This window comes from Somniosus microcephalus, chromosome 3 (genome assembly GCF_052327205.1).
Source record: "Somniosus microcephalus isolate GS21.2 chromosome 3, FLI_Smic_1.0, whole genome shotgun sequence".
NCBI classification, from domain to species: domain Eukaryota; kingdom Metazoa; phylum Chordata; class Chondrichthyes; order Squaliformes; family Somniosidae; genus Somniosus; species Somniosus microcephalus.
Genome location: NC_140989.1, coordinates 212,141,668 through 212,285,846, shown reverse-complemented (window position 1 = coordinate 212,285,846; position 144,179 = coordinate 212,141,668). Strand labels below are relative to the sequence as shown.

Genomic DNA, 144,179 nt, shown 5'->3' with positions numbered 1-144,179 from the left:
CCCAGGCCCCACTCCCAGACTCGGAGCCCCGTGCCCCATTCCCATACTCGGAGCCCCGGGCCCCACTCCCAGACTCGGAGCCCCGGGCCCCACTCGCAGACACGGAGCCCCGGACCCCACTCGCAGACTGGGAGCCCCGGGCCCCACTCCCAGACTGGGAGCCCCGGGAGCCACTCCCACAGTCGGAGCCCCGGGCCCCACTCCCAGACTCGGAGCCCCGGGCCCCACTCCCAAACTGAGAGCCCCGGGCCCCACTCCCAGACTGAGAGCCCCGGGCCCCACTCCCAGACTGATAGCCCCGGGCCCCACTCCCAGACTCGGAGCCCCGGGACACACTCCCAGGCTCGGAGCCCCAGGCCTCACTCCCAGACTGAGAACCCCGGTCCCCACTCCCAGACTCGGAGCCCTGGGCCTCACTCCCAGTCACAGAGCCACGGGCCCCACTCCCAGACTGGGAGCCCCGGGACCCACTCCCAGCCTCGGAGCCCCAGGTCTCACTCCCAGACTGAGAGCCCCGGGCCCCACTCCCAGATTCAGAGCCCCGGTCCCCACTCCCAGACTCGGAGCCCCGGGCCCCACTCCCAGATTCGAAGCCCCGGGCCCCACTCCCAGACTCGGAGCCCCAGGCCCAACTCCCAGACTCGGAGCCCCGTGCCCCACTCCCAGACTCGGCACCCCGGGCCCCACACCCAGACTCGGAGCCCCAGGCCCCACTCCCAGACTGTGAGCCCCGTGCCCCACTCCCAGACTCGGAGCCACGAGCCCCACTCCCATACTTGGAGCCCCGGGCCCCACTCCCAGACTCGGAGCCCCGGGCCCCACTCCCAGACTCGGAGCCCCGGGCCCCACTCCCAGACTGAGAACCCCGGGCCCCACTCCCAGACTCGGAGCCCCGGGCCTTACTCCCAGACTGAGAGACCCGGGCCCCACACCCAGACTCCGAGCCCCGGGCCCCACACCCAGACTCCGAGCCCCGGGCCCCACTCCCAGACTCGGAGCCCCGGGCCCCACTCCCAGACTCGGAGCCCTTGCCCCACTCCCAGACTCGGAGCCCCGGGCCCCAATCCCAGACTCGGAGCCCCGGGCCCCACTCCCAGATTCGGAGCCCCGGGCCCCACTCCCAGACTCAGAGCCCCGGGCCCCACTCCCAGACTCGGAGCCCCGGGCCCCCCTCCCGGACTCGGAGCCCCGGGCCCCACTCCCAGACTCGGAGCCCCGGGCCCCACTCCCAGATTCAGAGCCCCGGGCCCCACTCCCAGACTCGGAGCCACGGACCCCACTCCAAGACACGGAGCCCCGTGCCCCATTCCCAGACTCGGAGCGCCGGGCCCCACTCCCAGACTGGGAGCCCCGGGCCCCACTCCCAGACTCGGAGCCCCGGGCCCCACTCCCAGACTCGGAGCCCCGGGCCCCACTCCCAGACTCGGAGCCCCGGGCCCCACTCCCAGACTGAGAACCTCGGGCCCCACTCCCAGACTCGGAGCCCCGGGCCTTACTCCCAGACTGAGAGACCCGGGCCCCACACCCAGACTCCGAGCCCCGGGCCCCACACCCAGACTCCGAGCCCCAGGCCCCACTCCCAGACTCGGAGCCCCGGGCCCCACTCCCAGACTCGGAGCCCTTGCCCCACTCCCAGACTCGGAGCCCCGGGCCCCAATCCCAGACTCGGAGCCCCGGGCCCCACTCCCAGATTCGGAGCCCCGGGCCCCACTCCCAGACTCAGAGCCCCGGGCCCCACTCCCAGACTCGGAGCCCCGGGCCCCACTCCCGGACTCGGAGCCCCGGGTACCACTCCCAGACTCGGAGCCCCGGGCCCCACTCCCAGACTCAGAGCCCCGGGCCCCACTCCCAGACTCGGAGCCACGGGGCCCACTCCCAGACTCGGAGCCCCGGCCCCACTCCCAGACTCAGATCCCCGGGCCCCACTCCCAGACGCGGAGCCCCGTGCCCCACACCCAGACTCGGAGCCCTGGGCCCAACCCCCAGACTCGGAGCCTTGGGCTCCACTCCCAGAATCAGAGCTCCGGGCTCCACTCTCAGACTCGGAGCCCCGGGCCCCACTCCCAGACTCGATGCCTCCGGCCTCACTCCCAGATTCAGAGCCCCGGCCTCACTCCTAGTCTCCGAGTCCCGGGCCCCACTCCCAGACTCGAAGCACTGGGCCCCACTCACAGACTCTGAGCCCCGGGACCCACTCCCAGAGACTGAGCCCCGGGTCTCACTCCCAGACTCGGAGCCCCGGGCCCCACTCCCAGACTCGGAGCCCCGGGCCCCACTCCCAGACTGGGATCCCCGGGACCCACTCCCAGACTCGGAGCCCCAAGCCCCACTCCCAGACTGGCAGCCCTGGGCCCCACTCCCAGACTCGGAGCCCCGGGTCCCAATCCCAGAATCGGAGCTCCGGGCCCCACACCCAGACTAGGAGCCCGGGGCCCCACTCCCAGATTCAGGGCCCTGGATCCCACTCCCAGACACGGAGCCCTGGGCCCCACTCCCAGACTCGGCGCCCCGGGTCCCACTCCCAGGCTCGGAGCCCCTGGCCCACTCCCAGACTCGGAGACCCGGGCCCCACTCCCACACTCGGAGCCCCGGGCCTCACTCCCAGACTCGGTGCCCCGGGCCCCACACCCAGACTTGGAGCCCCTGGCCCCACTCCCAGACTCGGAGCCCCGGGCCCCACTCCCAGATCGAAGCCCCGGGCCCCACTCCCAGACTCGGAGCCCCAGGCCCAACTCCCAGACTCGGAGCCCCGTGCCCCACTCCCAGACTCGGAGCCCCGGGCACCACACCCAGACTCGGAGCCCCGGGTCCCACTCCCAGACTCAGAGCCCTTGGCCCCACTCCCAGACTCGAAGCCCCGGGCCCCACTCCCAGACTCGGAGCCCCGGGCCCCACTCCCAGATTCAAAGCCCTGGGCCCCACTCCCAGACTCGGAGCCCCAGGCCGAACTCCCAGACTCGGAGCCCCGTGCCCCACTCCCAGACTCGGAGCCCCGGGTCTCACTCCCAGACTCGGAGCCCGGGGCCCCACTCCCAGACTCAGAGACCCGGGCCTCACTTCCAGACTGAGAGCCCCGGGCCTCACTCCCAGACTGAGAGCCCCGGGCCCCACTCCCAGACTCAGAGCCCGGGCTCCAATCCCAGACTCGGAGCCCCGGGCCTCACTCCCGGACTCAGAGCCCCGGGCCCCACTCCCGGACTCGGAGCCCCGGGCCCCATTCACAGACTCGGATCCCCGGGCCCCACTCCCAGACTGAGAGCCCTTGGCCCCACTCCCAGACTCGGAGCCCCAGGCCCCACTCCCAGATTCAGAGCCCCGGGCCCTACTCCCAGACTCGGAGCCCCGGGCCCCACTCCCAGACACAGAACCCCGGGCCCCACTCCCAGACTCAGAGACCCGGGCCCCACTCCCAGACTCGGAGCCCCGGGCCCAACTCCCAGACTCGGAGGCCCGGGCCCCACTCCCAGACTCGGAGGCCCGGGCCCCACTCCCAGACTCGGAGCCCCGCCCCCCCTCCCACACTCGGAGCCCCGGACCCCCCTCCCACACTCGGAGCCCCGGGCCCCACTTGCAGACACGGAGGCCCAGGCCCCCCTCCCACACTCGGAGGCCCGGGCCCCCCTCCCAGACTCGGAGCCCTGGGACCACTCCCAGGCTCTGAGACCATGGGCCCCACTCCCAGACTCGGAGCCTCGGGCTTCACTCCCAGATTCAGAGCCCCGGACCCCACTCCCAGACTCGGAGCCCCGGGTCCCACTCCCTGACTCGGAGCCCCGGGCCCCACACCCAGACTAGGAGCTCCGGGCCCCACTCCCAGATTCAGAGCCCCGGATCCCACTCCCAGACTCGGAGCCCCGGGACTGTAATGATATCAGCAAATAGTGATGTTATTTGCCTTTTTGATTATCATGTCTTACCAGCATAGTTGCCTGATTGATTACTTATGCCTGACCAGCAGAGGTCATGTGACAGAGACAAGCAGTTTGGTTTAGTTTCAGTTTCATTCTAGATGCATCACTAGCTTGATGTCTCCTGTAAATGCTGTTATAAAGAGTTGAATAGACTTTAGATTAAAAGTCATTCTCTTTCATTAATTTTTCGTCATTGAACCCACAAAGAAATCAATACATGGTGTCAGAAGTGATTGAAAGAGATGAAGAGAAAAAATCTGAAGTTAAATCAGCTCTCCACAAATTAGCAAGCCAAAAGAGAACATCGTTGCTTACCATTGGAGAATAGCTAACGAAGTGAAAAAATGGAAGGTTTACACCCACCGGCGACGCTTCAGTTGACAGGTGATGTGGCTGAAAATTGGAGGAGCTTCAAACAACGTGTAGAGTTGTATTTAGCGGCAATCGGAGCTGACGAGAAAAGTGATAATAAGAAATCGTTAGTGTTCTTACATGTCGTGGGTGATGAAGCGCTGGAGGTGTATAATAACTTCACATTCGCTGCTAATGGAGACAAAATGAAGCTAGATAAAATAATGAAACAGTTTGAGGCCTACTGCATACCTAAACGTAACGTGACGTTTGAGAGGCACAGATTTTTCACATGTGTACAGAAAACGGGTGAGGCTATTGATCAGTATGTGACTGAACTGAGAAACAGAAGCAAATCGTGTGAATTTGGGGGACTGACAGACTCGCTGATAAAAGACAGACTGGTGTGTGGTATTCCGAATAATGGTCTAAGGGAAAGACTGCTAAGAGAGCAAGATCTAAACCTGGGAAAAGCCATAGCACTGTGTAGGGCTACAGAGACTGTGAAGTTGCAGGCAAAGAAGCTGTTCAGTGACAATAGCTGCAACGTGGATGCAGTGAGAAAGAACGGATACAAACCGTTTAACAAAAAGTGTGCCAATGTGAAAAAAGAGGCGTGGCCAGCGAACGAAAATGAAAGGGACAATCGAAAGACATGTAGTCGATGCGGTACACAGCATCAACCAAGAAAGTGTCCAGCATATGGTAAAACATGCAATAGTTGCAACAAAAACAACCATTATGCCCGTTGCTGCAAGAACCAAGTGCAACAAAGCAAGGTCCATGCAATAGATGAAAGCGACATAGAGGAGTTCTATGTAGATGTTGTGTCTGAAAACAAAAAAGAAGAAAGAGACTGGATGTTGACACTAAAAGTGAATGACATACACATTCCATTTAAATTGGATACTGGAGCATAAGTTAATGTGATATCAGAGACTGATTTTAAGAAAATTAGACCCAGACCAAAGATACATGGAATAAAAGTGAAAGTGACAGGATACTCAGGTACTGATATACCAGTGAAAGGAAGATGCATTGTCAAAGTAACACACAAGGACAGAGAGCACACGCTAGCATTAATCGTGGAGCCAAAGGATGTGCAAGCCATACTAGGTTTAAAAGCCTGTGAGAGACTGAACCTGGTAAAGAGAGTCCTCGTTGTGGAAAGCGAAGGAGAGACAGTCTATGATGAACTGAATGTTGCGTACACACCGGGTAAGCTGAGGTATACAGCAGACACGTTGTCCAGAGCTGTTGGCCCAGGAGAGCCCGCAAACACAGTGAAAAGACTGAAGTACAAGGCAAAAGACAGTGGAACTGACTTCTACCAAAGCATGCTTGTATACCGCACAACGCCGCTCGAGTGTGGTATGTCACCAGCCCAACTCCTTATGGGACGTCGGCTAAGGTCAAACCTACCCATCCCGGAGCACCTCCTGAAAACAAAAGAGGTGGAGAAAGTGAGGAAGTTCAAAGAACAACAGAAAGAAAAGCAAAAGTACTACTATGACAGAGGAACACAAAACCTACCTGAACTCCACACTGGTGACCAAGTAAGGTTGAAAGACAAAACAAACACATGGACTCAGAAGGGAACTGTCCTGAGTGAAGTTCAACCAAGATCATACACCATTCAGACAGGTGAGGGTGCTGTTCTGAGAAGAAATCATCGAGATCTTCTCATGGGACCGTCCACAGCAGGTCAAGAGACTGATACTGTTGAACAACCTGATCACACAGCTGAGAACCAATCATCTGAGGCAACAACTCAGATTCAAGGACAATCAATCAGAAAATCCTCAAGACACGTGTAGCCTCCTGAGAGACTCATTGAGCAAATTTAAGGACTATTGTTATAGAAGGAAGTAATGTTATCTTATTCTTTCTTCAAGTTCTAGTGTATTGACATATTTCATGTGAACACACAAAGCAAGGTTAAAAAACCTTGATCATGATAATGATAATGTAAGTTCATTCAGTGTTACAGTTAAAATGCAGATTAATATAAAGAAAACATGTTGTTAGTTAAATGTAAAATATTTTTGTTTTAAGAAAAGGAGATGTAATGATATCAGCAAATAGTAATGTTATTTGCCTGTTTGATTATCATGTCTTACCAGCATAGTTGCCTGATTGATTACTTATGCCTGACCAGCAGAGGTCATGTGACAGGGACAGGCAGTTTGGTTTAGTTTCAGTTTCGTTCTAGATGCTTCACAAGCATCGTGTCGCCTGTAAAAGCTGTATAAAAGAGTTGAACAAGCTTTAGATTAAAAGTCATTCTCTTTCATAAATGTCTCGTCATTGAACCCACAAAAAAATCAATACACGGCCCCACTCCCAGACTCGGTGCCCCGGGCCCCACTCCCAGGCTCGGAGCCCCTGGCCCAATCCCAGACACGGAGGCCCGGGCCCCACTCCCACACTCGGAGCCCCGGGCCTCACTCCCAGGCTCGGAGCCCCGGGCCCCACTCCCACACTCAGAGCCTATGGCCCCACTCCCAGACTCGGAGCCCCGGGCCCCACTCCCAGACTCAGAGCCCCGGACCCCACTCCCAGACTCGAAGTCACGGGCCCCCCTCCCACACTCGGAGCCCCGTGCCGCACTCCCAGACTCGGAGGCCCGGGCCCCCCTCCCACACTCAGTGGCCCGGGCCCCCCTCCCAGACTCGGAGCCTCGGGACCACCCCCAGGCTCTGAGACCACGGGCCCGTCTCCCGGACTCGGAGCCTGGGGCTTCACTCCCAGACTCGGAGCCTCTGGCTTCACTCGTAGACTCGGAGCTTTGGGCTCCACACCCAGACTCGGTGCCCCGAGCCCCACTCACAGACTGAGAGCCCCAGGCCCCACTCCCAGACGCGGAGCCCCGTGCCCCATTCCCATACTCGGAGCCCCGGGCCCCACTCCCAGACTGAGAGCCCCGGGCCCCACTCGCAGACTCGGAGCCCCGGACCCCACTCGCAGACTGGGAGCCCCGGGCCCCACTCCCAGACTGGGAGCCCCGGGAGCCACTCCCACAGTCGGAGCCCCGGGACCCACTCCCAGACTCGGAGCACCGGGCCCCACTCCCAAACTGAGAGCCCCGGGCCCCACTCCCAGACTGAGAGCCCCGGGCCCCACTCCCAGACTGATAGCCCCGGGCCCCACTCCCAGACTCGGAGCCCCGGGCCCAACTCCCAGACTCGGAGGCCCGGGCCCCACTCCCAGACTCGGAGGCCCGGGCCCCACTCCCAGACTCGGAGCCCCGGGCCCCCCTCCCACACTCGGAGCCCCGGGCCCCCCTCCCACACTCGGAGCCCCGGGCCCCACTTCCAGACACGGAGGCCCGGGCCCCCCTCCCACACTCGGAGGCCCGGGCCCCCCTCCCAGACTCGGAGCCCTGGGACCACTCCCAGGCTCTGAGACCATGGGCCCCACTCCCAGACTCGGAGCCTCGGGCTTCACTCCCAGATTCAGAGCTCCGGACCCCACTCCCAGACTCGGAGCCCCGGGTTCCACTCCCTGACTCGGAGCCCCGGGCCCCACACCCAGACTAGGAGCCCCGGGCCCCACTCCCAGATTCAGAGCCCCGGATCCCACTCCCAGACTCGGAGCCCCGGGCCTGTAAAATAGTGATGTTATTTGCCTTTTTGATTATCATGTCTTACCAGCATAGTTGCCTGATTGATTACTTATGCCTGACCAGCAGAGGTCATGTGACAGAGACAAGCAGTTTGGTTTAGTTTCAGTTTCGTTCTAGATGCATCACTAGCTTGATGTCTCCTGTAAATGCTGTTATAAAGAGTTGAATAGACTTTAGATTAAAAGTCATTCTCTTTCATTAATTTTTCGTCATTGAACCCACAAAGAAATCAATACATGGTGTCAGAAGTGATTGAAAGAGATGAAGAGAAAAAATCTGAAGTTAAATCAGCTCTCCACAAATTAGCAAGCCAAAAGAGAACATCGTTGCTTACCATTGGAGAATAGCTAACGAAGTGAAAAAATGGAAGGTTTACACCCACCGGCGATGCTTCAATTGACAGGTGATGTGGCTGAAAATTGGAGGAGCTTCAAACAACGTGTAGAGTTGTATTTAGCGGCAATTGGAGCTGACAAGAAAAGTGATAATAAGAAATCGTTAGTGTTCTTACATGTCGTGGGTGATGAAGCGCTGGAGGTGTATAATAACTTCACATTCGCTGCTAATGGAGACAAAATGAAGCTAGATAAAATAATGAAACAGTTTGAGGCCTACTGCATACCTAAACGTAACGTGACGTTTGAGAGGCACAGATTTTTCACATGTGTACAGAAAACGGGTGAGGCTATTGATCAGTATGTGACTGAACTGAGAAACAGAAGCAAATCGTGTGAATTTGGGGGACTGACAGACTCGCTGATAAAAGACAGACTGGTGTGTGGTATTCCGAATAATGGTCTAAGGGAAAGACTGCTAAGAGAGCAAGATCTAGACCTGGGAAAAGCCATAGCACTGTGTAGGGCTACAGAGACTGTGAAGTTGCAGGCAAAGAAGCTGTTCAGTGACAATAGCTGCAAAGTGGATGCAGTGAGAAAGAACGGATACAAACCGTTTAACAAAAAGTGTGCCAATGTGAAAAAAGAGGCGTGGCCAGCGAACGAAAATGAAAGGGACAATCGAAAGACATGTAGTCGATGCGGTACACAGCATCAACCAAGAAAGTGTCCAGCATATGGTAAAACATGCAATAGTTGCAACAAAAACAATCATTATGCCCGTTGCTGCAAGAACCAAGTGCAACAAAGCAAGGTCCATGCAATAGATGAAAGCGACATAGAGGAGTTCTATGTAGATGTTGTGTCTGAAAACAAAAAAGAAGAAAGAGACTGGATGTTGACACTAAAAGTGAATGACATACACATTCCATTTAAATTGGATACTGGAGCACAAGTTAACGTGATATCAGAGACTGATTTTAAGAAAATTAGACCCAGACCAAAGATACATGGAATAAAAGTGAAAGTGACAGGATACTCAGGTACTGATATACCAGTGAAAGGAAGATGCATTGTCAAAGTAACACACAAGGACAGAGAGCACACGCTAGCATTAATCGTGGAGCCAAAGGATGTGCAAGCCATACTAGGTTTAAAAGCCTGTGAGAGACTGAACCTGGTAAAGAGAGTCCTCGTTGTGGAAAGCGAAGGAGAGACAGTCTATGATGAACTGAATGTTGCGTACACACCGGGTAAGCTGAGGTATACAGCAGACACGTTGTCCAGAGCTGTTGGCCCAGGAGAGCCCGCAAACACAGTGAAAAGACTGAAGTACAAGGCAAAAGACAGTGGAACTGACTTCTACCAAAGCATGCTTGTATACCGCACAACGCCGCTCGAGTGTGGTATGTCACCAGCCCAGCTCCTTATGGGACGTCGGCTAAGGTCAAACCTACCCATCCCGGAGAACCTCCTGAAAACAAAAGAGGTGGAGAAAGTGAGGAAGTTCAAAGAACAACAGAAAGAAAAGCAAAAGTACTACTATGACAGAGGAACACAAAACCTACCTGAACTCCACACTGGTGACCAAGTAAGGTTGAAAGACAAAACAAACACATGGACTCAGAAGGGAACTGTCCTGAGTGAAGTTCAACCAAGATCATACACCATTCAGACAGGTGAGGGTGCTGTTCTGAGAAGAAATCATCGAGATCTTCTCATGGGACCGTCCACAGCAGGTCAAGAGACTGATACTGTTGAACAACCTGATCACACAGCTGAGAACCAATCATCTGAGGCAACAACTCAGATTCAAGGACAATCAATCAGAAAATCCTCAAGACACGTGTAGCCTCCTGAGAGACTCATTGAGCAAATTTAAGGACTATTGTTATAGAAGGAAGTAATGTTATCTTATTCTTTCTTCAAGTTCTAGTGTATTGACATATTTCATGTGAACACACAAAGCAAGGTTAAAAAACCTTGATCATGATAATGATAATGTAAGTTCATTCAGTGTTACAGTTAAAATGCAGATTAATATAAAGAAAACATGTTGTTAGTTAAATGTAAAATACTTTTGTTTTAAGAAAAGGAGATGTAATGATATCAGCAAATAGTAATGTTATTTGCCTGTTTGATTATCATGTCTTACCAGCATAGTTGCCTGATTGATTACTTATGCCTGACCAGCAGAGGTCATGTGACAGGGACAGGCAGTTTGGTTTAGTTTCAGTTTCGTTCTAGATGCTTCACAAGCATCGTGTCGCCTGTAAAAGCTGTATAAAAGAGTTGAACAAGCTTTAGATTAAAAGTCATTCTCTTTCATAAATGTCTCGTCATTGAACCCACAAAAAAATCAATACACGGCCCCACTCCCAGACTCGGTGCCCCGGGCCCCACTCCCAGGCTCGGAGCCCCTGGCCCAATCCCAGACACGTAGGCCCGGGCCCCACTCCCACACTCGGAGCCCCGGGCCTCACTCCCAGGCTCGGAGCCCCGGGCCCCACTCCCAGACTCAGAGCCTACGGCCCCACTCCCAGACTCGGAGCCACGGGCCCCACTCCCAGACTCGGAGCCCGGGCTCCACTCCCAGACTCGGTGCCCCGGGCCTCACTCCCAGACTCCGAGTCCCGGGCCCCACTCCCAGACTCAGAGCTCCAGGCCCACTCCCAGACTCGGAGCCCTGGGCCCCATTCCCAGACTCGGTGCCCCGGGCCTCACTCCCAGTTTCCGAGTCCCGGGCCCCGCTCCCAGACTCGGAGCTCCAGGCCCACTCCCAGACTCAAAGACCCAGCCCCACTCCCAAACTCGGAGCTCCGGGCTCCTCTCCCATACTCGGTGCCTCGGGCCTCACTCCCAGACTCCGAGTCCCGGGCCCCACTCCCAGACTCGGAGCCCCGGGCCCCACTCCCAGCCTCGGAGCCCCGGGCCCCACTCCCAGACTCGGAGCCCCGGGCCCCACTCCCAGACTCGGAGCCCCAGGCCCCACTCCCAGACTTAGAGCCCCGGGCCTCACTCCCAGACTGAGAGCCCCGGGCCGCACTCTCAGACTCGGAGCCCCAGGCCCCACTCCCAGATTAAGAGACCCGGGCCCCACTCCCAGACTTGGAGCCCTGGGCCCCACTCCCAGACACGGAGCCCCGGGCCCCACTCCCAGACTCGGAGCCCCGGGCCCCACTCCCAGACTCGGAGCACCGGGCCCCACTCCCAGACTCGGAGCCACGTGCCCCACTCCCAGACTCGGAGCCCCGGGCCCCACTCCCAGACTCGGAGCTCCGGGCCCTTCTCCCGGACTCGGAGCCCCGGGCCCCACTCCCGGGCTCAGAGCCCCGGGCCCCACTCCCAGACTCGGAGCCCCGGGCCTCACTCCCAGATTCAGAGCCCCGGACTCACTCCCAGACTCGGAGCCACGTGCCCCACTCCCAGACTCCGAGCCCCGGGCCCCACTCCCGGACTCGGAGCCCCGGGCCCCACTCCCGGACTCGGAGCCCCGGGCCCCACTCCCGGAGTCGGAGCCCCGGGCCCCACTCCCAGACTCGGAGCCCCGGGCCCCACTCCCGGACTCGGAGCCCCGGTCCCCACTCCCGGACTCGGAGCCCCGGGCCCCACTCCCAGAGTCGGAGCCCCGGGCCCCACTCCCGGGCTCAGAGCCCCGGGCCCCACTCCCGGACTCGGAGCCCCGGGCCCCACTCCCGGACTCGGATCCCCGGGCCCCACTCTCGGACTCGGAGCCCCGGGCCCCACTCCCAGACTCGGAGCCCCGGGCCCCACTCCCAGACTCAGAGCCCCGGGCCCCACTCCCAGACTCGGAGCCCCGGGTCCCACTCCCAGACTCAGAGCCCCGGGCCCCACTCCCAGACTCGGAGCCCCGGGCCCCACTCCCAGACTCGGAGCCCCAGGCCTCACTCCCAAACTCGGAGCCCCGGGCCCCACTCCCAGACTCGGAGCCCCGCGCCCCACTCCCAGACTCGGAGCCCCGGGCGCCACGCCAATACTCGGAGCCCCAGGCCCACTCCCAGACATGGAGCCCCGGGACCCACTCCCACACTCAGAGCCCCGGGCCCCACTCCCAGACTCGGAGCCCCAGGCCCCACTTCCAGAATCGGAGCCTCGGGTTTCACTCCCAGACTCAGAGCCCCGGGCCCCACTCCCAGACTCGGAGCCCCGGGCTCCACTCCCAGACTCGATGCCCCGGGCCTCACTCTGAGACTCAGAGCCCCGGGCCCCACTCCCAGACTCGGAGCCCCGGGCCCCACTCCTAGACTCAGAGCCCCGGGCCCCACTCCCAGACTGCGAGCCCCGGGCCTCACTCCCAGCCTCGGAGCCCCGGGCCCCACTCCCAGACTCGGAGCCCCGGGCCCCACTCCCAGACTCGGAGCCCCGGGCCCCACTCCCAGACTGGGAGCTGTTGAATCCGTGATTCTTAAAGTATTATGTTTTCCAATAACTACACGGAGGCTGTAACTTAACAATCAACAGGTGTTTACTGGAGGAGGGTAGTCTAAAGACTGACAGTACAGAGGCATGCTCAAGGCTTATATACAGGTGTGGTCACTGCCGGTACTACAGTATACAGGAGCTGTAAATGTTGTTCTCTCTTAAAGGTACATACACTACAATTCCTCCCCTTTTAGTTTAACAGTATCCATAACATTCATGTAACAGTTAACACTTTAACATGCACATTAAACTGAAATATTCCATTTATAGATTCAGTCTTTGGGGCGGCTTCCTGATCCATTCTGGATAGCGCCTTTCCTGAGGTTCTTGTTCTTGGTGCGGAGGCGATTCTGGCCCCTTTTCGTCGATTAGTTCATCAGTTTCCGCAGCTACTGTTTCTGAGGTAGATGCTACCGGTATGTCGGGTTCATTCCCAGGTACGCGAGACATGGGGTTGACTCGTTCCTGTGACGCTAGTATCTGATCGACATGGCATCTCACAATGTTCTCCCCGACATCCACTGTGTACATTAATGGCCCCTGCCTTGTGCATATCGTTCCGGGTTGCCATTTCTCTGTTCGGTTGTCACGGGCCAAGATTGGTTGTCCTACGTTGAAGCTCCTTGTCAGCTTCTCATTGATGTGCAGGAATTGTTTATCCTCAACATTTCTTCGCACATTTGGTCTGAGCAAATCCAGACGAGATCTCAACCTTCGGTTAAAGAACATCATGGCCGGGGTCTGATTGGTAACTGCATGTGTCGCATTTCTGTAGGCTAACAGGAAATTGTCCACCTTATGTGTAGTGTATGTACCTTTTAGGAGAGAACTACTTTTACAGCTCCTGTATACTGTAGTACCGGCAGTGACCACACCTGTATATAAGCCTTGAGCATGCCTCTGTACCCCCAGTCTTGACACTACCCTACTCCAGTAAATACCTGTTGATTGCTAAGTTACAGCATCCGTGTAGTTATTGAAAAACATCATACTCTCAGAATCACGGATCTAACAGTGGCGACGAGTGTCGATTCGAATCTACCTGCAACTCTGCATTTCCCTTCGAGGATTCGCTCCGGGAGGGCGGTGGAAGAAAGTCAAGGCCAGAAGCACGGGCGTCGACCACGAGCAACCGCCCAGTCATCCAGCAGAGAGTGAACATCGCAGGGGAGGCTGTGGAGAGCCGGGCTTGGTTCCCCAACCACGACGATCAGCAACAAACTGACAACAGGTACAGCGCAGACCCTTCCCGGACAGCGGCGGCTGGAGCCGACCGACAGCAGAGAAAAAGCCGAGCAGCGTCGACGGGGTAAGATAGAGGGTGAAGCGCACAGGGCGCAGCCGGGGGGTTGAAAACCGAGTGGCGTCGAGGAAAAACAAAAAGGAGAGAGAGAGGGTAAAGCAGCAGCCGGGTTCAGGACCGAGCGGCGGAAACGGGAAAGGTGCACAGAAAAAAAAAAAAAGTGCAGAGCACAGCCAGGGCTCAAGGGCTGAACAGTGTCCGCGGGGAGAAGAAGGGAGAGCACGGGAGATGCTATTGAGCCGCGGGGAAGAAAGAACAGCACAGGAGACGCCATTTTTAGAAGCCGCAGTGGAGAAGAAGGGCGAGCGCGGGAAGAAAGGAAAGCGCGGGAGATGCCATTTTTTCCCAGCGGAGAAGAAGGGAAAGCGCGGGAGACACCATTTTTGACAGTTAAATCACACCCAGGGATGCCGAAGAGTGGCAGTATCTCTACGTTTCACAATGAAGTCGAAGATTGGGCGACATATATGGAACGTATTGAGGTGTACTGCAGGGTGAATGAAGTGCCAGATGCTAGGAAAGCACTGGTTTTGTTAAATTCCATGGGTGCAAAAACTTATGGCTTACTGCAAAACCTAATAACCCCAGAGAAGCCCGTGAATAAGAATTTCGAAAGCATAGTAGAAATCCTACAGGACCACTTAAACCCCACACCGCTGCTGATAGCAGAACGATTTAAGTTCCATAAAAGGAACCAACACAAAGACGAAAGCAATGCTGAGTACTTAACGGAACTGTGCAAGCTATCGAAACACTGCCAGTTTGGAGTGGGACTAGCAGATACATTAAGGGACAAGTTTGTGTGTGGGCTTCAAAGTGAAGGAACCCAGAAACAGCTCCTATCAGAAAAGGACCTTACGCTGGACAAGGCTTTCAGTATAGCAGTATCACACGAAGCTGCCGCAAGGGGCGCTGCAGAGATACAACGGAGACCGCAAGAATATGGCACCAATGAAATGTCCTATGGAACAGGGAAGTGTTATCGCTGCGGCAGAACAACACACGACCAGAAGGATTGTTGGTTCAAGGACCAAGTGTGCAGACAGTGTGGAAAAGCAGGACACATAGCAAGTCTGGGAAGAAAACCAACAGCAAGAAATCTCCACAGGAGAAGTACAAAAAGGTACATAAGGTGATGGACAGTAGTTCAGATGAACAGAAAAGTGATACAGACTCCGGAATCAAGGAGCTGGGTTGTCTGAAACTACATAAGGTAACCAAAATGGAGGATCACCAGGCTATCTGGGTTACACTCAAGATAGACGGAGTCCAAGTGAAAATGGAATTGGACACAGGATCAGCCCTAACAGTCATAAACCAAAGGGACTACAAGCGGCTATTTTCACATATACCCTTGAAAGCTACAGAGATTGTCTTGAAGATGTACAAGGGGCAAAAAGTCTACCCCAAAGGAAAAATAATGGTGAAAGTGATATACAAAGGCCAGGAAATACCTAAAATGGACTTATATGTATTGCAAGATGGAGGACCACCACTGCTAGGACGTGAATGGATCTGGAAGATACAATTAAATTGGCATTCCATACAGGCACTGAAGATTGAGGCCAAAAAGGATGACGACGTCACACCTGGACGACTGTCAAAAATGCTAACTGACGCAAAAGAAGTGTTCCAGGAGGGACTTGGAACACTGAAAGGCATAACAGCAATGATTAAAATAGAGGAAAATGCAAGCCCAAAGTTTCATAAGGCCAGACCAGTGCCTTATGCGATCAGACCAGCCGTCGAAGCAGAGCTGGAAGGGTTGGAACGTTCAGGAGCACTGTCCAAAGTAGACTGGAGCGAGTGGGCTACACCCATCGATCCTGTAATGAAGAGGTCATTGAGTAATACGCCTGGGGAACCAAAGAAGGTTCGCATCTGTAGGGATTTCAGGGTGAGAGTGAACCCAGTCCTTCACACGGTACAATATCCGCTTCCACGAATTGAGGATATTTTCACCTCGCTATCTGGAGGTAAACGCTTCACCAAAATTGATCTAGCCCAGGCGTACTTGCAAATGGAGGTAGAAGAAGCCTCGAAACAATACCTCACGATCAACACTCATAAAGGTCTTTACCAATACAACCGGCTGGTGTTCGGGGTAGCATCGGCTCCGGCTATTTGACAAAGGGCGATGGATCAAGTCCTGCAAGGGATTCCAGGGACCCAGTGTTATTTGGACGACATCCTGGTCACAGGCGAAAATGACAGTGATCACCTCGCCAACCTGGAGAAGGTGCTCACTAGATTAAAGGAATATGGGCTATGAGCTATTCGCCACGAGCGCGAGTTTTTCCAGAAGCAGATCTCGTATTGTGGCCACGTTATTGATGAAGAGGGGTTACATAAGTCCCCTGAAAAGATTGAGGCAGTAGTCAAGGCTCCAGCACCGGAAAATGTGTCACAACTGAGGTCGTTCCTCGGGCTGGTAAACTACTACCATAAGTTCTTACCAAATTTGTCTATGGTATTACACCCACTGAACACCCTACTGCAAACAGGGGTACCATGGAAGTGGAATGACGAACGTAAACGAGCTTTCCAGAAGTGCAAAGAATTGATCACATCAAAAGAGGTGTTGGCCCATTTCAACCCAGCACTACCAATTCATTTGGCATGTGATGCATCAATATAAGAATTCGCAATAATTTACAGTTCTGAAGATCAATTTTTTTGATTAAAGAATCCCTGCTTTTAAATTTCCAGGAATAAAAATGGCTGTCACCACATGGCCAAAGACAAAGGACAATGCTTTGTTTACAAAGCAGTTGAATGCTATTAGCATTTGTTTGTATATCGAGTGGATACATCTGAACTGCAGAAGAGACTATTGTACCTTGAATGGGAAACGTTTAACATTTGAATGGGTTTTAAATCACCCAGCACTGGACAATAGAGCAGTTGTATCTCCTTTTTGTTTCAGCCCAGGGAGCTCCGGAAGACACATTAACCCAGTCTAACCACTTTGAGTTAGCCAATCACAGCTTTCTCTTGTGTATTGGACCCTTTGGGTGGGGAATTTTGCACACAGCCCTTGCAAGGCAGAACGGCAGGGGCCTCACCAGGTATAAAGATAGCGGCTGAGAAGCTATCTCTCTCTCTTACTTCGCTGGACCAAAGGTGAGCAGGGTGTTCTGACTCCTCAACAAGGCAACCTAGCAGGAGTTTGGGGTGGTGATTTAAGGGAATTGCTAAGATTGTTTAAATAACATTGTAGCCATTGTATCCCTCGTTTTCGCCATCTGCAACCCCCTGTTATATAGTTTTACTGTAATTACTGTGTTCGTGTGGTATATTGTGATATTTTGATTATAGTTTCTTTTAGTTAATAAAACTTGATTTTTTTTCTCTCATCCAAACTACGTGTCTGTTTTAATATCAATAATTATAAGCCCTACAGTCAGAACTGGAAGGTGGGGTAGCGATTCGAAACCGTTGTTTTAAAATTGGTTTTATTGGAATTGGTCTGATGTGCAGGCAAAGGCTGTAAGACCAGGAAAATTACTTTAAACCAGTTTAAAGAAGCCCCAAACCCTTACAATGGCGACCGCGGCAGGACTGCAGGCCGTGTTTGATATGATATGTGGTCTGGATCTAGAGAAAGCATCAGTTATTGTCTTTCTTGCTTTCAGTCTGTGGGCAGCCCTGTGGAAGGTAGTGGCAGTGTGTAAGCTGACCTATCGGGGTATAGGTGGCTGGGCTAGGAAGGGTGAGATGGGAGAGCAGGAGGAGTTTAAAGAGGCCAAGAATCGGGAGTCCCAGCTTGAAAAATGCCAGGCAGAGGTAGAACGCCTCAGAGAGGTGTATGAGGCCAGAGCTAGTGGTATGAGGGTACGGGAAGAGAATGCACGCCTCACACTAGAGGTCACAAAATGGCAGGCATTTATAGAGCGCCTTGTGCAGGAAGCCACAGAGGCGAGGGACAGAGAGATGAGGCTACAAGAGGAGAATGCACACCTCACCCAAGAAGCTAGCGAGAGAGAGAGCCATGCGAGAAACGAGGTAGAATTCCTAAAGTACCAAATCACTGAGGCCAGCGAAAATGAGATGAGACTGCGGGAAGAGAATGCCAGGTTTGGTGAAGCAGATCATGGCCCCTGTAGGGCAGAGATAGAAAGCCTTAACATGGCTTTAAAGGCATCAAAGGGAATGATTTGCATGATCAGCCCGAAGGCAGGTCAGCCGGATTTTACTGGCAGCCCAAGTAGAACCATCCCACAGGCAGCACCCAGAACAGTGCTGGATTGGGAATTAGAGACCCCAAGACTGCAGCCCACAGCTCCGAGTCTTGAGGAGCTCTGGCAGCGAGGAGGGGTGGACAATGGGGTGGTAGGAGATCACCAGCAGGTCCCGCTAGGCAGGCGGGGACCAGGACCAGTGTACCCCCTCCAACAACGGAGGTACGGTCCGCCCGTGAGGAGTGAGCCTGAGAATAGGAATCCTCAGCCCACAGCAAGTTCGAGTTCACAGGCAAGCACTGTGGCTTGTGTGGGGGGAGGAGCCATTCATATTCAGAGTAAGCTGTTTAAGCCAGGGAACAGGAAAGGAGAGTTCTGGGACCCCTGTAGAGCAGGTCCAGTAGCAGAAATCCGGGACAAGGGAGGCACACAGGGGATAGTTTTGGCCCCAGATGAAAGGCAGGTCCAAAATTCCCCATTTAAAGCCACCTGGGTGAGGGAACATGAGTTTGCTGTCCATGCAAGTTCAAGTTCACCGCCTGTAAAGACAGGCACTGTGGCCTTCTTAAAGGGACCAGCTTCCCAGCCCACTTCTAGAGTGGTCCCCCCCATGATGTGGGACCCTGCGGGGGCAGGGATAGCAATCCCTCTTGCAGGAGACATAGGGAGGGAGCTGACACCAGGTTTTAAACATGGGGAGGAAAATTTCCAGCCACCAGCAGCGGGTGGTGAGAGTATACCTGCCCCCAGCACAGGAGTGGGCAGGGAAGAGCAGACAAACCCAGAGAGAGATTTGCACCGGCAGGCTGCCAGGTACATTATACAGTGCAGGCTGTTGGCACCAGGGGGAGAAAGTTCCCAGCCAGCTGGGACTGGGACCCAAGCTCAGGGTCCGCCAGCCAAAGTTTCCCCGCATAGAGACACCACTCAGAAAGTCGCAGCGGGTGCCCCAGCCTAAGAAAGCATGGTCACCCACTTTACAGTGGAGTAGGGCGGTCTCCCGAGCCAGGGAGAAGCCAGAGAACAGGGGTCCCCACTCAACAGCCATAAGCTGTGAGGGACCAGAGACAGGAGGCAGTCCAGCTTCGCTGCAGCCAGCAGCAATCTGCAACGGGGCCAGAGATTAGACTGGCCGTCCGGAGACGGGCGGCATTTGAATTATAGCTATGTGTGTGTATATAGCTTGCTTTAAGGTGTATTTTAAGTTTTGTTGATTTAACTGGAAGTTTAAAGTGTTTAAGTTTACATGTGTGCCAAATGTTTGTATTTTTGGTCCGAGGTCAAGGGACCCGACCATGTCTCCACCTAAGGCAGCAGGTCAGTGAGACCTGGCTGCATGTCCTTTTAAGTTTTTGCAGGAGATTGGAAAATGAAGCAGCCATGTTCGCCCAGCCCGAGCTGGGCATCGAATGAAGATACGGATACGGAATGTTGGGGATCACCTCGCCACTGGACGAATCCAGGAGACCCCGCAGCGATTTTCGGGAAAAACCGGACAGGATCCGGAGGAACTTGCCTACTCCTCCTACGGGGAGGAGATGGCCCCAGCTGGGTGGGGCACGGCCCCCAACCCAGCACTATCCTGACCGAAGTTCACTTGCGGGAGACCTCGCTGTTGAGGAGTTATGATGGGGAAGCGCAGGCGCCTGGTCATAGGGACGCATTCCTCGGGGGTGGGTGGTGATGGCCCGGGAAAGATCGTATAGAGGAGGGGGAGACTCAAGAGTCACGTGGGTGCGGTCGGGGGAGGGAGCAACTCACCCGGGGGCCCACGAGCAAAGAGGATAAGTGTGGCTGGGAAGGATGAGTGGGTGGCCGGATCAGTGTGGGGCCAGGGAGAGCCGCCACACAGGCACCCATCATTTTCTGCAGCCAGTCGAGGGAAGACGGGAGGGACTGGGAGTCATGAGATCCCATACTCCCCAGTCTCGGTCTGTGCCAAGGTAAATTTTTAAACATGAGAGGTACCCCGCCTCCACAAAGGGACAAGGGAATGGTTCGGGGCTGGCGGAGCAGGCTGGTCGGTAAATCCATTCTGCCTGTTTTAACGTTTAAGATGATCAAAGGGGGGTGGAAGGTACTTTTACTGCCCGAGTGGGAGGAGCAATACCCACTCGAATTTCGTGACCCATCATCGGCACATGATGATCGGGGTTCATTTAAGCATGTTGTTTAATGATTTTTTGTATTTTGTGTTACAGCCCCAAGTTGAGCAGAGGCGTAGGACCCTCTCCGTGCTTGGGATCGTTTTGATTACATTGTGTAACTAAGATTGCAACATTTTGTAATAACTTATGATGTAAAAAAGTGATTGTAAATTTGGTTTACACTGTATAATTTTACAAGAGTGTAGGGGTATGAGACCCCTATTGAAAACTGAAGTATCTGTAAGATGCCAACCGTACCATGGTTTTTTTTCTTGAATTAAAGGGGAATAGACGGGATGGGGATCAGTGGCAGATAGCTATTAGGTAAATACAGGGGATGGTTGTTTGTGGGGGGTCAGAAATTATTGCTCATTTCTTCAAGAGGATACTACAAGCAAGCTGGAAGTATCCAAGGGCGGACTGTAAGAATTCGCAATAATTTACAGTTCTGAAGATCAATTTTTTTGATTAAAGAATCCCTGGGCGTAGTGCTTTTAAATTTCCAGGGATAAAAATGTCTGTCACCATATGGCCGAAGACAAAGGACAATGCTTTGTTTACAAAGCAATTGAATGCTATTAGCATTTGTTTGTATATCGAGTGGATACATCTAAACGGCAGAAGAGACTTTTGTACCTTGAATGGGAAACGTTTAACATTTGAATGGGTTTTAAATCACCCAGCACTGGACAATAGAGCAGTTGTATCTCCTTTTTGTTTCAGCCCAGGGAGCTCCGGAAGACACATTAACCCAGTCTAACCACTTTGAGTTAGCCAATCACAGCTTTCTCTTGTGTATTGGACCCTTTGGGTGGGGAATTTTGCACACAGCCCTTGCAAGGCAGAACGGCAGGGGCCTCACCAGGTATAAAGATAGCGGCTGAGAAGCTATCTCTCTCTCTTACTTCGCTGGACCAAAGGTGAGCAGGGTGTTCTGACTCCTCAACAAGGCAACCTAGCAGGAGTTTGGGGTGGTGATTTAAGGGAATTGCTAAGATTGTTTAAATAACATTGTAGCCATTGTATCCCTCGTTTTCGCCATCTGCAACCCCCTGTTATATACTTTTACTGTAATTACTGTGTTCGTGTGGTATAGTTTGATATTTTGATTATAGTTTCTTTTAGTTAATAAAACTTGATTTTTTTTCTCTCATCCAAACTACGTGTCTGTTTTAATATCAATAATTATAAGCCCTGCAGTCAGAACTGGAAGGTGGGGTAGCGATTCGAAACCGCTGTTTTAAAATTGGTTTTATTGGAATTGGTCTGATGTGCAGGCAAAGGCTGTAAGACCAGGAAAATTACTTTAAACCAGTTTAAAGAAGCCCCAAACCCTTACATCACCCTATGGTATTGGAACGGTGCTGTCGCACAAATTCCCAGACGGGTTGGAGAGGACAGTAGCCTTTGCGTCTCGGTCACTAACCTCAGCCAAGCGCAACTATGCCCAGATTGACAGGGAGGCCCTCAGCCAAGTATGGGGAGTAAAAAAATTCAACCACTATCTGCATAGGCAGAAGTTCACCTTGCTGACTGACCACCAACCACTTGTCTCCAGCTTTAATCCTAAGAAGGGCATTCCAGTGATGACTGCACAATGGTTACAAAGATGGTCCCTGTTTCTAGGGGCGAATCAATATGAAATCTATATATATAAAAGAGCTCTTCTGTCTGTCTGTCCCGATGTCTGTCCCGATGTCTGTCTGTCTGTCCGTCCGTTCTCTATACGTTTGAAAGTTACAGAGCGTACCGATGCGCGCGTTGCCTCAAAAGAAAGCTTGCGCGTTCGGCCGGACAAAAATCCCACCCGCGGTATCCCAAAAACGTTCAGCATTCCGCTCATTAGCATCTCATTAGCGACCGTGTGACGTCGAGGTCCACCAATCGGACGGCGGGTTCCTTCCTACAGTTGAGTGTCGAGTGACTCGACGATTGACCAATCCTACGCTTCGGTGACCTGACCGGTCGACCAATCGGTGCGTGTGTGGGCGGGCCTTATCCTTCTGAACCGAGGTGAGTGGCCGCCATCTTGATTTTTCACAATTTTTTCCCCCACACTTTCTGTGTGTTAGGGAACTAAGGTAAATATTTTAATGATGTGTTAGGGAATTAAATAACAATTTAATAGGGGGGGGGAGAGCCTCGGGAAATCGCGGGGGGGGGGAGAGCCTCGGGAAATCGCGGGGGGGGAGAGCCTCGGGAAATCACGGGGGGGAGAGCCTCGGGAAATCGCGGGGGGGGAGAGCCTCGGGAAATCGCGGGGGGGGGAGAGCCTCGGGAAATCGCGGGGGGGGGAGAGCCTCGGGAAATCGCGGGGGGGGGGGAAGAGCCTCGGGAAATCGCGGGGTGGGGGCGAGCCTCGGGAAATCGCGGGGCGCTCGCGCCGCCCGCACTGACCGCGCATGCGCCGCCCGCACTGACCGCGCATGCGCCGCCCGCACTGACCGCGCATGCGCCGCCCGCACTGACCGCGCATGCGCCGCCCGCCCGCCCACAGCGGCCGTCCATCAGCCGCGCGATACGCGGGGGACCTCAGCTCCGGACCTCAGGCGCTAGGCAGGGGGAGGGGCCGGAGAGAGGGACAGAGGGGAGTGGGGGAGTGGGGGAGGCGAGGGGAGGGAGGGAGAGGAGGGGAGGGGAGGGAGAGGAGGGGAGGGAGGGGAGGGAGAGGAGGGGAGGGAGAGGAGGGGAGGGAGAGGAGGGAGAGGAGGGGAGGGGAGGGAGGGAGGGGAGGGGAGGGAGGGGAGGGGAGGGAGGGAGGGGAGGGGAGGGAGGGAGGGAGGGAGGGGAGGGGAGGGAGGGATAGGACAGGGAGAGGACATGACAGGGAGAGGGGGGACACACAGGGGCAGGGAGACCAAGTGCCCCAAAATTGCCCACTGACCGCGCATGCGCCGCCCGCCCGCCCACAGCGGCCGTCCATCAGCCGCGCCATACGCGGGGGACCTCAGCTCTGGACCTCAGGCGCTAGGCAGGGGAGGAGGGGCCGGAGAGAGGGACAGAGGGGAGTGGGGGAGCGGGGGTGGGGGTGGGCGAGGGGAGGGAGGGAGGGAGACAGGGGAGGGGAGGGAGAGGAGGGGAGGGGAGGGAGGGAGGGATAGGACAGGGAGAGGACATGACAGGGAGAGGGGGGACACACAGGGGCAGGGAGACCAAGCGCCCCAAAATTGCCCTCGCGCCCCAAAATTGCCCTCGCAATGCGGGGCTCCCAGCTAGTAGAATATAAAGGCACGAAACAGCATGGAAACGCTGCTGGGCTATCACGCCTGCCACTGCCTACTGTGGAGGAAGCACCAGCAGTGGACCCTATCGAGATATTTTATTCGTCAATAATTGAACGATTGCCAGTAACGAATGCGGATATAGAGAAGGAGACCCGCAATGATCCAACGCTGTCTTGGGTATATGATTTGACGGTGAGGGGATGGCCAACACATGGCGACTCACTGTTGCTAGAATTCTCATCCAGAAGAGAACAGCTGTCAGTATGCCAGGGGACAGTGATTGTGTGGATCCAGAGTGGTGATTCCACCCAAGTTAAGGGAGAGAGTGCTAAATGAGCTTCATGAAGGTCATCTAGGGGGAGTGAAAATGAAAAGCCTTGCTAGGGCTTATGTGTGGTGGCCAGGAATCGATCAACAAATCGAGGACCTAACCAAGACCTGCTCAGGATGCCAGAAGGTCCAAAATGCACCACCACATGCCCCTCTACACCCCATGGGAGTGGCCCTCCTCCATGGCAACGGGTGCATATTGATTTTGCTGGTCCATTCATGGACTCAATGTTCTTAATAGCAGTGGATGCTCATTTGAAATGGCCTGAGGTGATAAAAATGTCCTCAACCACTACAGAGAAAACGATTGCAATCCTACGGACCATAGTTTGCCAGGAACGGCTTGCCAGAGCAGATTTGATATGATAATGGACCACAGTTTGTGTCCGAAGAGTTTCGGAAATTTATGAGAAGGAATGGGGTAAGGCATTACACATCTGACCCGTATCACCCAGCCACAAATGGATTGGCTGAGAGGTTCGTACAAACCTTTAAGAAGGCGATAAAGGCCATGTGCGACGATGAAATTCCACTACAGCATAAGGTGGACAATTTCTATTAAGCCTACCGAAATGCGACACATGCAGTTACCAACCAGACCCCAGCCATGATGTTCTTTAAACCGAAGGTTGAGAGCTCGTCTGGATTTGCTCAGACAAATGTGCGAAGAAATGTTGAGGATAAACAATATCCTGCACATCAATGAGAAGCTGACAAGGAGCTTCAACGTAGGACAACCAGTCTTGGCCGTGACTACCGAACAGAGAAATGGCAACCCGGAACGATATGCACAAGGCAGGGGCCATTAATGTACACAGTGGATGTCGGGGAGAACATTGTGAGACGCCACGTCGATCAGATCTTAGCGTCACAGGAACGAGTCAACCCCATGTCTCGCTTACCTGGGGATGAACCTGACATACCGGTAGCATCTACCTCCGAACCAGTCGCAGTGGAAACCGATGAACTAATTGACAAAAAGGGGCCAGAATCGCCTCCGCACCAAGAACAAGAACCTCAGGAAAGGCGCTATCCCGAAAGGATCAGGAAGCCGCCCCAAAGACTGAAACTATAAATGGACTATTGTTGTTTAATGTACCTGTTAAAGTGTTAATTGTTATTTGAATATTATGGGTACTGCTAATCTAAAAGGGGAGGAATTGTAGCGTATGTACCTTTGAGAGAACTACTTTTACAGCTCCTGTATACTGTTATACCGGCAGTGACCACACTTGTATATAAGCCTTGAGCATGCCTCTGTACCCCCAGTCTTGAGACTACCCTACTCCAGTAAATACCTGTTGATTGTTAAGTTACAGCATCCGCGTAGTTATTGAAAAACATCATACTCTCAGAATCACGGATCTCACATTATGCTGTAGTGGAATTTCATCATCGCACATGGCCTTTATCGCCTTTTTAAAGGTTTGTACGAACCTCTCAGCAAATCCATTTGTGGCTGGATGATACCGGGCGGATGTGTAATGCCTTACCCCATTCCTTCTCATAAATTTCCGAAACTCTTCAGACACAAACTGTGGTCCATTATCAGAGCAAATCTGCTCTGGCAAGCCGTTCCTGGCAAATATGGTCCGTAGGACTGCAATCGTTTTCTCTGTAGTGGTTGAGGACATTTTGATCACCTCAGGCCATTTTTGAGTGCGCATCCACTGCTATTAAGAACATTGAGTCCATGAATGGACCAGCAAAATCAATATTGCACCCGTTGCCATGGAGAGGAGGGCCACTCCCATGGGTGTAGAGGGGCATGTGGTGGTGCATTTTGGACCTTCTGGCATCCTGAGCAGCTCTTTGTTAGGTCCTCGATTTGTTGATCGATCCCCGGCCACCACACATAAGCCCTAGCAAGGCTTTTCATTTTTACCCCTCCCAGATGACCTTAGTGAAGCTCATTGAGCACTCTCTCCCTTAGCTTGTGTGGAATTACCACTCGGGATCCACACATCACTGTCCCCTGGCATATTGACAGCTGTTCTCTTCTGGATGAGAATGCTGGCAACAGTGAGTCGCCATGTGTTGGCCATCCCCTCACCGTCAAATCATATACCCGAGACAGTGTCAGATCATTGCGGGTCTCTTTCTCTATATCCGCGTTAGTTACTGGCAATCGTTCAATTATCGACAAATAAAATATTTCGATAGGGGTCCACTGCTGGTGCTTCCTCCACAGTAGGCAGTGGCAGGCGTGATAGCCCATCAGCGTTTCCATGCTGTTTCATGCCTTTATACTCTATTTCATATTGGTTCGCCCCTAGAAAAAGGGACCATCTTTGTAGCCGTTGTGCAGTCATCACCGGAACGCCCTTCTTTGGATTAAAGATGGAGACAAGTGGTTGGTGGTCAGTCAATAAGGTGAACTTCTGCCCACGCAGATAGTGGTTGAATTTTTTACACCCCATACTAGGCTGAGGGCCTCCCTGTCGATCTGGACGTAGTTGCGCTCGGCTGAGGTTAGTGACCGAGACGCAAAGACTACTGGCTTCTCGAACCCGTCTGGGGAATTTGTGCGACAGCACCGCTCCAATACCATAGGGTGATGCATCACATGCCAACCGAATTGGTAGTGCTGGGTTGAAATGGGCCAACACCTCTTTTGATGTGATCAATTCTTTGCACTTCAGGGAAGCTTGTTTACATTCGTCATTCCACTTCCATAGTACCCACCGTTTGCAGCAGGGTGTTCAGTGGGTGTAATACTGTAGACAAATTTGGTAGGAACTTATGGTAGTAGTTCACCAGCCCGAGGAACGACCTCAGTTGTGACACATTTTCCGGTGCTGGAGCCTTGACTACTGCCTCAATCTTTTCAGGGGACTTATGTAACCCCTCTTCATCAATAACGTGGCCACAATACGAGATCTGCTTCTGGAAAAACTCGCACTTGTGGCGATTAGCTCGTAGCCCATATTCCTTTAATCTAGTGAGCACCTTCTCCAGGTTGGCGAGGGTGATCACTGTCATTTTCGCCCGTGACCAGGATGTCGTCCAAATAACACTGGGTCCCTGGTATCCCTTGCAGGACTTGATGCATTGCCCTTTGCCAAATAGCCGGAGCCGATGCTACCCCGAACACCAGCCGGTTGTATTGGTAGAGACCTTTATGAGTGTTGATCGTGAGGTATTGTTTCGAGGCTTCTTCTACCTCCATTTGCAAGTACGCCTGTGCCAGATCAATGTTGGTAGAGCATTTACCTCCAGATAGCGAGGGGCGAAAATATCCTCAATCCGTGGAAGTGGATATTGTACCGTGTGAAGGACTGGGTTCACTGTCACCTTAAAATCCCCACAGATGAGGACCTTCTTTGATTCCCCAGGCGTATTACTCAACGACCTCTTCATTACAGGAATGATGGGTGTAGCCCACTCGCTCCAGTCTACTTTGAACAGTACTCCTGAACGTTCCAGCACTTCCAGCTCTGCTTCGACGGCTGGTCGATCGCATAAGGCACCGGTCTGGCCTTAAAAACTTTGGGCTTGCATTTTCCTCTATTTTAATCGTTGCTGTTATGCCTTTTAGTTTTCCGAGCCCCTCCTGGAACACTTCTTGTGTGTCAGTTAGCATTTTTGACAGTCGTCCAGGTGTGAGGTTGTCATCCTTTTTGGCCTCAACCTTCAGTGCCTGTATGGAATGCCAATCTAATTGTGTCTTCCGGATCCATTCACGTCCTAGTAGTGGTGGTCCTCCATCTGGCAATACATATAGGTCCATTTTAGGTATTTCCTGGCCTTTGTATATCACTTCACCCTTATTTTTCCTTTGGGATTGACTTTTTGCCCGTGTACGTCTTCAAGACAATCTCTGTAGCTTTCAAGGGTATATGTGAAAATAGCCGCTTGTAGTCCCTTTGATTTATGACTGTTAGGGCTGATCCTGTGTCCAATTCCATTTTCACTTGGACTCAGTCTATCTTGAGTATGACCCAGATAGTCTGGTGATCCTCCATTTTGGTTACCTTATGTAGTTTCAGACAACCCAGCTCCTTGATTCCGGAGTCTGTATCACTTTTCTGTTCGTCTGAACTACTGTCCATCACCTTATGTACCTTTTTTGTACTTCTCCTGTGGAGATTTCTTGCTGCTGGTTTTCTTCCCTGACCTGCAGACTCTTGCTATGTGTCCTGCTTTTTCACACTGTCTGCACACTTGGTCCTTGAACCAACAATCCTTCTGGTCGTGTGTTGTTCTGCCGCAGCGATAACACTTCCCTGCTCCATATGACATTTCATTGGTGCCATATTCTTGCGGTCTCCGTTGTATCTCTGCAGCGCCCCGTGCGGCTGCTTCGTGTAATACTGCCATGCTGAAAGCCTTGTCCAGCGTAAGATCCTTTTCTGATAGAAGCCGTTTCTGAGTTCCTTCACTTTGAAGCCCACACACAAACTTGTCCTCTTAACGTATCTGCTAGTCCCAATCTAAACTGGCAGTGTTTCGATAGCTTGCGCAGTTCCGTTAAGTACTCAGCATTACTTTCGTCTTTATGCTGGTTCCTTTTGTGGAACTTAAATCTTTCTGCTATCAGCAGCAGTGTGGGGTTTAAGTGGTCCTGTAGGATTTCCACTATGCTTTCGAAATTCTTATCCACTGGCTTCTCTGGGGTTATTAGGTTTTGCAGTAAGCCATAAGTTTTTGCACCCATGGAATTTAACAAAACCAGTGCTTTCCTAGCATCTGGCACTTCATTCGCCCTGCAGGACACCTCAATGCGTTCCACATATGTCGCCCAATCTTCGACTTCATTGTCGAACGCAGTGATACTGCCACTCTTCGGCATCCCTGGGCGTGATTAAACTGTCTAAAATGGCGTCTCCCGTGCGCTCCCTTCTCCGCTGGCACAAAATGGCGTCTCCCGCGCTTTCCATTCTTCCCGTGCTCGCCCTTCTTCTCCGCTGCGGCTTCTAAAATGGCGTCTCCCTTCTCCGCGGCTCAATGGCGTCTCCCGCGCTTCCTTTCTTTCCCCGTGGACGCTGTTCAGCCCTTGAGCCCTGGCTGTGCTCTGTGCGTTCTGCTGTGTGCCTCTCCCGTTGCCGCCGCTCGGTCCTGAACCCGGCTGCTGCTTTACCCTCTCTCTCTCTTTTTTCGTTTTTCCTCGACGCCGCTCGGTTTTCAACCACCGGCTGCGCCCTGTGCGCTTCACCCTCTCTCTTACCCCGTCGACGCTGCTCGGCTTTTTCTGCCGTCGGTCGGCTCCAGCCGCCGCTGTCCGGGAAGGGTCTGCACTGTACCTGTTGCCAGTCTGTTGCTGGATCTTCGTGGCTGGGGAACCAAGCCCGGCTCTCAACAGTCTCCACTGCGATGTTCACTCTCTGCCGGATGACTGGGCGGTTGCTCGTGGTCGACGCCCGTACTTCGGGCCTCGACTTTCTTCCACCGCCCTCCCGGAGCGAATCGTTGAAAGGAAATGCAGAGTTGCAGGTAGATTCGAATCGACCTCGTCGCCACTTTTGAATCCGTGATTCTTAAAGTATGATGTTTTCCAATAAATACACGGAGGCTGTAACTTAACAATCAACAGGTGTTTACTGGAGTAGGGTAGTCTCAAGACTGGCAGTACAGAGGCATGCTCAAGGCTTATATACAGGTGTGGTCACTGCCGGTACTACAGTATACAGGAGCTGTAAAAGTAGTTCTCTCTTAAAGGTACATACACTACAGGAGCCCCAGGACTCACTCCAAGACTGAGAGCCCCGGACCCCATTCCCGGACTCGGAGCCCCGGGCCCCACTCCCGGTCTCAGAGCCCCGGGCCCCACTCCCAAACTCCGAGTCCCAGGCCCCACTCCCAGGCTTGGAGCTCCAGGCCCACTCCCAGGCGCGGAGCCCTGGGCCCCACCCCCAGACTCGGAGCCTTGGGATTCACTCCCAGACTCGGAGCTCTGGGCTCCACTCCCAGACTCGGTGCCCCGGGCCCCACTCCCAGACTCAGAGACCCGAGCCCCACTCCTAGACTCAGAGCCCTGGGCCCCACACCCAGATTCAGAGCCCCGGGTCTCACTCGCAGACTCGGAGCACCGGGCCCCACTCCCAGACTCGGAGCCCCGGGGCCCACTCACAGACTCGGAGTCCCGGGCCCCACGCACAGACTCAGAGCCCCGGGCCCCACTCCCAGACGCGGAGCCCCGGGTCCCACTCCCAGACTCGGAGTCCCGGGCCCCATTCCCAGACTCGGAGCCCCGGGCCCCACTCCCAGACTCGGAGCCCCGGGCCCCACTCCCAGACTGGGAGCCTCGGGCCTCACTCCCAGACTCGGAGCCCCGGGCCCCACTCCCAGACTCGGAGCCTCGTGCCCCACTCCCAGACTCGGAGCCACGGGCCCCACTCCTGGACTGAGAGACCCGGGCCCCACTCCTAGACTCGGAGCCCCGGGCCCCACTCCCAGACTCGGAGCCCCGGGTCCCACTCCCAGACTCAGAGCCCCGGGCCCCACTCCCAGACTCGGAGCCCCAGGTCCCACTCCCAGACACAGTGCCCCGGGGCCCACTCCCAGACTCGGAGCCTCAGGCTTCACTCCCAGACTCGGAGCCCCGGGCCTCACTCCCAGACTCGGAGCCCCGAGCCCCACTCCCAGACTCGGAGCCCCGGGCCCCACTCCCACACTCGAAGCCCCGGGCCTCACTCCCAGACTCAGAGCCCCAGGCCCCACACCCAGACTCAGAGACCCAGGCCCCACTCCCAGACTCAGAGCCCCAGGCCCCACTCCCAGACTCAGAGCCCCGGGCCCCACTCCCAGACTCGGAGCCTCGGGCCCCACTCCAAGACTCGGAGCCCCGGGCCCCACTCCCAGACTGGGAGCCCCGGGCCCCGCTCCCAGACTCGGAGCCCCGGGCCCCACTCCCAGACTGGGAGCCCCGAGCCCCACTCCCAGGCTCGGAGACCTGGGCCCCACTCCCAGACTCGGAGCCCCAGGCCCCACTCCCAGACTCGGAGACCTGGGACCCACTCCCAGACTCGGAGCCCTGGGCCCCACTCCCAGACTCAGAGACCCGGGCCCCACTCCCCCACTCGGAGCCCCGGGCCTCACTCCCAGACTCGGAGCCCAGGGCTCCACTCCCAGACTCGGTGCCCCGGGCCTCACTCCCAGACTCAGAGCCCCGGGCCCCACTCCCAGACTAGGAGCCCCGGGCCCCACTCCCAGACTGAGAGCCCCGGGCCCCACTCCCAGACTCGGAGCCCCGCGCCCCACTCCCAGACTCGGAGCCCCGGCCCCACTCCCAGACTGAGAGCCCCGGGCCCCACTCCCAGAGTGGGAGCCCCAGGCCTCACTCCCAGACTCGGAGCCCCGGGCCCCACTCGCAGACTCGGAGCCCCGGGCCCCACTCCCAGACTCGGAGCCCCGGGCCCCACTCCCAGACACAGAGCCCCGGGCCCCACTCCCAGACTCGGAGCCCCGGGCCCCACTCCCAGACTCGGAGCCCCGGGCCCCACTCCCAGACTCGGAGCCCCGGGCCCCACTCCCAGACTGGGAGCCCCAGGATCCACTCCCAGACTCGGAGCCCCAGACCCCACTCCCAGTCTCGGAGCCCCGGGCCCCACTCCCAGACTCGGAGCCCCGGGCACCACTCCCAGACTCGGAGCCCCGGGCCCCACTCCCAGACTGGGAGCCCCGGGATCCACTCCCAGACTCGGAGCCCCAGACCCCACTCCCGGACCCAGAGCCCCGGGCCCCACTCCCAGACACAGAGCCCCGGGCCCCACTCCCAGACTCGGAGCCCCAGGCCCCACTCCCAGACTCGGAGCCCCGGGCCCCACATAAGAACATAAGAAATAGGAGCAGGAGTATGCCATACGGCCCCTCGGGCCTGCTCCGCCATTCAATAGGATCAGGCTGATCTGAATCTAGACTCACGTCCACTTCCCTGCCCTCTCCCCGTAACCTCTAATTCCCTTATCTGCTCGGAAACTGTCTATCTCCATTTTAAATTTATTTAATGTTGCAACTTCCACAGCTCTCTGGGGTAGCAAATTCCATAGATTTACTACCCTCTGAGTGAAGAAGTTTCTCCTCAACTCAGTTTTGAAAGGGCAGCCCCTTATTCTAAGATTATGCCCCCTAGTTCTAGTCTCACCCATCAATGGAAACATCCTCCCCGCATCCACCCGATCAAGCCCCCTCACAATCTTATGTGTTTCGATAAGATCGCCTCTCATTCTTCTGAACTCCAATGAGTAGAGTCCCAACCTATTCAACCTTTCCTCATACGTCAACCCCCTCATCTCTGGAATCAACTGAGTGAACCTTCTCTGAACCGCCTCGAGAGCAAGTATATCTTTTCTTAAATATGGAAACCAGAACTGCATGCAGTATTCCAGGTGTGGCCTCACCAATACCTTGTATAACTGCAGCAAGACTTCCCTGTTTTTGTACTGCATCCCCCTTGCAATAAAAGCCAAGATTCCATTGGCCTTCCTGATCACCTGCTGCACCTGCATACTAACTTTTTGTGTTTCATGCACCAGGACCCCCAGATCCCTTTGTGCTGTAGCACTTTGCAGTTTCTCTCCATTTAGATAATAACTTGCTCTTTGATCTTTTCTGCCAAAGTGCATAACCTCACAATTTCCAACATTATATTGCATCTGCCAAATCTCCCAGACTGAGAGCCCCTGGCCCCACTCCCAGACTCGGAGCCCCAGGCCCCACTCCCAGACTCGGAGCCCCGGGCCCCACTCCCAGACTCGAAGCCCCGGGCCCCACTCCCAGACTCAGAGCCCCAGGCTCCACTCCCAGACTCAGAGCCCCGGGCCCCACTCCCAGACTCGAAGCCCCAGGCCCCACTCCCAGACTCGGAGCCCCGGTTCCCACTCCCAGAGTCAGATCCCCGGGCCACACTCCCAGACTCGAAGCCCCGGGCCCCACTCCCAGACTCAGAGCCCCAGGCTCCACTCCCAGACTCAAAGCCCCGGGCCCCACTCCCAAACTGAGAGCCCCGGGCCCCACTCCCAGACTCGAAGCCCCAGGCCCCACTCCCAGACTCGGAGCCCCGGGCCCCAATCCCAGACTGGGAGCCCCGGGCCCCACTCCCAGACTCGGAGCCCCGGGCCCCACTCCCAGACTCGGAGCCCCGAGCCCCACTCCCAGACTCGGAGCCCCGGGCCCCACTCCCAGACTGGGAGCCCCGGGACCCACTCCCAGACTGGGAGCCCCGGGACCCACTCCCAGACTCGGAGCCCCGGGCCCCACTCCCAGACTCAGAGCCCCGGGCCCCACTCCCAGACTCAGAGCCCCGGGCCCCACTCCCAGTCTCGGAGCCCTGGGCCCCACTCCCACTCCCAGACACAGGCCCTACTCCCACTCCCAGTCACTGGCCCTGGGCCCCACTCCCACTCCCAGTCACAGTCCCTGGGTCTCACTCTCACTCCCAGTCACAGGCCCTGGGCCCCACTCCCACTCCCAGTCACAGGCCCTGGGCCCCACTCCCACTCCCAGTCACAGGCCCTGGGCCCCACTCCCACTCCCAGTCACAGGCCCTGGGCCCCACTCCCACTCCCAGTCACAGGCCCTGTGCCCCACTCCCACTCCCAGTCACAGGCCCTGGGCCCCACTCCCACTCCCAGTCACAGGCCCTGGGCCTCACTCCCACTCCCAGTCACAGGCCCTGGGCCTCACTCCCACTCCCAGTCACAGGCCCTGGGCCCCACTCCCACTCCCAGTCACAGGCCCTGGGCCCCACTCCCACTCCCAGTCACAGGCCCTGGGCCCCACTCCCACTCCCAGTCACAGGCCCTGGGCCCCACTCCCACTCCCAGTCACAGGCCCTGGGTCTCACTCTCACTCCCAGTCACAGGCCCTGGGCCCCACTCCCACTCCCAGTCACAGGCCCTGGGTCTCACTCTCACTCCCAGTCACAGGCCCTGGGCCCCACTCCCACTCCCAGTCACAGGCCCTGGGCCTCACTCCCACTCCCAGTCACAGGGCCTGGGCCTCACTCCCACTCCGAGTCACAGGCCCTGGGCCCCACTCCCACTCCCAGTCACAGGCCCTGGGCCTCACTCCCACTCCCAGTCACAGGGCCTGGGCCTCACTCCCACTCCCAGTCACAGGCCCTGGGCCCCACTCCCACTCCCAGTCACAGGGCCTGGGCCTCACTCCCACTCCCAGCCACAGAGCCACGAATTTGGCATGCTGCCTTTAGCGCATCGTAATCAATCCACCAGTCCCCACAGAGTCCATGATAGGGGGGAGTGGACATGGTGTGTGGAAGGAGATTAAATGGACTAATGGGTAAATGGCCTTTTCTTGTTGCAGTTTCTTGATATCTTGAAGTAACTAAAACAAGCGAGAGTTCAGCTCGCTTCTCCGTGTAGGGGGTGGTGTGGGTTGGCGCGTGCGCCCAGTCAGTTATGCCCCTGACTGTTTGTGAGTGGTTCGAATCGCTCCCACGCCCCTGGGTTCTAGACACCGGACTTAGGTACAGGCGGCGATACAGGAAAAACTCGAGTAGACAGGTGGTTCGGTGTAAGCAAACCAAGATTTTATTAAAACAGAAACGAGAACACAGTCTTATGAGAAAATTACTTAGTATAAAATGCAATTACAGGCATATAACACTACAACTATACTTATACAGGCAATGGGGAACACACGGCACATCGAGGGAAAAACAATTACTTTAACAATCCCCTTATCCTTATCCCACCCCTATACCTAACTAGATTAAGCTATGAGGGGCCAGAATTCATGCTCACCAATCCAAAGCAACGCCAACTGTTTAAAAGATGCAGGTTTTGAGGTTTGGTCTTTTGTCCTCTTAGGTACCCCGTCGCCACGTAGTCTCAGGGTGCGGTGCTGGAGCTGCTGCTGCGACACACCTTCTTCTCCTCCGCAACCATCGTCGTCTCGTCGCGATGGGTTCTCTTCTTCTTCTCCCTCGGGCAGTCGGCGGTAACGTTACGTCAATGAGACGATTAGCAGTTTTTACTGCTTAGATTTCACTACCAATCCTTAGAACGCCAGCATATTCGTCATGGCGTGGACACCTGCGTTTGCCGTGTTCAACAAGGGACTTGCCAGCTTAATTGCCCAACCAACTTAGTCTCACTGTCCTCAGATACTTTCTTCCCCGAGCGTCAGCTTATAACTCAGTGCTCGGGTTTTAATTAATACATCTTCTGCTGCCCTTCTCTGCTCTTTGTCGGGTCTACCTTACTCTTCATCTCGATTCGTCTTGTCTCATTCGGTTATTATACAAGCCCTGGGCTGCCTACTCATTTTTGTCTCGCCCCCTTTTTGCGTCCTGGGCGTCCTGGATGACTACGGACTCAGGTCTTGTTTCCCTCCCCTGCAATTGGTATGGTGTCCTTAGCTGTTGAAACTCTGCTATGGGGAGCGAGGAGAGAACCTGCCACGAGGCCAGGGTATGAGTACGGGCAGCCCAAGAGGCCGGAGCCACGAGAGCAGGAGCAAGGGCAAGAGCAAGAGAGCAAGAGAGAGATTGCTACCCAGGGCCTACAGTTATACTCCTTTCGATAGCCCCTTATCTGCGCGCAAAATCAGGTTAGTTCATTGTTCCAATTTTGGCGGGCTGTTTTAAATGATTATAGCAATCTAAAATAACTGTTTTTAGATGGCCGTTTATCACACCTAATGGCCTGATGTCCGGGCTGTATTGTCATTAATGCATTCTAATCAGCCTGTCCAGCCTTGGTGGCTCCCATAAGCTGTTTCCGATTATTTATGCGGACAAACTAATGGCCTCATACTTAGGTTTGATCTGTTCCAATTTAACAAAAATGCATATTCAATGTTTGTTGTCTGGCTTCCAAAACACAAAGTCCTTTTTCACAGAAACTGCATTTTAAGTTTCGATTTCCCCAAAAGCTGCTTGTGCTGCCACAGAGTCCAAGCTTTTAAAAATCTTGCAGGCTTTTGGTCACGAGGTGCGGACGCCATCTTTTGGGTACCCTTTTTAAAATGTCCATGCAGTGTCCCTTTTATTAATAACCTTGGGGGAATGTGGGAATTTTGCAAATCTTACACTCCCCCCTGTGATATTAAAACTTGCTTGAAGTATCAGCCTTACAAGGTGAGCAAAATTTTCTGACCCTCCATAGTCAACCTTCCCCTGTAATTACTTATCTAATATACCCAGGACATATGCACTTCCCATTCTGCGAAAATGTAGTGTACATAAGCATACATAGGATAAATTACAGACTTTTACACACACATCCAAGCATGGAGGGGGTCCAACACCCCTGCACCACTTGGTACACATACATCTTTATTAAACGCGTCACAAAACAAAAGAAAAACCTTTATTAAAAACAACAAACACAAAAAAACCTTTAATCAAAATACAAAGGAAAACTCAAACAGGCATATCTCCCTCCACCTTCACATAATGTTGCTTCCAGATCTTCTGGTTTCGGAACTCTAACAACTGACCTTTTCCCTTACACTGAATGCAAACTAGATACAACACTATCCCTAACTGGCAAACCACGAGAATGTGGGAAGCCAGTCTGATCCACGAAGGAACCTCTATGTTATTGATTCACAATATCCAATATCTTGGTCCCTATCTCTACTGTTTTCTGCTCTAGAGTGTAAAAATGTTTCTGCGAAACTATAACGGCTTTAAGTATTTTGGTAAGGTGTTCAGGGAGAGGGGGGATTTCATAGCCAAAATGCGCTGCGTACTTTTGCAAATTCGTAAAATACTCCTTCACAGTGAGGTGAACAGTGGAGGGTTCAGGAATGGGGACAATTTGTTCCTGGACCACTTGAACTTCTGCCTCGGATTTAAAACAGAAACTGCTGTCACTAACCGGACACCAGCTATGCTGTACATGCTGGTAGTGGGACGTGCCGGTGGTGACACAATATGTCCCACCTCCTATATATGCTACCTGTGGGGGAACATGGCCTTGTGCCATTGCCTCCATGGTACAATTTATAGGTTTTGCGCCAGCAGCTCTGAACCCACACTGTGGTTTTGAATAGGCATTCAAGTGCTGGGGACACAGGATTATGTGTGCTCCCCAGCTCCGGCACCCTGAGAGGTCAGTACCTGTCATAGCGTGCTGCCACTTTATGATGTAAGGTGGGACCACTGTGAAACGAATGTGTGCACCCCCCTGAATGACTCCAATGTTCTCAACCCTGTATACCGGCGCGGGTCGGGCTGTCCTACCCATGACCGGCATCCTAACTACTACTCCCATGATCGTGTGGTTGGGCCTTCCACAATCCACTGGGACTGGGTAGGCTTCGGAAGCTAGCCGGATTTGGCACGGGCTTAATGCATTCTCAAACAAGTGGAGGGCTGCGAGGTGCTTGTTGCTGATCCAGGAGGGGACTAAACCCTGTTTTAAATCCTCCAGATTACTGTGGCCCTCGCCCAGTAAACAGGCCCCGTATAGCACGCACACCTCATTCTGCGCAGCCTGGTCAGAAGCATTTCTGTCCTCCCTTATGAGGGCATTTACCGTCTTTGTGGTGTATGTAACCTGTTCCACCTTAAGAGAACTTAAGCCTGTTCCACCTTAAGAGATGTACTACTTTTTCTGGCTGCTGTATACGTAATACCGGAGGTGACAACCGGTATATAAGCACTGTGTAGTAATATTGTATTTTAGTATAGTCATGACCTCCAACCAGTAAAGACCTGTTGAACTTTAATCTTGTAGTCTGTGTTAGTAATTACAACACGAACACACAGACTTAACAGTGGCGACGAGTCCGATTCTTACCCTGCGGCAGTTTATATCCACGGCGGCTTCCTCCACAGAACGGACGTCGAAGAGAGGCTTCCACACTCATCACCCTGCTGGAAGACACGGCGCGCGGCAGACATCGAGAAACCAGAGTGCAGAAGGCATCCTGAACTCGAAGCCTCCATCAGAGGCTGTCAGCTATCTTCTTTCTTCCTCGGTGGTGGGTAAGCTGGGCAGCGACGCGACCAGAAAGTCGGCCGCATTGGCTGTACAGACGGGGAGGGAAGACGGAGGAATAAGGGCGGTGAGATCGATCGTGACCGGAGATAAGGGCCGGGCCGCATTCGGGCCGAAAGGCGCAGCACGGGGACATCGATCGCGGCTGGTGATAAGGGCCGGGCCGCATTCGGGCTAAAAAGGCGCAGCGTCTGGGGCAACTGAAGGCGCGAGAGCCGCGGTGAAGCGGAGACAGCGTCGGGGGATGGGTGAAGACCGCCAAGCGCAGGAAAACTGCCATTTTGTAGGCGGAGGACGAAGACAAGAACGGGAAGCTGCCATCTTCGATAAAAATAAAAATAAATTAAATTGCAACGATGCCTAAACATGGGAACATTAATACCTTTGATAGCGACATCGAAGATTGGGCCATGTATGTAGAACGCATACAAAATTATTGTAAAGCAAATAAAATTCCAGATGAAGAGAAAGCACTAACATTATTAAACTTAATGGGTGCGAAGACATACGGGCAATTGAAACACCTTTTATCACCAGATGAACCGGCGGATAAGACGTTCGAGGAGATTGTTACTGTCCTGAAAAATCATCTAAACCCCACGCCGCTGATGCTAGCGGAACAATTTAAATTTTACAGCAGAAGGCAGCTGAAGGATGAAAGTAATGCTGAATATTTAATGGAATTGCGTAAGCTGGCAAAGTACTGTCAGTTTGGAACGAGACTGACAGAGGCGCTACGAGATAAATTTGTGTGTGGTTTATTAAAAGAAGATACACAAAAGCGACTGCTCGAGGAGAATGAGCTGACACTTGAGAAAGCGGTCACTATGGCAGCAGCACACGAAGCCGCAGCGAGAGGCACGGCAGTAATGCAGCTACGGTCCCCGGAACTCAGTACAAATAAATTGGGTTTGAGTACTGTAAAATGTTATCATTGTGGAAAGACAACGCACGATCAGAACCAGTGTTGGTTTAAAAACCAAGAATGCAGAACGTGTGGCAGGCTTGGCCACATAGCTAAAGTATGCCGGTCAGGAAAGAAGACCAGCAACAAAAAGTCACCGCAAGGAAAATACATAAAGGTACACAAGGTGACAAAGAACAGTTCGACCGAACAGAAGTCAGATTCAGACGCTAGCAGTAATGAACTGGGTAGCTTAAGAGTACACAACGTTGGTAAGGATGCAGATCTCCAGACAATTTGGGTCACCCTTCAGATAGCAGGAGTCCAAGTAAAGATGGAATTGGACACTGGATCGGCATTGACGGTCATGAATAAGAAAGATTACAAAAGGTTATTCCAACATATTCCCCTACGGGATACGGAGATTATATTGAAAACATACACGGGGCAAAGAGTGTACCCCATTGGAAAGATAGAGGTAAAAGTGGTCCACAAGGGCGAAGAAAGCCAAGTAATGGACTTATATGTGCTACCTGAAGGAGGTCCACCACTACTGGGACGGGAGTGGATTAGGAAAATGAATATGGACTGGCACTCCTTGAAGGCACTAACGGTAGATTCCGGGGAAACAGATGTCAAACCTAAACGATTGTCCAAAATATTGGATGATGCTAAAGAGGTGTTCCAGCAGGGACTGGGAACACTGAGAGGAATTACGGCAAACATCAAGATTGATGAACATGCACACCCAAAAATTTTTTAAAGCCAGACCGGTACCCTATGCAATACGACCTACTGTAGAAGCGGAACTGGAAGCGCTAGAATGTTCAGGTGTACTGTCTAAGGTAGATTGGAGTGAGTGGGCTATGCCCATTGTTCCCGTTATGAAACGTCCTTCGAGCAACAAGCCAGGAGAACCAGGGAAGGTTCGCATCTGTGGAGATTTCAAAATCACCGTTAATCCGGTGCTTCACACGGTGCAGTATCCGCTTCCGCGGATTGAGGATATTTTTGCTTCGTTGTCTGGCGGGAAACACTTCACCAAGATAGACCTGGCGCAGGCGTACTTGCAGATGGAGGTTGAAGAAGAGTCACGCCAATACCTCACGATCAACACGCATCGAGGTTTGTACCGGTACAATAGGTCGGTTTTTGGAGTGGCATCGGCTCCAGCAATTTGGCAGAGGGCCATGGAGCAGGTATTACAGGGAATTCCAGGCACACAATGATACCTGGATGATATTCTGATTACAGGTGATGGTGATGAAGAACACCTCGCAAACTTGGAACTGGTGCTCAACAGACTGAAAGAGTATGGACTTAGAGTTAATCGGCAGAAATGTGAGTTCTTCCAGAAGCGGATCTCGTACTGTGGTCATGTCATTGACCGGGAGGGGCTTCATAAGTCTCCTGACAAGATAGAGGCAGTTGTAAAGGCTCCCGCTCCGGATAATGTCTCTCAGTTGAGGTCGTTTCTAGGATTGATTAACTATTACCATAAATTTCTACCAAATCTATCCACGGTACTGCACCCGCTAAACGCTCTTTTACAGAAGGGGGTACCATGGGAATGGAGCGAAAACTGTAAGAAGGCATTTCGCAAAAGCAAAGAATTGATCACCTCAGAGGAAGTGTTGGCTCACTTCAACCCGACACTGCCTATTCGGTTGGCTTGTGATGCTTCTCCATATGGTATTGGGGCAGTACTCTCACACAAGTTGCCAAATGGCACGGAAAGGCCAGTCGCGTTTGCATCCAGATCATTGACCTTGTTAAATCTGTGAGTTGTTCAAGTAATTAATACTCAGACTTAATCAGTAACAATAAAACAGGTCTTTACTGGTTGGAGGTAGGGACTATACGTAGGTCTTTACTTCATGCCCACAGGTGGGAACTGAGGGGAGATCAGTACCCACAGTACTATTTATACCCCTATGGCCAGGAGTGGTACTGCGTATCACTACGCCCTACAAGTAGTGCAGTCCTGTCCATAGGTTCAAAGTAGCACACATATTACATACACAACATTCCTCCCTTCCTAGCTTTACAGTCATCTCCCCATTTAACATAACGTAATAACATATATACATATATAACTTCAGGTTTACATAACAGAATAACATAGATACATAGATAACTTCATGTCAAAACAGATCACAGATTCAGTCTCTGCGGAAAACAGTTCACAGATTCAATCTCTGTGGTGTAGTCGGTTCATGTTGCTGGAGTGACTCATTCAATAGTCCTTCCATGGATTTAACAGTTTGAACTTCCAAACTGAATTGGCTCCGTTCGGAGGGACCACGTGTGTGATCTGGTAGAGGTAATAATGGTTCAGATGGGTCATCTTCTGTTTCGACTTTTCCTTTTCTGCTTCTTGGAGACTCTCTGGGCTCCACTGTCAGCTGCCAGCTGCATGCGCAGTTCCTCCTTCTCTTCCTCCTTTTTCCGTAGTAGAGCCACCTTCTCCCGATGTTCCGTAGACTTTCAGTGCTCCTCCATGATTTCTGTATGGTGGGAGTCGAAGTTACAAGTTGGGCAGGACAGGACATAGTAATATTCGGTGTCGTCCTGATCTAGGCCAGCGAGAGGGTCTTCTATTTCCTCCATACCCAGCTGGGCGTTAGCCAGCTTTTGTTCCAAGTCCAGACATCTTTCCTGAAGAGACTTCTTCATGCGTACCTCTTCATCCAGCTTTTTCTGGGCTTTCAGCAAGTCGTTTACTAATGACCTCATTTGAGATTTTACTACTTCAACTTCTTTTGGAGATTGATTGATCGGACTATTCAATCCCTCTACCGGAGCAGCTGTTTCAGCGGTCTGTTGTTCTACGTTGACGTGAGTCAGCGTACTTTTGGCATCCAAGGGCTGCTCTGTTGCAGTCATCTCAGTCTGTGTTGCCACCTCAGCTCTTCCAATAACCTTTGAGAGCTCCGAACCCCTTTCGTTTGAATATTGAAGTTCGTGTTCAAGTTTTTCCCATTTCAGAGTCCTGTCCTTCAGCATATGCAGGAGTTGGCTGACCGTTAACTCCTCTGACATCAGACGTTTTGTGTGCTCCTGCTCCATTTGCTCCAGCAGCTGCTTCTGTTGTCTTTCCAGATTCTCCAACTCTATATCAAAGAACTCTTTCGTTGCATTCAACTCTTGCTCAAAACGGTGAAGCATTTGTTCTAATTGCTGTTGTAGTTTGAAATGGAGTTGAGTTCGAGCCCGGTGTCCCTCAGAAATGGGCACATCAGTAGACTTGCCAGACTCAGAATCCACAGTTAAACTATGTTGTTGTTGCTCAGTGGAATTCTGTGCTGAAACTTTGTCTTTTGCACCTGAGTTGGGCTTACCATCATCCATTCCAGAGTCTGGGCCGACTATCTTCACCGAGTTCTCACTCGTTATTGTTTGTAGGAAATGCCAGTCCATATTCATTTTCCTAATCCACTCCCGTCCTAGTAGTGGAGGACCTCCTTCAGATATCACATATAAGCCCATTATTTGACTGTCTTCGCCCTTGTGGACCACTGCAACCTCTATTTTCCCGATGGGGTACACTCTTTGCCCCGTGTATGTTTTCAATATAATCCCCGTATCCTGTAGGGGAATATGTTGGAATAACTTTCCGTAATCTTTCTTATTTATGACCGTCAATGCCGATCCAGTGTCCAATTCCAGTTTTACTTGGACTCCTTCTATCTGAAGAGTGACCCAAATTGTCTGGAGGTCTGCACCCTTACCAGCGTTGAGTACTCTTAAGCTAGCCAGTTCATTACAGCTTAAGCTAGCCAGTTCATTACTGCTAGCGTCTGAATCAGACTCCTGTTCAGTCACCTTGTGTACCTTTGCGTATTTTCCTTGCGGTGACTTCTTGTTGCTGGTCTTCTTCGCTGACCTGCATACTCTAGCTATATGTCCAAGCCTACCACAAGTTCTACATTCTTGGTTTTTAAACCAACACTGGTTCTGATCATGCGTTGTCTTTCCACAACGATAACATTTGCCGGAACTCACACCCAATTTGTGTGCACTGAGCTCCGGTGACCGTAGCTGCATTACTGCCGTGCCTCTCGCTGCGGCTTCGTGTGCTGCTGCCATAGTGACCGCCTTCTCAAGCGTCAGCTCATTCTCCTCGAGCAGTCGCTTTTGTGTATCCTGTTTAAATAAACCACACACAAATTTGTCTCGAAGTGCCTCTGTCAGTCCCGTTCCAAACTGGCAATATTTCGCTAATTTACGCAATTCCAGCAAATATTCAGCATTGCTTTCATGCTGTAGCTGCCTTCTGTCGTAAAATTTAAATCGTTCCGCTAGCATCAGCGGCGTGGGGTTTAGATGATCTTTCAGGACAGTAACAATCTCATCGAACGTCTTATCCGCCGGTTCATCTGGTGATAACAGGTGTTTCAATTGCCCGTATGTCTTCGCACCCATTAAATTTAATAATGTTAGAGCTTTATCTTGGTCACGAATTTTATTGGCCTTACAATAATTTTTTACTCTTTCAACATATATGGCCCAATCTTCGAGGTCACTATCAAAGGTGCTAATATTCCCATGTTTAGGCATTGTCGATTTGCAATTTCTCAGATTTTCTTTTCTTTACTTGTTATCAAAGATGGCGGCTTCCCGCTCTTGCCGTCGTCCTCCGCCCACAAAATGGCGGTTTTCCCGCGCTTGGCGGTCTTCACCCGTCCCCCGACGCCGTCTCCCTTCAGCCCCCGAGTGCGGCCCTTATCTTCGCCGCGATCGCCCGAGTGCGGCCCTTATCAGCGGATGCGATCACTGGATCGCGAAGCGGCTCTCGGCTCTTATCAGGAGATGCGATCGCTCTGTTGAAACGCCTCCCGCTCGAAGCGGCTCTCGCGCCCTATTCCTCCAGCTCCCCCAGCCCCGTTCGTGTGGCCAACGCGGTCGACTGCCTGTCGCGTCGCTGCCCGGCTCAGACAACGGCTTACCCACCACCAAGCTGGAGAAGAAGCTGACGGTCGCCGATGGAGGCTCCGAGGTCAGGATGTTTTCCAATGGGGTGGAGAGGGTGGAAACCTCTCTGCAACGTCCTGGCTGTGGATGAAGCTGCCGTGGAGTGACTGCCGCAGGGTCCGAATCAGACTCGTCGCCAGTGTTAAATCTGTGATTTGTTCAAGTAATTAATACTCAGACTTAATCAGTAACAATAAAACAGGTCTTTACTGGTTGGAGGTAGGGACTATACGTAGGTCTCTACTTCATGCCCACAGGCGGGAACTGAGGGGAGATCAGTACCCACAGTACTATTTATACCCCTATGGCCAGGAGTGGTACTGCGTATCACTACGCCCTACAAGTAGTGCAGTCCTGTCCATAGGTTCAAAGTAGCACACATATTACATACACAACAGACCTCTGCTGAGCGCAACTATGCGCAGATCGATAGGGAGTCTCTCAGCCTTGTATGGGGAGTGAAGAAGTTTAATCATTACCTGCAGGGCCAAAAATTCACACTTCTGACAGACCATCAGCCGTTGGTATCCATTTTTAACCCTAAGAAGGGTGTTTCAGTGATGACAGCACAGCGTCTCCAGAGGTGGTCCCTTTTCCTAGGGGCACATCAATATCAAATAGAATTCAAAGGTACGAAGCAGCATGGCAATGCTGATGGGCTGTCGCGCCTGCCACTACCTGAAGAAGAAGAAACGACGAAAGTTGACCCTGTTGAGTTATTTCATTCGACCATCATCGAGTGTTTACCAGTCACCAATGCAAGTATTGAAAGAGAAACCAGGAACGACCCGACACTGTCCAGAGTCTACGAGGTGACAGTGAAAGGATGGCCAACACGTGGTGATCCTCTGTTACCGGCATTCTCGGCAAGGCGAGACCAGCTGTCCGTCTGCCATGGTACTTTGATGTACGGGACAAGAGTGATTATTCCTCCCAAGTTAAGGGAAAGAGTTCTAAAAGAACTGCATGAAGGTCATCTGGGGGGAGTTAAGATGAAAAGTCTTGCTAGGGCTTATGTATGGTGGCCGGGTATTGACCAACACATAGAGGAGTTGATGAAAAGCTGCGCTGGGTGCCAAAAAGTACAAAATGCACCTCCGATCGCACCACTACACCCATGGGAATGGCCTTCAGCCCCATGGCAACGCGTACATATTGACTTTGCTGGTCCATTCATGGACTCCATGTTCCTAATTGCGGTGGACGCACATTCCAAATGGCCAGAAGTGATCAAGATGAATACCACTACTTCAGAAAAGACAATTGCGGTGTTAAGAACAATATTCGCAAGGAACGGATTGCCAGAACAGATCTGTTCGGACAACGGACCACAGTTCGTGTCGGAAGAATTCCAAAAATTCTTAAAGAAGAATGGGGTGAAACATTATACCTCTGCCCCATATCATCCGGCGACAAACGGGTTGGCCGAGAGATTTGTCCAAACATTCAAAAAGGCAATAAAGGCCATGAACGATGATCAGATTCCGCTACAGCACAAGGTGGACAATTTCCTAATGGCATATCGAAACGCCGCTCATGCAGTGACTAACCAAAGTCCTGCCATGATGTTTTATAACAGGAGGTTGCGGTCCAGGTTGGACTTGTTAAAACCAAATGTGCGGAGGGAAGTGGAAAACAAACAGTTCCGGCATATTAATAACAAGACCACTCGAAGTTTCGACATAGGACAACCAGTGTTGGCAAGGGGCTATGGAAACGAATAATGGCAGTCCGGAACAATTCGGGCCAGACAAGGACCTCTAATGTACACAGTAGATATTGGTAACAATGTGATAAGGCGTCATGCGGATCAACTGGTAGAATCGAGAGCAAGGGTCGAACCCATGGTTGCGACAGAGACAACTGTGGAAGACGTTAATGAACCTGAAGCATCTACCTCGGCAGGGAATGTACCTGAGGATGATAACACCCAATGCATGGGAGACCAACTAGAGGAGTCACCTCAGCAACAGGAATCAGAGACCACTGAAAGGCGTTATCCAAACCGAATCAGAAGGCCTCCTGAGAGACTGAACCTTTGAACTGTTTATATCTGAAGTTATATATGTTATGTTAAATGGGGATATGACTGTTAAGCTAAATAGGGAGGATTGTGGTGTATGTAACCTGTTCCACCTTAAGAGAACTTAAGCCTGTTCCACCTTAAGAGATGTACTACTTTCTCTGGCTGCTGTATATGTTAAGTATGTGTATTGTATTGAACAATTAACACAAAGACTTAAACGTATAACTCAAACAGGTCTTTACTGGTTGGAGGTAGGGACTATACATAGGTCTTTACTTCATGCCCACAGGCGGGAACTGAGGGGGATCAGTACCCACAGTACTATTTATACCCCTATGGCCAGGAGTGGTACTGCGTATCACTACGCCCAACAAGGAGTGCAGTCCTGTCCATAGGTTCAAAGTAGCACACATATTACATACACAACATTCCTCCCTTCCTAGCTTTACAGTCATCTCCCCATTTAACATAACGTAATAACATATATACATATATAACTTCAGGTTTACATAACAGAATAACATAGATACATAGATAACTTCATGTCAAAACAGATCACAGATTCAGTCTCTGCGGAAAACAGTTCACAGATTCAATCTCTGTGGTGTAGTCGGTTCACGTTGTTGGAGTGACTCATTCAATAGTCCTTCCATGGATTTAACAGTTTGAACTTCCGAACTGAATTGGCTCCGTTCGGAGGGACCACGTGTGTGATCTGGTAGAGGTGATAATGGTTCAGATGGGTCATCTTCTGTTTTTACTTTTCCTTTTCTGCTTCTTGGAGACTCTCTGGGCTCCATTGTCAGCTGCCACAGCTGCCAGCTGCATGCGCAGTTCCTCCTTCTCTTCCTCCTGTTTCCGTCGTAGAGCCAGCTTCTCCCGATGTTCCGTAGACTTTTGGTGCTCCTCCATGATTTCTGCACTTTGGGAGTCGAAGTTACAAGCTGGGCAGGACAGGACATCGTAATATTCGGTGTCGTCCTGAGCTAGACCAGTGAGAGGGTCGTCTATTTCCTCCATACCCAGCTGGACGTTAGCCAGCTCTTGTTCCAAATCCAGACATCTTTCCTGAAGAGACTTCTTCATGTGTACCTCTGCATCCAGCTTTTTCTGGGCTTTCAGCAAGTCGTTTACTAGTGACCTCATTTGTGATTTTAATACTTCAACTTCCTTTGGAGATTGATTGATCGGACTATGCAATCCCTCTACCGGAGCAGCTGTTTCAGCGCTCTGTTGTTCTACGTTGACATGAGTCAGCGTACTTTTGGCATCCAAGGGCTGCTCTGTTGCAGTCATCTCAGTCTGTGTTGCCACCTCAGCTCTTCCAATAACCTTTGAGAGCTCCGAACCCCTTTCGTTTGAATATTGAAGTTCATGTTCAAGTTTTTCCCATTTCAGAGTCCTGTCCTTCAGCATATGCAGGAGTTGGCTGACCGTTAACTCCTCTGACATCAGATGTTTTGTGTGCTCCTGCTCCATTTTCTCCATCAGCTGCTTCTGTTGTCTTTCCAGATTCTCCAACTCTATATCAAAGAACTCTTTTGTTGCATTCAACTCTTGCTCAAAACGGCGAAGCATTTGTTCTAATTGCTGTTGTAGTTTGAAATGGAGTTGAGTTCGAGCCCGGTGTCCCTCAGAAATGGGCACATCAGTAGACTTGCCAGACTCAGAATCCACAGTTAAACTATGTTGTTGTTGCTCAGTGGAATTCTGTGCTGAAACTTTGCCTTTTGCACCTGAGTTCGGCTTACCATCATCCGTTCCAGAGTCTGGGCCGACTATCTTCACCGAGTTCTCACTCGTTATTGTTTGTAGGAAATGCCAGTCCATATTCATTTTCCTAATCCACTCCCATCCTAGTAGTGGAGGACCTCCTTCAGATATCACATATAAGCCCATTATTTGACTGTCTTCGCCCTTGTGGACCACTGCAACCTCTATTTTCCCGATGGGGTACACTCTTTGCCCCGTGTATGTTTTCAATATAATCCCCGTATCCTGTAGGGGAATATGTTGGAATAACTTTCCGTAATCTTTCTTATTTATGACCGTCAATGCCGATCCAGTGTCCAATTCCAGTTTTACTTGGACTCCTTCTATCTGAAGAGTGACCCAAATTGTCTGGAGGTCTGCACCCTTACCAGCGTTGAGTACTCTTAAGCTAGCCAGTTCATTACAGCTTAAGCTAGCCAGTTCATTACTGCTAGCGTCTGAATCAGACTCCTGTTCAGTCACCTTGTGTACCTTTGCGTATTTTCCTTGCGGTGACTTCTTGTTGCTGGTCTTCTTCCCTGACCTGCATACTCTAGCTATATGTCCAAGCCTACCACAAGTTCTACATTCTTGGTTTTTAAACCAACACTGGTTCTGATCATGCGTTGTCTTTCCACAACGATAACATTTGCCAGAACTCACACCCAATTTGTGTGCACTGAGCTCCGGTGACCGTAGCTGCATTACTGCCGTGCCTCTCGCTGCGGCTTCGTGTGCTGCTGCCATAGTGACCGCCTTCTCAAGCGTCAGCTCATTCTCCTCGAGCAGTCGCTTTTGTGTATCCTGTTTAAATAAACCACACACAAATTTGTCTCGAAGTGCCTCTGTCAGTCCCATTCCAAACTGGCAATATTTCGCTAATTTACGCAATTCCAGCAAATAATCAGCATTGCTTTCATGCTGTAGCTGCCTTCTGTCGTAAAATTTAAATCGTTCCGCTAGCATCAGCGGCGTGGGGTTTAGATGATCTTTCAGGACAGTAACAATCTCATCGAACGTCTTATCCGCCGGTTCATCTGGTGATAACAGGTGTTTCAATTGCCCGTATGTCTTCGCACCCATTAAATTTAATAATGTTAGAGCTTTATCTTGGTCACGAATTTTATTGGCCTTACAATAATTTTTTACTCTTTCAACATATATGGCCCAATCTTCGAGGTCACTATCAAAGGTGCTAATATTCCCATGTTTAGGCATTGTCGATTTGCAATTTCTCAGATTTTCTTTTCTTTACTTGTTATCAAAGATGGCGGCTTCCCGCTCTTGCCGTCGTCCTCCGCCCACAAAATGGCGGTTTTCCCGCGCTTGGCGGTCTTCACCCGTCCCCCGACGCCGTCTCCCTTCAGCCCCCGAGTGCGGCCCTTATCTTCGCCGCGATCGCCCGAGTGCGGCCCTTATCAGCGGATGCGATCACTGGATCGCGAAGCGGCTCTCGGCTCTTATCAGGAGATGCGATCGCTCTGTTGAAACGCCTCCCGCTCGAAGCGGCTCTCGCGCCCTATTCCTCCAGCTCCCCCAGCCCCGTTCGTGTGGCCAACGCGGTCGACTGCCTGTCGCGTCGCTGCCCGGCTCAGACAACGGCTTACCCACCACCAAGCTGGAGAAGAAGCTGACGGTCGCCGATGGAGGCTCCGAGGTCAGGATGTTTTCCAATGGGGTGGAGAGGGTGGAAACCTCTCTGCAACGTCCTGGCTGTGGATGAAGCTGCCGTGGAGTGACTGCCGCAGGGTCCGAATCAGACTCGTCGCCAGTGTTAAATCTGTGATTTGTTCAAGTAATTAATACTCAGACTTAATCAGTAACAATAAAACAGGTCTTTACTGGTTGGAGGTAGGGACTATACGTAGGTCTCTACTTCATGCCCACAGGCGGGAACTGAGGGGAGATCAGTACCCACAGTACTATTTATACCCCTATGGCCAGGAGTGGTACTGCGTATCACTACGCCCTACAAGTAGTGCAGTCCTGTCCATAGGTTCAAAGTAGCACACATATTACATACACAACAGACCTCTGCTGAGCGCAACTATGCGCAGATCGATAGGGAGTCTCTCAGCCTTGTATGGGGAGTGAAGAAGTTTAATCATTACCTGCAGGGCCAAAAATTCACACTTCTGACAGACCATCAGCCGTTGGTATCCATTTTTAACCCTAAGAAGGGTGTTTCAGTGATGACAGCACAGCGTCTCCAGAGGTGGTCCCTTTTCCTAGGGGCACATCAATATCAAATAGAATTCAAAGGTACGAAGCAGCATGGCAATGCTGATGGGCTGTCGCGCCTGCCACTACCTGAAGAAGAAGAAACGACGAAAGTTGACCCTGTTGAGTTATTTCATTCGACCATCATCGAGTGTTTACCAGTCACCAATGCAAGTATTGAAAGAGAAACCAGGAACGACCCGACACTGTCCAGAGTCTACGAGGTGACAGTGAAAGGATGGCCAACACGTGGTGATCCTCTGTTACCGGCATTCTCGGCAAGGCGAGACCAGCTGTCCGTCTGCCATGGTACTTTGATGTACGGGACAAGAGTGATTATTCCTCCCAAGTTAAGGGAAAGAGTTCTAAAAGAACTGCATGAAGGTCATCTGGGGGGAGTTAAGATGAAAAGTCTTGCTAGGGCTTATGTATGGTGGCCGGGTATTGACCAACACATAGAGGAGTTGATGAAAAGCTGCGCTGGGTGCCAAAAAGTACAAAATGCACCTCCGATCGCACCACTACACCCATGGGAATGGCCTTCAGCCCCATGGCAACGCGTACATATTGACTTTGCTGGTCCATTCATGGACTCCATGTTCCTAATTGCGGTGGACGCACATTCCAAATGGCCAGAAGTGATCAAGATGAATACCACTACTTCAGAAAAGACAATTGCGGTGTTAAGAACAATATTCGCAAGGAACGGATTGCCAGAACAGATCTGTTCGGACAACGGACCACAGTTCGTGTCGGAAGAATTCCAAAAATTCTTAAAGAAGAATGGGGTGAAACATTATACCTCTGCCCCATATCATCCGGCGACAAACGGGTTGGCCGAGAGATTTGTCCAAACATTCAAAAAGGCAATAAAGGCCATGAACGATGATCAGATTCCGCTACAGCACAAGGTGGACAATTTCCTAATGGCATATCGAAACGCCGCTCATGCAGTGACTAACCAAAGTCCTGCCATGATGTTTTATAACAGGAGGTTGCGGTCCAGGTTGGACTTGTTAAAACCAAATGTGCGGAGGGAAGTGGAAAACAAACAGTTCCGGCATATTAATAACAAGACCACTCGAAGTTTCGACATAGGACAACCAGTGTTGGCAAGGGGCTATGGAAACGAATAATGGCAGTCCGGAACAATTCGGGCCAGACAAGGACCTCTAATGTACACAGTAGATATTGGTAACAATGTGATAAGGCGTCATGCGGATCAACTGGTAGAATCGAGAGCAAGGGTCGAACCCATGGTTGCGACAGAGACAACTGTGGAAGACGTTAATGAACCTGAAGCATCTACCTCGGCAGGGAATGTACCTGAGGATGATAACACCCAATGCATGGGAGACCAACTAGAGGAGTCACCTCAGCAACAGGAATCAGAGACCACTGAAAGGCGTTATCCAAACCGAATCAGAAGGCCTCCTGAGAGACTGAACCTTTGAACTGTTTATATCTGAAGTTATATATGTTATGTTAAATGGGGATATGACTGTTAAGCTAAATAGGGAGGATTGTGGTGTATGTAACCTGTTCCACCTTAAGAGAACTTAAGCCTGTTCCACCTTAAGAGATGTACTACTTTCTCTGGCTGCTGTATATGTTAAGTATGTGTATTGTATTGAACAATTAACACAAAGACTTAAACGTATAACTCAAACAGGTCTTTACTGGTTGGAGGTAGGGACTATACATAGGTCTTTACTTCATGCCCACAGGCGGGAACTGAGGGGGATCAGTACCCACAGTACTATTTATACCCCTATGGCCAGGAGTGGTACTGCGTATCACTACGCCCAACAAGGAGTGCAGTCCTGTCCATAGGTTCAAAGTAGCACACATATTACATACACAACATTCCTCCCTTCCTAGCTTTACAGTCATCTCCCCATTTAACATAACGTAATAACATATATACATATATAACTTCAGGTTTACATAACAGAATAACATAGATACATAGATAACTTCATGTCAAAACAGATCACAGATTCAGTCTCTGCGGAAAACAGTTCACAGATTCAATCTCTGTGGTGTAGTCGGTTCACGTTGTTGGAGTGACTCATTCAATAGTCCTTCCATGGATTTAACAGTTTGAACTTCCGAACTGAATTGGCTCCGTTCGGAGGGACCACGTGTGTGATCTGGTAGAGGTGATAATGGTTCAGATGGGTCATCTTCTGTTTTTACTTTTCCTTTTCTGCTTCTTGGAGACTCTCTGGGCTCCATTGTCAGCTGCCACAGCTGCCAGCTGCATGCGCAGTTCCTCCTTCTCTTCCTCCTGTTTCCGTCGTAGAGCCAGCTTCTCCCGATGTTCCGTAGACTTTTGGTGCTCCTCCATGATTTCTGCACTTTGGGAGTCGAAGTTACAAGCTGGGCAGGACAGGACATCGTAATATTCGGTGTCGTCCTGAGCTAGACCAGTGAGAGGGTCGTCTATTTCCTCCATACCCAGCTGGACGTTAGCCAGCTCTTGTTCCAAATCCAGACATCTTTCCTGAAGAGACTTCTTCATGTGTACCTCTGCATCCAGCTTTTTCTGGGCTTTCAGCAAGTCGTTTACTAGTGACCTCATTTGTGATTTTAATACTTCAACTTCCTTTGGAGATTGATTGATCGGACTATGCAATCCCTCTACCGGAGCAGCTGTTTCAGCGCTCTGTTGTTCTACGTTGACATGAGTCAGCGTACTTTTGGCATCCAAGGGCTGCTCTGTTGCAGTCATCTCAGTCTGTGTTGCCACCTCAGCTCTTCCAATAACCTTTGAGAGCTCCGAACCCCTTTCGTTTGAATATTGAAGTTCATGTTCAAGTTTTTCCCATTTCAGAGTCCTGTCCTTCAGCATATGCAGGAGTTGGCTGACCGTTAACTCCTCTGACATCAGATGTTTTGTGTGCTCCTGCTCCATTTTCTCCATCAGCTGCTTCTGTTGTCTTTCCAGATTCTCCAACTCTATATCAAAGAACTCTTTTGTTGCATTCAACTCTTGCTCAAAACGGCGAAGCATTTGTTCTAATTGCTGTTGTAGTTTGAAATGGAGTTGAGTTCGAGCCCGGTGTCCCTCAGAAATGGGCACATCAGTAGACTTGCCAGACTCAGAATCCACAGTTAAACTATGTTGTTGTTGCTCAGTGGAATTCTGTGCTGAAACTTTGCCTTTTGCACCTGAGTTCGGCTTACCATCATCCGTTCCAGAGTCTGGGCCGACTATCTTCACCGAGTTCTCACTCGTTATTGTTTGTAGGAAATGCCAGTCCATATTCATTTTCCTAATCCACTCCCATCCTAGTAGTGGAGGACCTCCTTCAGATATCACATATAAGCCCATTATTTGACTGTCTTCGCCCTTGTGGACCACTGCAACCTCTATTTTCCCGATGGGGTACACTCTTTGCCCCGTGTATGTTTTCAATATAATCCCCGTATCCTGTAGGGGAATATGTTGGAATAACTTTCCGTAATCTTTCTTATTTATGACCGTCAATGCCGATCCAGTGTCCAATTCCAGTTTTACTTGGACTCCTTCTATCTGAAGAGTGACCCAAATTGTCTGGAGGTCTGCACCCTTACCAGCGTTGAGTACTCTTAAGCTAGCCAGTTCATTACAGCTTAAGCTAGCCAGTTCATTACTGCTAGCGTCTGAATCAGACTCCTGTTCAGTCACCTTGTGTACCTTTGCGTATTTTCCTTGCGGTGACTTCTTGTTGCTGGTCTTCTTCCCTGACCTGCATACTCTAGCTATATGTCCAAGCCTACCACAAGTTCTACATTCTTGGTTTTTAAACCAACACTGGTTCTGATCATGCGTTGTCTTTCCACAACGATAACATTTGCCAGAACTCACACCCAATTTGTGTGCACTGAGCTCCGGTGACCGTAGCTGCATTACTGCCGTGCCTCTCGCTGCGGCTTCGTGTGCTGCTGCCATAGTGACCGCCTTCTCAAGCGTCAGCTCATTCTCCTCGAGCAGTCGCTTTTGTGTATCCTGTTTAAATAAACCACACACAAATTTGTCTCGAAGTGCCTCTGTCAGTCCCATTCCAAACTGGCAATATTTCGCTAATTTACGCAATTCCAGCAAATAATCAGCATTGCTTTCATGCTGTAGCTGCCTTCTGTCGTAAAATTTAAATCGTTCCGCTAGCATCAGCGGCGTGGGGTTTAGATGATCTTTCAGGACAGTAACAATCTCATCGAACGTCTTATCCGCCGGTTCATCTGGTGATAACAGGTGTTTCAATTGCCCGTATGTCTTCTAAACATAAACATAGATTCTAAACATAGAGATAGAAACAGGAGTAGGCCATTTGGCCCTTCGAGCCTGCTCCGCCATTCAATGAGATCATGGCTGATCCTCGTCTGAGATCATAGCTGATCTTACCAGTTCAGTACCCCGTCCCTGCCTTTTCTCCGTAACCCTTAATCCCCTTAGCCTTCAGAAATATATCCAATTCTCTCTTGAAAATATTTATTGAATTAGCCTTCACAGCCCTCTGTGGCAGGGAATTCCACAGGCTCACCACTCTTTGAGTGAAGAAATTCTTCCTCATCTCTGTTTTAAATGATTTGCCCGCTATTTTTAGACTGTGGCCCCTGGTTCTGTGCTCCCTGGCCATTGGAAACATTCTCTCTGAATTCAGCCTGTCCAGGCCTTCGCACCCATTAAATTTAATAATGTTAGTGCTTTATCAGCCTCACGAATTTTATTGGCCTTACAATAATTTTTAACTCGTTCAACATATATGGCCCAATCTTCGAGGTCACTATCAAAGTTACTAATATTCCCGTGTTTAGGCATTGTAGTACTTTATCAGATTTGCAATTTCTCAGATTTTTTTTTTTTACTGTTATCCAAGATGGCGGCTTCCCGCTCTTGCCGTCGTCCTCCGCCCACAAAATGGCGGTTTTCCCGCTTCTGCCTTCTTCCCCAGCGGTTTTCCCGTGAAAAATGGCGGCTTTCCCGCGCTTCTCGCTCTCCCCGCCCACTTCAATGGCGGTTTTCCCGCGCTTCTCATCGCTGACTTTCAGCCCGACTGTGGCTCTTATCTCCTGTGCGATCGCTGGTGCGCCGCCCGCCCGAAACGGTTCTCAGCCCTTATCACCGGTGCGATCGCTGGCCCGCTAAGCGCCTCCCGCTTGAAGCGGCTCCCGGCCTCTGGCTCACCCGCTCGGCGGCTCTTGCTCGCTCCCTCCCGGGCTCTGGCTTACCCGCTCGCGCCCTCCCGGGCTCTGGCTTACCCACGAGGTTATGGAGGCTTCAGGGTCCTAATGCCTGTCGCTTCCAGTCGCTGGAAGCTGTCAGGATTTCTGCTGCCCTTCAGTTTTCAGTGGGGTGTTGAGGATTGGAACCTCTCTTCAACGTCCTGTCTTTGGACGAAGCCGCTGTGGAATAACTGCCGCAGGGTTCGAACCAACTCGTCGCCAGTGTTAAGTATGTGTATTGTATTGAACAATTAACACAAAGACTTAAACGTATAACTCAAACAGGTCTTTACTGGTTGGAGGTAGGGACTATACATAGGTCTTTACTTCATGCCCACAGGCGGGAACTGAGGGGGATCAGTACCCACAGTACTATTTATACCCCTATGGCCAGGAGTGGTACTGCGTATCACTACGCCCAACAAGTAGTGCAGTCCTGTCCATAGGTTCAAAGTAGCACACATATTACATACACAACAGTATACGTAATACCGGTGGTGACCACCGGTATATAAGCACTGTGTAGTAATATTGTATTTTAGTATAGTCATGACCTCCAACCAGTAAAGACCTGTTGAACTTTAATCTTGTAGTCTGTGTTAGTAATTACAACTAGAACACACAGACTTAACAGTCTTTGCGTGCTTCTCCAACTCCGCTATAATCTCCTTTAAATGGACCATCATGGCCTGGTCCTCATGCAACTCCGAGCCCACTACCTTGTTCTCGTCCATTAATATCTTCCTTAACTGTGTTTTTAAACCGTTTATCTGGGTCTGCAGCGCTATGTCATCCAAACTGTTGATGACAGAGGTCTCAGTGTTAAACGCAGTAAAAACATCATTCCATACTCCCCTTCTTTGTCTCCCTGCATTACCCAAAAATTCTCGGTGTGTGGTATACAGTTCGGTTTTGTCGACATTGGCAAAGTCAAACTCATAAAACTTCCTGAACATGTCCTTTAATAGGGCCTGGTATAGCTGCTCTGTTTCTTTGGGGCACCACTCCGGCAAATGTACCTCGGTGAGATTTAAAATCACGGAGGCTACAGCACCTGATCGGTAGGTACTAGTACCAGTGTAAGATTCGCAAAATTTTCATTAAATAATCACGTAGGAAAATAGGGTTAATAAAACAGCTTTATTGACCAAAAGAAGCTTATACAGAGAAACCTTTGATAAAAGGGCACACAAAATGGCCGCCAGACCTCGTGACCAGCTTCTGGGACCATTTGAATTTCTGTTACTGCAAGCCAGACAGGCTTATGGATTGAGGACATTAAAAGCCCACGAAAACCAGTTTCGGGAAGCCGAAACTTATGGAACTGAGCATACATGTTGATTAGATTATAAGTACAGGACAGATTTGGGTGGCAGGATGAGACCCATCAAGAAATGGGCGGACAATTGAACGAACGCTTTAACCCATTACACTGTACAAAGAGAAGCCGTTTAACAGCCATCCAGGGCAATCTCCAGACCGATCAATATACAAGCCGAGTTACGGTGACAAAGCAAAGGCATTATCGGCCCAGGAAGGCCAGTTAAGCTATCACCGACTCCCGTTATGAAGACAAAACACCCCTGCAGAGAGTTCTGCCCGCCAAAATTATTACAAAGACAGGACTATGATTTGGCGGGAGATAAGAATGTTCCAAAAAAAGTATAACTGTGGATTGAGTAAAGTCCATCGGTACTTCTTCGGTTCGGAACGTGTTCGGTTCGTGGTTCGGTAAACGGTGTCCAGCGGGGTGTTCAGCCGTGTGTTCCGCAACTTTGGGAGGTTCGGCCAGGCAAGGCCCAGCCACGACGGGAAGACGACGAGGGAGGCCCGGGTACTTTTGTCGGGAGATCATCGACGACCCAGGCCGGAGAAGAAGACACTCAGGTCCCGGAGTGTGCATCCAGTTCTTCAACATCACATCAGTAACGGATCCATCTGTGGCGAGCGCTCACCAAGGCTGTATCGGCTGCCTCCATCGCAGGAGAACCAAGAGGAAAACAAGCTGCGCCAGAAGCTTCCAAACCCACGTGACGACGGAAAGCTGTGTCGAAAGGCTGCAAAGTTTTTGTCGCAATTTTTGAAGTGGTGAGCATGATCCCGAGTCCCTCAAATCGAAACTTAGTTAGGTTTAGGGGAGGGGGTTCAGGGTAATTGTAACGTGTTACCCCTTTCACGATGTGCCGTGTGTTCCCCATTTCTATAGAGTTAAGTTTATAGATGTGTGCATGCTTGTAGTTGCTTTAATCTGTGCATATGACATGTATTTTATAATGCTGCAAACTGTTCAATAAAGGCATCCATTTCGTGCTATTCGACCTGGTCTATTGAGTTTTCTCTGCACTACAGCTCCCTGCACCTAAGTCCAAGGTCTAGAACCGTAGGGGCGAGTGGGTCGAACCACTCACGGGTAATTATTGCAAGAAGCCTGGCAGGAGACCAGAGCAAGCAAGAGAAACCCCCTACACCAGCCCATTCCCTGGTCCCTTGGTGGTGGTGGGGCACCCTTCTCCGGGTATCCTCACTGCCAGAGCCATGGGCGGGGGCTTGCGGGGACGGGTTACAAGCTCAGTGGCATTGACTGGGATCGGGGAGAATGGGACTGCACACGCCTTCAGGCTGGTATCCCACTTCATCCCCTCCCCGGTGTCGTGCCACTGCCGGTGGAAAACAATGGCTATGCCTACGGGGCAGACTCTCTCTGACCCCCACATACAGATATAAATCCCTTGATCCGGTTCCCACCACTTGTCCCAACACACACTTAATCCTCCATGAGTCCCTGTAATCGTCCGGTGGGTATTGTTCCCCAACCGTTCCCACTCGACTGCGGGGTTCCTCATATCTTTGCTCAGCTTCCTGAGCCGCCACCACCTATCCAGAGGAATGTGTCCCTTACACGTTAAACATACACGCTTCCCTACGGTGACGCTGACCCTTGTGGTAATGACCCGTACCCTGGGGCAGAGGAGGGAGGCCTCCCCATACGTGAATCCAGTTTGGCTGGAGTACTGAGACGAATTGGACCCCAGCCATCCTGGCCACCTTCCCTCGTGGACGTAGACGGCGGTCTCCTCCATCTCCCGTTCACCGCTTCCGTCGGTTGCTACAGGCGCTCTATCTCCCGAGCACCCGTAGATGTGGGAGTCTTCTACATCGCCCCGCCTTTCCAGGCTCAGTCCCATCAGGGCGAGTAGGATTACGATCCCCTTCATCCCGACAGTCTTTCTGTAACAGATAAAAAACATGCAGCCAGATCCCCAAGAGATTCTCTGGCTTGGGTGAAGCATGGTCGGGTCTCGCGACCTCGACCCAAATACATACACTCTTAGCAGATTTCTTACTCAATCTAAACTACCCATCACCTTACTTAACTTAAGCTAAAACACCCAAACTTGAGCTAAATACTTAAACTTAACAATATAAACTTACATTACCTAAACTATGTACATCCGCCGCCCGTCTCCGGGCGGCCAGGCTAATTCCTGGTTGGACTGCGGCACACCGCTTCCCCCGGCGTGGCCGCACCGTCCTTCACTGTTGGTCCCTCGCCGCCCGTGGCGACTAGCTGAGGACCTCTGTCCTTTGACTTCCCCCTAACTCGAGGGGCGGCCTTTGGTAACTGGAGAGCTGGTGACCATGGCTTTCTCGGCTGGGGCGTCCGTGGGGACCTTCTAGGGGCCTTGGTGGGTGCGGCTTTCTTGGCCGATGGGCCTTTAACCCGAACCGCTGCTCCCTCAGGCTTGACCTCTCCCGAACCTGGGCTAGGGGCAGGTAACTCTTCGCAGCCTGCTGCTGCGAGCTGAGAGTCTCCGCCCCCAGGTCCCATGGATGGGTCCGGGGCGGGGTTTTCACCCTCGGGTCCCTCCCCCTCTACACCTGGGTTAGGGGCGGGGTTTTCGCCCTCGGGTTCCTCCCCCTCTACACCTGGGTTAGGGGCGGGGTTTTTGCCCTCGGGTCCCTCCCCCTCGTCTGGATCCCAGAAGAGTGGGGGAGTGTCTCAATTGATGGGCGGGATGGCCCCTCCCTTTAAGCAAGCCACAGCGTCTGCCTGCGCTGCCTGTGAACTCGCTCCTGCTGCAGGCTGAGGATCTTTATCCTCAGACCTTACCCCAACTGGCTGTTTTCCCCTCTCAGGCTGAAACAGCTTGCACTGGTTGATATGAAACCATTTGGTACGCCGGGGCATCTTAACGGCGTATACCATGGGGCTGACTTTATCTACATGACTCCAAACTTCCCATTCGGGCATAGTTTCTCACCATGACCTGATCTCCTACCCCCCTCTCGTGGTGCTTTCGGGGTTCGAGCAGCAATTGGTTACTCCGATGCTGCTTTCCCATGTTCCCAGCCGCCTGCTCGTGGACCTGCTTCAGGTGCTCAAAGAGGTTTCGGGCGAACCTGTCCCGGTTTACCTCCCTGAGCTGACCTTCTGTGAGCACCGGGGCTAGCACTTGGGTGGGGGTCCGCATAACCCTGCCAGTCATCAGCTCATACGGGGAGTATCCCGTGCTTTTCGACTGGCTGGCCCGGATCCCCATCAAAACCAACGGAAGGACCTCGACCCATTTACGGGGCGAGTCCGCCGTTTCCTTCCTCAACCTTTCCTTTAGGGTCCTGTTCATACATTCCACAATCCCCGATGACTGCGGGTTGTGGGCCACGAGCCATTTCCCTTCAATGCCTAGCAGCATAAGGGTGTTCTGCATCACCTGTCGGGTGAAGTGGCTCCACATACTGTGGTAGTCCCCACCGCGAAAACACTTCCCGGACCAGGATCCTGGCTGTGCCCAGAGCTGTGGCTGTTCTGCAGGGGAAGGCCTCTACCCACTTGGTGAACACATCCACCAGGACTAGGCAGTACTTATAGCCTCCCTGGGCAGTGGGCAGGGGCCCGATGTAGTCGACCTGTATCGACTGCCATGGTCCCTCTACCCTCCTGATGTGTCCCATAGATACCTTCCTTTTCACCGATTCACATATTGGACCAACTGTCTGTGTTAAGTCTGTGTGTTCTAGTTGTAATTACTAACACAGACTACAAGATTAAAGTTCAACAGGTCTTTACTGGTTGGAGGTCAGGACTATACTAAATACAATATTACTACACAGTGCTTATATACCGGTGGTCACCACCGGTATTACGTATACAGCAGCCAGAGAAAGTAGTACATCTCTTAAGGTGGAACAGGCTTAAGTTCTCTTAAGGTGGAACAGGTTACATACACCACAATCCTCCCTTTTTAGCTTAACAGTCATATTCCCATTTAACATAACATAATAACATATATAACTTCAGGTATAAACAGTTCAAAGGTTCAGTCTCTCAGGAGGCCTTCTGATTCGGTTTGGATAATGCCTTTCAGTGGTCTCTGATTCCTGTTGCTGAGGTGACTCCTCTAGTTGGTCTCCCATGCATTGGGTGTTATCATCCTCAGGTACATTCCCTGCCGAGGTAGATGCTTCAGGTTCATTAACGTCTTCCACAGTTGTCTCTGTCGCAACCATGGGTTCGACCCTTGCTCTCGATTCTACCAGTTGATCCGCATGACGCCGTATCACATTGTTACCAATATCTACTGTGTACATCAGAGGTCCTTGTCTGGCCCGAATTGTTCCGGACTGCCATTATTCGTTTCCATAGCCCCTTGCCAACACTGGTTGTCCTACGTCGAAACTTTGAGTGGTCTTGTTATTAATATGCCGGAACTGTTTGTTTTCCACTTCCCTCCGCACATTTGGTTTTAACAAGTCCAACCTGGACCGCAACCTCCTGTTATAAAACATCATGGCAGGACGGCACGGTGGCATAGTGGTTAGCATTGTTGCCTCACAGCGCCAGGGACCCGGGTTCGAATCCGGCCTCGGGCGACTGTCTGTGTGGAGTTTGCACATTCTCCTCGTGTTTGCGTGGGTTTCCTCCGGGTGCTCCGGTTTCCTCCCACAGTCCAAAGATGTGCGAGTTAGGTTGATTGGCTATGATAAATTGACCCTTAGTGTTAGGGGGATTAAATACGTGGGGTTACGGGGATAGGGTGGGATATGTGTTGGTGTAGGGGTTACGGGGATCGGGTGGGATATGTGTCGGTGCAGGCTCGATGGGCCGAAATGGCCTCTATCTGCACTGTGGGGATTCTGTGATTCTGTGTGATTCTGTGACTTTGGTTAGTCACTGCATGAGCGGCGTTTCGATATGCCATTAGGAAATTGTCCACCTTGTGCTGTAGCGGAATCTGATCATCGTTCATGGCCTTTATTGCCTTTTTGAATGTTTGGACAAATCTCTCGGCCAACCCGTTTGTCGCCGGATGATATGGGGCAGAGGTATAATGTTTCACCCCATTCTTCTTTAAGAATTTTTGGAATTCTTCCGACACGAACTGTGGTCCGTTGTCCGAACAGATCTGTTCTGGCAATCCGTTCCTTGCGAATATTGTTCTTAACACCGCAATTGTCTTTTCTGAAGTAGTGGTATTCATCTTGATCACTTCTGGCCATTTGGAATGTGCGTCCACCGCAATTAGGAACATGGAGTCCATGAATGGACCAGCAAAGTCAATATGTACGCGTTGCCATGGGGCTGAAGGCCATTCCCATGGGTGTAGTGGTGCGATCGGAGGTGCATTTTGTACTTTTTGGCACCCAGCGCAGCTTTTCATCAACTCCTCTATGTGTTGGTCAATACCCGGCCACCATACATAAGCCCTAGCAAGACTTTTCATCTTAACTCCCCCCAGATGACCTTCATGCAGTTCTTTTAGAACTCTTTCCCTTAACTTGGGAGGAATAATCACTCTTGTCCCGTACATCAAAGTACCATGGCAGACGGACAGCTGGTCTCGCCTTGCCGAGAATGCCGGTAACAGAGGATCACCACGTGTTGGCCATCCTTTCACTGTCACCTCGTAGACTCTGGACAGTGTCGGGTCGTTCCTGGTTTCTCTTTCAATACTTGCATTGGTGACTGGTAAACACTCGATGATGGTCGAATGAAATAACTCAACAGGGTCAACTTTCGTCGTTTCTTCTTCTTCAGGTAGTGGCAGGCGCGACAGCCCATCAGCATTGCCATGCTGCTTCGTACCTTTGAATTCTATTTGATATTGATGTGCCCCTAGGAAAAGGGACCACCTCTGGAGACGCTGTGCTGTCATCACTGAAACACCCTTCTTAGGGTTAAAAATGGATACCAACGGCTGATGGTCTGTCAGAAGTGTGAATTTTTGGCCCTGCAGGTAATGATTAAACTTCTTCACTCCCCATACAAGGCTGAGAGCCTCCCTATCGATCTGCGCATAGTTGCGCTCAGCGGAGGTCAATGATCTGGATGCAAACGCGACTGGCCTTTCCGTGCCATTTGGCAACTTGTGTGAGAGTACTGCCCCAATACCATATGGAGAAGCATCACAAGCCAACCGAATAGGCAGTGTCGGGTTGAAGTGAGCCAACACTTCCTCTGAGGTGATCAATTCTTTGCTTTTGCGAAATGCCTTCTTACAGTTTTTGCTCCATTCCCATGGTACCCCCTTCTGTAAAAGAGCGTTTAGCGGGTGCAGTACCGTGGATAGATTTGGTAGAAATTTATGGTAATAGTTAATCAATCCTGGAAACGACCTCAACTGAGAGACATTATCCGGAGCGGGAGCCTTTACAACTGCCTCTATCTTGTCAGGAGACTTATGAAGCCCCTTCCGGTCAATGACATGACCACAGTACGAGATCCGCTTCTGGAAGAACTCACATTTCTGCCGATTAACTCTAAGTCCATACTCTTTCAGTCTGTTGAGCACCAGTTCCAAGTTTGCGAGGTGTTCTTCATCACCATCACCTGTAATCAGAATATCGTCCAGGTATCATTGTGTGCCTGGAATTCCCTGTAATACCTGCTCCATGGCCCTCTGCCAAATTGCTGGAGCCGATGCCACTCCAAAAACCGACCTATTGTACCGGTACAAACCTCGATGCGTGTTGATCGTGAGGTATTGGCGTGACTCTTCTTCAACCTCCATCTGCAAGTATGCCTGCGCCAGGTCTATCTTGGTGAAGTGTTTCCCGCCAGACAACGAAGCAAAAATATCCTCAATCCGCGGAAGCGGATACTGCACCGTGTGAAGCACCGGATTAATGGTGATTTTGAAATCTCCACAGATGCGAACCTTCCCTGGTTCTCCTGGCTTGTTGCTCGAAGGACGTTTCATAACGGGAACAATGGGCATAGCCCACTCACTCCAATCTACCTTAGACAGTACACCTGAACGTTCTAGCGCTTCCAGTTCCGCTTCTACAGTAGGTCGTATTGCATAGGGTACCGGTCTGGCTGTAAAAAATTTTTGGGTGTGCATGTTCATCAATCTTGATGTTTGCCGTAATTCCTCTCAGTGTTCCCAGTCCCTGCTGGAACACCTCTTTAGCATCATCCAATATTTTGGACAATCGTTTAGGTTTGACATCTGTTTCCCCGGAATCTACCGTTAGTGCCTTCAAGGAGTGCCAGTCCATATTCATTTTCCTAGTCCACTCCCGTCCCAGTAGTGGTGGACCTCCTTCAGGTAGCACATATAAGTCCATTACTTGGCTTTCTTCGCCCTTGTGGACCACTTTTACCTCTATCTTTCCAATGGGGTACACTCTTTGCCCCGTGTATGTTTTCAATATAATCTCCGTATCCCGTAGGGGAATATGTTGGAATAACCTTTTGTAATCTTTCTTATTCATGACCGTCAATGCCGATCCAGTGTCCAATTCCATCTTTACTTGGACTCCTGCTATCTGAAGGGTGACCCAAATTGTCTGGAGATCTGCATCCTTACCAACGTTGTGTACTCTTAAGCTACCCAGTTCATTACTGCTAGCGTCTGAATCTGACTTCTGTTCAGTCGAACTGTTCTTTGTCACCTTGTGTACCTTTATGTATTTTCCTTGCGGTGACTTTTTGTTGCTGGTCTTCTTTCCTGACCGGCATACTTTAGCTATGTGGCCAAGCCTGCCACACATTCTGCATTCTTGGTTTTTAAACCAACACTGGTTCTGATCATGCGTTGTCTTTCCACAACGATAACATTTTACAGTACTCAAACCCAATTTATTTGTACTGAGTTCCGGTGACCGTAGCTGCATTACTGCCGTGCCTCTCACTGCGGCTTCGTGTGCTGCTGCCATAGTGACCGCTTTCTCAAGCGTCAGCTCATTCTCCTCGAGCAGTTGCTTTTGTGTATCTTCTTTTAATAAACCACACACAAATTTATCTCGTAGCGCCTCTGTCAGTCTCGTTCCAAACTGACAGTACTTTGCTAGCTTACACAATTCCATTAAATATTCAGCATTGCTTTCACCCTTCAGCTGCTTTCTGCTGTAAAATTTAAATCGTTCCGCTAGCATCAGCGGCGATGATTTTTCAGGACAGTAACAATCTCCTCGAACGTCTGATCCGCCGGTTCATCTGGTGATAAAAGGTGTTTCAATTGCCCGTATGTCTTCGCACCCATTAAGTTTAATAATGTTAGTGCTTTCTCTTCATCTGGGATTTTATTAGCTTTACAATAATTTTGTATGCGTTCTACATACATGGCCCAATCTTCGATGTCGCTATCAAAGGTATTAATGTTCCCATGTTTAGGCATCGTTGCAATTTAATTTATTTTTATTTTTATCCAAGATGGCAGCTTCCCGCTCTTGTCTTCGTCCTCCGCCTACAAAATGGCGGTTTTCCCGCGCTTGGCAGTCTTCACCCGTCCCCCGACGCTGTCTCCGCTTCACCGCGGCTCTCGCGCCTTCAGTTGCCCCAGACGCTGCGCCTTTTTAGCCCGAATGTGGCCCGGCCCTTATCACCAGCCGCGATCGATGTCCCCGCGCTGCGCCTTTCGGCCCGAATGCGGCCTGGCCCTTATCTCCGGTCGCGATCGATCTCACCGCCCTTATTCCTCCATCTTCCCTCCCCGTCTGTACAGCCAACGTGGCCGACTTTCTGGTCACGTCGCTGCCCGGCTTACCCACCACCAAGGTAGAAAGAAGATAGCTGACAGCCGCTGATGGAGGCTTCGAGTTCAGGATGTCTTCTGCACTCTGGTTTCTCGATGTCTGCCGCGCGACGTGTCTTCCAGCAGGGTGATGAGAGTGGAAGCCTCTCTTCGACGTCCGTTCTGTGGACGAAGCCGCCGTGGATATAAACTGCCGCAGGGTAAGAATCGGACTCGTCGCCACTGTTAAGTCTGTGTGTTCTAGTTGTAATTACTAACACAGACTACAAGATTAAAGTTCAACAGGTCTTTACTGGTTGGAGGTCAGGACTATACTAAATACAATATTACTACACAGTGCTTATATACCGGTGGTCACCACGGGTATTACGTATACAGCAGCCAGAGAAAGTAGTACACCTCTTAAGGTGGAACAGGCTTAAGTTCTCTTAAGGTGGAACAGGTTACATACACCACAGTCTGGGCTGGCTAAAATCCTTTAAACTGTTTGCCATGCACTGATAGAAAATGCTGGGGCTGTTGTGGAAGCCCTGCAGCAAGCAGTTCCACGTGTACAGTTGCCCTTTAAACGCAAAGGCAAACTTGTAATGATCCTCCCTCCTTAACGGGATGGACCAAAACCCATTGGAAATATCCAGCACCGTGAAAGTGGTCGCAGATGCTGGGTCGGGGTTATTCGCAGCGCGCACAAGACAGTCTGCACAGAACTTACGGACATCCTCCCTGAGTCCCGGCCACCATCCCGCCTGTTCCACCCGCTGCCAGGTGGTCTCAGGCCCGGGGTGTCCCGCTCCTGGACCCTCATGGGCCAGTTGAAGGAACTCCCTCCGGTGCTGCTGCGGCACAACCCACTGTTCCCCCCGGAACAGCATGCCCTCTTTTACGGAGAGGGTTGGAGTGCCGTACGGACCCTCTACTCCTTTTCCCTCAGTCACTGCACTGAGGACTGCCTTGAGGACAGGGTCTTGGGCTTGGGCCGTCTTAAGATCCGAGGCTAACGCTACCTCTGCACTCCCTTGGGTCCCGTCCCTACCTCTGACTGCCGCCATGGGTCTGGACCCATACAGGTCCCAGAAAGTGCCTGTGCAGGCACCCTCCTTAGCGAGCATGTCAGCCTGCTGGTTGCCTTGACTGCGGGGCTCTGTGGAGGAATGGGCTTTCACCTTGTGGATGAAAACCTCCCCTTCCTTCCCCACTGCGGCTAGGATCTTTTCCAGCAAGGGTTTCACTGTGAGGGGTCTCCCATCGGCGGAGGTGTATCCGCGGCGGGACCAGATGGCCAGGTACTCCGTACACGAATTGCACGTGAACATGCTGTCCGAGCAAATCGTGTAGGGGGTGGGGAAGATTTCGGGGTGTGTGACCACGTACGCCACCGCGGACAGTTCAGCCTGCTGGGCGCTCATTGTGCTGGGGAGCTTAATCGCCAGGGCAATGTTCGCCGCTGGGTCATAAACTCCACACCCCGTGAGACACTTGCCAGCAGATACCGTGCTGGAACTGTCTACATAGATCTCGCGGCCCGTGGGATGTATCCCGGCCCGTAAACCTATGTTCACTTCCCAAACCCCTTCAATGGAACATTGGTGGGCTGTTCCAGGATATACCAGGTTGGCTTCGAGCTTTGGCACGCAGAGACTCTTCACTCTAAGATCCATCTGTGAGAGGAGCAAGGTCCAGCGGGCAATGCGGGCACTGCTCACTGTTCCACCCTTGATCCTCCCATCCACAAGCATCTGGGTGGGTGTGTGATGGGTGAGGAGGGTGATGGGAGAGGTGATCTCTTCACAGCCCAATGTGTGGACAAGAGGTGCCGCTCACAGTTGGAGTAGCTCCTCTCCACATCCGTAAGTACCCGGGAGGAGTAGACCACTGGCCTCAGCTGGCCGTGCCGCTCTTGGAGCAGCACAGCACTCAGGCTGTCCCCGCTGGCTGCTACCTCCAGGAAAAACTCTTTCCCCCCATCTATGGCCCCTAGAGCTGGTGCGGTCTGCAAGTCCCTTTTGAGCCTGACAAATGCTGCCTGGCAACCCTCATCCCAAAACCACTCCACTCCCTTGTGTAGGAGTCGGAGCAGAGGGGCTGCTGTGGCTGCATAGTCCTCAATAAAGTCTCTACAGTACCCGGTTAGCCTTGGAAATGACCTCACACCCATCACTGTGTTAGGGACTGGTAGTTCTTGTACCGCTTCTCTCCTAGCCTTATCTATGGCCCTTTCTCCAGCACGCATGGTCAGGCCGAGGAATTTCACCTCCTGTTGGCCGATCTGCGCTTTCTTGGGGTTTACCTTGAAACCCTTCTGCCCTAGCAGCTCCAGCAGTTCAGCCAATAGTGGGCCATGCTCCAATTTCGAATCGGTGAACAGGAGCAGGTCATCCACATATTGGACCAACTGTCTGTGTCTTGTTTTGCACAATTTGTACAAAAATAACAAATTGCAGGACAACGGAGTATTACAGTTTAAACTCTTTTATGAAGCATCAGGTCTGTGATCTCAATCATACATCACAGTGGGGACAAGATGGAGTTAGGACACCTAGCCCTGGGTCTTCAAAACAGTAGCAGTCCTTACAGTTATATAAAAAGAAAAAGGGTGGCTAAAGTAAATGTTGGTCCCTTAGAGGATGAGACCGGGAAATTAATGGTGGGAAATATGGAGATGGCAAAAACACTGAATGAATATTTTATATCAGTCTTTACAGTAGAAGGCACTAAGAATATCCCAACACTGGACAAACAGGGGGCTAAAGGGGGGGAGGAACTAAACACGATCAAAATCACTAAGGAAGTGGTACTCGGTAAAATAATGGGACTCAAGGCGGATAAATCACCTGGACCTGATGGCTTACATCCTAGGGTCTTGAGGGAAGTGGCGGTAGGGATTGTGGATGCATTGGTAATAATTTTCCAAAACTCCCTGGACTCGGCAAAGGTCCCGGCAGACTGGAAAACTGCTAATGTAACACCCTTATTTAAAAAGGGCAGTAGACAGAAGGCTGGAAACGATAGACCGGTTAGCCTAACATCTGTGGTAGGTAAAATTTTGGAGTCCATTATTAAGGAGACAGTAACAGGGCATTTGGATAATCATAATTTAATAGGACAAAGTCAGCATGGTTTTATGAAGGGGAAGTCATGTTTGACAAATTTGCTGGAGTTCTTTGAGGAAGTAACATATAGGGTGGATAAAGGGGAACCAGTGGACGTAGTGTATTTAGACTTCCAAAAGGCATTTGACAAGGTGCCACACAAAAGATTATTGCTTAAGATAAAAAATCACGGGATTGGGGGTAATATTCTGGCATGGATAGAGGATTGGCTATCTAACAGAAGGCAGAGAGTTGGGATAAATGGTTCATTCTCAGACTGGCAATCAGTATCTAGTGGTGTTCCGCAGGGGTCAGTGCTGGGTCCCCAACTCTTTACAATCTATATTAACGATTTGGAGGAGGGGACCGAGTGTAACATATCAAAGTTTGCAGATGATACTAAGATGGGAGGGAAAGTAGTGAGTGAGGAGGACATAAAAAACCTGCAAGGGGACATAGACAGGCTAAGTAAGTGGGCAGAGATTTGGCAGATGGAATACAATACTGGAAAGTGTGAGGTTATGCACTTTGGCAGGAAAAATCGTAGAGCAAGTTATTATCTTAATGGCAAGAAACTGGAAAGTACTGAAGTACAAAGGGATCTGGGGGTCCTGGTGTACGAAACTCAAAAGGTTAGTATGCAGGTGCAGCAAGTGATTAAGAAGGCCAATGGAATGTTGGCTTTCATTGCTAGGGGGATAGAATATAAAAATAGGGCGGTATTGCTTCAGTTGTACAAGGTATTGGTGAGACCGCACCTGGAATACTGCGTACAGTTTTGGTGTCCATACTTAAGAAAAGACATACTTGCTCTCGAGTCAGTACAAAGAAGGTTCACTCGGTTAATCCCAGGGATGAGGGGATGGACATATGAGCAGAGGTTGAGTAGATTGGGACTCTACTCATTGGAGTTCAGAAGAATGAGAGGCGATCTTATTGAAACATATAAGATTGTGAAGGGGTTGGATCGGGTGGATGCGGGGAGGATGTTCCCGATGATGGGTGAAACTAGAACTAGGGGGCATAGTCTTAGAATAAGGGGCTGCTCTTTCAAAACTGAGATGAGGAGGAACTACTTCACTCAGAGGGTGGTAGGTCCATGGAATATGCTGCCCCAAAAAGCTGTAGAAGCTACATCATTACATAAATTTAAAACAGAAATAGACAGTTCCCTAGAAGTAAAGGGAATAAAGGGTTATGGGGAGCGGGCAGGAATTTGGACATGAGTCTAGGTTCGGATCGGTCATGGCCCTGTGGGTAGCAGAGTGGGCCCAGGGGCCATGTAGCCTGATCCTGCTCCTATTTCGTGTGTCTAATTCTGTTAGATTCAGGAGATGGTTCAGTGATAGTAGATTGGCGGTTAGGATCAGATCAGCCATGATCTTATTGAATGGTGGAGCAGGCTCGAGGGGCCGATTGGCCTACTCCTGCTCCTATTTCTTATGTTCTTATGTTCTTATGACCTGTCATAGTATCTCTTTTGGTGTTGCTGTCTCTGTACACGTTTTGCATGCACTTGCTTGCAGCTGACGACCTCTGGCTGCAGCTGCTGGTTGGTGCTTGGAAGGATTGAGTGAAGTCTGCGGCTCATCAACAGCTGTGCTGGTGACTTGAAGTTGTCAACCGGAGTGTTGCGGTACTCAAGGAGACAGATGTAGGGGTCTCTTTTGTCCGCTTTGGCTTTGTCCATGAGTGTTTTTGCAATCTTGACAGTTTTTTCAGCAAGGCCATTACTTTGGGGGTACTGTGGGCTTGATGTGACATGTGTGAAATCCCATGCCGTGGCAAACGACTCAAACTCTTTTGATTTGTATTGGGGGCCATTGTCTGAGACTAAAGTCTCTACAATGCTATGCCTGGCAAAGGCTGCCTTTAGCTTATGGATCACAGCTGCAGATGTGGTGCTGTGAAGCTTGTCCAGTTCAAGAAATCTGCTTTAGTAATCAACAGTCACTATGTAGTCCTCGTTGTTCCATGTGAACAGATCCGTTGCCACAACCTGCCAGGGCCTGTCTGGGATATGGTGAGGTATCATGGGCTCTTTGACATTTGACGGGCGGCGTTCTAGACAAGTGGAACATTTTCTGACAATGTCCTCAATGTGTTTGCACATTCCGGGCCAAAACATAATGTCACGTGCTCTTTGTTTGCATTTTTCCATGCCCATATGTCCAGCAAGAATTTTTGTCAACATCTCTTCTCTGAGACTGGTAGGAATGATGATTTTCTCCCCTTTGAAGACGATTCTGTTGATTTGTGACAGTTCGTCTCTGTGGTTCCAGAATTCAGATATGCTCTGAGGGCATTTCCTCCTTTCCTCAGGCCATCCTTCATGTATAACTTTGCTCAGCAGTGTGAGTTGTGCATCTTTCTCTGTTCCTGCTCGGATCTCCTTCAGTTTTGAGTCACTCACAGGTAAGCTGTTGTACACCATGTGCACCTGCACATCCATGCCTTCACTGAGGCTGCTGTCCTGGTAGCTAAGAGACTTTCTGGAGAGTGTGTCTGTGACAGGAATGTCTTTGCCTGGATGGTGAATGATTGGGAAGTTGTACTTCTGTAGCTGATGGATCATTCTCTGTAGCCTTGGTGGGGCTGCGGCTAGTGGTTTCCTCATGATTGACTCGAGGGGCTTGTGGTCGGATTCCACAATAACTTGTTGGCCATAGACGTACTGATGGAAACGCTTACATCCAAACAGAATTGCATATAGCTCTTCCTCGATTTGAGCATAGTTGATTTCACTGTCTGTGAGAGATCTGGAAGCGTAGCCAATGGGCTTTCCTTCTTGCAGTAATACTGCACCTAGCCCGTACTTTGACGCGTCCACTTGTAGTCTGAGCTCTTTGTTGGGGTTAAAGTAGGCAAGAACTGGTCCTGGTCCTCTGGTGATTAGGAATTTCATTTTCTGAAATGTTGTGTCATGTTGTTTGTCCCACAGGAACTCATTGGATTGTTTGAGCAACTGGCGTGTGATAAATCCAGAAAGTGGAACAAGGAACTCAAAGAGGCTAGATGTTAGAATTAACACGAGTATTTTATTAACAACTGGGAAATCCGTTTACAGACAGCCTGCATCAGCATCCTGGCATTCCACCTTGTGCTGACCTTAACAGGAAGCAAACCTCTGACCTTAGTAGCAGCATTGGCTACAGCACTGTTGTGTCTGTGTGTTGATAGAGACACTGAAGACAGGAGTTGGTTTGATAGGTGTTTACTAAACAAAGTCTGGAGGGGAACTAACGGATACAACACAATACTCAGGCTTATATAGCCGAGTGGCCATTACCGGCATTACAGTACACATGGGGCTCTTAAAGGCACATACACTACAATTACCACCTGGTGGATAACCTTAATCATAACATCCCAGATTACTTCATCCCTCCCCCCTTAAGATTTCAGTGTGAATTTCTTAACAACCAACCATTCCTGAGGGTCACATAAGGAGTCTCCATTCATCATGTTCCATACTTGACGAATCTAACAGTTCAGTATCAATCTCTCTGGTGGTTTGTGATACCTTTCTGAACGTCTAACAGTAAAGTCCCTGCTTGTTTGTGGTGAAGCCACCAGCTGCTCCTGAGCAGTGCTCAGAGTATCTGACTCTGCAACGATGGTTACCTCTTGACAGATAGGTTCCTGTGGAATTATCTCTGTCCCTGGTGGTGGCACCACAGATGCACTTGGATAACTGGGGGCAACCCTGTCTTCAGTCATTGCATCTGGAACCTTCATGTCTGCGTACTACCCTACCATCTCTCAACATGACCTTGTATGATACTGGACCTATCATTGAGTCTATGAAGCCAGGAATCCACTTTGGTCCATAACTGAAATTCCTGGTAAGGATCGCATCTCCTTCTCCAAAACTTCGGCTCTTTGTTCTTTTGTCATGGTTCTCTTTTTGTTTGTTTTGTCTGTTTTCCATTTTCCTTTTTAGGTCTGGGTGGACAAGGTCAAGAGTGGGGCGTAGTCTATGACCTAATAACATCTCAGCAGGAGAGAGTCCTGTGGTGGATTGAGGTGTTATTCTGTAGCTGAACAGAACCCGTGACACTTTGGCTGCTAAACTCCCTTCTGCACCTTTTTTTCATCATCTCCTTAAATGTTTGTACGGCTCTCTCTGCAAGTCCATTCGAGGATGGATGATATGGAGCCGAGGTCACCTGCACTATGCCATTTTTTCTCAAAAACACTTTTGTCTCTGTACTCACAAAACAAATGGCATTGTCACTCACCACGATCTCCGGTAGCCCTTGATTACTGAAGCTCAAACGCAGGCAGTCTATAGTAGTAGTGGCGGAAACAGAATTTACAGGATAAACATCCATCCATTTGGAATGTGCATCAATGATTATGAGGAACATCTTCCCCATGAATGGACCCGCATAATCTACATGTAATCTTCTCCATGGTTTATCCGGCCACTCCCAGGGGGGGAGAGGAGCCGCTGCTGGTGCCTTCTGGTGTTCCTGACAAGTGGTGCATGTCTTGACTAGATTTTCTATCTCCTCATCTAGCTTTGGCCACCACAAGTAACTCCTAGCCAAGGCTTTCATATGCGAGACCCCAGGATGACACTGATGTAGTTGCTCTAGGATAGACTGTCGTGCTGGCTGTGGAATAATCACTCGTGCTCCCCACAACACGCAACCATCCTGCACACTCAGCTCTGTTTTCCTGACACTGTAGGGTGTGAAGTCAGCCCCTTCCGGATGCTGTGGCCATCCCCTCACCACATATTCTCGAACTCTAGACAGTACTGGATCTTTACCTGTCCATGTTCTTACTTGCTCTGCAGTCACAAGTGCCGTGTCAGTGTCCTCCAACATCAAAACTCTGTCCTCTGGAGCTGCATGGATAGGTGTTCCTGGCAGTGGAAGACAGCTTAAGGCATGGTATTTGCCCGCCTTGTAAATGATGACATACTCATATGCCCTCAACGTCACTGCCCACCTCTGGATCCGGGGTGACACCATCTGTGGAACTACTTTCATTTCATTGAAAAGAGAGAGAAGAGGTTTATGATCGGTGCATATGGTGAACTTCCTGCCATATATGTACTTGTGGAACCTCTGTAACCCAAACATTACTGCTAACCCCTCTTTGTCTAACAGGAATAGTTTTTTTCCGCTGGTGTTAGAGTTCGGGACATAAACCCTATTGGTCTTTCAGTTCCATCTTCCATGCAGTGTGAAAGAACTGCCCCCACCCCGTAAGGTGAAGCATCACAGGAGAGAATGATGTCTTTCTCTGCATTGCAGTGAACCAGCACATCCGACGACAGCATCAGTTTCTTGGACAGTTCAAATGAAACCGCCTGCTCCTCTCCCCACTGCGACTATGTCTCCTTGCGCAGTAGTTTGTGAAGAGGTGCTAACACAGTTGACAAGTTTGGTAAAAACCTGTTATAATAGTTCAGCAGTCCTAGGTAAGCTTTTAACTCAGCCACATTTGTAGGAGCAGGGGCGTCCTGCAGTGCTTGTACCTTCTCCTTGAGCGGATGGAGCCCGGTGGCATCCACTCTGTGTCCCAGGAACACTGCCTCATTCCCCAGGAAAGTGCACTTACTCCTCTTGAGCCGGAACCCTGCCCTCTCCAATCTCTGTAGTACCTCTCTCAGAGTGCTCAGATGCTCCTGGTCGGTTCTTCCCGTCACCAGAATGTCATCCAGATAGATGGAAACATGTGGAATCCCTTGCAGTACACCTTCGATTGTCCTCTGGAAGATAGCTGGACTAGATGAGACACCAAACGGTAAGCAGTTATATGTAAACAAGCCCTTGTGTGTATTTATGGTGACATACTCCTTTGATTCATCATCCAGTGTAATCTGCAAGTAGGCATGACTCATATCCAACTTTGTGAATTTCTTTCCTCCAGCCAGGTTTGCAAAGAGATCCTCTGTTTTGGGAATAGGATACTGCTCTAGTTTGGACACCCGATTGACAGTCAATTTATAGTCTCCACAGAGTCTTACCGAATTGTCCGGTTTTAAAACAGGTACTATGGGAGCTGCCCATTCCGAACATTTCACTGGCTCCAGTATGTTCTCTCTCAATAGACGGTCAAGCTCAGCCTCTACCTTTGGCTTCATGGCATAAGGCACAGGTCGCTGTTTAAAAAACCTTGGTGGTGCCTCCTTGTCTACATAAATCTTAGCTGGGGGGCCATTAAATGTGCCAAGTTCCTCCTTGAACACACTCTCATGTTCACTCAACACTTCTTGCAAAGTCAACTGTTTGCCCGCATCTATTTGATGTACTGCTCCCCAGTCTAATTTAAGTTATTTTATCCAGCCCCGACCTAACAGGTTTGGCCCGGTACCCAATACTATAACTACAGGTAGCTGTTCCACTGTGTCCCTGTGTTGCACAGTTACCTTAGCTGTACCTAATGTCGCTACTCGTTCACCTGTATATGTTTTAAGATGCAGGGAGCAAGGCTTTAACTCTGGAACTTTTGCATGGTTCCACAATTTTGAGTACTCTGCCATGTTCATTATGGTCACGCCGCACCCTGTATCCACTTCAAAGTTCACCTTAGAGTCATTTACTGTCAGTTGCAATGTGATAGGAGCCACTTTTGGAATGTTCTCTAACATGCTATACATTATGAACATGTCCTCTTCTTCCTCAGCTTCCCCGCTGATGTGGTGTGCTCCATGTTTTTTCACTTCCCTCCCTTGGTTTTGCTGTCCTCCCCCTTTTGGTTTGGATTCCTCCACAGGTGATTTTGCCCTGCAAGCTCATTTTATGTGTCCTTGTTTCCCACACTTGTAGCACTTTTCCTCCAGAAACCAGCATTCACTCGCCAGGTGATCGCCCTTGCATCTATAACATGCCTTCACATGCTCACGTTGTGGTTTCTGATGCATGTTCAACTTGTGCACAACAACCTGACCTGCAACCTGCGTAGCATTAGCCCTGTCTGAACCCTGTATTTCTTTTACATCTCGGTTCACTGTCTCTATGGCTTGAGCAAGTTCCAATGCTTTTTCATAAGTAAGCCCAGTCTCGGATAATAATCTACGCTGCATTCAGTTGTCCATAATTCCGCAAACTAGCCTATCTTGCAGCATTTCCTTCAGGTTGTTCCCATAATTGCAATCTTGTGCTAATTTATGCAACACTGCTACATAGTCCATTACGCTCTCTTCCTCTTTCCTGTTCCTTGAATTAAACTTGAACCACTGTACAATCTCACTAGGCTTATGGTTGAAATGTTCTTTTAGCAAAGCCACTAATTCAACAAATGATTTGTCTCCAGGCTTTTCAGGACTGAGCAGATTTTTCATCAAACTGTAGGTTTGGCTTCCCACTGAACTAAGCAGAATGGCTTTCCTTTTTCCGGCATCATTTATTTCATTTGCTTCGAAAAAATAACCCAACACTTCACAGTATTCTTCCCAGGTTTGTGCTTGAATATCAAAAGCGGAAACCGTTCCTACCGTGGCAGCCATGCTCTCTTCCAACTTGTAGCTAACTTTAGCTCATGATTTTGTTGTTTAAACATCCCGGCAGACTTTTCTTCTTTATGCAGGGTCCTTTAGTTGCCTCGTCGCCAAATGTGATAAATCCAGAAAGTGGAACAAGGAACTCAAACAGGCTAGATGTTAGAATTAACACGAGTACTTTATTAACAACTGGGAAACCCGTTTACAGACAGCCTGCATCAGCATCCTGGCATTCCACCTTGTGCTGACCTTAACAGGAAGCAAACCTCTGACCTTAGTAGCAGCATTGGCTACAGCACCCCCTGGTGGATAACCTTAATCATAACATCCCAGATTACTATATGACGCATGGGTGCGTTGATTTCGGAGAGGCTCGGGGCAAACTTGGCTAAGTAGTTAACCATGCCTAGTACTGTCTCTAGCTCTGCACGGTTCTTCGGCGGCTCCATCTTCTTGATAGTGGAGATTTTCTCTGGATCCGGCTTAATGCCATCAGTTGAGAGGCGATGCCCGAAATAACTGATCTCGGTGGATCCGATTATGCTTTTCTCGGGGTTGAGCCGAATACCTTTCTCCTGTAATCTTTGTAGCATCGCACGGAGGTTCCTGTCATGTTCCTCTCTATTCCTGCCATAGATGAGGATGTCGTCTACGATTGCGACTACTCCGTCGAGGCCTTCATAGGTTTCGTCGATCTTCCGCTGGAATTCATCCTGAGCTGAGATAAGACCAAATGGTAAACGCAGAAATCGGTAGCGTCCAAATGGTGTGTTGAACATTGTTAGCTTAGATGACTCTTCCATGAGCTTGATAGTCCAGTATCCTGATTGTGCGTCCATTACACTGAAGTAACGTCCTCCCACTAGCTTGGGTGTGATGTCATCTAGCATTGGTAGCGGGTAGTGAGGGCGTTTGATAGCCTTGTTCAAATCTCTGGGGTCGAGACAGACTCTGAGCTTGCCTGTACATGGTTTCTCAACCACTGCTAACGCGTTGACCCACTCTGTCGGTTCTGTTTCCCAGACGATGATTTCTGCATTCTCCATGCTCTGCAGCTCCTCCTTCAGGCAACTACATAGAGCAAGGGGTATCCTTCTCGGTGGGCAAACCACAGGGGTTGCTGCTGGGTCAAGGTGAATAGTGCATTCACCTGGGAATAGTCCGATTCCTTTGAAAACGTCAGCAAACTCCTCCATGACTGTCTGCTTCTCAACTGGTGCTGTCAATGATAACACTAGCTTGACGAGGTCCATGTCTAAACATGCCTTTAGACCTAGCACTGGAGGTGCTCGAGTGTCAACAATGTAAAAGTCCAACATCATGTTGCTTTCTTTGTACTTGCATTTCATCACGCATGTGCATTTTACAATGAGCTGCTCACCCCCATAGCTGGTCAGTCTGCGTGAGGTGGGCTGTAGCTCACACTCATCCTTCAAGCTGTGATACTCACTCAGAGGAATTACATTAACCTGAGCTCCAGTGTCTAGTTTAAACCTAAGCTCTGTGCCCTGTTTTCCTATCTCAATATCGGCAAAGGCTTGCTCAGTCTCTGAAATCTGTTTTTTCCATGACACAGAATCAATAAACAGTTCCTCTGCATTTGGCTCTCTATCTGGCATTTGGCTCACTCACTGTGTATACTGTTTTTCCAAAAACAGTCCTGCAAACTTTAGCAAAGTGGTTCCGTTTACCACATTTAGTACATTGCCTTCTTTTGGCGGGGCAATGCTCCTTTTCTCCATGTATCTTGTTTCCACAATATCCACAGTTTTTGAAGCGTTTTATGTCTGTGTCGCTCATTTTTAAAACTCTCTCTGTTCTTTCTGTTCTGAAACACGCTCTCTGGGCAGTGTTCTTTGGTGTGTGTCTATTAACTGTGTGCACTGTCTCTTCACTCGAGCTGCTCGTGGCGCCGGTTATGGTTTTCAACTGTGCTTGGGCTATCTTGTGCAATCTAGCTATGTCCATAGCTTTGTCCAGCGTTAGCCCGGACCCAACATTCAAAAGTTTCTCTCTCACTTTAGCTGAATGTATTCCAAACACAATGCGGTCTCTGACCATCTCATCTTTATCTGCATATGCACAGTCATTTACCAGCAGTTTTAACTCAGTCATGAACTGTTCAAACGACTCACTAGCTCCTTGTACTTTCTCCTAAAACTTGTACCTAGCGAATATCGTATTTGTCTTGGGCATCACATATGATTCAAAACGGTCAAAATAACTTTTCAGTACCTTTGCTTTATCCGCGGTGAGAGACCATGTGTTAAAAATGTCTCTCCCTTTTTCTCCGATCCACAGGAGTAGGTAGCTGCATCTTTCTTCCTCCCCTTTGCTTTTCAGCGGACGCGAGAACATCAACTGCACGTGTTGCTTGAACTTGCACCATTCTCTATGTAAGTTCAAAGATTCCCAATTCATTCGAGGTAAGGGAGCTCCAACGATGTCCATTTCAAATCCCTGTTCTGACACCATGTCTTGTTTTGCACACTTCGTACAAAAATAATAAATTGCAGGACAACGGAGTATTACAGTTTAAACTCTTTTATGAAGCATCAGGTCTGTGATCTCAATCATACATCACAGTGGGGACATGATGGAGTTAGGACCCCTAGCCCTGGGTCTTCAAAACAATAGCAGTCCTTACAGAGGGGAGGCAGTGTTAATTCACTAGACTAGTAAGCCAGAGGCTCAGTCAAATGCTCTGAGGATATGGGTTCAAATCCCACCACGACAGCTGGTGGAATTTAAATTCAATTCAATTTAATTCTGGAATTAAATGTTAGTCTTAGTAATGGCGACCATGATACCATTGTCGATTGTTGCAAAAACCCATCTGGTTCACGAATGTCCTTTAGGGACGAAATCTGCTGTCCTTACCTGGTCTGGCCTACATGTGACTCCAGACCCACAGCAATGTGGTTGACTCTTAATGCCCTCTGAAATGGCCTAGCAAGCCACTCAGTTGTAAACAACCGCTACAAAAAACAATAAGAATAAAACCGGACGGACCACCCGGCACCGGAAACGACAATGACAACGGCAAACCCAGCCCTGTCGACCCTGCAAAGTCCTCCTTACCAACATCTGGGGCTTGTGCCAAAATTGGGAGAGCTGTCCCACAGACTAGTCAAGCAACAGCCTGACATAGTCATAATTACCGAATCATACCTTACAACCAATGTCCCAGACACCACCATCACCATCCCTGGGTATGTCCTGTCCCACCAGCAGGACAGACCCACCAGAGGTGGTGGCACCGTGGTATACAGTCGGGAGGGAGTAGCCCTGGGAGTCCTCAACATTGACTCAGGGTCTCATGGCATCAAGTCAAACATGGGCAAGGAAACCTCCTGCTGATTACCACCTACCGCCCTCCCTCAGCTGATGAATCAGTACTCCTTCATGTTGAATACCAATTGGAAGAAGCACTGAGAGTAGCAAGGGCACAAAATGCCCTCTGGGTGGGGGACTTCAATGTCCATCACCAAGAGTGGCTCGGTAGCACCACAACTGGCCGAGTCCTAAAGGACATAGCTGCCAGACTGGGTCTGCGACAGGTGGTGAGGGAACCAACAAGAGGGAAAAACCTACTTGATCTCGTCCTCATCAATCTACCTGTTGCAGATGCATCTGTCCATGACAGCATTGGTGGAAGTGACCACCGCACAGTCCTTGTGGAGACGAAGTCCTGTCTTCATGTTGAGGATACCCTCCACCGTGCTAAATGGGACAGATTTCGAACAGATCTGGCAACTCAAAACTGGGCATCCATGAGGCACTGTGGGCCATCAGCAGCAGCAGAATTGTATTCAACCACAATCTGTAACCTCATGGCCCGGCATATCCCTCACTCTACCATTACCATCAACCCTGGTTTAACGAAGAGTGCAGGAGAGCATGCCGGGAACAGCACCAGGCATACCAAAAAATGAGGTGTCAACCTGGTGAGGCTACAATACAGGACTACTTGCATGCCAAACAACGGAAGCAACATGCGATAGACAGAGCTAAGCGATCTCACAACCATCGGATCAAATCAAAGCTCTGCAATCCTGCCACATCCAGTTGTGAGTGGTGGTGGACAATTAAACAGTTAACAGGAGGAGGAGGCTCCAAAAATATCCCCATCCTCAATGATGGTGGAGCCCAGCACGTGAGTGCAAAAGACAAGGCTGAAGCATTTGCAACTATCTTCAGCCAGAAGTGCCGAGTGGATGATCCATCTCGGCCTCCTCCTGAGGTCCCCAGCATCACAGATGCCAGTCTTCAGCCCATTCAATTCACTCCACGTGATGTCAAGAAATGGCTGAAGACACTGGATACTGCAAAGGCTATGGGCCCTGACAACATTCCGGCAATAGTACTGAAGACTTGTGCTCCAGAACTAGCTGCGCCCCTAGCCAAGCTGTTCCAGTACAGCTACAACACTGGCATCTACCCGGCAATGTGGAAAATTGCCCAAGTATGTCCTGTCTACAAAAAGCAGGACAAATCCGACCCTGTGGCGACACGCCACCACTGGACATAATCCGCTCACGGCGGCACGGACAGTCTAAGCAGAAGCCCCCAGCCGGGGGCCCTTTCCTCCAGCAACTTGTTTCCCGCAGGGACAGGCTGCCGGGAGCACTTCCTGTCTGGGAAGTATTTAAGTGGATGCGCGGGCTTTTCTAGTAGCTGTTTGCCATGTGGTTAGAATAAAGCAGTTGTGTTTTCCATAGCTCTGGTCTCGACTCCCACGTTTGCCGCGGTATCTCAACACTGGTGACCCCGACGCTCAGGACGAATCCTAAGCTAGCATGGCGGATACAAACGCAGTCACGGTTAAATTACCAGACTGTTGGGAGAACCTCGCCGAAGCCTGGTTCGTTCAAGCTGAGTCCAGATTCCGGCTGAAAGGCATTACAGTCGACGCCACGAAGTATGACTACCTCGTCGCCTCGCTCACCTACGCTACAGTCCCCAAGGTTTGGGCAGCGCTGCAGGATCCACCAACGGATGGCAAGTACGAACATCTGAAGGCTGCGCTACTTAAAAAATTTCAAACGTCCTCTTACCAGCGCCACTGCCAACTCCTGGACCTCCCCAGCCTTGGTGACACTTCACCATCAGACCTGCTCTCCCACATGCTGTCCCTCTCAGACGACAAAAATCCCAGCGCCCTTTTTCGCACGCTTTTCATTCGGCAGCTCCCCGCCACCATCCGCCCGCTCATTGTGGAGTCTGGCTCCACGGATCTGAATGATATAGCCGAAAAGGCCGACCGGCTGCTCTCTGCACAGGCCGCTCGCGACGTCGCGCCCGACCTCACGGCAACGACCACGCGGTCTTCCCGGCATGTTAGGCCCGACCGCCCTACCACTCCGGGTCACTGCTACTACCACACCCGTTTTGGCGCTAGGGCTCAACGCTGCACGCCGCCGTGTACCTTCAAAACCCCCCCCGCACCGGCCCCCGCGATGGCCGCGGGGCAGAAGGAGCCCCTACTGTACGTCACCGATGACAGAACCAACCGCCGATTCCTGTGCGACACAGGGGCCCAGCACAGCATCACCCCCACCTCCGCCCTCGAGATCCAACGCGGCACACGGGGTATCACACTGGCTGCAGCCAATGGCTCTGCCATCCGCACATATGGCACCCGCATGGTCACGCTCGACCTCGCGGGCCGCCGCTACCGCTGGGAGTTCCTCACAGCCAAGGTCCTCTGCCCACTCATCGGCGCCGACTTCCTACGCGCCCACGGCCTCCTCGTCGACATTCCGAGGCACCGCCTCGTCGACATCAACACTATGGCCCCCATCCCCAGCGCCATTACCCCGGCCCGTTCGGCCGGCCTGACGACCTACTGCCTCGCCAACGCCACGGACGACTACTCGGCACTCCTAGCTGAGTTTCCCGCCCTCACTAACCCGACCTTTTCGGCCAAAGTCGCAAAGCACGGTGTGGAACACTATATCCCCACCACCGGCCCCCCAGTTTCTGCCCACGCCCGCAGACTCAACCCGGCCAAGCTGGAAATCGCGCGGGCCGAGTTCGCCACCATGGAACAACTCGGCATCATCCGCCGCTCCAGCAGCCCTTGGGCCTCGCCCCTCCACATCGCCCCCAAGCCCGGCGGAGGCTGGCGCCCTTGCGGGGACTACCGCCGCCTCAACGACGCCACCACCCCCGATCGATACCCGGTGCCACACATCCAGGACTTCTCGGCCCGACTGGCCGGACGAACCGTCTTTTCCAAAGTCGACCTGGTGCGCGGTTACCACCAAGTCCCCGTACACCCCGCGGACATCCCCAAAACGGCCGTCATCACCCCATTCGGCCTGTTCGAGTTCCTGAGGATGCCCTTCGGCCTCAAGAATGCAGCACAGGCTTTCCAGCGCCTTATGGACTCAGTCCTCCGGGACCTGAACTTCCTATTCGTCTATCTAGACGACATTCTCGTGGCCAGCTCCTCCAAACAGGAACACCTCGAACACCTTCGCATCCTGTTCGGGCGCCTAGCCCAACACGGGCTCATCCTCAACCCGGCGAAGTGCCAATTCGGCCTAACCGAGATCGATTTTCTCGGTCACCACATCACCCCTGCTGGGGCCGTCCCCCTGCCCAACAAGGTGCAGGCCGTCCAGCAATTTCCCCGCCCCACAACCATCAAGGGCCTCCAAGAGTTCCTCGGGATGGTGAACTTCTACAATAGGTTCATCCCCAGAGCTGCAGCCCTCATGAAGCCCTTATACGACTCCCTCCGAGGGAAATCCGGCAAGATGGACGTAGCCTGGACCACTGACACGGCAGCCGCCTTCGACGCCACCAAAAACGCGCTCGCCGACGCCACTCTGCTCGCGCACCCGAAGGCCGATGCCCGGGTCGCGCTCACCACGGACGCCTCCGACCACGCGGTTGGGGCCGTGTTCGAGCAGTGGGTCAATGGCGCGTGGCAGCCACTTGCCTTCTACAGCCGCCAACTGCGCCCCCCGGAGGTCAAATACTCCACTTTCGACCGCGAGCTTCTCGCGCTCCACCTGTCGGTCCGCCATTTCAGGTTCCTCCTGGAAGGCCGCCACTTCACCGCGTATGTGGACCACAAGCCACTCACGTACGCGATGACCAAGCGCACCGAACCCTGGTCCGCTAGGCAGCAACGCCAGCTCGCGGCCGTGTCCGAGTTTACTACAGACATCCAGCACGTCTCCGGTAGAGACAACGTGGTCGCCGACTGCCTTTCCCGTCCCGCCGTCTGTGCGAATCACCTCGCGGTCGACTACGTGCAACTAGCAGCGGCCCAGCTCACAGACCCAGACCTCCTCTCGGCGGCTACCAGCCTGCCAGGGCTACGCCTAGCCAAGGTCGCGCACGGGCCCGAAGCCACGGCAGTCACTTGCGACGTCTCACTCGGCCAACCCAGGCCGGTCGTCCCTGAGACCTGGCGCCGCCGCATTTTCGACGCGCTCCACGGGCTCTCTCACCCGGGTTCCCGCGCATCCGTCAAACTCCTCTCCAAACGCTTCGTCTGGCGCGGCCTCAGCTGAGATGTTCGGACTTGGGCCACCTCCTGCCTCGCCTGCCAACGGGCTAAGGTACAGCTGCACACCAAAGCACCCCTGGGAGACTTCGAGGTACCCAGCCGCCGCTTCGACCACGTACACGTCGACATCGTCGGTCCCCTGCCGCCATCGCAAGGCCAAACTTATCTCCTCACGATGGTCGACCGCTACACACGCTGGCCTGAGGCAGTGCCGCTGACCTCCACCACCACAGCCGACATCGCCAGGGCGTTCGTTAACACCTGGGTTGCGAGGTTCGGCGTACCGGCCGACATAACCTCCGACAGAGGCGCCCAGTTCACCTCCGAACTCTGGACGGCCACAGCACGCAACCTCGGGGTGACGCTCCACCGCACCACGGCGTACCACCCACAGGCCAACGGGCTTTGTGAATGCTTCCACAGGTCACTCAAGGCCTCACTCCGCGCCGGCCTGCAGGACAGTACCTGGACTGACCGCCTACCGTGGGTGCTACTCGGCCTACGCACCGCGGTCAAGGAAGACCTCCAGTCCTCGGCAGCGGAGTTAGTCTACGGACAACCGCTGCGCATCCCAGGCGAATTCCTCCCGGAGCCTAACAAGCCTTGGTCGGCCGAACAGCAGCGGCTCAACTCTTTCTCTTCCGCTCAGCAGTTCGCCCCACTTCCGGTCAACCGACACAGCGAACTCGCACCTCACGTCCCGCCAAATTTACAGCAGGCGCGCTTCATCTTCGTGCGACACGACGCACACCGCGGGCCCCTGCGACCCCCGTACGATGGACCGTACGAGGTACTACAAACCGGGGACAAGGTCTTCAAGCTGCGACTCGGCGACAGGGTCGACACAGTCTCCATCGACCGGCTGAAACCAGCACACACAGAACCAGGGGAACAGGTCCCCATGGCCCAGCCTCCAACTAGAGGCCGTCCCCCCGGCAAGCCAGCACAGCCGGCGGCGAACCGCCCGACCCAACCAACTAGACCGGCGACCACTCAGAGCCGCTGCGGCAGAACCATTAGACCACCGTCACGACTCGTCCACTCCTCCTAAGCGGATTCTGGGGGGAGCTCTGTGGCGACGCGCCACCACTGGACATAATCCGCTCACGGCAGCACGGACAGTCTAAGCAGAAGCCCCCAGCCGGGGGCCCTTTCCTCCAGCAACTTGTTTCCCGCAGGGACAGGCTGCCGGGAGCACTTCCTGTCTGGGAAGTATTTAAGTGGATGCGCGGGCTTTTCTAGTAGCTGTTTGCCATGTGGTTAGAATAAAGCAGTTGTGTTTTCAATAGCTCTGGTCTCGACTCCCACGTTTGCCGCGGTATCTCAACAACCCAGCCAATTACCGTCCCATCAGTCTACTATCAATCATCAGCAAAGTGATGGAAGGTGTCGTCGACAGTGCTATCAAGTGGCACTTCCTCAGCAATAACCTGCTAACTGACGCCCAGTTTGGGTTCCACCAGGGCCACTCAGCTCCTGACCTCATTACAGTCTTGGTCCAAACATGGATAAAAGAGCTGAACTCAAGAGGTGAGAGTGACTGCCCTTGACATCAAGGCAGCATTTGATCAAGTGTGGCATCAAGGCACCCTAGCAAAACTGAAGTCAATGGGAATCAAGGGGAAAACTCTCCATTGGTTGGAATCATACCTAGCACAAAGGTTGTTGGAGGTCATTCATCTCAATCACATGACATCACTGCAGGAGTTCCTCAGGGCAGTGTCCTAGACCCAACCATCTTCAGCTGTTTCATCAATGACCTTTCCTCCATCATAAGGTCAGAAGTGGGGATGTTCGCTGATGATTGCACACTGTTCAGCACCATTCGAGACTCGTCAGATACTGACGCAGTACGTGTCCATATGCAGCAAGACCTGGACAACATTCAGACTTGGGCTGACAAGTGGCAAGTAACATTCGCACCACACAAGTGCCAGGCAATGACCATCTCCAACAAGCGAGACTCTAACCATCTCCCCTTGACATTCAATGGCATTACCATCGCTGAATCCTCCACTATCAACATCCTGAGGGTTACCATTGATCAGAAACTGAATTGGACCAGCCATATAAATACTGTGGCTACAAGAGCAGGCCAGAGGCTGGGAATTCTGCGGCGAGTGTCTCACCTCCTGACTCCCCAAAGCCTTTCCACCATCTACAAGGCACAAGTCAGGAGTGTGATGGAATACTCTCCACTTGCCTGGATGAGGGATGAGTGCAGCTCCAACAACACTCAAGAAGCTCGACACCATTCAGGATAAAGCAGCCCCTTGATTGGCACTCCATCCACCACCTTCAACATTCACTCCCTCCACCACTGGTGCACTGTGGCTGCAGTGTGTACCATCTACAAGATGCACTGCAGCAACTCGCCAAAGCTCCTTCAACAGCACCTTCCAAACCCGCGACCTCTACCACTTAGAAGGACAAGGGCAGCAGACGCATGGGAACATCACCACCTACAAGTTCCCCTCCAAGCCACACACAGAATCACAGAATCACAGAAACCCCACAGTGCAGATAGAGGCCATTTCGGCCCATCGAGCCTGCACCGACACATATCCCACCCGATCCCCGTAACCCCGACACCAACACATATCCCACCCTATCCCCGTAACCCCACGTATTTAATCCCCCTAACACTAAGGGTCAATTTATCATAGCCAATCAACCTAACCCGCACATCTTTGGACTGTGGGAGGAAACCGGAGCACCCGGAGGAAACCCACGCAAACAGGGGGAGAATGTGCAAACTCCACACAGACAGTCACCCGAGGCCGGATTCGAACCCGGGTCCCTGGCGCTGTGAGGCAACAGTGCTAACCACTATGCCACCATGCTGACTTGGACCTGTATCGCCGTTCCTTCACTGTCACTGGGCCAAAATCCTGGAACTCCCTTCCTAACAGCATTGTGGGTGTACCTACACCATATGGACTGCAGCGGTTCAAGAAGGTGGCTCACCACCATCTTCTCAAGGGCAATTAGGGATGGGCACTAAATGCAGGCCTAGCCAGCCAGCGACACCCACATCCCATCAATGAATAATAATAAAAAGATGCCTGCAGGCCAATGACAACTCAGCATGTGATCACATGTGAATATAATAGGTATTCCTTACAGATGCCTGCGGGCCAATGATAATTCAATATGCAAATGTTACAGTCTGGGCTGGCTAAAATCCTTTAAACTGTTTGCCATGCACTGATGGAAAATGCTGGGGCTGTTGTGGAAGCCCTGCGGCAAGCAGCTCCACGTGTACTGTTGCCCTTTAAACGTAAAGGCAAACTTGTACTGATCCTCCCTCCTTAAAGGGATGGACCAAAACCTGTTGGTAATATCCAGCACCGTGAAAGTGGTCCCGGATGCTGAAATACTTCCTGTCAGGTCGGCAACTGCTGCTACTGTGGGTGCACAGGCTGGGATGTTACTATTGAGCACTCGATAGTCCACCGTGGGCCTCCAGGAATTGTCCGGCTTTTTAACCGGTCACAATGGAGAATTCACATGGGTAGCTATCGGTCTCAGAACTCCCTGCTGTACTAAAGAGGAGATGGCTGCTTCCATGTCTTGCTGTGGTTCCCTGGGGAAGTTATACTGTTTCTGTGGTCGGGCCATGGGGTCCCCGTCTACGCTGACCTCAAAGCCATTGACCCTCCCGCAGTCGTGCTTGTGTGTGGCAAATGTGGCCAGGTGGGCCTGCACAAATGCCTGGAACTCCCGTGGGGTATTGCTGACCATAAGCTCGAGGTTATAACCCTCTTTGGGCTTCATGGTGCAGAGGGTCCCCTTCCCTTCCTTTCCTGGGATCACTACTACCTCACCGTTCTTTACTTTACCTGCCCCCCATAAGCAATGATTTCTCAAATCCACTAGGATCCCGTGGCCTACAATAAAGTCAGCTCCCAGGAACCCTCTTCCACCCTCCACCTCCCATTTCATCAGGACACAGGTCCACTTAGAGCGGAGCGGTCCTAACCGAATGGTGAACGGGATGGAAAACGAGCCAGCCGGTTCTTTGCCTGTGAACCCCGACAGACTGTATGGGACCCCGTTAGATCGAGGCAAGGTGGTGGGGTTAGCTGAGTAGACCACGGTGCATGATGCCCCCGTGTCCAACAGATAGGTCCCCTTCACCTTTTCTACCTCCATCTCCAAGAGGGGTCTTTTCCATTCATCATACCGGAGAGAACACAGGTAAACAGGCTGCACTGGCTCTAGTCAGGGCTGTGGGTTGGGTGGGGCTGATGGGGTCAGAGCACCGGTAGCGGCTGCTACTCTCCCCTGGCCAGTCAATAAGGACTTCATGGTGTCCAAAAGTGACTCGACCTCTGCGGGAGGGATTCCTACCCCCGCCTTTTGGGCTGGGGCTGTGGAATTCTTTCCCTTGTTATCTTTCCAAGGGTTTTTGTGCTCCTTCCGCCAGTGACCATCCTTTCCGCACCTGTAACAATTCGTCTTTGTGTTGGGGGGGTTACTCCCTTCCTGGTGCCACTCTTTCCTACCCGGTCCGAGCTTCAGCTCATGCACCTTCCCCTTGGGTGGGTGTGCATCGGCTCCCTGTAGTGTCCGTGTGTTGATAAAGATACTGAAGACAGGAGTTGGTTCATAGGTATTTACTAAGCAAAGTCTGGGGGAGGGGATCTAAAGGATATGCACAATACACAGGCTTATATAGCCCAAGTGGCAATTACCGGCATTACGCACACCTGGGGCTCTTAAAGGCACATACACCACAATTCCTCCCCTTTTAGCTAACCAGTACATCATATTTTAAGTAATTATTAATTACATGTTATATGCAAAATAATATACATTGTTGTAATTAATTAATTATAAGTTAGTCTCTCAGGAGGCTTCCTGACTCGGTCCGGATAACGCCTCGGGGGTGTAGTAGGTTCTTCTGGCAAGGCTGATTCGACTTGAATGCCAGTGTCGGGTTCATCGGGTTCCAGTATCACCGGATCGGAGGTAGATATGGGTATCTCTACTTCATCATTAGATGTATAGAGTGGTGGTGTAGGTTGTCCCTTTTTGGATGACTTTATGATTTGGTCAGCATGGCGCCTTATTATGCTTTCTCCGATGTCCACGGTATACATCAGTGGTCCTAGTCGTGTGCAGATAGTTCCAGGCTGCCATTTCTCGGTACGGTAGTCCCGGGCCAAAACCTGTTGGCCTATCTGGAAGGCCCTAGTTGGCCTTTCATTCATGCCTTGAAACTGTCGGTTCTCCACGTCCCTTCTGATGTTGGGCTTGACCAAATCCAGCCGGCATCTTAGGTTTCTATTGAAGAACATCATGGCGGGAGTTTGGTTGGTAACCATATGTGTTGCATTCCTGTATGCAAATAAGAAGTTATCCACCTGGTGCTGAAATTTTATGTCTTCATTACCCATGGCCTTTATGGCCTTCTTGAAGGTCTGGACAAACCTTTCAGCCAATCCATTGGTGGCGGGATGGTACGGGGCAGACGTGTAGTGCTTAACCCCATTGTTTTTTAAGAACTTTCTGAATTCTTCGGACACAAATTGCGGTCCATTATCAGAACAGATCTGTTCTGGTAGCCCATTCCTGGCAAATATGGTCCTTAACACTGTGGTGGTTTTTTCCGTGGTGGTGGAGGACATCTTTATTACCTCCGGCCACTTGGAGTGTGCATCAACCGCGATTAAGAACATTGAGTCCATAAATGGACCAGCAAAGTCGATGTGTACCCTTTGCCAGGGAGATGAGGGCCATTCCCATGGATGTAGAGGGGCTTGTGGTGGAGCGTTTTGGACCTTCTGGCATCCTAGGCAGCTCTTGGTCATTTCTTCGATGTCTCCATCGATACCTGGCCACCATACAAATGCCCTGGCTAGGTTCTTCATTTTCACTCCACCGAGATGCCCTTCGTGAAGCTCCTTTAGCACTTTATCCTGGAGTTTGGGTGGAATCACCACTCTGGATCCACACATCAAGGTTCCTCGGCACACTGACAGCTGTTCTCTTCTTTGCGAGAATGCTGGCAACAGTGGTCCGCCATGTGCTGGCCATCCCTTCACTGTTAAATCGTAGACCCGTGAGAGAGTCGGGTCATTTCTTGTCTCCCTTTCAATGGCAGAATTTGTCACTGGTAGACATTCCACTATGGGACCATCGCTGTAGCCTTTGTGCTGTCATAATGGGAACACCATTTTTAGGGTTGAATATGGAGATGAGGGGTTGATGGTCAGTCAACAAGGTAAATTTTTGTCCGTGTAGGTAATCGTTGAATTTCTTTACTCCCCATACCAGGCTGAGTGCTTCCCTGTCGATTTGGGCATAGTTACGCTCAGCTGAGTTCAATGAGCGTGATGCAAAAGCTATCGGCCGTTCTGAGCCATCAGGGAATCTATGTGATAATATCGCTCCTACGCCGTAAGGGGATGCATCGCACGCCAGTCTGATTGGCAGTGATGGGTTGTAATGAGCCAAAACTTCCTTGGACGTGATCAAGCCTTTACATTTATGGAAGGCACGTTTACAGTCCTCGCTCCATTCCCAAATTACTCCCGTTTGTAGCAGTTCGTTAAGAGGGTGCAGAACAGTTAACAAGTTCGGTAAAAATTTATGGTAGTAATTTATCAATCCCAGGAACGACCTTAATTGTGAAACATTTTCAGGTGCTGGGGCTTTTATGACTGCCTCAATTTTTTCAGGTGACTTATGCAACCCTTCCTTATTTATTATGTGGCCACAATATGATATTTGATTTCGGAAAAATTCGCAGTTGGGGCGATTTGCTCGTAGGCCCCGTTCTCTCAGCCTAGTGAGCACCTGCTCTAAATTGGCAAGGTGCTCGTTGTCGTTTTCTCCTGTTACAAGGATGTCGTCTAGGTAGCATTGAGTCCCCGGAAACCCTTGGAGGACTTGCTCCATAGCTCTTTGCCAGATAGCTGGAGCGGATGCTACTCCAAAAACCAGTCGATTGTACTGGTACAGACCTTTGTGTGTATTTATCGTGAGATATTTTTTAGAGGCCTCTTCAACCTCCATCTGTAGGTATGCCTGTGCCAAGTCAATTTTGGTGAAACATTTCCCTCCGGATAGTGAGGCGAAAATATCTTCTATCCTCGGAAGAGGATACTGTACCGTGTGAAGGACCGGGTTTACAGTCACCTTGAAGTCTCCACAGATGCAAATTTTTCTCTGTTCTTCAGATCCATCACCCTTCAATGCTTTCTTCATGACTGGGATGATGGGTGTTGCCCACTCGCTCCAATCTATTTTAGATAATACGCCTGCCTTTTCCAAATTCTCCAGCTCTGCCTCGACTGCTGGACGAATTGCGTATGCCACCGGTCTTGCCTTAAAAAACTTGGGAATTGCTGCATCTTCCACTTTTATTGAGGCGGTGATGCCTTTCAAGGTTCCTAGTTTCTCTTGAAACACTTCCTTGGCGTTGGCCAAGATGTCTTTTAATCGTCCAGGTATGACGTCATCATCATTTTTTTTCTTACAGGTCACCATCAGTGCCTGAATGGAGTGTCAGTCTAAACGTATTTTCCTGATCCATTCACGTCCCAACAGCGGTGGACCACCATCTTGTAGAACGTATAAATACAACTTCTGTATTTCCTTGCCGTTGTATACAACAGGCACCCTTATTTTTCCTTTGGGGTATACTTTCTGCCCCGTATATGTTTTCAAGATAATGGATGTGTCTTTTAAAGGTATATGCGGAAATAGCCGCTCGTAATCCCGTCGATTTATGACGGTCAGAGCTGATCCTGTATCTAGCTCCATTTTAACTGGGGACCCTGCTATTGTGAGGGTAACCCAAATGGTCTGGTAATCTTCTTTGGCAATTACATTATGTAATTTGAGAGAGCTTAGTCTCTTGTTCCCGGAGTCACTATCACTCTTCTGGTCTTCGGAGCTACTGTCCGTCATCATTTGTACCTTTCTGTGCTTTTCCTTATTGATTCTTTTCCCGTTAGTGGATTTTTTATTTTCAGATCGGCACACACGTGGAATGTGTCCCATCTTTCCGCATCACCTGCATGCTTTTTCCTTGAACCAGCAGTCCCTCTGGTCATGGGTGGATCTGCCGCAGCGATAACATCTCTCGAAACCCTGTGTCATTTCATGGGTGCCGAAGTCCTGTGGCCTTTGCTGTATCTTTGCAGCTCCTATTGCACTGAAAGCCTTGTCCAGTGTTAAATCTTTCTCAGAAGATACCTTTTTTTGTGTTTCTACACTTAGGGGATCACAGATGAATTTGTCTCGCAGAGAATCTGCCAGTCCTGCCTCGAATTGGCAGTGTAGGGTATCAACAATCTCCTCAAAATTCTTGTCCATCGGTTCGGCTGGAGTGATTAAGTTTCGTAACAGCTTGTATGTCTTTGCGCCCATTAGATCCAGAAGCACTGAAGCTTTTTTTTCATCTTCTATTCCATTTGCGGTGCAATATACCTCCACTCTTTCCACATATGTGGTCCAATCCTCTATCTCGTTATCAAAAACATCAATATTGCCAAAATTAGGCTCTTTTTCGCTATCAAAAGCATCCATATTGCCAGACTTAGGCATTTCAGAAAAGATATGGCGCTTCCCGCGCTTTTTTTTTCTTTTCTGTAACAAGATATGGTGCTTCCCGTGCTTTCCCGCCACTGCTGCCGATAACAACGCTGTTTACTGCGGTTCCCGTTCTCTTTATGTTTTTTAATTTACTGTTGGAGACTCGTTCCCGCCGGAGGTCTGAACGCTGACCTGCTTGCCGCGCCGGCCGTCTCCTGAGTGCTCCCTCCCAGTCCATTATTGCTTGCCTCTGATTTCGCTGCCAATCTCAGCTGTAGAGCCCGCCGCTGGAGCCCCAGCCTGACGCCCAGGAAGGATTAGCGCAGTACCTGCCACCAGCTTGGCCTGCTGGTGAAACCACAGTTTTTCTCACTTCCTTGAGTCTTCTGGACGCCGGAGGAATCGATGTCCTTGAGGTGCTGCCGAATTGCAGGTAAGTCCGTTTCCACTTCGTCGCCACTGTAGTGTCCATGTGTTGATAAAGACACTGAAGACAGGAGTTGGTTCATAGGTATTTACTAAGCAAAGTCTGGGGGGGGGTTTCTAAAGGATATACACAATACACAGGCTTATATAGCCCAAGTGGCAATTACCGGCATTACGCACACCTGGGGCTCTTAAAGGCACATACACCACACTCCCCTACCATTTTTATAGGCTAGAGTTAACTGCCTGATCACCGTAAGTTCGGTGGTCTGGGAATTTTTGGGGTCGAACCAGACTTCTGCCTTGGCCCGGACTTGTGGCAAGCTGTTCGCCACCAGGCAACGGAGCCGATGGGCCAGGGAATCCCCGTTCAGGAACGCCTGGTTCGGCGCTCCCGAACAGGCCCTCCGGTACACCGGCCATAGCCGGTCCGCGAAAGCCTGCGGGGTTTCCCCTGCGTGCTGGACCGTCTTCTCCACACGGGAGAAAGGACTTCCCTCATTCATCCCCATGGCCTCCAGAACTGCATCCCTAAGCTCCTCGTACCCGCTCTGTCCCCTCTTACACTCGTCAGAGAGGGATTGGAGGAGACTACTCTCCAGGAAGAATAGCAGCATCTTGGCCTGCTCAGCGCCATCCAGTCGTTGACGCTGGCTGCCTGCTCTATGTCCCTGAAGTGGATCGAGGGGTCTCCCTTTTCGGACAGCTTCGGGATATGGTTGACCATAGCCCTGAGCTGTTGGGTGCTATAGGGTAATACGAACTGGTTTTGGAGGGGTCCCTCAACGTCGCCATTGACAGGTGGGCCGAACCTCCGATGCCGTGCTGGGCACATCGGTCCCGGCTCCGACCTCTCTGGCAGGGGTTGCTCCACCTCTGGCTCCACTCCCCCTTGCTGCCAAACCTCGCTGAAACTTGGCGCTACGGGTGGTGGTCATGAGATCTCCTCTCTCTCAACCGGGTCGTCCCTGGGCACTACCGGTGACATTGGAACTGTCCTCCCCTTGTTCCCCATAAAATCCGCCTGACCTGCCTTCAGGCTTATGAGGCATACCATGCCTTTTGCCTTCCGGAGGGCCCGGCTCAGATTTTCTATCCGCTCTTTACAGGAGCCGTGGTCTGCCTCCTCAAACCCCTGTTTGCTTGCTAGCTTGTAAGCGGCCTTTACCTCCTGTACTTTCTCTTCCTGTTCCCTAATCTGCCTTACCAAGCGGGCGTTCTTCTCCCGCAATCTTAACTCATTTCCCTTGGCCTCGGTGACTTGGCACCGTAGGTATTCCAACTGGGCCTTGTGTTCTCCCATTAAATGCACTCTCTCCTGATTCAAGGCCTGCAAAGCTACTAATAACTTTTCCCCTGCTAGAGCCTTATCCTGGATCTCCAGGGCTGACTCCCTTAACTTGGTTGCCTGTGCTGCAACGAGTCTGTCCAAAAGCTGGACCTGCTTTTTAAAACACATCAGCCAAACTGCCTTCTCTAAGGACTTCTTGTGTTCCTTTCCTGCTGTCCACTTAGCTGCTGCATCTACCAGATGCCCAGCCCTTAACAGAGTGGTGATCCACTTCTTAGTGATATTCACCTTGCTAAACACATAATCAGAAATCCTTTCCTCCATCATGGTTTGCTCATCCGAACCATTGTCTACTGTATCGCAACACTGTTACTGGTGTCCTGCCGCGGTCACCATTTTCTGTAGGGGGTGGCGGGTGTGGCGCGTGCGCCCAGTCAGTTATGCCCCTGACTGTTTGTGAGTGGTTCAAATCGCTCCCACACCCCTGGGTTCTAGACACCGGACTTAGGTACAGGCGGCGATACAGAAAAACTCGAGTAGACAGGTGGTTCGGTGTGAGCAAACCAAGATTTTATTAAAACAGAAACGAGAACACAGTCTTATGAGAAAATTACTTAGTATAAAATGCAATTACAGGCATATAACACTACAACTATACTTATACAGGCAATGGGGAACACACGGCACATCGAGGGAAAAACAATTACTTTAACAATCCCCTTATCCTTATCCCACCCCTATACCTAACTAGATTAAGCTATGAGGGGCCAGAATTCATGCTCACCAATCCAAAGCAACGCCAACTGTTTAACGGATGCAGGTTTTGAGGTTTGGTCTTTTGTCCTCTTAGGTACCCCGTCGCCACGTGGTCTCAGGGTGCGGTGCTGGAGCTGCTGCTGTGACACACCTTCTTCTCCTCCGCTACCGTCGTCGTCTCGTCGGGCAGTCGTCGGCGGTAACGTTACGCCAATGAGACGATTAGCAGTTTTTACTGCTTAGATTTCACTACCAATCCTTAGAACGCCAGCATATTCGTCATGGCGTGGACATCTGCGTTTGCAGTGTTCAACAAGAGGCTTGCCAGCTTAATTGCGGGGTTCGCCCAACCAACTTAGTCTCACTGTCCTCAGATACTTTCTTCCCCGAGCGTCAGCTTGTAACTCAGCGCTCGGGTTTTAATTATTACATCTTCTGCTGCCCTTCTCTGCTCTTTGTCGGGTCTACCTTACTCTTCGTCTCGATTCGTCTTGTCTCGTTCAGTTACTATACAAGCCCTGGGCTGCCTACTCAGTTTCGTCTCGCCCCCTTTTTGCATCCTGGGCGTCCTGGATGACTATAGACTCAGGTCTCGTTCCCCTCCCCTACAATTGGTATGGTGTCCTTAGCTGTTGAAACTCTGCTACGGGGAGTGAGGAGAGAACCCGCCACGAGGCCAGGGCACGAGTACGGGCAGCCCAAGAGGCCGGAGCCACAAGAGCAGGAGCAAGGGCAAGAGCAAGAGAGCAAGAGAGAAATTGCTACCCGGGGCCTACAGTTATACTCCTTTCGATAGCCCCTTATCTGCGCGCAAAATCAGGTTAGTTCATTGTTCCAATTTTGGTGGGCTGTTTTAAATGATTATAGCAATCTAAAATAACTGTTTTTAGATGGCCGTTTATCACACCTAATTGTCATTAATGCAGTCTAATCGGCCTGTCCAGCCTTGGTGGCTCCCATAAGCTGTTTCCGATTATTTATGCGGACAAACTAATGGCCTCAAGCATAGGCCTAACTGGTTTGATCTGTTCCAATTTAACAAAAATGCATATTCAATGTTTGCTGTCTGGCTTCCAAAACACAAAGTCCTTTTTCACAGAAACTGCATTTTAAGTTTCGATTTCCCCAAAAGCTGCTTGTGCTGCCACAGACTCCAAGCTTTTAAAAATCTTGCAGGCTTTTGGTCACGAGGTGCGGACGCCATCTTTTGGGTACCCTGTTTAAAATGTCCATACAGGGTCCCTTTATTAATAACCTTGGGGGAATGTGGAAATTTTGCGAATCTTACACCCGTGACCTTGGAAGTTACGGATGGGTGAAAGAGGAAACTGTGTCCCACTCTCCTGAACTGTTTCCGCCCACTTCTGGCGTGGCCCGTGGTGGCTAGAAAAATGGTAATGAGGCAGATCGTGCTGTCAATCAGTGTGCATCGCTGAATTGACGCACAACCTGCTATTTTGGACGTCGCCCCTCGAATATACATCTCTCCAAAGCACGCACAGGTGAAAGTTCATTCAGCTGCACAACGGACCCCCCACCAGCAATACTTAAAGGGACACACGCAACTTTCAGGTAAGTTTTGATTTTTGCTTTTGTACTGGGTCCTGTACAGCTTATTGGAGTAGTGACTTTGTGTAAGACATTTAAAAAGTTGTTACAGTGTGCAGGGAGTGCTGCTGGACATTTGCAAGGGTTTGGCTCCTAAAGGAAGGCCTCTGAGAACACCACTTGCTCCCAGTCCCGGGGGCTCTAGTTGCAGTCCCCCTTGGGCTGCAGCATGACATGGAGATGGACCAGAGGCAGCAAAGGGGACAAGCTGCTCGCAGAGGGAGGAGGAAGCAGAAGAGGAGGAAGCAGGCGAGGAGGAGGAGGAAACGGAAAGAAGGAGGCACCCGGGATATCTGGGATTGAATCATCCGCCTGTGTTACCAGTGACCACAATGCCAATTCCCATTTCAACATTTGTCCCACACCTTACCTTCCCTCTTTTACTGACCAGCACAGCGCCCTCTTTGCCACAATGCCAAAATAAAAGCCACCACAAAGCAAACTTTTGAATACAACTTTATCCATATATGCATCCAATATTACATCAAAAAATCAACTAATCGCTCTTGTATATTCCCTCAGTAACTGTCTGGCGTGTACCTTTCCCTATCCTAATGCTCCTACGCAGTGCTACCCCAGTGGCTGCAGCATGGTTGGTGGAAGGCTGCTGACTTTCAGTGGGGGAGATTTTAAAATGGCCTTGCTGGTCGACCTCAAGGAGCTGGTGGCTGGAGTGTGAAATCGAGTGACGGTGTTTCTTCTTCTTCACTCTTCTCTCCTTCTTCTTATTAAACCACTGGCTGGACGGTCTGGATTTGTTGGGTCTCTGAAATGAGGAAGGCACAAGGGTAGAGTTGTGGTGAGGGAAGGCGGGTAAATCAAGAGCTGCATGTTTACACCATGTGCAGCTTGTAAATCAGAAGAGATTGTGGGATGAGGGGGAAGTGGGATAGAAACATAGAAAGATAGAAGATAGGAGCAGGAGTAGGCCATTCGACCCGTCAAGCCTGTTCTGCCATTTAATGAGATCATGGCTGATCATCCAAATTCAGTACCCTGTGTAATGATATCAGCAAATAGTGATGTTATTTGCCGGTTTGATTATCATGCCTTACCAGCATAGTTGCAGGTATTGATTACTTATGCCTGACCAGCAGAGGTCATGTGACCGAGACAAGCAAGGCAGTTTAGGTTTAGTTTCAGTTTCGTTCTAGATGCATCACTAGCTTGATGTCTCCTGTAAATGCTGTATAAAGAGTTGAACAGACTTTAGATTAAAACTCATTCTCTTTCATAAATGTCTCGTCATTGAACCCACAAAGAAATCAATACATGGTGTCAGAAGTGATTGAAAGAGATGAAGAGAAAAAATCTGAAGTTAAATCAGCTCTCCACAAATTAGCAAGCCAAAAGAGAACATCGTTATTAGAGAATAGCTAACGAAGTGAAAAATGGAAGGTTTACTCCCACCGGCGATGCTTCAGATGACAGGTAATGTGGCTGAAAATTGGAGGAGGTTCAAACAACGTGTGGGGCTGTATTTAGCGGCAATCGGAGCTGACGAGAAAAGTAATAAAAAGAAATCGTCACTGTTCTTACATGTCATGGGTGATGAAGCGCTGGAGGTGTATAATAACTTCACATTCGCTGTTGATGGAGACAAAATGAAACTAGATAAAATAATGGAACGGTTTGAGGCCTGCTGCATACCTAAACGTAACGTGACGTTTGAGAGGCACAGATTTTTCACATGTGTACAGAAAACGGGTGAGACTATTGATCAGTATGTGACTGAACTGAGAAACCGAAGCAAAACATGTGAATTTGGGGGACTGACAGACTCGCTGATAAAAGACAGACTGGTGTGTGGTATTCCAGATAATGGTCTAAGGGAAAGACTGCTAAGAGAGCAAGATCTAGACCTGGGAAAAGCCATAGCACTGTGTAGGGCTACAGAGACTGTGAAGTCGCAAGCAAAAGAGCTGTTCAGTGACAGTAGCTGCAACGTGGATGCAGTGAGTAAGAACGGATACAAACCATTTAACAAAAAGAGCGCCAATGTGAAAGAGGCGTGGCCAGCGAACAAAAATGAAAGGGACAATCGAAAGTCATGTAGTCGATGTGGTACACAGCATCCACCAAGAAAGTGTCCAGCATATGGTAAAACATGCAATAGTTGCAACAAGAACAACCATTATGCCCGTTGCTGTAAGAACCAAGCGCAACAAAGCAAGGTCCATACAGTAGATGAAAGCAAGATAGAGGAGTTCTATGTAGATGTTGTGTCTGAAAACAAGAAAGAAGAAAGAGACTGGATGTTGACACTAAAAGTGAATGACATACACATTCCATTTAAATTGGATACTGGAGCACAAGTTAATGTGATATCAGAGACTGATTTTAAGAAAATTAGACCCAGACCAAAGATACATGGAATAAAAGTGAAAGTGACAGGATACTCAGGTACTGAAATACCAGTGAAAGGAAGATGCATTGTCAAAGTAACACACAAGGACAGAGAGCACACGCTAGCATTAATCGTGGTGCCAAAGGATGTGCAAGCCATACTAGGTTTAAAAGCCTGTGAGAGACTGAACCTGGTAAAGAGAGTCCTCGTTGTGGAAAGCGAAGGAGAGACAGTCTATGATGAACTGAATGTTGCGTACACACCGGGTAAGCTGATGTATACAGCAGACATGTTGTCCAGAGCTGTTGACCCAGGAGAGCCCGCAAACACAGTGAAAAGACGGATGTACAAGGCAAAAGACAGTGGAACTGACTTCTACCAGAGCATGCTTGTATACCGCACAACGCTGCTCGAGTGTGGTAAGTCACCAGCCCAACTCCTGATGGGACGTCGGCTAAGGTCAAACCTACCCATCCCAGAGAACCTCCTGAAAACAAAAGAGGGGGAGAAAGTGAGGAAGTTCAAAGAACAACAGAAAGAAAAGCAAAAGTACTACTATGACAGAGGAACACAAAACCTACCTGAACTCCACACTGGTGACCAAGTAAGGTTCAAAGACAAAACAAACACATGGACTCAGAAGGGAACTGTCCTGAGTGAAGTTCAACCAAGATCATACACCATTCAGACAGATGAGTGTGCTGTTCTGAGAAGAAATCATCGAGATCTTCTCATGGGACCAGACACAGCAGGTCAAGAGACTGATACTGTTGAACAACCTGATCACACAGCTGAGAGCCAATCATCTGAGGCAACAACTCAGATTCAAGGACAATCAATCAGAAAATCCTCAAGACACGTGAAGCCTCCTGAGAGACTCATTGAGCAAATTTAAGGACTAATGTTACAGAAGGAAGTAATGTTATCTTATTCTTTCTTCAAGTTCTAGTGTATTTACATATTTCATGTGAACACACAAAGCAAGGTTAAAAAACCTTGATCATGATAATGATAATGTAAGTTCATTAAGTGTTACAGTTAAAATGCAGATTAATACAAAGAAAACATGTTGTTAGTTAAAAGTAAAATACTTTTGTTTTAAGAAAAGGAGATGTAATGATATCAGCAAATAGTGATGTTATTTGCCGGTTTGATTATCATGCCTTACCAGCATAGTTGCAGGTATTGATTACTTATGCCTGACCAGCAGAGGTCATGTGACCGAGACAAGCAAGGCAGTTTAGGTTTAGTTTCAGTTGCGTTCTAGATGCATCACGAGCTTGATGTCTCCTGTAAATGCTGTATAAAGAGTTGAACGGACTTTAGATTAAAACTCATTCTCTTTCATAAATGTCTCGTCATTGAACCCACAAAGAAATCAATACACCCTGTCTCTGCTTTCTCCCCATAACCCTTGATCCCTTTAGCCTTAAGAAATATATCTAACTCCTTCTTGAATATATTTAATGAATTGGCCTCAACTGCCTTCTGTGATAGAGAATTCCACAGTTTCATCTCTCTCTGGGTGAAAAAATTCCTCCTCATCTCAGTCCTAAATGGCTTACCCCTTATCCTTAGACTGTGATCCTTGGTTCTGGACTCCCCCGCCATCGGGAACATCCTTCCTGCATCTAGTCTGTCTAGTCCTGATAGAATTTTATAAGTTTCAATGAGATCCCCTCTCATTCTTCTAAACTCTAGCGAATATAAGCCTAATCGACCCAATCTCTCTTCATACGTCATTCCTGCCATCCTAGGTGTCAGTCTGGTGAATCTTCACTGCACTCCCCCCTTGGCAAGAGCATCCTTCCTCAGATAAGGTGACCAAAACTGTACACAATACTCAAGGTGTGGTCTCACCAAGGCCCTGTATAACTGCAGCAAGACATCTTTGCTCCTGTACTCGAATCCTCTCGCTATGAAGGCCAACATACCATTTGCCTTCTTAACCGCCTACTGTACCTGCGTGCTTACCTTCAGCGACTGCTGCACAAGGACACCCAGGTCTCGTTGCAATTCCCCTTTTCCCAATCTATTGCCATTCAGATAATAATCTGTCTACCTGTTTTTGCCACCAAAGTGGATAACCTCGCATTTATCCACATTATACTGCATCTGCCGTGCATCTGCCCAATCACCCAACCTGTCCAAATCATACTGGAGTTTCTCTGCATCCTCCTCACAGCACACACGCCCACCCAGCTTTGTGCCGTCTGCAAACTTGGAGATATTACATCTAGTTCCCTCGTCTAGGTCATTAATATATATTGTGAATAGCTGGGGTCCTACCACCGATCCCTGTGGTACCCAATTAGTCCCTGCCTGCCACTCGGAAAAAGATCCGTTTATTCCAACTTTTTGCTTCCTGTCTGCCAACCAGTTCTCTATCCAAGTCAGTACCTTACCCCTAATCCCATGTGCATTAACTTTGCACGCTAATCTCTTATGACCTTATCGAAAGGCTTCTGAAAGTCCAAATACACCACATCCACTGGTTCTCCCTTATCTATCCTACCAGTTACATCCTCAAAAAATTCCAGTAGATTAGTCAAGCATGATTTACCTTTTGTAAATCCATGTTGACTTTGTCCGATCCTGTCACTGTTTTCCAAGTGCTCTGCTATTACATCTTTTATAATGGACTCTAGCATTTTCCCCACTACTGATGCCAGGCTTACCGGTCTATAATTCCCCGTTTTCTCTCTACCACCTTTTTTAAATAGTGGGGTTACATTAGCTACCCTCCAATCCATGGGAACTGTTCCAGAGTCTGTAGAATTTTGGAAGATGACCAGCAATGCATCTACTATTTCTAGGGCTACTTCCTTAAGTACCCCAGGACGTAGATTATCAGGCCCTGGGGATTGTTGGAGGAAAATTTAAAATGGCACCGTAGTGCCTGCTGAAATACTTGACATTTATTGACATTTTGCAGACACTGGCATAACAGACAGCTGACTTGATCTGCTTGCACCAACTTGTGATATCACTTGTACAGACGTAAGACAGGAACGGCTGGTCAACTGTTGGGGTAAAACTGTAAGAGTGAAAAATTATGTTTAGGAAGAACAAGGGAGGTAAAGGGTGTTTAAGGGCGGGGTTACGCAACTGGCAGGACATAGGTATCACTGTGAGAATAGGGTTGCAAAATACCAACATGTCACATGAAAGAAGCTCGCTAACAGTAATATAATTAAGTTGTTTGTGAAAGAAGCTAGCTAACGGTATAATAATATAATTAACTTGTTTTTGACAGAATGTGATTAAGGGTTGCTAAGGTATCGGATTGGCCAAAGTTGAAGGATGCTAAAGTACCAGATTGGCCAAGGAATTAATGTAATAACTGCTGATATGGTACCTTTCCTGTTTTTAAACTGTATAAAAGAAGCTCGGCTACTATTGTAAAACCGAGAAGCTGGCAGCTGAGACCGCGGGATCTACTGTTTTTCTTCTCCCAGAGCACTCTGTACATTAAACTGTGCATTTTTACTTCTCTCAAACTATTTGGTTGTGTGAGTTTATTCACATAAGTCTAAGTTGGGTAACGTGTCGACCTCGTATATCACTTGGAACGCTCAGGCTCCAATTAGACCCTAACAAATTGGCGTAGTCAGGCAGGAACAGCTCGGAGGGTGCCGGAGCACCCAGAGGTGATCTCGGGCGAGTTGTCAAACTTTTGACCGTCCATCAATTAGCGACGCTAGACGGGTGACACCGGAGCACCGACTGATCAAAAGAACAAGAAAGGTGTTTGACGAGAGGTGAGAATTCACAGTTAACCGAAAGTTTGTGGTATTCTTTGTTTGTTTGTATCTCATAGGGCATTTATAAGGATCATAAGGTAAAACTCGTAGACGTCACTTATATTATGTCCGTGTATAATTGAGAAACGGAGTGCAGGAGTTGATTATAACAAGTCTTTACTGAATGGAGACAACCTGGAAACTGAAACTACAGAAGCCTGCTAGGGCCTTTTATACAGGGGTGGTCACTGCCGGTACTGCAGTCTGAGACCAGTTATTCCCTTAAAGGTACATACACAACAATTCCTCCCCTTTTAGATAAACAGTACATAACATTCATTTAACAACTAAATAATAACAAATTACAATTACAATTACGGTTGCTAGATACATTGGTTGAAGTTAAGCAATTATAAGTTCAGTCTTTGAGGAGGCTTCCTGATTCTGTCTGGATAATGCCTCTTTGGGATATCAGGTTCTTCTGGCAAGGTTGAGTCGGGATCAATGTCGTTGTTTGGTTCGTCTGCTTCCAATATCACCGATTCTGCGGTAGATGCAATTGGTACTTCGGTTTCATCGCCAGGTATATCAGATCGTGGTGTGGAGTTGACGTTTTCCAGTGACTCTAGAATCTGGTCAGCATGGCGTCTTACAATGCTCTCTCCAATGTCCACGGTATACATTAGAGGTCCTTGCCGTGTACAGATCGTTCCTGGCTGCCATTTCTCTGTGCGGTAGTCCCGGGCCTAAACTGGTTGACCTATCTTAAAACTCCTGGTTGGCCTTTCATTCATACTCTGAAACTGTCTGTTCTCCACATCTCTTCTGACGTTTGGCTTAACCAAATCCAAGCGGCGTCGTAGTCTTCGATTGAAGAACATCATGGCTGGAGTTTGGTTGGTAACCGCATGTGTCGCATTCCGGTAGGCAAACAAGAAGTTATCCACCTTGTGTTGTAGGGGTATATCTTCATTACACATTGCCTTGATAGCCTTCTTGAATGTTTGAACAAACCTCTCGGCCAATCCATTAGTGGCTGGATGATATGGGGCGGATGTGTAATGCTTAACACCATTGTTCTTTAAGAACCTCCGGAACTCTTCAGACACAAACTGTGGTCCATTGTCAGAGCAAATCTGTTCAGGCAGCCCATTCCTGGCGAATATGGTTCGTAAGACTGTGATAGTTCTTTCTGTGGTGGTTGAGGACATTTTTATTACCTCTGGCCACTTTGAATGTGCATCCACCGCAATTAAAAACATCGAGTCCATAAAGGGACCAACATAATCAATGTGCACCCTTTGCCATGGAGATGAGGGCCACTCCCATGGATGTAGAGGGGCTTGTGGTGGGGCGTTTTAGACCTTCTGGCATCCTGCACAGCTCTTGGTCATCTCTTCGATTTCTCTATCGATTCCCGGCCACCACACAAACACTCTGGCTAAGTTCTTCATTTTTACCTCTCCCAGATGACCCTCATGAAGCTCATTGAGCACTCTATCCTTCAATTTGGGTGGAATTACTACTCTGGATCCACACATCAAGGTTCCTCTGCACACTGACAGCTGTTCTCTTCTCGGCGAGAATGCTGGCAGCAGTGGTTCGCCATGTGCTGGCCATCCCTTCACCGTTAAATCATAGACCCAGGAGAGTGTCGGGTCACTTCGTGTTTCCTTCTCTATGTTTGCATTCGTCACAGGGAGACATTCGACTATAGTCGAGTGGAATAACTCCACTGGATCCACTGCCAGTTCTTCTTCCACCGTCGGCAACGGTAGGCGCGACAATCCATCAGCATTCCCATGCTGTTTAGTTCCTTTGTACTCGATGTCATATTGGTGTGCCCCTCGGAAAAGGGACCACCTCTGTAGCCGTTGTGCCGTCATTATCGGTACGCCCTTCTGAGGGTTGAAAATGGAGACGAGAGGTTGATGATCAGTTAGTAGAGTAAATTTCTGACCGTGCAGGTAGTGATTGAACTTCTTCACCCCCCACACCAGGCTGAGGGCCTCTCTGTCAATCTGGGCATAGTTACGCTTGGCTGAAGTTAACGAGCGTGATGCAAAAGCTATCGGCCTCTCTGAACCATCAAGGAATTTACGTGACAGTACCGCCCCAATGCCATAGGGAGACGCATCACACGCCAGACTTATCGGTAGTGATGGGTTGTAGTGAGCCAATACTTCTCTTGAAGTGATTAGGTCTGTTGTGTATGTAATATGTGTGCTACTTTGAACCTATGGACAGGACTGCACTACTTGTTGGGCGTAGTGATACGCAGTACCACTCCTGGCCATAGGGGTATAAATAGTACTGTGGGTACTGATCTCCCCTCAGTTCCCGCCTGTGGGCATGAAGTAAAGACCTACGTATAGTCCCTACCTCCAACCAGTAAAGACCTGTTTTATTGTTACTGATTAAGTCTGAGTATTAATTACTTGAACAACTCACAGATTTAACACTGGCGACGAGTCTGATTCGGACCCTGCGGCAGTCACTCCACGGCAGCTTCGTCCACAGCCAGGACGTTGCAGAGAGGTTTCCACCCTCTCCACCCCACTGGAAGACATCCTGACCTCGGAGCCTCCATCGGCGACCGTCAGCTTCTTCTCCAGCTTGGTGGTGGGTAAGCCGTTGTCTGAGCCGGGCAGCGACGCGACAGGCAGTCGACCGCGTTGGCCGCACGAACGGGGCTGGGGGAGCTGGAGGAATAGGGCGCGAGAGCCGCTTCGAGCGGGAGGCGTTTCAATGGAGCGATCGCATCTCCTGATAAGAGCCGAGAGCCGCTTCACGATCCAGCGATCGCATCCGCTGATAAGGGCCGCACTCGGGCGATCGCGGCGAAGATAAGGGCCGCACTCGGGGGCTGAAGGGAGACGGCGTTGGGGGACGGGTGAAGACCACCAAGCGCGGGAAAACCGCCATTTTGTGGGCGGAGGACGACGGCAAGAGCGGGAAGCCGCCATCTTGGATAGCAGTAAAAAAAAAAAAAATCTGAGAAATTGCAAATCTACAATGCCTAAACACGGGAATATTAGCACCTTTGATAGTGACCTCGAAGATTGGGCCATATATGTTGAAAGAGTAAAAAATTATTGTAAGGCCAATAAAATTCATGACCAAGATAAAGCTCTAACATTATTAAATTTAATGGGTGCGAAGACATACGGGCAATTGAAACACCTGTTATCACCAGATGAACCGGCGGATAAGACGTTCGATGAGATTGTTACTGTCCTGAAAGATCATCTAAACCCCACGCCGCTGATGCTAGCGGAACGATTTAAATTTTACGACAGAAGGCAGCTACAGCATGAAAGCAATGCTGATTATTTGCTGGAATTGCGTAAATTAGCGAAATATTGCCAGTTTGGAACGGGACTGACAGAGGCACTTCGAGACAAATTTGTGTGTGGTTTATTTAAACAGGATACACAAAAGCGACTGCTCGAGGAGAATGAGCTGACGCTTGAGAAGGCGGTCACTATGGCAGCAGCACACGAAGCCGCAGCGAGAGGCACGGCAGTAATGCAGCTACGGTCACCGGAGCTCAGTGCACACAAATTGGGTGTGAGTTCTGGCAAATGTTATCGTTGTGGAAAGACAACGCATGATCAGAACCAGTGTTGGTTTAAAAACCAAGAATGTAGAACTTGTGGTAGGCTTGGACATATAGCTAGAGTATGCAGGTCAGCGAAGAAGACCAGCAACAAGAAGTCACCGCAAGGAAAATACGCAAAGGTACACAAGGTGACCGAACAGGAGTCCGATTCAGACGCTAGCAGTAATGAACTGGCTAGCTTAAGAGTACTCAACGCTGGTAAGGGTGCAGACCTCCAGACAATTTGGGTCACTCTTCAGATAGAAGGAGTCCAAGTAAAACTGGAATTGGACACTGGATCGGCATTGACGGTCATAAATAAGAAAGATTACGAAAAGTTATTCCAACATATTCCCCTACAGGATACGGGGATTATATTGGAAACATACACGGGGCAAAGAGTGTACCCCATCGGGAAAATAGAGGTTGCAGTGGTCCACAAGGGCGAAGACAGTCAAATAATGGACTTATATGTGATATCTGAAGGAGGTCCTCCACTACTAGGACGGGAGTGGATTAGGAAAATGAATATGGACTGGCATTTCCTACAAACAATAACGAGTGAGAACTCGGTGAAGATAGTCGGCCCAGACTCTGGAACGGATGATGGTAAGCCCAACTCAGGTGCAAAAGACAAAGTTTCAGCACAGAATTCCACTGAGCAACAACAACATAGTTTAACTGTGGATTCTGAGTCTGGCAAGTCTACTGATGTGCCCATTTCTGAGGGACACCGGGCTCGAACTCAACTCCATTTCAAACTACAACAGCAATTAGAACAAATGCTTCGCCGTTGTGAGCAAGAGTTGAATGCAATGAAAGAGTTCTTTGATATAGAGTTGGAGAATCTGGAAAGACAACAGAAGCAGCTGATGGAGAAAATGGAACAGGAGCACAGAAAACGTCTGATGTCAGAGGAGTTAACGGTCAGCCAACTCCTGCATATGCTGAAGGACAGGACTCTGAAATGGGAAAATTCAATATTCAAACGAAAGGGGTTCGGAGCTCTCAAAGGTTATTGGAAGAGCTGAGGTGGCAACACAGACTGAGATGACTGCAACAGAGCAGCCCTTGGATGCCAAAAGTACGCTGACTCACGTCAACGTAGAACAACAGACCGCTGAAACAGCTGCTCCGGTAGAGGGATTGCATAGTCCGATCAATCAATCTCCAAAGGAAGTTGAAGTATTAAAATCACAAATGAGGTCACTAGTAAACGACTTGCTGAAAGCCCAGAAAAAGCTGGATGCAGAGGTACACATGAAGAAGTCTCTTCAGGAAAGATGTCTGGATTTGGAACAAGAGCTGGCTAACGTCCAGCTGGGTATGGAGGAAATAGACGACCCTCTCACTGGTCTAGCTCAGGACGACACCGAATATTACTATGACCTGGTGGACGACACCGAATATTACGATGTCCTGTCCTGCCCAGCTTGTAACTTCGACTCCCAAAGTGCAGAAATCATGGAGGAGCACCAAAAGTCTACGGAACATCAGGAGAAGCTGGCTCTACGACGGAAACAGGAGGAAGAGAAGGAGGAACTGCGCATGCAGCTGGCAGCTGTGGCAGCTGACAATGGAGCCCAGAGAGTCTCCAAGAAGCAGAAAAGGAAAAGTAAAAACAGAAGATGACCCATCTGAACCATTATCACCTCTACCAGATCACACACGTGGTCCCTCCGAACGGAGCCAATTCAGTTCGGAAGTTCAAACTGTTAAATCCATGGAAGGACTATTGAATGAGTCACTCCAGCAACGTGAACCGACTCCACCACAGAGATTGAATCTGTGAACTGTTTTCCGCAGAGACTGAATCTGTGATCTGTTTTGACATGAAGTTATCTATGTATCTATGTTATTCTGTTATGTAAACCTGAAGTTATATATGTATATATGTTATTACGTTATGTTAAATGGGGAGATGACTGTAAAGCTAGGAAGGGAGGAATGTTGTGTATGTAATATGTGTGCTACTTTGAACCTATGGACAGGACTGCACTACTTGTTGGGCGTAGTGATACGCAGTACCACTCCTGGCCATAGGGGTATAAATAGTACTGTGGGTACTGATCTCCCCTCAGTTCCCGCCTGTGGGCATGAAGTAAAGACCTACGTATAGTCCCTACCTCCAACCAGTAAAGACCTGTTTTATTGTTACTGATTAAGTCTGAGTATTAATTACTTGAACAACTCACAGATTTAACAAGGTCCTTACTCTTCTGAAAGGCCCGCTTACATTCATCGCTCCATTTCCATGCTACTCCCGTTCGTAGTAGGGCATTCAGTGGATGCAGAATTGTGGACAAATTCGGCAAAAATTTATGGTAGTAATTCACCAATCCGAGGAATGACCTCAGTTGCGACACATTTTCAGGCGCTGGAGCCTTAACTACTGCTTCAATTTTGTCAGGGGACTTATGCAACCCCTCTTCATCAATCACGTGGCCACAATACGATATCCGTTTCTTAAAAAACTCACACTTGGGGCGATTGGCTCGTAGCCCATGTTCACGTACTCTAGTGAGCACCTGCTCTAGGTTGGCAAGGTGTTCACTGTCATCTTCACCTGTCACTAGGATGTCGTCCAAGTAACACTGAGTCCCCGGAATCCCTTGCAGGCCTTGTTCCATCGCTCTTTGCCATATCGCCGGAGCTGATGCTACTCCGAATACCAGTCGATTATACTGGTAAAGACCTTTGTGAGTGTTTATCGTGAGATACTTCCTAGAGGATTCTTCAACCTCCATCTGCAAATATACTTGTGCTAGGTCAATTTTTGTAAAATGCTTCCCTCCAGATAGTGAGGCGAAGATATCTTCTATCCTTGGAAGAGGATATTGTACTGTGTGAAGGACTGGGTTCACCGTCACCTTGAAGTCCCCACAGATGCGAACCTTCCTTGGCTCCTCAGACTTATTCTTTAACGTTTTCTTCATGACAGGAATGATGGGTGTCACCCACTCGCTCCAGTCTACCTTAGATAACATGCCTGCATTCTCCAGATTCTCCAGCTCTGCCTCGACGGCTGGGCGAATTGCATATGGTACCGGTCTTGCTTTGAAAAACTTGGGAATTGCATTCTCCTCTATTTTTATCAAGGCGGTTATGCCTTTAAGAGTGCCCAGTTCTTGTTGAAATACCTTTTTGGCGTCAGCTAAGATTGTTGACAATCGTCCAGGAGTGACGTCATCATCCTTTTTACCAGCCACCGTCAGTGCCTGAATGGAGTGCCAGTCTAAACTTATCTTTCTGATCCATTCACGTCCCAATAACGGTGGTCCACCATCTTGCAGAATGTAGAGATACAATTTCCGTATTTTCTTGCCGTTGTATTCGACAGGCACCCTTATTTTTCCTCTGGGGTATATTTTTTGCCCCGTATACGTCCTCAAGACAATGGATGTCTCTCTCAAGGGTATGTGTGAGAACAGCCGCTCGTAGTCTCATCGATTGATGACGGTTAGAGCTGATCCTGTATCCAATTCCATTTTGACTTGGGACCCTGCTATCGTGAGGGTGACCCAAATGGTTCGGTGATCCTCTTTTGCGATTACGTTGTGAAGTTTGAGACAGCTTAGTCTCTTGTTCCCGGATTCACTATCGCTCATCTGGTCTTCGGAACTACTGTCCATCATCTTTTGTACTTTCCTGTACGGTTCCTTAGTAGCCTTTTTGTTGTCGCTGGTCTTCTTCTCAGACCTGCAAACTCGTGCAATGTGTCCCATCTTTCCGCATTGCCTGCATATTTTGTCCTTGGACCAGCAGTCCTTCTGGTCATGGTTTGTTCTGCCGCAGCGATAACATTTTGCAAATCCCCGTGTCATTTCGTGGGTGCCGTATTCCTGTGGCTTTTGTTGTATTTCCGCAGCTCCCCTTGCTGCTGCTTCGTACGATACTGCCACGCTGAAAGCCTTATCTAGCGTCAGCTCTTTCTCTGAGAGTAACCTCTTCTGGGTTCCTTCACTCAGGAGTCCACAGACAAATTTGTCCCGTAAGGTATCTGCCAGTCCTGCTCCGAACTGGCTGTGCTTTGATACCTTGCGTAGTTCCGTAAGGTAATCAGCATTGCTCTCATTTTTATGCTGATTTCTCCTGTGGAATTTAAATCTTTCTGCTATCAGCAGCGGTGTAGGATTTAGGTGTTCCTGTAGGATAGCAACAATTTCGTTAAAACTCTTCGCCTTCGGTTTGGCTGGAGTAATCAGGTCCCGCAATAGGCCGTACGTTCTTGTGCCCATTAAATTTAGCAATACAGATGCCTTTTTCTCATCGGCTATTTCGTTTGCCTCGCAATATACCTCGACTCTTTCCACATACGTGGTCCAGTCTTCTATTGCATTATTGAAGGCAGTGATATCGCCAGTCTTTGGCATCTTGAAAATCTAAGATGGCGCCTCCCGCACTTTTCCTTCGTCCCCGATGGATCAAAATGGCGCCTCCCGCGCTTTTCCTTCTTCCCCGCCGAGTTAAGATGGTGCCTCCCGTGCTTTCCCACCACTGCCGCTGCTGCCAACGCTGTTGCTGGTGATTATATTTATTTTACTATCCTGTAATGGCGACGCCCTATGGTCTTCACGCCTCCCCGATCGCTGCTGCCAACGCCGCTCTCCACGGTATTTTTATTTTTCTATCGCGCTTCAATATTTGCTCCGTTAATTGAAGAACCGTTCCCGTCATGGAGCGGACCCTCTGGGACACTTCCCTCCCTCTTCTTAGGTCTGAACGCTGCCCGGCATCGAAACACCGGCCGTGCCCTGTGTGCTCCAACCTCTCTCTCTCTCTTTGCTTCCCGACTCGTTGCCCGGCCCCGTTGCAGAGCCACCCGATTGAGCTCTAGCCCGCCGCAGCCCAGGAAGGATCAGTGCACTACCTGCCACCAGCCCGATTAGCTGGGAAACCACAGACTGGAGAACCAAGCCTGGCTCTCGACAGTCTCTCCTGCACTTTTCAATTCGATGACTTGGAGGGCGGTTGCCCACGGTTGACGCCCGTTTCTCGAGTTCTTTTGGATTATTTTTTTTTCTTTCTTCTGGCTTCGACCTTCAATAACGTCGTCTGAGGTGCTGCCGAGTTGCAGGTAAGTTCATTTCTTACTCGTCGCCAGTATTATGTCCGTGTATAATTGAGACACGGACTGCAGGAGTTGATTATAACAAGTCTTTACTGAATGGAGACAACCTGGAAACTGAAACTACAGAAGCCTGCTAGGGCCTTTTATGCAGGGGTGGTCACTGCCGGTACTGCAGTCTGAGACCAGTTATTCCCTTAAAGGTACATACACAACAACTTACTACCTTCGGAGTTGGACCGGCAGAAGGTCCCGGGGAACCACCGATACATAGGTTGCACGTATGCTCGCTTCTCTTCATAAGGAGGACGTACCTCTGACAACACAGGGTAAGGAGGGGATTTACAAGATGACAGGTAAGGGTCAAACATGGGGGCCTTCGGGCTCCCTTAGTAATCAGTATATGGCTGATAGGAGAACCCTAATAAAAAAAATGCGTTGAGATGGATGGGATACGAGTCAGACATTGGTAGCACAAAGAGAATGGTGGGAAAAGGAGAAAAAGGACAAGACTAAAAAGGCAGGAATACTCTTGGTCCACCAATTGGTTGGCTTACAAGAAGCCATTGAAAAATGTAAGATTGGAACCGAAATTCCACCAGAATGTTTCCTGCCCCACAAGAGGGGAGAACACACTGGATCAAGTCTACACGAGCATTCACAGAATCACAGAAATCACAGAAACCCCACAGTGCAGATAGAGGCCATTTCGGCCCATCGAGCCTGCACCGACACATATCCCACCCGATCCCCGTAACCCCTGCACCAACACATATCCCACCCTATCCCCGTAACCCCACGTATTTAATCCCCCTAACACTAAGGGTCAATTTATCATAGCCAATCAACCTAACTCGCACATCTTTGGACTGTGGGAGGAAACCGGAGCACCCGGAGGAAACCCACGCAAACACGGGGAGAATGTGCAAACTCCACACAGACAGTCGCCCGAGGCCAGATTCGAACCCGGGTCCCTGGCGCTGTGAGGCAACAGTGCTAACACACTGGATCAAGCATTGTAGACGCTTATAAGGCCATTCCCTGCCCCCACCTTGGGAAGTCTAAGTTAGAAGCCAAAGACGTCAAAATTAGGGAACTAGAGAAGAAACTCGAGTATTTAGAATCAAGTAAAAATACGTATGGAATGATGCCAGTATTGGGAGATATGGGAGAACCCGTCCCACCCTATGAAGAAAAAACAGCCGCCACGGCCCCAAGTACGGGGGAAGAGGCAGGAATTGAAACATTTGCCATGGCCCCTGTGGCACGGGGAGGCACGATAGCCGCCCCCTCTGCAAAATGGACATCTACACCCCACCACACGCTAATGCCAAACTAGCACTGAAGGACCTCTACAGGGCCATCAGCGAACAACAAACTGCGCACCCAGATGGAGCTTTTATCGTCGCGGGGGACTTCAATCACATAAACCTAAAAACTGTACTACCGAAATTCCATCAGAATGTTTCCTGCCCCACAAGAGAGAAGAACACACTGGATCAAGTCTACACGAGCATTGTAGACGCTTATAAGGCCATTCCCTGCCCCCACCTTGGGAAGTCTGACCACCTCTCCCTGTTTCTAGCCCCGGCATACAAACCGCTCACCAAAAGAGTGAGAACATCAGTGAGATCAGTGAAAGTATGGCCAGAGGGGGCAGTCTCGGAGCTTCAGGATTGCTTCGAACGCACTGATTGGGGCATGTTTGCCCATAATGACATCGAGGAATACGCATCCACAGTGCTATTCTACATTAACAGTTGTGTCGAGGTCGTCACGACCCATAAAAATATCAGGACATACCCCAACCAGAAACCCTGGATGAACGGAGAGGTCCGCTCGCTGTTGAAAGCACGTGACGCAGCATTTAAATCTGGCGACGCGGCGGCTTACAGTGCAGCTAGGACCAACCTAAAAAAGGGTATCAGGACTGCCAAAAGGAAACAGACACTGCGGATAGAGGATCATTTCCACAACAACTCGGCATCCAGTCCATCACTGACTACAAGAGCAAAAACACCAGCCCCCCGGTTAGCGATGCATCCCTTCCGGAGGAGCTTAACAACTTCTACGCTCACTTCGACAGGGACAACAGGGAGCTGGCTACCAAAGCCTTGCCACCCCCGGAAGACCAGGTGCTCACTCTGTCGACCTCCGACGTAAGGGCTGTTCTACGCGGAGTGTGAACACGAAAGGCTGCTGGACCGGATAGCATCCCTGGACGGGTACTCAAGGAATGTGCTGATCAGCTGGCTGATGTCTTCACCGCCATCTTCAATCTGTCATTGGCCCAGGCAGTAGTCCCTACATGCTTCAAGACCGCTACCATTATTCCTGTGCCAAAACAAACGGCTGTGACGTGCCTGAACGACTATTGACCTGTCGCACTCACACCCATCATAATGAAGTGTTTTGAGAGACTGGTCCTGGCTCACATCAAAGCCAGTGTTCCCGCCTCTCTTGACCAACACCAGTTTGCCTATCATGCAAACAGATCAACGGAGGATGCAATCACAACTGCTCTTCATTCTGCACTGAAACACTTAGATGGTAAAGAGACCTACATCAGAATGCTGTTCATAGACTACAGCTCAGCATTCAACACTATCGTCCCCAACAAGCTGGCCACCAAACTCCACACTCTTGGCCTGAACACTTCCCTCTGCAACTGGACCCTGGACTTCCTAATAAACAGACCCCAGTCTGTCAAATTAGGTAACCACACCTCCCCCTCCCTGACCCTGAACACGGGGGCCCCACAAGGATGTGTGCTGAGCCCCCTCCTCTACTCCCTCTTCACCCACGACTGTGTGGCTGTTCATGGTTCCAACACCATCATCAAGTTTGCGGATGATACCACGGTAGTAGGCCAGATCACCAACAACGATGAGTCAGCCTACAGGGAGGAGGTCCAGCATCTCGTGAAGTGGTGCGCCGATAACAACCTGGCCCTTAACATCAAGAAAACCAAAGAAATCATTGTGGACTTCAGGAAGTCTAAAGGCGGAAGTCACCCCCCCCATCCACATCAATGGAGCTGTGGTGGAAAGGGTGGACAGCTTTAAGTTCCTTGGAGTCCACATCACGGAAGACCTCTCCTGGTCCCTCAATACCTCCTCTCTGGTGAAGAAGGCCCAGCAGCGCCTATATTTCCTAAGGAGGCTGAAGGGATGTAACCTGTCACCCCTGATCCTCTCTAACTTTTACCGCTGCACAATAGAGAGCATCCTGACGAACTGTATCACAGTATGGTATGGCAGCTGTAGCTACTATGACCGGAAAGCCCTGCAGCGGGTAGTCAAAACTGCCCAACGCATTACTGGCACCCGGCTACCGACCATAGAGCACATATACCAGAAACGCTGTTTACGGAGGTCACGGTCCATCATCAAAGACCCTACCCACCCCAGCCACAGTCTGTTCGCCCTCCTGCCATCTGGGAGACGCTACAGATGCATTCGCACCCGAACGACCAGATTTAGGAACAGCTTCTTTCCCAGGGCTGTCATCCTACTGAACTCCACAAACAAACTCTAAAGCCTGCACATCTGCCAATGCACTTTATTATGGTTATGTTTATGTTAATGTATTACAAACCAAATGAATGTTGAATGTTTAAATGTCTTAATCTAAATGTACACTCTCGGGAGTCGCAAGCCTACATTTCGTTGTACTGCACTTGTGCACTAACAATGACAATAAAGTTGATTCTGATTCTGATTATGATTATGATTCACGCCAGGTGATAGACAACAGATAATGCAATTTTTGGGATCATTAAAACCCCGTAGCAATAATAGAGTTCTGGAAAAACTTAGAACGAACATGGCAAAGTCACCAATTACATACTAGAGATGTACATCAATTAGTGAGAGCAGCCTGTCCCGCGGACAGATGGAGGCTTATGGGGCAGGGAGCCGCACCACCTACCCAATTTAGGGATGGCCAGTGGGCACTTCAATTGCCTCACACTACTGAAGTAAATGCATTGCAGGCAATTTTTATACCATTTAAGGCAGAAGTACAAAGGGTGTTGGGGGCAGCACAGACAAACTGGAATAAAATCACAGCTTTGGTGAACGATTGTTTACGATATACGAAGAGAGTTTGGGCCAAATTAACCCCCAAATGGAAGACACTGCCTTTGTACAATTATTTAAAGATGGGTTGACAACCGAACACCAAAGGATCCTAAAAATGGGAGTTGTGGCTGCTAATACCTATGATGCAGTTGTCCAATGGGCATGCTCTGTAGATGCCCTGGAGGCCCAACAATCCCACGCGGTCCGTATCAAGCAAGAAAAGGTAGCAGCCGTACAAGAAACGGCCAGGAAGCACGACCCAAAATGAAGGGAAATTGTCACAATTGTGGGAAACAAGGACACTTTGCTAAAGAATGTAGAGCCCCACGACAGGAATGCTCATTTTGTAAAAAGAGGTCACACATGGGAAAAATGTTATAGTAGATTAAATCAAGAACAGGGAAAAATGACCAGTGATGAATACCGAGAACTCCAAGCCTTTAGGGATGCTCAGGACGGAGGGCACTGACATGCAGCGGCCCCCGTAATTAAAGATAAGGGAGATAGTAGAATTTATGTGTCCGCACTAGTAGGGGGCCGACAGTGTAACATGCTAGTGGACACTGGCGCATCTATGTCTATAACCGATTTACCTTTACCCATCACAAAAACTAAAATTTATTTGACCGGATTAGGGGGAACAAAGACCCCCGCCTTTTTAAGTACAGTACAAGTGGTCGAATTAGATGGCCATTTGATCCCGATGAGATTTTATGTGTGTAAAAATAATGAAGGAACTATAATGGGAAATGACCTTATGAGGGAATATAAAATCCTGATTGACTGTCATAAAGGAAAATTGATCTGGCCTAGACAGGATGGAAGTAAAACTGAAGTAAACCAATATGCTGCAAATTGCACTAAAATAGCAACTGCTAAACCTCTTTTCCGGGATTGGAAATTAGAAACTGGTAATTTTGGAACAATATGTAATGCCGTAAAAGGCGTATGGGCAGAGGATAAATTAGATACCGGAAAAGTAAGAATGGAACCAATTAAAATCCCTGGACCAGAGCATAAACCACATAGACAATACCCAATAAAACCCGAAGCTAAGAAAGCAATTACGGAAATAATTAAAACATTGGAAGAACAGGGAGTAGTGCGTAAAACGGAAAGCACAACCAATTCCCCTACCTGGCCGGTAGGAAAACCCGACGGAACTTGGAGATTAACTATTGACTATACCGCTTTAAATAAAGTAACACCAAAGTTACATCCTATTGTAGCAAGTCCAGCGACAATATTAAATGGGTTAAGCGCAGAACATAAAGTTTTCACGGTATTAGATATTGCAAATGGATTCTGGTCATTACCTTTGGACCCAGAATCCCAGGAGAAATTTGCGTTCACTATAGGAGATACGCAATACACATGGACCCGCTTGCCACAAGGGTTCCATAACAGTCCGGCTATATTCCATAGAGTCATGCAGTCTCTACTGGAGACAGTTGACCTCCCGAAGGGAAGTACTATTCTACAATATGTGGATGACCTCCTCATTGCTTCAGAGAAGGAGGAAGACCACAATTGTGCACTCTATTTGGTGTTACGAGCACTAAATAGTAAAGGGTTTAAAGTGAACCCCAAAAAAGCGCAAGTTGGGAAATCAGAAGTAACCTATTTGGGTCATAAAATTTCACAAGGAACTAAAACAATGCCAGAAGATAGAAAAGCGGCTATACGGGCTATGCCCAGACCCAGTACAGTTAGAGGAGTTAGGAAAGTATTAGGACTCTTTAACTATAGTAGGAACTTCATCCCCAACTTTGCTAAAATAGCGGAGCCAATACAAAGATTAGTAAAAGGAGGGAAAGCGGCCCTCGATCAGATAGAATGGGGATCGGAATAAGAAAATGCGTATACCGAACTAAAAACTGCCTTAACATTAGCTCCAGGATTAGGATTACCCAATATAGGTAAGCCATTTCACATCTATTGTGAAAATGAAGGAGGCTTCTACGCTGCGGTAGTCACTCAAGGCCACGGGGGTGATAATAGACCGGTAGCCTATTATTCCACACGACGATGTCCGGCAGCAGCCGGACTTTCTCGGTGTGTAGCTGCCCTGGATTGTGCAGCATGGGCAGTAAAGGTTAGTGAGCCCATCGTAGTGACAGGAGAAATTATCCTCCATACCAAACACACCTTGGTAGAAATGTTAAATACCGGAAGATTAAGGTCAGTTTCAAATATGAGGAGGGCAAGATGGGAAGCCGTATTAGTACCAACGGATAAATCAGTACGAATAATTCGGGACACCGGAGTTAACCCAGCCGCAGGAATGTTAAACGAAGGAGAACCACATAAGTGTGGAGATATAGATGAGGAAGCTGAGGAAAGTTGGACTAAGGAAGAAGCTTTGGAACAGACAGAAGAGGTCTTCTATGTAGATGGATCCCGCAAATATATTAATGGCTTACCCAGAACAGGCTGGGCAATAGTGGACAATACTCTTAAAACAGTAAAATCCGGGCGATTAGAAGGAGGACTATCCGCACAGGTTGCGGAGATAGTCGCCCTAACCAAAGCCCTTGAATTAGCAGAAGGAAAAACTGTCAATATTTATACAGATAGCCGGTACGCCTTTGGGGTAGTACACGACTATATGACAGCCTGGGGAAGACGTGGATTTGTAACCACTACTGGGGAACCTATTAAACATCAACAATGAATAAGAGCCTTATTAGATGCGGCGGCAAAACCAAGTAAGGTAGCCGTTATAAAAATAAAGGCACACCAGAAGGCCCCAGAACAGGGTAACCCTGACTGGCTAAATCAACAGGGTAATCAGGCGGCCGATTTGGCGGCCAAGGCAGCTCTAGAATTAGAGGAAGAGGAAGACAGTTATCCCGTAGGGAGCGTACAAATGGAAGAAATTGAAATACAGAAATTGCAGAAAGATACACCGCCAGTAGAAAAGGATGAATGGAAACAGAAAGGGGCAGTACAAGGATCAGATGGAATCTGGAGGAAGGATACTAAAGTATTAGCACCAGAGTGTGTAAGGTTAACGTTACTGGATCTGCATCATGGCCTGACGCATTCAGGATGAGATGCCATGCAGGAAGCTCTCTCAAGAGATTGGTGGTGGCCTGGAATGGGAAGAGATATAGCAAAACACTGTCACCGGTGTGTGATGTGTGCACAATATAATCCAGGCAGGCCTGTAAAAATTAGAATGGCACATCAGCCTCGACCTAGGGGACCTTGGGAACACTTACAAATTGACTTTACTGGCCCCCTGCCATCATCACACGGAAAAATATATTGTTTAGTAATAATTGATCAGTTTACAAGAGGCTTTTCCTACCCGAAATTGTACCGCATTAACAGTTGCACGTCTTTTGGCAGAAGAAGTTATCACAAGGTGGGGAGTACCATTGCAAATAGATTCTGATCAAGGAACGCACTTTACTGGAACAGTGGTAAAAACCATTTGCAAATTGATGGGAATCAAACAGAAATTCCACACACCCTACCACCCCAAAGCTCCGGGATGGTAGAGAGAATGAACAGAACTTTGAAATTAGCTCTGGCCAAAGCTATAGCCGAAACTGGAAAAACATGGGTGGAGGTTGATGGGCCTTCAATAACCACAAAACTAGAAGTTATAGACTTAAACAAGTTGGTTTTTAATCACTAAGATCAGAGCTAACATCTCAACACGCTGACTGGTTCACAGGAATGAGTCATACAGATCCTGGGATCTTTATGTAAGAGAAGTCAGGGGCAGAGCCAAGAGCCAAGACCTGGAACCTCCCAGGTTAGTCGGGAAAGAGGACGTGAAACTATACACAGTGGGGGAGGGTAATATACATGAGTGCAAAACGAATACAGGATCAAGACAAACAGATTTCATTACATTCACCCCTTCTATAGATTTAGTCCATCGGGGTGATGTTTCTTAAAAGTTGGTATAAGTGAGTCTGTCAGGAGGTTTTGCAGTTCTCAGTGATCAGCGCAAAGCCGGTTGGGGTGCCTCTAGGGGAGTGGATTCTGGTTCCTCCACTGTCCGGGCCTCCGCAGTGTCTTCCAGGTTATCTGCAGTGTCCTCCAGGTTAAAGTTGGGTATTGATACTGTTAAGTCTGTGTGTTCCAGTTATATTTAAGGTCAATTACTGACACAGACTACAAGAATAACTTTTCAATAGGTCTTTACTATTCGGAGGTTAGGGCTGTACTACCCAGCAAATTACTACACAGCACTTATATACCGGTGTGGTCACCACCGGTATTACCGTATACAGCAGCCAGAGAAAGTAGTACATCTCTTAAGGTGGAACAGGTTTATTTTTTCTTAAGGTGGAACAAGTTACATACACCAAAATCCTCCCTTTTTAGCTTAACAGTTATATCCCCATTTAACATAACATAATAACATATGTACATATACAACTTCATGTAGAAACAGTTCAAAGGTTCAGTCTCTCAGGAGGCCTCCTGATTCGAGTTGGATAACGCCTTTCAGGGGTCTCTGATTCTTGTTGCTGAGGTGACTCCTCTAGTTGGTCTCTTATGTCTTGGACATCATCATCAGGTACATTCACTGCCGAGGTAGATGCTTCAGGTTCACTAACTTCTTCCACGGTTGTCTCTGTCGTAACCATGGGTTCGACCCTTGTTCTCGATTCTACCAGTTGGTCAGCATGACGCCGTATTACATTTTTACCAACATCTACCGTGTACATCAGGGGTCCTTGTCTGGCCCGAATTGTTCCGGATTGCCATTTCTCGTTTCCATAGTCCCTGGCCAACACTGGTTGTCCTACCTCGAAACTCCGAGTGGTCTTGTTATTTATATGCTGGAACTGTTTGTTTTCAACTTCCCTCCGCACATTTGGTTTTAACAAGTCCAACCTGGACCGCAACCTCCTGTTATAAAACATCATGGCAGGACTTTGGTTTGTCACTGCATGAGCGGCGTTTCGATATGCCAGTAGAAACTTGTCCACCTTATGTTGTAGTGGAATCTGATCTTCGCTCATGGCCTTTATTGCCTTTTTGAATGTTTGTACAAATCTCTCGGCCAACCCATTTGTAGCCGGATGATATGGGGCAGAGGTATAATGTTTCACCCCATTCTTCTTTAAGAATTTTTGGAATTCTTCTGACACGAACTGTGGTCCGTTGTCGGAACATATTTGTTCTGGCAATCCGTTCCTTGCGAATATCGTTCTTAACACCGCAATTGTCTTTTTTGAAGTAGTGGTAGTCATCTTGATCACTTCTGGCCATTTAGAATGTGCGTCCACCGCAATTAGAAACATGGAGTCCATGAATGGACCAGCAAAGTCAATATGTACGCGTTGCCATGGGGCTGAAGGCCATTCCCATGGATGCAGCGGTGCAATCGAAGGTGCATTTTGCACTTTTTGGCACCCTGAGCAGCTTTTCGTCAGCTCCTCTATCTGTTGGTCGATACCCGGCCACCACACATAAGCCCTAGCAAGGCTTTTCATCTTGACTCCCCCCAGATGACCTTCATGCAGTTCCTTTAGAACTCTTTCCCTTAACTTAGGAGGAATAATCACTCTCGTTCCATACATCAATGTTCCTTGACAGACGGACAGCTGGTCTCGTCTTGCCGAGAATGTCGGTAACAGAGAATCACCATGTGCTGGCCATCCCTTCACTGTCACCTCGTAGACTCGGGACAGTGTCGGGTCGTTCCTGGTTTCTCTTTCAATACTTGCATTGGTGACTGGTAAACACTCGATGATGGTCGAGTGAAATAACTCAACAGGGTCAACCTTCGTTGTCTCCTCTTCTTCAGGTAGTGGCAGGCGCGACAGCCCATCAGCATTACCATGCTGCTTTGTACCTTTGAATTCTATCTGATATTGATGTGCCCCTAGGAAAAGGGACCATCTCTGGAGTCTCTGTGCTGTCATCACCGACACACCCTTCTTAGGGTTAAAAATGGATACCAACGGCTGATGGTCTGTCAGAAGCGTAAACTTTTGGCCCTGCAGGTAATGATTAAACTTCTTTACTCCCCACACAAGGCTGAGAGCCTCCCTATCTATCTGAGCATAGTTGCGCTCAGCGGAGGTCAATGATCTGGATGCGAACGTGACTGGCCTCTCCGTGCCATTTGGCAACTTGTGTGAGCGTACTGCCCCAATACCATATGGAGAAGCATCACAAGCCAAACGAATAGGCAGTGTTGGGTTGAAGTGAGCCAACACTTCCTCTGAGGTTATCAGTTCCTTGCTTTTGCGAAAGGCCTTCTTACAGTCCTCGCTCCACTCCCATGGTACTCCCTTCTGCAAAAGAGCGTTCAGCGGGTGCAGTACCGTGGATAAATTTGGCAGAAACTTATGGTAATAGTTAATCAATCCTAGGAACGACCTCAACTGAGATACATTAACCGGAGCGGGAGCCTTCACAACCGCTTCGATCTTGTCAGGAGACTTATGAAGTCCCTCCTGGTCAATGACATGCCCACAGTACGAGATCCGCTTCTGAAAGAACTCACATTTCTGCCGATTAACTCAAAGTCCATATTCTTTCAATCTGATGAGCACCAGTTCCAAATTTGCGAGGTGTTCCTCGTCACCATCTCCTGTAATCAGAATATCGTCCAGGTAACATTGTGTGCCTGGAATTCCCTGTAATACCTGCTCCATGGCCCTCTGCCAAATTGCTGGAGCCGATGCCACTCCAAAAACCAGTCTATTATACCGGTACAAGCCTCTATGCATGTTGATCATGAGGTACTGGTGTGACTCTTCCTCAACTTCCATCTGTAAGTACGCCTGCGCCAGGTCTATCTTGGTGAAGTGTTTCCCGCCCGACAATGAAGCGAAGATATCCTCAATCCGCGGAAGCGGATACTGCACCGTGTGAAGCACCGGATTAACAGTGATCTTGAAATCTCCACAGATGCGAACCTTCCCTGGTTCTCCCGGCTTGTTGCTCGAAGGACGTTTCATCACGGGAACAATGGGCGTAGTCCACTCACTCCAGTCTACCTTAGGCAGTACTCCTGAATGTTCTAGTGCTTCCAGCTCCGCTTCCACAGCAGGTCGTATTGCATAGGGTACCGGTCTGGCTTTGAAGAATTTTGGTTGTGCATGTTCTTCAATCTTGATGTTTGCCGTAATTCCTCTCAGTGTTCCCAGTCCCTGCTGGAACACCTCTTTAGCATCGTCCAATATTCTGGACAATCGTTTAGGTTTGACATCTGTTTCCCTGGCATCTACCGTTAGTGCTTTTAAGGAATGCCAGTCCATATTCATTTTCCTAATCCACTCCCGTCCCAGCAGTGGTGGACCTCCTTCAGGTAGCACATATAAGTCCATTCCTCGGCTTTCTTTGCCCTTGTGGACCACCTTTACCTCTATCTTTCCGATGGGGTATACTCTTTGCCCCGTGTGTGTTTTCAATACAATCTCCGTATCCCGTAGGGGAATATGTTGGAATAACCTTTTGTAATCTTTCTTATTCATGACCGTCAATTCCGATCCAGTGTCCAATTCCATCTTCACTTGGACTCCTGCTATCTGAAGTGTGACCCAAATTGTCTCGAGGTCTGCTTCCTTACCAACGTTGTGTACTCTTAAGCTACCCAGTTCATTACTGCTGGCGTCTGAATCTGACTTCTGTTCGTTCGAACTGTTCTCTGTCACCTCGTGTACCTTTCTGTACTTTCCCTGCGGTGACTTTTTGTTGCTGGTCTTCTCTCCTGACCGGCATACTTTAGCTATGTGACCAAGCCTGCCACATTTTCTGCATTCCTTATTTTTGAACCAGCACTGGTTCTGATCGTGCGTTGTCTTTTCACAACGATAACATTTTACTGTACCCAAGACCATTTGATTTGTGCTGAGTTCCGGTGACCGTAGCTGCATTACCGCCGTGCCTCTCACTGCGGCTTCGTGTGATGCTGCCATAGCGACAGCTTTATCAAGCGTCAGCTCATTCTCCTCAAGCAGTCGTTTTTGTGTCTCTGCTTTTAACAATCCACACACAAATTTATCTCTTAGCGCATCTGTTAGTCCTGTTCCAAACTGACAGTACTTTGCTAGCTTACGCAATTCAATTAAAAATTCAGCATTGCTTTCATCTTTCAGCTGCTTTCTGCTGTAAAATTTAAATCGTTCCGCTAGCATCAGCGGCGTGGGGCTTAAATGATTTTTCAGGACGGTAACAATATCCACGAAAGTCTTATCCGCCGGTTTCTCTGGTGATAGAAGGTGTTTCAATTGCCCGTATGTCTTCGCACCCATTAAGTTTAATAAGGTTAGTGCTTTCTCCCCATCTGGTATCTTATTTGCTCTACAATAAACTTCTATGCGTTCTACATACGTGGTCCAATCTTCGATGTCGCTATCAAAAGTATTAATGTTCCCATGTTTAGGCATCTTTGCAATTTTTGTTTTTCCAAAATGGTGGCTTCCCGCGCTTGGCGGTCTTTCCCGCGCTCGGCTTCTTCACCCGCTGGCTGCAATGGCGATTGCTGTGCTGCTGCCGGTCTCGCCTCCCCAGTGGTTAACAACTCCCCCGACGCTGCTTCTACTCCACCGCGGTTCCCGTGGGCATTCGCGCTTCCCTGCCGTCGCGCCTCGCAGCCCTTCTTGCAGCCCGGTTATGTGCACCCGCTGTGTTCTAATTCACCGCGGCTCTCGCGCCTTCAGCTGCCCCAGTCGCTGCGCCTTTCGGCCCGAATGCGGCCCGGCCCTTTTCACCGGCCGCGGTCGATTTCACCTCCCTCTTTCCTCCGTCTTCCCTCCCCTTCGCTACAGCCAACGCGGCCGACTTTCGCTGATTGGCTTACCCACCACCGTGGTAGAAGGAAGATAGCTGTCTGCCGCTGATGGGGGCTTCGAGTTCAGAATTTCTCTTCTTCACTCCGGGTCCTCGATGCCTCCCGCGCGACGTGCTGTTCAGCAGGATGATGAGGGTGGATGCCTCTTCTCGACGCCCATTCTGAGGATGAACCTGCCGTGGATGTAAACTGCCGCAGGGTAAGATCGGACTCGTCGCCACTGTTAAGTCTGTGTGTTCCAGTTATATTTAAGGTCAATTACTGACACAGACTACAAGAATAACTTTTCAATAGGTCTTTACTATTCGGAGGTTAGGGCTGTACTACCCAGCAAATTACTACACAGCACTTATATACCGGTGTGGTCACCACCGGTATTACCGTATACAGCAGCCAGAGAAAGTAGTACATCTCTTAAGGTGGAACAGGTTTAAGTTCTCTTAAGGTGGAACAAGTTACATACACCACAGATACCTCTGGGCTTCCTGTCTCTTTGTAGTGTAGGCCTCCATCGGGTAGTCTCCCATCGTTCTCTCCGCTCCCCGAGGGAGCGAGGTCTTTTATGGAAACACTGTCCTCTCGCCCGTCAGAGTATTCGATATAGGCATACTGAGGGTTTGCATGGAGGAGCTGTATCTTTTCCACAAGGGGGTCCGTTTTAAGGCCTCTCACGTGCTTCCGCAATAGTACTGTCCCCAGAGACGTCAGCCACGCGGGGAGAGATATGCCCGAGGTGGATTTCCGGGGGAAAACGAACATCTTTTCGTGAGGGGTAGCGTTAGTGGCAGTACATAACAGAGACCTCATGGAGTGGAGCACGTCTGGGAGGACTTCCTGCCAGCGGGAGGTCGGAAGGCCTTTTGACTTTAAGGCTAATGTGACAGCCTTCCAAACAGTAGCTGTTAAGTATGTGTATTGTATTGAACAATTAACACAAAGACTTAAACGTATAACTCAAACAGGTCTTTACTGGTTGGAGGTAGGGACTATACATAGGTCTTTACTTCATGCCCACAGGCGGGAACTGAGGGGAGATCAGTACCCACAGTACTATTTATACCCCTATGGCCAGGAGTGGTACTGCGTATCACTACGCCCTACAAGTAGTGCAGTCCTGTCCATAGGTTCAAAGTAGCACACATATTACATACACAACATTCCTCCCTTCTTAGCTTTACAGTCAACTCCCCATTTAACATAACGTAATAACATATATACATATATAACTTCAGGTTTACATAACAGAATAACATAGATACATAGATAACTTCATGTCAAAACAGATCACAGATTCAGTCTCTGCGGAAAACAGTTCACAGATTCAATCTCTGTGGTGTAGTCGGTTCACATTGCTGGAGTGACTCATTCAATAGTCCTTCCATGGATTTAACAGTTTGAACTTCCGAACTGAATTGGCTCCGTTCGGAGGGACCACGTGTGTGATCTGGTAGAGGTGATAATGGTTCAGATGGGTCATCTTCTGTTTTTACTTTTCCTTTTCTGCTTCTTGGAGACTCTCTGGGCTCCATTGTCAGCTGCCACAGCTGCCAGCTGCATGCGCAGTTCCTCCTTCTCTTCCTCCTGTTTCCGTCGTAGAGCCAGCTTCTCCCGATGTTCCGTAGACTTTTGGTGCTCCTCCATGATTTCTGCACTTTGGGAGTCGAAGTTACAAGCTGGGCAGGACAGGACATCGTAATATTCGGTGTCGTCCACCAGGTCATGGTAATATTCGGTGTCGTCCTGAGCTAGACCAGTGAGAGGGTCGTCTATTTCCTCCATACCCAGCTGGACGTTAGCCAGCTCTTGTTCCAAATCCAGACATCTTTCCTGAAGAGACTTCTTCATGTGTACCTCTGCATCCAGCTTTTTCTGGGCTTTCAGCAAGTCGTTTACTAGTGACCTCATTTGTGATTTTAATACTTCAACTTCCTTTGGAGATTGATTGATCGGACTATGCAATCCCTCTACCGGAGCAGCTGTTTCAGCGGTCTGTTGTTCTACATTGACGTGAGTCAGCGTACTTTTGGCATCCAAGGGCTGCTCTGTTGCAGTCGTTTCAGTCTGTGTCGTCACATCAGCCATCTCAATGACTTTTGAGAGCTCCGAACCCTTTTCCTTTGAAGATCGCAGCTCGTGTTCAAGTTTTTCCCATTTCAGAGTCTTGTCCCTCAGCATATGAAGGAGTTGGCTGACCGTTAACTCTTCTGACATCAGACGTTTTGTGTGCTCCTGCTCCATTTTCTCCATCAGCTGCTTCTGTTGTCTTTCCAGATTCTCCAACTCTATATCAAAGAACTCTTTCGTTGCATTCAACTCTTGCTCAAAACGGCGAAGCATTTGTTCTAATTGCTGTTGTAGTTTGAAATGGAGTTGAGTTCGAGCCTGGTGTCCCTCAGAAATGGGCACATCAGTAGACTTGCCAGACTCAGAATCCACAGTTAAACTATGTTGTTGTTGCTCAGTGGAATTCTGTGCTGAAACTTTGTCTTTTGCACCTGAGTTGGGCTTACCATCATCCGTTCCAGAGTCTGGGCCGACTATCTTCACCGAGTTCTCACTCGTTATTGTTTGTAGGAAATGCCAGTCCATATTCATTTTCCTAATCCACTCCCGTCCTAGTAGTGGAGGACCTCCTTCAGAAATCACATATAAGTCCATTATTTGACTGTCTTCGCCCTTGTGGACCACTGCAACCTCTATTTTCCCGATGGGGTACACTCTTTGCCCCGTGTATGTTTTCAATATAGTCCCCGTATCCTGTAGGGGAATATGTTGGAATAACTTTCCGTAATCTTTCTTATTTATGACCGTCAATGCCGATCCAGTGTCCAATTCCAGTTTTACTTGGACTCCTTCTATCTGAAGAGTGACCCAAATTGTCTGGAGGTCTGCACCCTTACCAGCGTTGAGTACTCTTAAGCTAGCCAGTTCATTACAGCTTAAGCTAGCCAGTTCATTACTGCTAGCGTCTGAATCGGACTCCTGTTCGGTCACCTTGTGTACCTTTGCGTATTTTCCTTGCGGTGACTCCTTGTTGCTGGTCTTCTTCCCTGACCTGCATACTCTAGCTATATGTCCAAGCCTACCACAAGTTCTACATTCTTGGTTTTTAAACCAACACTGGTTCTGATCATGCGTTGTCTTTCCACAACGATAACATTTGCCAGAACTCACACCCAATTTGTGTGCACTGAGCTCCGGTGACCGTAGCTGCATTACTGCCGTGCCTCTCGCTGCGGCTTCGTGTGCTGCTGCCATAGTGACCGCCTTCTCAAGCGTCAGCTCATTCTCCTCGAGCAGTCGCTTTTGTGTATCCTGTTTAAATAAACCACACACAAATTTGTCTCGTAGTGCATCTGTCAGTCCCGTTCCAAACTGGCAATATTTCGCTAATTTACGCAATTCCAGCAAATATTCAGCATTGCTTTCATGCTGTAGCTGCCTTGTGTCGTAAAATTTAAATCGTTCCGCTAGCATCAGCGGCGTGGGGTTTAGATGATCTTTCAGGACAGTAACAATCTCATCGAACGTCTTATCCGCCGGTTCATCTGGTGATAACAGGTGTTTCAATTGCCCGTATGTCTTCGCATCCATTAAATTTAATAATGTTAGAGCTTTATCTTGGTCACGAATTTTATTGGCCTTACAATAATTTTTTACTCTTTCAACATATATGGCCCAATCTTCGAGGTCACTATCAAAGGTGCTAATATTCCCGTGTTTAGGCATTGTAGATTTGCAATTTCTCAGATTTTATTTTGTTTACTTGTTATCAAAGATGGCGGCTTCCCGCTCTTGCCGTTGTCCTCCGCCCACAAAATGGCGGTTTTCCCGCGCTTGGCGGTCTTCACCCGTCCCCCGACGCCGTCTCCCTTCAGCCCCCGAGTGCGGCCCTTATCTTCGCCGCGATCGCCTGAGTGCGGCCCTTATCAGCGGATGCGATCGCTGGATCGCGAAGTGGCTCCCGACCGAAGCGGCTCTTGCTCGCTCCCTCCCGGGCTCTGGCTTACCCGCTCGCGCGTTTCACCGCGGCTCTTATCAGGGATTGCGATCGCCCTTATCTTCTCCAACTTCCCCAGCCCTGTCTTTGCAGCCAACGCTGCACGGCTTACCCCACCACCTAGGTTGAACAAGGAAACTGCAGAAAGACTTCTGTCAGTCGCTGGAAGCTGTCAGGATGGCTGCTGCACTCAAGTGCTCAGTCGCTGATGGAGGCTTCAGAGTCCTAAAGCCTGTCGCTTCTAGTGGGGTGGTGATGTTTGAAACCTCTCTTCAACTGCCGCAGGGTAGGAACCTGACTCGTCGCCAGTGTTAAGTATGTGTATTGTATTGAACAATTAACACAAAGACTTAAACGTATAACTCAAACAGGTCTTTACTGGTTGGAGGTAGGGACTATACATAGGTCTTTACTTCATGCCCACAGGCGGGAACTGAGGGGAGATCAGTACCCACAGTACTATTTATACCCCTATGGCCAGGAGTGGTACTGCGTATCACTACGCCCTACAAGTAGTGCAGTCCTGTCCATAGGTTCAAAGTAGCACACATATTACATACACAACAGTAGCATTCTCCCTTTTCACTTGCCCATTACCCCGGGGGTTGTAGCTAGTGGTTCTGCTAGTGGCTATCCCCTTCGAGAGCAAGAACTGGCGCAGCTCGTCACTCATGAATGATGTCCCCCTATCGCTGTGTATGTAGTTCGGCATGCCAAACATGCAGAATAGATTACAGAGACACTTGATGACCGTGGCACTTGTCATGTCTGGGCAGGGAATGGCGAAGGGGAAGTGGGAATATTCATCAATGATATTGAGGAAGTATACGTTACGGTCGGCAGAGGGAAGGGGTCCCTTGAAGTCCAGACTTAGGCGCTCGAATGGCCGTGTGGCTTTGATAAGGTGTGCACGGTCAGGCCTGTAGAAACGAGGCTTGCATTCCGCACAGATGCGGCAGGCTCTGGTCATTGCCCTGACCTCCTCGATGGAGTGGGGCAGATTGCGGGACTTTATGAAATGGTATAGTCGGGTGACCCCTGGGTGACAGAGGTCGTTGTGGAGACCCTGTAATTTGTCCGTATGAATGCTGGCACACATTCCCCGCGATAGGGCGTCTGGGGGTTCATTAAGGGCTCCCGGCCTGTACATAATATCACAGTCGAACGTGGATAGTTCGATCCTCCACCTGAGTATTTTGTCATTCTTGATTTTCCCCCTTTGTTTGTTATTAAACATGAAAGCCACCGACCGCTGGTCGGTGAGCAGGGTGAAACGTTTGCCGGCTAGGTAGTGTCTCCAGTGCCGCACTGCCTCCACTATAGCCTGTGCCTCCTTCTCGACAGAAGAGTGCCTGATTTCAGGTCCTTGAAGGGTTCGGGAGAAGAAGGCCACAGGTCTCCCAGCCTGATTGAGGGTCGCAGCTAAGGCAAAGTCTGACGCATCGCTTTCGACTTGAAAGGGAATGCATTCGTCCACTGCACACACTGCAGCCCTTTCAATGTCCTGTTTAATACTGGTGAAAGCCTCCCGAGCTTCAGCTGATAGTGGGAAGGACGTCGATTTAATGAGGGGTCGGGCCTTATCAGAGTAATTGGGCACCCATTGGGCATGATACGAAAAAAATCCCAGGCACCTTTTTAAAGCTTTGGGATTGTGTGGCAGGGGCAGTTCCTTTAGGGGGCGTAATCGGTCAGGGTCCGGTCCAATTACCCCATCTTCCACCACACAGCCGAGGATACAGAGACGGGTTGTGTTGAAGACACATTTGTCTTCGTTGTAGGTTAGATTCAGCTTTAGGGCAGTTATTAAAAATCTCGCAAGATTTAGATCGTGGTCTTGCTGGTTGTGCCTGCAGATAGTGACATTGTCCAGATAGGGGTAGGTAGCTTGTAGTTTATTCTCGTCAACCATGCGGTCCATCTCACGTTGGAAGACCGAGACCCCATTTGTTACTCCGAAGGGCACTCTGAGAAAATGGTAGAGGCGCCCGTTCGCCTCGAAGGCGGTGTATGGGCGGTCCTCCGTTCTAATGGGGAGCTGGTGATACGCGGATTTGAGGTCGATAGTCGAGAAGACTCGGTATTGCGCAATCTGGTTGACCATTTCTGATATGCGGGGTAAAGGGTAGGCGTCCAGCTGGGTATAAATATTAACAGTCTGGCTGTAGTCAATTACCATCCGTTTCTTTTCGCTATTTTTAACTATGACTACTTGGGCACGCCACGGGCTGGTACTGCATTCAATAATGCCTTCCCGCAGGAGTCTGTCCACTTCCGCCTTGATAAAGTGTCTGTCTTCCAGACTGCACCGTCTACTTTTGGTCGCTATGGGCCTACAGTTCGGAGCGAGATTAGCGAATAAAGAGGCCTGCTGATTTTTAAGGTTGATAGGCCACAGACTGTGAGTGGCGGCTGGGACCCGCCATATGCTAGCGTGACACTTTCGTGGTGGCACTGGAAGTCCAGGCCCAAGATTACATTAACACAGAGTTCTGGCATCACGAGGAGTTTAAAATCCTTGTAGCCCGTGCCTTTTACAGTCAGTGTTACCACACAGTAGCCCAAAATGTCCGAAGTGTGGGGCTTAGCAGCCATAGCAATTCTGCTCCGTGTAGGGGTTACCGTTAATGAGTGCCGCCGTACCAGGCTAGGGTGGATAAAACTCTCGGTACTCCCACAGTCAATTAAACATTTCGTTAAATTCCCGTTTACCTGTATGTCCATCATGGATTTTGTCAACGGGTGTGGCCTGGATTGATCCACCGTGATCGAAGCCACTGTTGGGCCCTGGGCGGCCGTTGAGTCGGGAAAAGATGGCGGATCCCAAGATGGCGGCCCGCACGGCACGCACGAGGCAGTGACGGAGTTGGAAATCGGATTCCCCCTGCAGACTTTGCTAAAATGCCCCTTTTCCTTACATTTGAAGCATGTAGCGTCCTTCGCTGGGCATCGTTGTCTGGGGTGCTTGGCCTGGCCGCAGAAGTAGCATTTCGGGCCTCGAGACATTGCCGCTGTAGTAGGACTCCTGGGTGAACTTCTGTGTGGGGACTCCGGCGGCGTAGAGCTGGTCTGAGACCTGGATGGGAAAGATGGCTGATTCCAAGATGGCGGCCCCCTCGGCACGCATGAGGCAGTGAGGGCCGCATGGCCGGAAGAATAAGAGTCAGAGTTTTTCTGGGCCACGTCCAGCGATCGCGCAGTGGCCACTGCCTTTTTTAAGTCCAGGACCTCCTTCTCCAGCAGTCTCTGCCGGATATAATTCGATTTGAGGCCCGTGATGAAGGAATCGCGGACCAATTCGTCAGAGTACGCGTTGGCCGTCACGGCCTTGCAGTTACAGTCCCGGACCAGGTCCTTTAGGCCCTGTAAGAAATCGTCCATTGATTCCTCTGGTCGCTGCCTGCGTGTAGCCAGCAGATGTCTGGCGTACACTTCGTTTACCGGCCTCTGGTATTGGGCCTTCAGGATAGTGATGGCCTCCGTGTAAGAGGTGGCGTCCCAGATGAACGAATAAATCCGATGATTTACGCGAGTAGTCAGTAGACTCAGTTTATCTACCTCGCTAGCGGATGAGGCCCCCGCGAAGAGTTCGAAGCATTTGAGCCAGTGTCCAAATTGATTTGATGCTTCAGCAGAATGTGGATCCAAGTCCAGACGCTCTGGTTTTAGGAGTCGATCCATCCTAGTATTCTTTAGTGATTAAAATTGATGGGCCTTCAATAACCACAAAACTAGAAGTTATAGACTTAAACAAGTTGGCTTTTAATCACTAAGATCAGAGCTAACATCTCAACACGCCGACTGGTTCACAGGAATGAGTCATACAGATCCTGGTATCTTTATGTAAGAGAAGTCAGGGGCGGAGCCAAGAGCCAAGACCTGGAACCTCCCAGGTTAGTTGGGAAAGAGGAAGTGAAACTATACACAGTGGGGGAGAGTAATATACATGAGTGCAAAACGAATACAGGATCAAGGCAAACAGATTTCATTACAGAGGTGTTACCCATAATATTAATGAAGTTGAGAGCAACTTCCAATCGTACCACTGGACTAACCCCTTATGAACTAATGACAGGACGAGCAATGCAATTACCAGAAGGCATTATAACAGGTGGAGCAGATGTGGGGCCCTTAAAAGACAGGCTAAAACGATATGTGTTGGAACTAAGTAACCAACTAAAAGAAATGAGGGCGGGGGTTAGGAATCGTCAACAGGAAAGGGACGAGGAGCTGAAATTACAAATGCTCCCCGAGGTTCCACCCGCTGGATCTAAGGTAATGTTAAAAAACTTACCTGGAAAACCGGAATTTGCCCCAAAATGGTCTGGACCCTATGAGGTTATAATCAGTGGAGACACCTGTGCCTGTCTGGACATAAGGGGTGTAGGAAAGTGGAAACATTGGACCCAATTAAAAGTCTATAACCCATAAATTGTTCCCGAGAGAAAAAAAACATGTAATTTAAACCTACAGATTGAATACATAGAAACATAGAAACATAGAAGATAGGAGCAGGAGTAGGCCATTCGGCCCTTTGAGCCTGCTCCGCCATTCAACGAGATTATGGCTGATCATCCAAACCCTAGCACCCGGTCCCTACACCGACAGCCATCCCACGCAAGCCCTATCCCCGTAACCCCGTAACCCCACGTATTTAATCCCCCCTAACACTAAGGGCCAATTTTTATCATGGCCAATCAACCTAACCCGCACATCTTTGGACTGTGGGAGGAAACCGGAGCACCCGGAGAAAACCCACGCATACATGGGGAGAATGTGCAAACTCCACACAGACAGTCACCCGAGGCCAGATTTGAACCCATGTCCCTGGCGCTGTGAGGCAACTGCAAGCAAAAGGTGACAGCCCCAAAACAACATGAGGCTGTTAAGTGTTTTATGTATAGTTGCGTTAATTGGTATTGTCACGGAAGGTATACTTAACTCCCACAAGAAAAGGGAGCTGCATGTAAATACGGTTTTATATATGTCATATAAGTATGCCAAACTGAGTGGGATAGATGCCTGTTGGGTATGTAGCCATACTCCCACTCATGCGAAAGGAGGGATACCCTTGCGACCAATACCCTTGAACCTCACAGATATGGCAGAATGGATAATTAATAAAAATCGTACGAAACAGAAAAATACCACCTTATCCACCTTCGGAAAAACATGGGAACAGAAATGGACTAGCCTAAGGAATGAGTTCCGGGGGGGAGGATATTCGTTAGAAAATTTTAAAGAATGGTATAAGCCAACATATGATTATACGAAAGAACCCCCCTTTTTAGTCCTTACCAATACGTCAGGAAAGGGCCAGCCGATCGGGGAGATATGTTGGGAGCGCGGTACAGAACAGACTGAAGGGATCAGAATTGATGTGGGAAAAAGTCATTGTATACAAAATTTTACCACATATAATGCAGGAAATTCCATGGAAAGCTGGTGGATCAATACCACCAATTTGATGAATTTGACCAATAATAAACCATGGAATAGGACCAGGCGAACAGATACTGACAACCAGATGGGTTTTACCGTCTTCCGTGCCAACATAAACCCCGAACAACCGGGACAGATAATGACAGCCTATAATGGGACATACTTCATATGCGGTCATAGAGCATACCCCTGGCTACGAGAGAATTGGGCAGGATCATGCTATTTGGGGTATGTAGTACCATACGTACAAGACCACCACAAGCATAGTCGTACTAAAAGAGAACTTCCCACCTGGCAGGTGGTACTAGGAGCTATGTTCCCCACGACTGGAATAGTGTTTACTTCTCAAGAAATATGGTTATTGGCAACCATAATTGAGGGAGTAGCCAATGACATGGCTGAATCCCTGAGAGAGATGAGTGCCGAAATGGTAGCCCTAAGAACTGTTGCCCTACAAAATAGAATGGCACTAGATTACCTACTAGCTGCACAGGGAGGTACATGTGCCATGATCGGAGCAGAATGCTGTACATATATCCCAGAGAGTTCTGAAAATATTACCAACCTAGCGGACCATATTCAAAAACAAGTAGCTTTGCTCCATCAATCCAATATTGGAGGCGGATGGTTTGATTGGTTACTGGGAGGATCAGGCTGGGGTGCTTGGCTAATGCAAATGATATTGATCATAGTTGTGATATGTATACTGCTGTGCTGTGCATTGAGTATCATTAAAATGTGCTGTCAAACTGCCGTGAAAGCTGTGCTGCCAGTAGCTTCTGTCGAAGAATACACCGACCTCCTGCCCAGAAATACGGGTGAAGAAGAAGAAACGTATGATGACATGGCCAGAACGGCCGGTTCTCATGAGATGAGTCAGTGGTTGTAAACCAACCCTGTGAAGAAACGAAGAACGATGGTCATTTGGGAGCAAGAGGATCGTGCTCCAGGACCAAAAGGAGGGGCTGTTGGAGGAAAGTTTTAAATGGCACCGTAGTGCCTGCTGAAATACTTGACATTTATTGACATTTTGCAGACACTGGCATAACAGACAGCTGACTTGATCTGCTTGCACCAACTTGTGATATCACTTGTACAGACGTAAGACAGGAACGGCTAGTCAACTGTTGGGGTAAAACTGTAAGAGCGAAAAATTATGTTTAGGAAGAACAAGGGAGGTAAAGGGTGTTTAAGGGTGGGGTTACGCAACTGGCAGGACATAGGTATCACTGTGAGAATAGGGTTGCGAAATACCAACATGTCACATGAAAGAAGCTCGCTAACAGTAATATAATTAAGTTGTTTGTGAAAGAAGCTAGCTAATGGTATAATAATATAATTAACTTGTTTTTGACAGAATGTGATTAAGGGTTGCTAAGGTATCGGATTGGCCAAAGCTGAAGGATGCTAAAGTACCAGATTGGCCAAGGAATTAATGTAATAACTGCTGATATGGTACCTTTCCTGTTTTTAAACTGTATAAAAGAAGCTCGGCTACTATTGTAAAACCGAGAAGCTGGCAGCTGAGACCGCGGGGTCTACTGTTCTTCTTCTCCCAGAGCGCTCTGTACGTTAAACTGTGCATTTTTACCTCTCTCAAACCATTTGGTTGTGTGAGTTTATTCACATAAGTCTAAGTTGGGTAACGCGTCGACCTCGTATATCACTTGGCCCGCTCAGGCTCCAATTAGACCCTAACAGGGATTTATCGGCCTTCAACCCCGACAATTTCCCTAACACCATTTCCCTACAAATACTAATTTCATTCAATTCCTCCCTCTCATTAGACCCTATGTTCCCCGACATCTCTGGGAGGTTACTTGTGTCCTCCTTTGTGAAGACAGAACCAAAGTATTTAGTTAATTGGTCTGCCATTTCTTTGTTCCCCATTATAAATTCCCCTGATTCTGACTGCAAGGGATCTACGCTTGACTTCACCAATTTTTTTCTCTTCATATATCTATAGAAGCTTTTACAGTCAGTTTTTATGTCCCCTGCAAGCTTACTCTCATATTCTATTTTCCCCCTCTTAATTAATCCCTTTGTCCTCCTTTGCTGAATCCTAAACTGCTCCCAATCCTCAGGTTTGCTGCTTTTTCTGGCCAATTTATATGTCCTCTCCTTGGATCTTATGCTATCCCTAATTTCCCTTTTTAGCCATGGTTGAGTCACCTTTTTTGTTTTATTTTTATGCCAAACAGGGATAAACAAATTCTGTAGTTCACCCATGCGATCTTTAAATGTTTGCCATTGTCTATCCACCGTCAACCCTTTAAGTAACATTCCCCAATCCATCATAGCCAACTCGCACCTCATACCATCATAGTTTCCTTTATTTCAATTCAGGACCCTAGTCTCTGAGTCAATTACTTCACTCTCCATTTTAATGAAGAATTCTATCATATTATGATCGCTCCTCCCCAAGGGGCCTCGCACAACAAGATTGCTAATTAATCTGTTCTCATTACATAATAGACAGCCTAAGATGGCCTGATCTCTACACATTGGTCCAGGAAACCATCCCGTATACACTCTAGGAATTCCTCCTCCACAGTATTATTACTAATTAGGTTAGCCCAATCTATGTGTAGATTAAAGTCACCCATGATAACTGATGTGCCATTTAATGCCATCCCCAATCTCAGCATTACTGTTTGGGGGACTGTATACAACTACCACTAATGTTTTCTGCCCCTTGGTATTTCTCAGCTCTACCCATACAGATTCCACATCATCAGAGCTAATATCCTTCCTTACTATTGTGTTAATCTCCTCTTTAACCAGCAATGCTACCCCACCGCCTTTTCCTTTTTGTCTGTCCTTCCTGAATACTGAATACCCCTGGATGTTGAATTCCCAGCCTTGGTCACCCTGGAGCCATGTCTCCGTAATCCCAATTATATCATATCTGTTTACATCTATTTGCGCAGCTAATTCATCCACCTTATTACAAATGCTCCTCGCATTAAGACACAAAGCCTTCAGGCTTATTTTTTTAACACTCTTAGTCCTTTTAGAATTATTATTTACTGTAGCCCTGTTTGATTTACACCCTTGATTTCTATGCCTTCCACTTTTACTTTTCTCCTTCCTGTATTTTGTTTCTATCCTTGCTTCCCTTTCCTCTATCTCCCTGCACAGGTTCCCAACCCCCTGCCATTTCAGTTTAAACCCTCCCCAACAGCACTAGCACACACTCCCCCTAGAACATCAGTCCCAGTCCCGCCCAGGTGCAAACCATGCAGTTTGTATTGGTCCCACCTCCCCCAGAACCAGTTCCAATGTCCCAGGAATTTGAATCCCTCCCCCTTGCACCATTCCTCTAGCCACGTATTCATCTGAAATATCCTTCTATTTCTACTCTGACTAGCACATGGCACTGGTAGCAATCCTGAGATTACTACCTTTGAGGTCCTTTTTTTTATTTATCTCCTAACTCCCTATATTCAGCTTTTAGGACCTCATCCCATTTTTTACCTATATCGTTGGTACCTATATGCACCACGACAGTTGGCTGTTCACCCTCCCCCTCCAGAATGCCCTGCAGCTGCCCCGAGACATCCTTGGCCCTTGCACCAGGGAGGCAACATACCATCCTGGAGTCTCATTTGCGGCCACAGAAATGCCTATCTATTCCCCTTACAATAGAATCCCCTATCACTGTAGCTCTCCCGCTCTTTTTCTTCCCGTCCTGTGCAGCAGAGCCACCCATGGTGCCAGGAAGTTGGCTGCTGCTGCCTTCCCCCAATAAGCCATCTCCCTCAACAATATCCAAAGTGGTGTATCTGTTTGAGAGGGGGATGGCCACAAGGGACCCCTGCACTACCTGCCTGCACCTACTACTCTGCCTGGCAGTCACCCATTCCCTTCCTGCCTGTGCAGCCTTTACCTGCGGTGTGACCAACTCATTAAACGTGCTATCCACAATGTCCTCAGCATCGCGAATGCTCCAGTATGTATCCATTCGCAGCTCCAGCACCACAATGCAGTCTGCCAGTAGCTGCATTGGATACACTTCCCACACACATGGTCATCAGGGACACAGGAAGTGTCCCTTATTTCCCACATAGTGCAGGAGGAGCATGCCACGGGGCCGAGCTGTGCTGTCATTACGTACCCTTTAATTAATTTAAATAAAATTAAATCAAATCAATACCACTAATTACACTACAATTAAATGATATGCTCAAGGGCCCTTTTTTACTAGAACTCCACACTACACAACAGAGACCTTAGAAACTATAACCACAAAAATTAAGTCCTTCTAAACTTTATAAACTATTAACCTTAACTTTCAAACTATAGAGTAATATAAATACTCACCTGGCCATACTCACCCAATCAGCTGCTTCCCCTTGCCCGTGTCACTTTTTGGATTGTGACGTGGCACTGGAATGCTGCCGCTGGTCTGCAAGATTGGTAAGCCTCTGAAAAAAAGCCCGCGAAACTGAGTTTCAATACTCACTGTTCTCTGCTGTTGCTCCCGACACCGGCCTCTGAAATAAAGCCCGCGAAAGTGACTTTAAATACTCACTGTTCTCTGCTGCTATTCCTGACACTGGCCTCTGTAAAAAAGCCCGCGATGTGAGAAGGAGGATAACGTATGAGGATACCGGCACCTTGTATTTTTTCAGCCAATGCCGCTGGCCACCGGCTCAGTCATGCCCCTGCCAAGAATGGCCAGCACCGTCTCCTCCAATGGGGTGAGGTGATGCAGGCGAGCCTGTCCACCGCCAGTTAAGGTCTGCTGGCCCCAGTTTTGCTCCACCTTTTCCTGCAAGAGAAAGGGAAGTGTGTCAGTGAGTGTGGTGTAATGTGTTTGGGTGATGTGGCTATCATGGTTGAATAACTGACTGTGTTCAAGCAGTGAGATGTGGGTGTCAGGCTTGTATCAGTGCTAAGTGTGTGTGTGTGAGGTGAAGGTAGGAATGTGAGGTGTGCCTCGTCATTGCTCGAGATTGTTGGTAGGTGAGTGATGGGGGGTCCTGCAGTGAGCAGTGTGTGAGGCTAGTGATGCAGTTGGTAGGAGACGGCTTTTGAAGATGCATTCACTGACCTTGACCACTCGTCTGAGGTCATTAAACTTCTTTGGGCACTGGAGCCAGGTGGTGGGGGCATCACTGCTGGCAGTGACTGCCTCAGCAATTTCGTCCCACATCCTTTTTTCTGGAGGGCCTCCTGGTCCCCTGGCCCCTAATGATAGAGGACCTCTCTTCGAGTGTTCACCCCCTGCATAAAGGCCTTGAGTGCTGCGTCCATGACCCTAGGTGCCCTTTCCCTGACCTGTTGAGCCATTTGGGTTTGTGCTGACGTACATTTAACATTTATCATCACCAGAAGGAAGCTCATCTTTAAGACGTGCAGACTACCTTTAAGAAGTGCAGGTTAGCGCTAAGTAAAGCTAGCCTCGCATGAACATCGCAAACTTCAGCCCCCTGCTAAGCACACAGCCAGTCAGCAGCACCTTCAGCGCTGGGCTGCCCTGTAGTCATGTACAGTAACAGGCAGCTCGAATCAGTGTGTGGATATGTGCTGCCTGAACTCCTTTCAATGGGCCCGGGCAGATCATGCATCGCAATCCCCGCGCCCATTTTTGAGCTTAATTGACTTTCATCCCCTGCCCCCCAGAATCTCAGCACAGGCTCTTCTTCAAATGGGCTCCTGTTTAAGGGTTCACGGGGGGTGGGCGGGTGTGTCGGTCACCGGTGAGCCTGGGTCCGCAGTCCTAGCTGGTCCTAGCTGCTGTTATTCTGGCTGATTGGACGGTTATTATTAGAGGCTCAGACCACAGCAGAAATCCCCAGTGCAAAAAATAACTGAAAAGACTGTCAGATCGGAAGAATGAAGCTTCACCAACAGAGGAAGTGAAAGAGGGGGGTTGGTGCAGCTGTACATTTGCTAATTGAACCGCGCTCTCAGCCTAGAATCTTACAGCACGGAAGGAGGCCATTTGGCCCATCATGCCTGTGCCGGCTCCTTGAAAGAGCTTCCCAATTAGTCCCACTCCCCCTCTCTTTCCCCGTAACCCAGCAAATTGTTTTTATTCAAGTATATATCTAATTCCCTCTTGTGAACACGGGCCCACAACACTAGACTGCCCCTAACTTGAGCACGAAGTTGGCATCTCGTTCATTCACTGGAACAAGAAAAGCCTGTTGTGGGAAATGGAGCTCAGGGCTGCAAACATTCCCTCTCCTCTCCTGAGGAAGGCTTCATGCTGGGGGACAGTTCCATGGGCCCCGACAGCACATTCCGACCTCACCCACTTCCCCATTCCACGTGTGTAAGACTGGAGCCTGTCAGCAGGATATCTGACTGCAGAGGGCATCACCACTGTATCTAATTCTGTCCTCACCCCAAATCCACACACAACTTGCATTTATCTCCTGCCTTTAATGTACAAAAGGTCTCGAGGCGCTTCACATAGCTGCTGCAAGAACGGGGTGTGGGGGGACGTTAGGAAGGGTGATTGAAGACTTGGGTGAAAGGATGGTGTTTGATGGAGGAGAGAGAACTGGAGAGGGGGAGGGATTAAGGCCGGGAGTTCAGAGAGCAGGGCCTCGGCACCTGAAGGCTCTGCCATCTTTGGTGGGATGAAGGAAGCAGCGATGGGCAGGAGGCCAGAGTCAGAGAGAGAAGGGTGTGGCAGGGAATGTAGCTCAGCAGGACGCAGACGTACGGTGGAGCCAGGCCATGAGGGGAATCAGAGAGAAGGCTTTCAAATTCGATGTGTTGGGGGATGAGGGAGACAGCATAGGTCAGTGAGGTCAGGGGTAGTAGGTCAGTGATGTCAGGGGAAGTTTCGGAACGGCACTTGGTGTGAGGCAGGGTATGGATCACTGCATTTCGGGCAAGTTGGGATTCATGGAATGTGGATGAAGGAAGCCGGGAGAGGACATCGGAATAATTGAGCTTGGAGATGAGACAAACAGCGATAGGGGTTTCTTCTGTCAAGGGGCTGATGTAGACTGGAGGTGGGCAATGTTGTGGAGATGGAAATAAGAGGCCGATGAGATGGAGAGAATGTGGGGTTTGAAGCTCAGCTATTGGGAGACCAACAGGAAGGAAGCCCATATTTACTGATCCCTATTGGGGGACCAATAGGAAGGAGGCCTGTGTTTACTGGTCCCTATTGGAGGACCAATAGGAAGGAGCCATGTTTACTGATCCATATTGGGGGATCAGTGGGACATGGACCCCATGGTAGACGTGTGAATGTTTGATTGTCCGCACCTGATCCCAGTAAAAACACCATGACCCGGAGCCGGGCCATGGACGGGGAAGGAGATGGGAAGGGATTCGAACATGTTCTGAGTGGACAGGATGGGTCAGTGGGTCAGACCCTGTTCTATCGCTCCAGCTCACACTGATGGGGTGAGGATCTCCTCTCTCTGCTGGGCCTTCATGAAATGAGCTTTCTGTCAAAGCCAGTCCCCAGTGAGAATAGGTCAACAGCACAGAATGGCCCTTAATTAGACAATAAACAACCAGTCTACTGAGAGAGGTCAAAGGATGGCCACTGTGGGGAATGGGGCCTTAATCCAGGATAAGGCACGCTCTGGATCAAGGGTTAACATCCATTGGTGGGGGCGAGGTGGAGGCTGTGTAACAGATTGAGAGAGAAGGAGATTGTGTGAAAGTGGGAGAGAGAGGGAGACTGTGGGTAAGAAGGAGAGAGGTGGAGGCTGAGAGCCAGAGAGACGGAGACAGAGGGAGAGAGATGGAGGCAGTGAGACTGAGACAGGGAGAGAGGCTGAGAGACAGAGGGAGGAGAGGCAGTGAGACATAGTGACAGAGAGAGGGGGAGGGTGAGACGGAGGGAGAGAGAGAGAGAGAGAGAGAGAGAAGAGGAAGTGAAATGTGCTGACGTGGTTTCTCTGGGTGATGACATTTACATACTGAGGGCCGGACAGTGAGGCTCTCGCAGGCTGCAGGTTTATAAAGCAGAGCCCAGTGAAGGGGCAGTTTACCAGTAACCAGGCACAGGGGACAGGAGCAGGCACCATGATTTCACCCGTCCAGCTGATCTGGCCTCTGGCTTTCTGCGTCACAGGTACGAATCTCTCTCCTTCCACGTTTAATATCTCCCTGCTGTCGATTTCTGTCCAATTCTACTGACTTGTGATTGAAGGGAAGATGCTGAAACTAGAGGAATGCTGACTGTCTCGAGCAATATCTCATTTTACACCGTCTTTTTGTGACAGTGCTTACTTCACTTTCTTCCTCTATTTCCCCTCAGGTATCAGTGGGGGACATCATCATGACCCAGTCTCCCCCGGTGCTGTCAGTGAGTCAGGGACAGACCGCGACCATCACCTGTACCGCCAGCTCATCCATTAGCTACTACCTTGCTTGGTACCAGCAGAAAGCCGGCCAGAAACCCGCTCTCCTGATCTATTCAGCAACAACTCGTTTCACGGGAACCTCGGAGCGTTTCACCGGCAGTCAACAGTCCAACACATTCACCCTGACCATCAGCAATGTGCAGAGTGAGGATGTGGCCAACTATTATTGTCAGCAATATAACAGCTTCCCTCTACACAGTGAGACACAGCCTTACAAAAACCTCAATACACACAGCACCACCTCCTGTTCTGACTCACCCCACAGTTATATATATAAATATAATAATGGACACACAGCACCGCCTCCTGTACTGACTCACCCCACAGTTATATATAATACTAGCTGGAGTGCCCGGCGGTGCCGAGGCTATTTCGAGACCATGTTGTTGTTGGAAGAGAGAGAGAGAGCGACTGGGGGGAAGAGAGAGAGCGACTGGTGGGAAGAGAGAGAGCGACTGGTGGGAAGAGAGAGAGCGACTGGGGGTAAGAGAGAGAGCGACTGGGGGGAAGAGAGAGAGCGACTGGTGGGAAGAGAGAGAGCGACTGGGGGGAAGAGAGAGAGCGACTGGGGGAAGAGAGAGAGCGACTGGGGGGAAGAGAGAGAGCGACTGGGGGGGAAGAGAGAGCGCGACTGGGGAAGAGAGAGCGCGACTGGGGGGAAGAGAGAGCGACTGGGGGGAAGAGAGAGAGTGACTGGGGGGAAGAGAGAGAGCGACTGGGGGGGAAGAGAGAGAGCGACTGGGGGGAAGAGAGAGAGCAACTGGGGGGGAAGAGAGAGAGCGACTGGGGGGAAGAGAGAGAGCGACTGGGGGGAAGAGAGAGAGCGACTGGGGGGAAGAGAGCGAGCGACTGGGGGGAAGAGAGAGCGCGACTGGGGGGGAAGAGAGAAAGCGACTGGGGGGAAGAGAGAAAGCGACTGGGGGGAAGAGAGAAAGCGACTGGGGGGAAGAGAGAAAGCGACTGGGGGGGAAGAGGGAGAGCGACTGGGGGGGAAGAGAGAGAGCGACTGGGGGGGAAGAGAGAGAGCAACTGGGGGGGAAGAGAGAGAGCGACTGGGGGGGAAGAGAGAGGGCGACTGGGGGGGGGAGAGAGAGAGCGACTGGGGGGAAGAGAGAGAGCGACTGGGGGGAAGAGAGAGAGCGACTGGGGGGAAGAGAGAGAGCGACTGGGGGGAAGAGAGAGAGCGACGGGGGAAGAGAGAGAGCGACTGGGTGGGAAGAGAGAGAGCGACTGGGGGGGAAGAGAGAGAGCGACGGGGGGAAGAGAGAGAGCGACTGGGGGGGAAGAGAGAGTGCGACTGGGGGGGAAGAGAGAGTGCGACTGGGGGGGGAAGAGAGAGAGCGACTGGGGGGGAAGAGAAAGTGCGGGGAAGAGAAAGTGCGACTGGGGGGGAAGGTGGCCCGATGGACCCCTGCGAAGGAAGGAAGAAGGTAAGCTCTCCCTCCCTGTCCCACCCCCTCACTCTTTCCCTCCCTGTCCCACCCTCCTCACTCTTTCCCTCCCTCACCCTCTCCCTCCCCCTCCCCATCTCTCCCTGCTTTACTCTCCCTCCCCCACTCCTCACGCTCTCCCCTCCTCTCCCCTCTCTCTCGTCTCCTGCTTCTCTCCTGCTTCGCCTCTCTCTCCCTCCCTCCCCCCTCCTCCCACTCCTCCCCCACCCTCCCTCTCTCCCCCTCTCCCCCACCCTCTCTCTCTCTCCCCCCCCACCCTCTCTCTCTCTCCCCTCCACCCCACCCTCGTCTCTCTCTCCCCTCCCCCCCACCCTCTCTCTCTCTCCCCCCACCCCCCACCCACTCTCTCCCCCTCCCCCCACCCTCTCTCTCTCCCCCTCCCTCTCTCTCCCCCTCCCCCCCCTCTCTCTCCCCCCTCCCCTCTCCCTCCCCCCTCCCCTCTCCCCCCTCCCCACACCCTCTCTCCCCCCTCCCCCCACCCCTCCTCTCTCCCCCCCTCCCCCTCTCCCCTCTCTCTCCTCCCCTCCCCCCACCTCCCTCTCTCCCCCCCCTCCCCCCACCCTCCTCTCCCCCCTCCCCCCACCCTCTCTCTCCCCCCCTCTCTCTCCCCCCCACCCCTCTCTCTCTCCCCCCTCCCCCACCCTCTCTCTCTCCCCCTCCCTCTCTCTCTCCCCCCTCCCCCCACCCTCTCTCTCTTCCCCCAACCCCCACCCTCTCTCTCTTCCCCCCATGCCCCACCCTCTCTCTCTTCCCCCGCACCCCCACCCTCTCTCTCTTCCCCCCACCCCCACCCCTCTCTCTCTTCCCCCCACCCTCTCTCTCTTCCCCCCACCCTCTCTCTCTTCCCTCTCCCTCCTTGCCCCTCTCCCTCCCTGCCCCTCTCCCTCCCTGCCCCTCTCCCTCTCCCCCCTCCCTATTTCTCTGTCTCTCTGACGTCTGTTCCCCTCTGTCGCTCTCAGTTTTTTCTTCTGCCATGGTGCCCGATTTGCTACTCCAGGCCCCGCCGTCCGCCCGCTCTCCCGGGGCAAGGTAAGAGCCGGGCTCCGGCCCCACACCGCCAGGGATCAGCACCCGAGGAACCCGCCCACCGCCCAACGTGAAACAAAGACCCTCCTCACCTGTCACGGAGTTGAAGTCTCCGAAAGCGGCCACGGTGCGCCGGGCCTCTTCCCCCGCACATTCAGGAGGTGCGGGGGAAGAGAGAGAGAGAGACAGACTGGGGGGGGGGGGTGAGTTAGACGCCGCCGCGCACCTGCTCCGCGGAGCTCCATGCCGCCACCGCCGCACCAGCCTTTACTAAGATGGCGGCGGTAGCGGCGCTCGGCTGAGGCCCCGCCCCTCCAGCCTTCACAAAGATGGCGGCGATCGGGGGCCGCTTGTTGACTGGGGCCAGGAGGTGCCTAGCTCGGGCGTGGGTGCGGAGAGGAGGCCGAGGCTTCGAGGCCTACCTGCAAAAGCGGGGAAAGGTAGGAAAATTAATGAGATTAGATGAAAGATTTAGAAAGTAATTAACTTTTTTTTTAAACTATTTCTGAAAGCAATTAACTTTTTTTAAAAAAGAATTTCTGTTTTAAAAGGAACTTTTTTTTTAAAGACGCAGAAAGCGGGAAAAAGAAATGAAAAGTTTGGAATCAAGATGGCGGCGACTCACCTCGGTTCAGAACGATAAGGCCCGCCCACACAGGCACCGATTGGTGGACCGTCAGGTCCACCGAAGCGTAGGATTGGTCAATCGGTCCCGTCACTCAACCGTAGAAGGGCCCGGCCCGCACGCGCCAGGAAGCCGCCGTACGATTGGTCGA

The 144,179-nt window shown here is 50.2% G+C and overlaps 1 protein-coding gene across 1 annotated transcript in view; it reads left to right on the top strand.

Annotated features, from left to right (window-relative positions):
* Nucleotides 1–140,815: 140,815 nt before the first annotated feature.
* igl4v8 (immunoglobulin light 4 variable 8) overlaps nt 140,816–144,179 on the top strand; it is a 22,284-nt gene continuing 18,920 nt past the window's right edge. The window contains exon 1 of the mRNA XM_085982147.1: nt 140,816–141,119. Within this exon, the coding sequence (XP_085838273.1) occupies nt 140,842–141,119 (278 nt within the window). The 5' untranslated portion in view covers nt 140,816–140,841. The remainder of the gene's footprint in view (nt 141,120–144,179) is intronic.